The 144,179-nt window shown below is 44.9% G+C and overlaps 1 protein-coding gene and 5 long non-coding RNA genes across 6 annotated transcripts; 4 read left to right on the top strand and 2 right to left on the bottom strand.

The window, feature by feature from the left end:
• The first annotated feature begins 8,068 nt into the window (after window positions 1–8,068).
• Window positions 8,069–14,202, top strand: LOC129386994 (uncharacterized). The gene is made up of 3 exons (XR_008614333.2): window positions 8,069–8,259; window positions 10,579–10,767; window positions 13,754–14,202. It is a non-coding gene; the product is annotated as an uncharacterized lncRNA (long non-coding RNA).
• A 12,704-nt stretch (window positions 14,203–26,906) lies between these two features.
• Window positions 26,907–33,200, top strand: LOC129386993 (uncharacterized). Its single transcript, XR_008614332.1, has 3 exons — window positions 26,907–28,228; window positions 29,011–29,152; window positions 30,076–33,200. It is a non-coding gene; the product is annotated as an uncharacterized lncRNA (long non-coding RNA).
• Window positions 33,201–36,673: 3,473 nt separating this feature from the next.
• LOC129386943 (uncharacterized) lies at window positions 36,674–57,559 on the bottom strand. The gene is made up of 5 exons (XR_008614285.2): window positions 56,519–57,559; window positions 49,122–49,270; window positions 47,223–47,412; window positions 39,745–39,939; window positions 36,674–38,013 (listed from the first exon to the last, which is right to left on the bottom strand). It is a non-coding gene; the product is annotated as an uncharacterized lncRNA (long non-coding RNA).
• On the top strand, window positions 56,627–97,183 carry LOC140214046 (uncharacterized). The gene is made up of 3 exons (XR_011890963.1): window positions 56,627–56,714; window positions 61,117–61,290; window positions 96,835–97,183. It is a non-coding gene; the product is annotated as an uncharacterized lncRNA (long non-coding RNA).
• Window positions 97,184–102,792: 5,609 nt separating this feature from the next.
• LOC129386991 (uncharacterized) lies at window positions 102,793–116,104 on the bottom strand. Its single transcript, XM_055075613.1, has 4 exons — window positions 115,894–116,104; window positions 112,340–112,482; window positions 105,699–105,803; window positions 102,793–103,881 (listed from the first exon to the last, which is right to left on the bottom strand). Exons 1-4 carry the CDS (start codon window positions 115,919–115,921, stop codon window positions 103,741–103,743), a joined length of 417 nt encoding a protein of 138 aa, XP_054931588.1. The 5' UTR covers window positions 115,922–116,104; the 3' UTR covers window positions 102,793–103,740.
• LOC129386992 (uncharacterized) lies at window positions 112,603–115,729 on the top strand. The gene is made up of 3 exons (XR_011891248.1): window positions 112,603–113,028; window positions 113,503–113,576; window positions 115,322–115,729. It is a non-coding gene; the product is annotated as an uncharacterized lncRNA (long non-coding RNA).
• Window positions 116,105–144,179: the final 28,075 nt, after the last annotated feature.

The following is a 144,179-nucleotide window of genomic DNA, read 5'->3' as shown; positions in this document are numbered from 1 at the left end:
TTATCGGCCTCCATTACGTAACTCAACTGATATTATTTGTTGAATATGAACATTAACCAGGCATTTCTTTTAAAGGTGGTGCAAACTGTACAGTGGTCAGTATGAACGAATGAAATGAGATAAAGCAAGTGCATAATTATCAGGTCATATTTTTCTGTTGGAATGCTGGAACTCTTTTTTTGTTAAAGGTGTACAGGAGTGAGCGTGAGGGGCTGGTCTCTCATTTCCGCTATCTCTCGATGTGTGTCAGTTTCAATGCATCGCAGAACACAAAGTTCCGGTGACTGGATGATCAAGTTTTAGCTCTTAGCAATTGCTTTCTTGTCTTTTCAAGCGCGGCGTACAAGCATGTCCGCTCACCTGGATGCCATTCCGCCGTAAGATCACCTGACCCCGGCGCAGTCGTACACGAGCTTCGCCCCACCGGCGAACTTGACCATGGCGAGCTGCTCGAGCGTCCCGTGCAGAGGCCACACCCACTGTAGCCACGAGGTGACCGTTGGACCTCGTAGCTACCGCCCAGGCAGAACACCAGCACCACCACGCCCAGAAAAGTGGTCGCACGCTGCAGCGTCGGGAAGGTCCATGCCGACGTCTTGGCGACGGTCCGCGTGGTCAGCAGGCAGAGCAGCGCGTAGTCCACGTCGGGGCCAAAGTTGCGCGTCTCTTAACGCTGAGGCAGACCCGTCATGGAATCGGTGGCAAACATGTGCACTACCGTAAAGTCGGTACGTGAACTGCGAAGTGAATATATTTTCAGAGTTAATTGTTGGCAGGTGAGCTAGAACTAAGGTAATAATCTAGGGAGCTATGGCATAATGCTGGTTAAAATGGCAGAATTTGTGGGGCTGTCATAGTTTACGCGGAAAGTTGTGCGCTGTGGTGATCGCAGTGGCCGTCGGTGGATAGTAGGATATCTGAGGACGTGCAGTACCACAGTTTGAGAATGTGTCGAATGCCATACGCTTCATCTGTAGAGAGGCTGTGGAAGTTGCTTGTTAAGTGATAAGGTTAAGAACTAAATACAAAGGTGGCACAAAGTACAGTAGACACCCAATAAGGTAAACTCAAAAGGACCGTGAGAATCCGTCTATATATTACCAATGTTTGTGTAAACAGAATGAGTGATTCGCAAAACTCGAAATCCATTTCTGGTGCACCTAAATATTCATAGCACAAAATCAATGAAACAACAATAAACACGAAATGCATACGTGAAAGAACACTTACTGACTTTGTAACGTGCAAAATAATGTGCACTTTTACTTGAGCAATTTAATTATTCTTGCTTGCTAGCCCTGCACTACTTTATGCATTGTCACAAAAGCGATTTCGCCTATCTTGCTCAGAAATTATTCAGTGCCCTCTTGTTGTTGAAACGAAAACGCGGCCAAGTATTCAGGCCTTTATCAGTTATATTGTGTGTGGAGACCGCTGCTTCTTGCACCAGTCTCCTTGCCATAATTATCAGTCTGCAAATGCACCTTAAGGACCTTCTCCAAGATTATTTCTATGGCATCAGCTATGGTTTCAATGCAACATTATTTATTTTATTTAAAAATACCTTACAGGCCTCAAAGTGAGGCATTGAGTAAGGGGGGCAGTACATAGAAAGTACATAGAATATATGACCTCTCTAATCCGCATCAGTTTACAAACTACAACCGCAACTGCAACCGAGATGAAAATGAATTATTTAGTTCACGATTCACTAGGAAAAAAAGTAAACAGAATAATAAGAAGGAATAAATCAGAGATCGTTTTCAGTGAAGTCGTGTAATTAACAAGACAAGAGTGTTAAACAGTATTAATGATTAAAAAAAAGCCAGAAAAGTTACTAACGCGACACTCCAATGGAACAGTAAACATAGCGAGATATCGGTAATAATGCGACAATAAGCTGTAAAAGTTAGTGCAAGTGCAAGAAAGCACTGTGCGACAAACGTGAAACTTCACATTTCTTTAATCATATATTCAGTCAAGTCATCACGGAATGAATTGCAGTTGGACCGGCATGCAATGCTGTCTGGGAGCGAATTCCATATTCTGATAGCACGAGGAAGAGCAGAGTAATGGAATGCATTTGTAAAACCGTAAAGGCGTGCATAGCTGAAATGATTATGAAGCCTATGTGACATGGCGTAGGGTCGTTTCAAGCATGCGGGTGTTCGAGTGGAGTGAAGGAATTTGTGGAACAGTGATAAAAGGGCAATATCTCGGCGAGTGCTTAAGGATCGTAATGAAAGCTTAACTTTTATTTGTGTTACACTAGACTGGTAGCTGTAATCGTTTATGATGAAACGGCTTGCTCTGTTCTGGATCCGTTCTAGCGTTTCAATTAGGTATTTCTGGTGAGGGGACCAAATGAGACACGCATACTCGAGCTTGGGACGGACAAGAGTTAGGTAAGCTAGCTTGCGAACATTTGAAGGATCATTTCTTAAGTTGCGTTGCAAGTACCACAGCGATTGGGATGCGTTAGCTGAAATGTACGTCCAAGAAAGATTCGATGTGAATAGTACTCCTACATACTTACATTGTGCAGCAGTTGTAACAGTGTAATTATTTATATGGTAGGGATACGGTGAGGTTGCCGACTTCCGGGTAAACGACATTAATTAGCATTTTGAGGTATTTAAAGTCATTAGTCATTTACTGCACCAGCTATTAATTTGTTGAAGGTCTTGCTGAAGAACGAGATGGTCATCTGAATTTTTAATTGGGCGATACATTATGCAGTCGTCGGCGAATATTCTTAGGGGGAGGACAAATTCAGCTGTCCACAGAAACGGCATTTGCATCTCATATAGCAATGACGCTTTAACAGCAGGCATCAGTGGTGTCTACAAAAGGTTAGCTTAAACAAGCTAGACGGTCACGTTAAGTAGAGTTTTTTTCCCTAGAGTATGTGGCAAACAATCTAAATGGTGGCTCAATATTACTGAACCGGGTTCGTCTTAAAGTGTTTTTGCTGTAGTACACCAAGAAATGGCCACGACTTTTGAAAGGATGCGAGCTTATAACTTAATAGTGGCAAGAAGGACATATAGAATATTATTAACTCAATTTGTATGCATTCACACTTGACTCTAATTATTATAGTCGAGGAAACGCCCATAAAATGTCACCGGCTACTCGGAGGCTGCAGTTAGGCTGCACATTGAGTTCCAGTGTTTGTGAAGAACAACGAGGCAAAGAAAAGGACAAACACGGTGTTGCATAGGGGATTTTAGTGAAGCGTCCATCTAAATACAGGCAAGAGCAGTCAACATCATTAAGAATTCAGTGAGAAGCACGCACAGCACTGGGACTGCCACAACTGTCAGAATGCAGCAGATGTGTGGTGTGGATCAGCATTGATGGAGTCTGTGGCCAGAAGACAAAGTGTATTAGTCTATTCTTTTTCCAGGGAGCTTTAATGCAGTGTTGATTCAAATGGCGGACAGGCCGCCATTGGAATCTGAACCTGGCAACGTTTAACGTTAGAACGCTATCTAGTGAGGCGAGTCTAGCAGTGTTACTGGAGGAATTAGAGGGTAGTAAATGGGATATAATAGGGCTCAGTGAGGTTAGGAGGACAAAAGAAGCATATACAGTGCTAAAAAGCGGGCATGTACTGTGTTACCGGGGCTTAGCGGAGAGACGAGAACTAGGAGTCGGATTCCTGATTAATAAGGAAATAGCTGGTAACATACAGGAATTCTATAGCATTAACGAGAGGGTGGCATGTCTTGTTGTGAAACTTAATAAGAGGTACAAAATGAAGGTTGTACAGGTCTACGCTCCTACATCTAGTCATGATGACCAGGAAGTCGAAAGCTTTTATGAAGACGTAGAATCGGCGATGGGTAAAGTCAAAACAAAATACACTATACTGATGGGCGACTTCAATGCCAGGGTAGGCAAGAAGCAGGCTGGAGACAAGCCAGTGGGGGAATATGGCATAGGCTCTAGGAATAGCAGAGGAGAATTATTAGTAGAGTTTGCAGAACAGAATAATATGCGGATAATGAATACCTTTTTCCGCAAGCGGGTTAGTCGAAAGTGGACGTGGAGGAGCCCGAATGGTGAGACTAGAAATGAAATCGACTTCATACTCTGCGCGAACCCTGGCATCATTCAAGATGTAGACGTGCTCGGCAAGGTACGCTGCAATGACCACAGGATGGTAAGAACTCGAATTAGCCTAGACTTGAGGAGGGAACGAAAGAAACTGGTACACAAGAAGCCAATCAATGAGTTAGCGGTAAGAGGGAAACTAGAGGAATTCCGGATCAAACTACAGAACAGGTATTCGGCTTTAACTCAGGAAGAGGACCTTAGTGTTGAAGCAATGAACGACATTCTCATGGGCATCATTAAGGAGTGCGCAATAGAAGTCGGTGGCAACGCCGTTAGACAGGAAACCAGTAAGCTATCGCAGGAGACGAAAGATCTGATCAAGAAACGCCAATGTATGAAAGCCTCTAATCCTACAGCTAGAATAGAACTGGCAGAACTTTCTAAGTTAATCAACAAGCGTAAGGCAGCGGACATCAGGAACTATAATATGGATAGAATTGAACAGGCTCTCAGGAACGGAGGAAGCCTAAAAACAGTGAAGAAGAAACTAGGAATAGGCAAGAATCAGATGTGTGCGTTAAGAGACAAAGCCGGCAATATCGTTACTAATATGGATGAGATAGTTCAAGTGGCTGAGGAGTTCTATAGAGATTTATACAGTACCGGTGGCACCCACGACGATAGTGGAAGAGAGAATAGCCTAGAGGAATTCGAAATCCCACAGGTAACGCCAGAAGAAGTAAAGAAAGCCTTAGGAGCTATGCAAAGGGGGAAGGCAGCTGGGGAGGATCAGGTAACAGCAGATTTGTTGAAGGATGGTGGTCAGATTGTTCTAGAGAAACTGGCCACCCTGTATACGCAATGCCTCATAACCTCGAGCGTACCGGAATCTTGGAAGAACGCTAACATAATCCTAATCCATAAGAAAGGGGACGCCAAAGACTTGAAAAATTATAGACCGATCAGCTTACTGTCCGTTGCCTACAAAGTATTTACTAAGGTAATCGCAAATAGAATCAGGAACACCTTAGACTTCTGTCAACCAAAGGACCAGGCAGTATTCCGTAAAGGCTACTCAACGATAGACCATATTCACACTATCAATCAAGTGATAGAGAAATGTGCAGAATATAACCAACCCTTATATATAGCTTTCATTGATTACGAGAAAGCGTTTGATTCAGTCGAAACCTCAGCAGTCATGGAGGCATTACGGAATCAGGGTGTAGATGAGCCATATGTAAAAATACTGGAAGATATCTATAGCGGCTCCACAGCCACCGTAGTCCTCCACAAAGAAAGCAACAAAATCCCTATAAAGAAAGGCGTCAGACAGGGAGATACGATATCTCCAATGCTATTCACAGCATGTTTACAGGAGGTATTCAGAGGCCTGGAGTGGGAAGAATTGGGGATAAAAGTTGATGGAGAATACCTTAGCAACTTGCGATTCGCTGATGATATTGCCTTGCTTAGTAACTCAGGAGACCAATTGCAATGCATGCTCACTGACCTGGAGAGGCAAAGCAGAAGGGTGGGTCTGAAAATTAATCTACAGAAAACTAAAGTATTGTTTAACAGTCTCGGAAGAGAACAGCAGTTTACGATAGGTAGCGAAGCACTGGAAGTGGTAAGGGAATACATCTACTTAGGGCAGGTAGTGACCACGGATCCGGATCATGAGACTGAAATAACCAGAAGAATAAGAATGAGTTGGGGCGCGTTTGGCAGGCATTCTCAAATCATGAACAGCAGGTTGCCACTATCCCTCAAAAGGAAAGTGTACAACAGCTGTGTGTTACAAGTACTCACATATGGGGCAGAAACCTGGAGGCTTACGAAAAGGGTTCTGCTGAAATTGAGGACGACGCAACGAGCTATGGAAAGAAGAATGATGGGTGTAACGTTAAGGGATAAGAAAAGAGCAGATTGGGTGAGGCAACAAACGCGGGTAAACGACATCTTAGTTGAAATCAAGAAAAAGAAATGGGCATGGGCCGGACATGTAATGAGGAGGGAAGATAACCGATGGTCACGAAGAGTTACGGACTGGATTCCAAGGGAAGGGAAGCGTAGCAGGGGGCGGCAGAAAGTTAGGTGGGCGGATGACATTAAGAAGTTTGCAGGGACAACATGGCCGCAATTAGTACATGACCGGGGTAGTTGGAGAAGTATGGGAGAGGCCTTTGCCCTGCAGTGGGCGTAACTAGGCTGATGATGATGATGATGATGATGATGATTCAAATGAACTAGTTTGCAGACCTTTTGCCGAGAAAGCCAGCAGCACGACTTGTCTGTCTTGCTGAATGAAGCAGTTGACTTGTTTGTTGCAGATTGAGGCCTCCGTGACAGGTACAAAGGTAAGATACGTGCTACATCGCTTCTGGAATTTGACTCAGCAGCCCATTTGGCATCGTGGAGTAAATCGCAAGCGCGAGCTACATGCCAATATTAGAAAATTTCGAATTGCAGTTTTGCATATTGTGCTATTGATTCAGTCTTCAAATTGAATTGTCTTTCATCCTAGGTACGAAAATATTTCGACTATCTTTCTAGTGCTTTAAATCGCCAACTGTGTGATCAAATGTCATTTTCGAGGAACAGTGCGGCAAAGTTCAGCACCGCAGTCAATTAGGCATGCAAGTGAAGTTACTCAATGCAGCAGGCTACGTCGCTCGAGGAGCCAGATTTTGCCTCTTTTTACAACTTAATACTGTCGAAGTTGATAAAAAAACTGATAGCTGAACTTTGATATGATGTATACAATGGTATTGCACAAACTTTATTTGATATTTTGTGACACGAACACCTCGCCAAACTGGTGTGACAGTTTGGTGTGACAGTTTGGTATGACAGTTTGGTATGACAGTTTGGTATGACAGTTTGGTATGACAGTTTGGTATGACAGTTTGGTATGACAGTTTGGTATGGCAGTTTGATATGGCAGTTTGGTGTGACAAACTTGTATGATATCTGCGGTCTGAGCCACTGTAGCTGTAGGTGATCGGCACGCGAGTGAATTTTCACAACTTGTGTCAGATTGGTGGGAAAGCACTGTAAATGGACTTGTGACAATAGAAAATTCGTTTTATTTTCCAGCATGATACCGCTCTCTGAGAGCCACATATAGCACCGTAGTATGCCAGCTATCCGTTTAAATGAAAACATGTTTATTAAAGATCTGACCTCGTAGATATTACAATTCTGTCACATCGGCTATTTTACTTAAAGAGCTACACACTACTTGCAAAACAAATTCTAGGGTGGTATTAACGAAATGCCATGACTAAATTATGATAGAGTACATGTTCTACTTGTGGAATTCAATCAGTGCATGTAATGAAGTAACGTTACTTTCACAATAACCCCTGAGGTTCGCACTAGAATTAAGAAATATCTGGGGTTAAATGCATTGATTATCTTCTTGAAACTTGTATGCGCTCCATTTTCCGCATTGTTTACAGTGCGAACTGGAGCTCCAATGCATTTCACCGCAGATTACTAAGAAATAAATATTTGCTCAAATATTGCTTTGTTCCTCTTCAGCTTCAATTTCTCACTTTAATCATGTGCACTAAAGTCCACTAACCTCACTAATTACAATACTAATATTACCAAGCTAAATTCACTAATTACAAAGTTAACAAGTAGGGTTTTGTTATAGTTAATATCACTTTGTAATTTGTATTGCAAGTATTGTCCACCTTTTCAAGTAATCTAGCCGATGTGGTTAACTTGAGATATGTACCACAGGACACCTTTAGGTCAGCTTATAGAGAAATAGATAATCCTGTGTAACCAAACAGGGTTTTCAGTTACATATAACTCTATACTTTGAAGTCAAAAACATCAGTATAGGTATAAATCTGCTGCCATGTTCAGCATGCTACTGAACATTGTACCAAACGGAGGCTGAGTTATAACCCGAAGGAATGTTTCCTGATAATGCCACACATGTGACATAGCATCAGGATAGGTGACACGGGTACTGTCTTCTTACCGTCTGTGATGACGCCAAGTAGTTGTGACCAGAGACAAAGACCGAGGAATGCATAGTGAAAGCCGAGCCAATCCAAGACGTCCTCCCGGTCGAGCCCCTCCCTTACATTCCAGAAGATGGCACGCAGATGCACGGAGGTGTAGGCGCTAAGGAACAGACGACAAAAGAAGGGCGCAACGTTGTATTGGAAAGTAGAGGTCAGTGCCTGTGTGTGCAAAGAGAAAGAAACAAGGGAGGACGCCAGAAGCTATATTATGTAATGTTTCTTTGCCTTCGAGTACATTTATAATTTTATTTATGATCGGCATCACCCTTTGTAGAAAGTCGCTCAGTTGTACTGCTAGTGGCTACGGCATTGCGTTTTGAGCTCGAGGTTGTGTGTTAGATACGTGTGGCAGTGACCATATTTCGACAGAGGCGAAATGAGAAACACGCGTACTTAGGTTTATGTCCACGCTAGAGAAGCACAGGTGGGCAAAATTAACCCAAAGTCTCCCACTGCAGTGTGCCTTATGATAAGATAGTGGTCACGACAAATAAAGCTCCACAATTTAATATTTTACACCGAAGTTGTCTATGGCTAAGATATTGGGATTTTTTCGTGGCGTAACGTCGACAGAAAATTATGGCTCATATCCTCAAAGGTAATGACTCATACCGCCGTAAGGCAGAGGCTACGAGCACTCAGCAAGGCGAGGCGAACTGCGCGTACATTCTTTGGAATCGGATACAACACACAGAACAGCATACGCTACCATAAATAACAAACTCAAAACAAATACCGAAACCACATAGTTGATAAGGCGCTCCTTTGCCTGCATGCAATGCGAAGCACGTAGCGCTTCAATTATGTTTCCCGGTAATGATTACTGTTGAGCAAGCTGCCGCGGCTACGGTAACTTGACTGTAGCGTACGAAGCAGGGAGTGACGTTACTACACTTTCGTACGTAAAAGAACCCGCCTAGCAACTAATTTGTGTTGTGAAAGTGTTATGGGAAGGCAATGTAAGTGAGGACTACCGGAGAGCAACGTTCATACTAGGCACGGCGAATTTCTCATCTTTCTTGTCCACACTTTGTAGGTGCACGAAGTTGCCGCGCGAGCCAATTGGCAGGCCGTCGAAACATCTTAGGATAATAATTAGGTGATGTCATATCAATGTTGCCAAGTGAACAATTTCAACCTACATCGCAATGGGTACTTGTCATAGTTGTCGTTTAAGCTTCGTTGTCCAACCACCTTCACAGCTTAGAGTGAAGACCATTTTTTCCCAGCAAGTGGTCGATACTGCTAGTAACAAAGGCTTAATGCCATGCCAGCCAATTATGGACCAAAAGAACAAAAAAAGCACTAGGCTTGTTACTTCATATTACCGCAGGATACAAAACGTCAGTATTGTGTTTGGGAGTTGATATTGTGAATATTGTGTCAATCAAAGGCGTCAGAGCAAAGGCTACACCATGCAAATCACTAGGCAAAATAAATGCAAAGAAAATGTTGAAAAAAAATGAAGTGCCCTTCCTTTGCATATCTTCGTTTCTCAGTGCCAGATATAGCACAAGCTTCACTCAAACATAACCAATGCGTTTGCAAGCAATGTTAACCGAGATTGTATGCTAGGGATGTAACTACACGCAAGTAGTTTATTAAGTATTAAGCATTGAAAGAATTGGTTATTGCAGGTGTGTGAGATTAAATAGAACTTTCTGATTACTACTAAGCGATAATTGTGAACAAGGATGGGTCAGGTGAGACTTCATTATTGCAACGCGAACACTACATGAAGAAAAATTGTATTTGACGGTAAATGTGTTTAAATAAGCAGATCATGTATGAGCAAAAATTGAGCTCGCCATATGATTGACTTGGAAATGGTTATACAAGTGTCCAATGGACCGTAGGCATGGGCCATATTTAAGTCTGGCTCCAATATTTTGGTAGACTAGTGCATTCGATCATAATGAAATTTAAAAAAAAATTTGAATATCAAATTCTTGGACAATTTGTTTCTACGCAATATTACATTGAATTTGGATTCAAAATTTCGATCGTTCATGCGCTCGCACAAGTTAAACAAGTGCTTGTAAGACTAAAGTAGTACTGTTGAATGATTTATTTTCCATGGCTTTAAAAGCACCTGCAATTCGAAATTGGGATAAGGAGGTGGCTGCCTGAGCTGAGCGATGACAAAATAATGCAGACAAGTATCGCTTGGTGGCCAACTTAAGGAACAATCCCTGTCGCCCCAGGGCTGATACGCGTACGTAGAAAGTAAATATTTTTTCAAACATAAAAAAAGCATCTTTTGACGATCTTTCTTTTTCTTTCTTTTCTTTCAAGAAAAAAGAAAAGAAAAGCAGCTTTTGACGATCCTTCATTGATTGTTTATACACGGTGATGCAAAGCGTTCGAGAAGGTAGGTTTTACGGAAAAGTTAACAAGGATTGTCATAAATATCTGAGACTGGGAGATCATAGAAAGATTGTCGTTACAAAGCATGAACTCACATCCACAGGGCCAACGTCTGCCCAAGAATCCCGGCCTTTAGACGTCCATGGGGGCGTTGCCCAGAGGACCCCGGTCGGAGAGCGCCCCTTGTCAGCGCCTTAACACCTCGACCAAGTTCTGGACTCGCTGACTGGAGTCGAGCATCGCCTTTGGCGATATGTTGTCCAGCGTGTCCAGGTCGACTGCGGTGTGCAAGGTACACTGTAGAATCCTTTATGCGTCATTGTTTTACTTTATCCTCCTTAATTTGTTCTTCGTTCCCCCTTTCCTGCCCTTTTTTTGGCTTTGCTGCTATCATTCGCGCTCATCAATGAGTAACAGTAAGCGAATAAACTACTTATGTGCTCCGAATACTTCATTTGGGCATTTAATAAACTGCACTTCAAAGCGTGCAATTTAATCAGAGGAATTTAGTAATGGGAATATATTTGGATTTGAAGACCACTCTATATTTATGGTGAAAAGGGAAGTTCCTCATGCGAGAACTATGTGAATTTCGCTTCTGACACTATCCGATTCGTATTTGATACATTATTGAAAAATTACTGCTCACATACTCCTAGCGAAAGTCAAATACAAGGAAAATAGTGAACAAGAAAGACGAAGGTGGATGTTGCGATTGTCCCCAAAATATAGTAGGCACCCATTGTTCCCATTCAAAACTCGTTCAACGACTGCCTGTGACTTGGTGCGCCATTAGCTTTTAGTGGCGCTAGTTTTCATAGCCACATATTTTAATTGCGGAAAGCAACGTAGGCTCACGGTAGCAGTCGGAGGGGTTCTTGAAAGCCGGACAAGGATATTCGATGTAGGAGAAATATGGGAGCAGGCAACGTCACTTGGCGTGGTATATCATGCGACCCGTCGATATTGTGGCCACTAGAATATCAAACAGAGACGGTAACGATGTAGAACTTGATTTCTTATTTTTAGAATTGGCTAGATGAAAACTATGAAAGCACTGAGTACCTATCTAAATATTCGTGGCTGCTTGCATTACTGAACTACATTTAGCCATTTGTCCTTGTTGTAATACTCCACCCAATTATATTTACTGTTCGCCTTGCACGGGCTGCAAGAGAATAAAATTAAACCTATGAAGAAACTTTGCGGGTAAACAAACCTAACATGGTAACCAAAAGTTATAATGACGTTGGGGGAAGACTTCATGTTTACACCAAGTCAGGCGCATCGAAATATTGAATGCTCACTATGACTGATCAGGCCCAACGTTTAAGTTGCAAGGCTACCTACAGACAACCAGTACATATGTAAATAAAACGGGCATTGCGGCAAATGGCCCATCAGTGTTTCTTTTTGTATTATTGTGCGCTTTCTCGTTTGCATGTCAAATAAGAGTAAACTTGTAAAATCATATTAACAGCACTTTATTAATGCGCCATCTTACATTTCGTGAAATGAGGTCGTTTGCAAATAAAGTTGATCTAGGCTATGACATGTAAAACGTCAAAATGGAACCCTATACTTTGAATGAAATGTTCACACACTGTGTGCTTCTTCATCGTGGTGTAATTGCATTCTCGTCTTGCGAATACTGTGAAGGCCGTGGACCATGAATAAATTGTTCAGATTTCTTCATTTTCCAAAATTGAAAACCGATTTGCATTCGCAGAACCAGGAGGTTCCTTTTCCTTTTTTTCGTACGCTTTTCAGTATGTACCAATGAAACAGAAGATACTGGCATTGAATAGCTGTGGGTTTCTATATGAATTTAGCAGAGCTGGTTGACCCTAGAGACAAGGACCCCTCCCTTTCTTCTGCAACTAAACATCAATAGGTAAAACATGCACATGGATTTCTTGGCATCAAGAGCAGGTCGATTCAACAACTATACATTCCTGACTAATTCCCACTATCAGTTACAATACTTAAAAGACAAAAAAGTCTAGTGACTTGCAGTCTTTCAACGAAACTCGTCCAACTGAAATTAATTGCTTTAATCATAGCCGCAGCCTTATCTGTGCATACGATGCAGTCAATGTTCTTTGCCCATTCGGCAACACAGTTGGCAGTGTATTACCGCTTTCTCCCGATATCGCATATTGCAGATAGTCGACATGGCTGTATGCTGCAGACGGTGGTCTACCTTGTGGCTTCTTGGTGAAGATCTCTTAGGTGGGTGGGTGGACGTGGTCATGATGAAGATGCGACCTCTGGCGGCCCACGGTTGTAGATAGTCAATGAGGAAGAAGCTGTCGAGGATGTCTATGCCAAAAATAGGCTGGTCTAGCAACACCACATTTGCATTGGGAAATGAAAAGTTGCTGCGTGGACGATATACTCGTAGACATCATTGCAGTTGATAAGTGTGTTACTATCCGCAGGGATCTTCAGTGGACAACATTGCAGATTGAAAAGCGGGCGAATTAGGAGCTATCCAATTTTGGGCATCGCACACACAAATGAAGTAGGAGAAAGAAGACAGGACAAGAGCTAGTCTAACAATTGAAAGGGTTTATTCTAGGTAAAAGATTATTTACCCAACATCCATGAGTATGCTTATGAGCGCTCATCATACGCTTATGAGCGATCCCTGGACGTGATCTCTTCATGTGATCTCTTCCTCGTATTTCGTCTTCGTGTACACTGCCCAAGAATGGAGAACGTATGGTGCCATTGAATGTCAACGAGTGTGCCTTAGCGCTGACAGTTTTGCCCAGAGCTCGTGTGATTGTCTAGCATGGAGTCATGTCGTATGGCTGCCGTTTGTACATCGGATAGGCGGGTTTCATAGACTACCCACAGGTGTCGCACTTCTCGTATAGCATTGCATTTCTCCCCGCCACGTTTCAAAGCGGATGCCAAATAAGCATCATCAGCATCATCATCATGGAAGGAACCAGGGGCTCGCATGTTCATACCGGTTATGCTATAGAAAATGAATGACGATTGCTAAGGTACAGGATAATCATGTGAAAGACAAAACTAAAGGTGCAGCTTTCTTGCACCAATTTCTATATGTGCCCATGTTGCACCTTTTCCCAGTCAATGTAGTAGCGTAGTGGCAATTTGTTGTTTGTTGAAATAAGTAAAGGAATGAGAGGCAGGATATTACTGCTGACTGCACTGTAACACGGCTGTAACTGTTTCGATAATGAATCGATAAACTCGTGAAGATACATAGGCTGCGATTCTTACTGTGCCTTTGGTGTCCCTCCCAGGTCCAGTTGGCTCCTGGAGCAGCGAGGTAAACAGCATCCGCAGCCTCACGTTCATGTCATGCCACAGGTGCCAGTTGCGAGTGATGCAGGCGAGACAGTGCCTTGCCGGTGGCATGAACAGTCAGTTGAAGATGTCTCCGTGCAAACGACCATTCTAGCTGGGATCTTAGTTGGCGAAGATGTCCAGACGGCTGGAAACTCCTTGCTCTGCATGTCCAACTGCAAAGATATGTAACGAACTATCAGATATAACAAATAATTGGATATAACGAGGTGATTAAAATTCTGTAAAATCTTTTCGGCCTTATCAACGTGTTTGCTTATAACGAACATCACACATAACAAATGTGTTGTCGTGTCGAGTGGTATTTTATGACGAGGTTCGACTGTATCATATGACCACATTATTTGTAGACGTCGTCACAATGTGCTACGACGTTGTGCCAATCATTATTTTTGCCACGGACATTGTCATTGTTTTCCTGCAGGTATTCTATTAAAACAATTCAAAACCTTTAGAACTCATAATCAATTCCTTTGAATATGATCAAAATCAAGGCTCATAAAAATATTAGCAGGTATGCTATAGTATATATGCTCATATAAACAAAAAAAGTTCAGTGAATTTTTCACTTTCTTCGTCGTATTGAATACAATAAAGCCTTTCTATAGCAAAATCGGAGGAAGGAGCAGAATTAGTTTGTCATATCCACTACTTGGTCATATCAATTATTGCATGTACTGCACTATGAATTTCTCCAAGGGATTTGAAAGCAAATTTCACTTCGTTATAGCCATTATTTCGTTATATTCTGTTTCGTCATAATGTTTTAATAATGACTTGTATACTTGCCTATTGTAATGAGCTTCAACCATATTTACCGAGCTACTATCTAGCACATTTTCAAATGTTTTCCATGCCGCTACCGTCCTAGTGATCATTATCACCATCCTCAGCTTATTTTTATGTCCACTGGGCAGGACGAAGGCCTCCCCGAATGATCTATAATATTCCTCGTCTTGCGCTAGCTGATTTCAACTTGCGCCTGCAAATATCCTAATGACATTCTCCCACCTAAAGTTATGCCCTCCTTGACTGTGCCACCCTTCCCTTAATACCGATTCAGCAACTGCAATGGTACACCTGTTATCTATGCTACGCACAACGTCACCTGCCTAACTCCATTTTTTTTCTCTTAATCTCAACCAGAATATCGGCTATCCTTCTTTGCTTTCTGACACACATAGCTCTCTTCTGATAGCTTGACGGTGCGCCCAACATTTTTCGTTCCATCGCTCTTTCCGTGCTCCTTGTTCTCGAGATTCTTTATTAACCTCCAAGTTAATGCGCCACATGTTAGCACCTGTAGAATTAACTGATTGTACACTTTTAAATAAGAGTGGTAAGCTCCCAGTCAGGATTTGGTAATGCCTGCCGTATGCACTCGAACCCATTTTTATTCTGTAAATTTTGTTCGCGTCGTCTAGGTCCCCGTGGCAAATGAGCAAGATAAGGGTACTCCTGTTCCCACTCTAGATGCGGACTGACAGTCATGAATGCTTGTTTCCTTTTCCAGGTTATTTAGCGTTACCTTTGTCGTCTTCACATTAATCTTCAAACCCCTCTTTCACTATGATAAACAAGTCCTATTGCTTCCTAGTCACCTTCACACAACCAATGTGAAAAATTTGGGCAACTTTTGCAATATGTGCCAATACTTGAGTAAGGTATAATGTGACTTTGTCTCCTTCGCTCATGGTGTCAACACGTGAAGACGCAGTTAGCTTCAGTTAATTTTGGGCTAGCTTTAGCAGGAAAAAAGTGGGAACAAGAGCTCCGAGTTAAGTAGCACCCTCTGGTGATGACGAGCTGCATTTGCATGAAAGGTTAGTACTCGCAGTAACGAACCCTCCTGCTTTCACTATCCCATTGTAGTGTTAGACGAGAAAGCTACTGAAACTTTCCTGTATTTACTCGAACAGTTCTGAATACATCAGAAGCCACTACAGAATTTATGTTGGTTCTGCATCTGATCTGCATGATTATCTAAGAATACACCTTTCTCACGGCGCGACGGCGCATGCGCCCTGCAAGTAATGTGAGCTCGGCCGTGCGGCCCGTTGTCGGGGGGAAAGTCCCCGAAAAGCAAGAGCACGCGAACGCGAACTGCAGCCAACAATCGCGCCGTGTAGCGCATTGCAACTGCGCTGCTGACTCGATGTCAGTGATTCAGCTCAGAATTCACGGAGCACATCGGATGCGCAGAACATTTTTCACCGAAGGCCTGCAAGACTCACGGGCTCTCGAGCAAGAACGTTGTGGCGTTCTTCGGAGGTTTGGATGCCGTGTTCGGTTGTCTAGTTTGTTTGAACTGTATTATCTGTACTCTTGCCTGACCAGAGGCATTGTGATTATAAGAAGTATTTTTTCGTGCACAGCTTAGCGCATGTTGTCACCCATTTTTCGCGTGTTATGATTCCTGGTAATTTCGATGTTACTTTGCTTTTTACAGTACACATGTATCATATATGTGTTCTTCTGTACTTGACCGTATGTTATCATCAACAAGAAAAAGCCCCCTTACACTACCCTCCGATAAAGAGCCTGTAATCTGTAAATAAATAAATAAATAAATCAATAAACAAATAAATAAATAAATAAATAAATAAATTGTATTATAGTTGACATGCTGTTGTCGGCGTTCCGTAAGTAGCGTTAGAAACCGAGGTCTGTAAATTTCGTCTTCCCCTGTCTGTAGCAGCGACTGTCTTTCGAACAGCATGCAAGTTGCTGCAAACCGAGTCAAACATGCGACAAGTATGTATTTCTGCCTGAAGGAGTTGCCAGCCCTCTCATATATTTGTTTCTTTTTTCTTTTTCAACTGTTCCAGGGCGACGTGCTTGCCGGAAGTGGCGATGATGTCCCCATTGCGGACTTCGGACGAGACTCCCTAGAGCAGGAGCAACTTGGTGCGCGTTCAGCCCCACAGGCGCTGACCCAGGCTGTAGAGCTTGAGCACAAACGTCAGGTCTCGAACCTTCGTCAGAGCGGCCACATTGCCGTTACGACGACGTAGCCATTGACACCGTTGCCCGCAATTATTGGCAAACGCGTGCCTTGGCGTTTCTTGGAATTCTCGGAAAATGCGGCCCGCTGTCTTGCTGCCTCCCCTGCGGACATGGAGGCCAGGCCATCTAGCACGATGGTGTCTGGCGACACGCCCTGCCCACCTGGTGGCCTGGTGTCCTAGTGCCCACCCTGTGGACCTACTGACCAACTTGACGGTACGCCCAACATTTTTTTGTCACCATCTAGTGACATGGTACCTCGCTGCCCGACCTGCTGAACTGGTGTCCAGCTATTCTATCTGCGCGATGTCTTGCTGCGCAGCCTGTAGACCTGGTGGTTAGCTGTTCTTCTCGCCTGCTAGGCTGCTGATCATAAGATCACGCGTGCGTGGAGGAATCACAGGTGGCAAAGGTTTTTTTCTACTACAATTTCTTTATCAAAAAGACAATTCGGGCGAGTTTAACATACGCAAAATTAACCTCTGTGTTAACTTCATTCTTTTCGCGCTGTTTGATTTTTGTCATTACTTTATATTCAAATGTTGTCTTCATTGCAATAACGGGAGATGTAGCGAGAATCGATATCGGGGGTTGATTTCGCGTTGACTGTCATTTTGCCATTGACAGTGCATGTGGTTGCGCAAATGAATGCTCACATCCTGTCGTGAATAGAGTTAGCTTTTAATGCGTTGACGCAATTCAAGCCACGTTTTTGAAGACATATCTCGAACTGGATGAATTAATGCTCTTTTATGCAAGACATATTCGCGGATTTTTTTTCAAACAACGCGGGGGGCGGGAAAGCCGGGCCAAGTTCGTCTTCCCAGCAGACGACGTAAGCACCATCCTTGCGACTGTCACCGAATTATTACGCTTAGTCAAATTTTGGTGTGGCAACCACGCAATGTAACTTCCATGGCTATAACTGCTTTGTCTTTCGTTTCGTGCTCGTGTAGTGTGCGTATCTGTGGTTAGCCAAATGGACTACACCTATTTGTTCAGAGTAGCACGTCCTTGAATAAGATGTCCCGTAGTTTAAAGAAATAATCGGTGCGCTACTTATTCGAAAACACAATTCAAAACTTGCTGACACAGTATTCTAGAAATATTGCAGGTAGGTTTAGATTTGCTGGCGTTTCACATTGTTTTTTTTTTCTCTCGTGGCAGCATCAGTGGAGAATAATGCTGACCGCACGCAGATGTTATACTCGACTTAAAGCAAAGTTTCTTTTAATAGGCGATATGCAATTAATGGTGATGCGCCCAATTTGATTTCTTCCTATGCAACGCTCAATCTATGCAATACTTATGGGCAACCTTCTTCTACAATTTTTAGAATCTTAGACTACACCGATCTGAATCATTCCAAATGCAAACACCAAATAAGGGGGATGCAAAGCATGAGACATCTCTGTAGCGATGTGATGAGGAAGGCGATGTGTGATGCTTGCCTGGGAAGAATGATGATGACCGTTGTGTTCACAGACAAGCAGCACGCATTTCTAATATGTATTCTGGGCATATCCGGGGAAATTGCAATCTTGAGGAAGCGCAATTAGAGAGCTTTATGAAGACAGTCACCGAGGGCCATCTACTCTGTTGTGACGGCTACGTCCTCATGTCCCTGAGTATCTGAAGAGCGATGGTATCATAGGGGAACATAGGATTTCTCCGGCGTTGGTTAAGGAAACTAATTAATATGAGAAACTATCGCGTTTGCCTTGACCACGCAGCATTATTAGTGAGATTAGTTTATCTTCTATCATTGTTACTTCCCGTGCATATTATTGTCTTTCTTTGTGGACGATCCCTGAAAGTTTTCTTTGTGTGCGAAATGTACCACCTGTAATTTCTCCCCTTCTGTTTGTAGCTTTCTAGAACTCTGTTTTCACTTCTACTGTCGCTTCATACTTTAGAAGCGAAATGTGGACCAAGAAATTCAAAATAATGAATTCTAAGGACAAGGTTACGACACAGCCACCTTGAAATGAGGACGTGATTTTGAATATGTCAATGCTGGCATGACTACTTAACTGCTTTGGGAGGTTAGAGCTGGAACTCTATACATGTTCGGCGCGTGCGTCGTCGTTGACGTTGATGCAGCAGCGGCGGTGGAAGCAGCAGCGCGCTGTACAATGCTCATGGTTGCAAACTTCTGAGCGAATAGCTTCTTGGGTTTTTTCTTCTGTTATCGTGGTTGGTCGGTGGTCCCATTCGGCAAGGAATTCTTCGTTTTTTCGTTCAATTGTCGTTCGTTGGTTCATTCGTTAGTTAATTCTCGGTGAAATCGTATATTCCTTCGTTCGTCCGCTCGTTCAGGCATTCGTTCGTTCGTTTTTGCTATTGCCTTACATTAACAATCGTACAATTTTTTTGCGACAGCTCTTAAGTAGTCATGCCACCAATGTCATAATTTACCATTAAACAGTCGCCATATCGCTTTATTTTTCAGTCTTGTGCTTGTAGGGCTGAGCATGTCGGTGTCGTCGTTATCTACCTGCCACTGTTGCCATGTCGTCATCGTTGTCGTATCTGACTGTCCTAGTTATTGTCCTGTCTTCATCGAAGGCCTGTAGTGTTTCTTCGTCACAGCCGAGTCAGCTTCACTGCAGTCATCATCTTTACGGCCGTGTCGCCGTTTTACCATGGTCGTCTTCACAACATCATCGTAGTGTTCTTGTCGTCGCTGGCAGCATTACGTCCTCGTCTTTTTTGTCGCTATTCAACGTGGTCTAGTTGTCGTACCATTGCCTTGTGATTGTATCTTTCCTTTGCATGCACACGCACACACACACACTTACCTGACAAAAAAGGATGGAGTATGTCGTAAGATGGTGCGGAGCTAGTGATTAGGGTGCGAGATGGGTAGCCAGAAAGGTAGCTTCCCGCAGAGTGGAGAATAGCGTAACATTAGCTTAAGCCACGTAACCAATATGACAGGAGCAGCTATGATGAGCAACGCCATTAGTTCATCAATTATTAAGATACCTGTACGATTTAATGCGAAGCTTTGTTCAACTACCTTGCCATGCTTGGCGTGACCACTACTGCCTCTGGGTCGGCCATTATCTCGATTGGTGCATTTGTGGATGTATATGCGAAGGAGATACGTGCGCCGAATGCAAGTAACTGTGACTGGGCTTGTCATAACCCTTTACGCTGATCGACGAAATAGTGCCAGTAGGCGCACCTCTCTTGGGCGTAATTAAAAAAATAATTCATGTGTATAATACATGCACAGAAATAAGTATCTCCGAAGCGCACAGGCGTCCTAATGAATTAGCACGTTATAATCAATCTATTCTTTCGTGCCCTTGATTTTCCTTGAATTAGCCATTCTGCATGTTCAACTAGAGTTGCGCCATTTCTTCGCCGATTCCGCAGAATGGTTAAGTGCCACTATCGGCCCAAGGGTTACGAAATCCTAAATGTTATTTAAACACGTGTCGTATATACACTTGTCAGCGCCATTCATGTATCGCTAAACATAAGCTGTCTTTGTCCTCATGGCATCGCTTATGAACGGTGTAGTCTACCAATATAAAAAAATTACTTGGGATTAAAGTTATGACCTTTGTGGTGGATAAGCATCGTATGGAATTACACGCTCGACACGATGAATATAAATATTTATCGATGTATTTGAATGCACGCTTCCTTTAAGCTTCGGAAAATTTCAACGTATGTGTAAGGTTTGCATTAATTTGTTTTCACGTGGCCTACATCAGAGATTTCAAATGGCTAATTTGGGCCAACTTAGATATTAGGTTCTACAGCGGCGTGGCGATACAGGAAGCAAAATTATACTCCGGTCCATCCATTCAGATTCTGTACTTCATTATTTGTCCTATGCCTCATTCCTTCTTTATAAGTCAGTTATATATATGCTGCACCGTTTTGAACAAAAGTATCAGCTGATGGGCTGCGCAGGCATTTATCCTCTTCACTCAACATTGCTATTCCAGATACCATGCTAATTTACTCAATTTTTGAATCCATGTACTGACAATGTACTTGTACTTGGCTTCTCGCAAGTACAAAACTACTGATAAAAGTATTTGCGACTTGGACTATTTGGTAATATAGTAGATATATTAGGATAGTGCATAGACGGAATAATATAAGCGAGGCACGCAAGCATTGCTCGATCTTCTATCAACAGAAATAAAAAATTAGACAAACACCCTGCTATATGTCATCCGTTCCGAGATATCACAACTCTTTACACGATAGCGTTACTAATGGAGCGCTGACGCTCGATAAAAACCAACCAAAAAATCTGCAATGTGATGCCCTATCGGGGTCACTAAATTATAGTAAATGATCTGTCCTTTCTTCTCGAGTATCTATCGCTTAATTTTGTTTGTTATTGCTCGAACTTACGGCGTTTCTTTCGCTTGGTTAGCAATTGCACTTCATAGCGTCTATCAGCGAACGTGACCCTAAAATGTTAACAAATGAAAGAGCAAGCTAGCTTCATGAAAATAAATAATACCGTCATCATCATCACCGGCAGTTTCCCAGCACATGAGCAATTTAATATAACCCTTGCCTTACACGAACTGATTTTATCTTCATCATCATCATCAGCCTGGTTATGCCCACTGCAGGGCAAAGGCCTCTCCCATACTTCTCCAACTACCCCGGTCATGTACTAATTGTGGCCATGTTGTCCCTGTAAACTTCTTAATCTCATCCGCCCACCTAACTTTCTGCCACCCTCTGCTACGCTTTCCTTCTCTTGGAATCCATTCCGTAACTCTTAATGACCATCGGTTATCTTCCCTCCTCATTACGTGTCCTGCCCATGCCCATTTCTTTTTCTTGATTTCAACTAAGATATCATTAACTCGCGTTTGTTCCCTCACCCAATCTGCTCTTTTCTTATACCTTGACGTTACACCTATCATTCTTCTTTCCAGAGCTCGTTGCGTCGTCCTCAATTTAAGTAGAACCCTTTTCGTAAGCCTCCAGGTTTCTGCCCCGTACGTGAGTACTGGTAAGACACAGCTGTTATAAACTTTTCTCTTGAGGGATAATGGCAACCTGCTGTTCATGATCTGAGAATGCCTGCCAAACGCACCCCAGCCCATTCTTATTCTTCTGATTATTTCAGTCTCATGATCCGGATCCGCAGTCACTACCTGTCCCAAGTAGATGTATTCCCTTACCACTTCCAGTGCCTCACTATCTATTGTAAACTGCTGTTCCCTTCCGAGACTGTTAAACATTACTTTAGTTTTCTGCAGATTAATTTTTAGACCCACCCTTCGGCTTGGCCTCTACAGGTCAGTGAGCATGCATTACAGTTGGTCCCCTGAGTTACTAAGCAAGGCAATATCATCAGCGAATCGCAAGTTACTAAGCTATTCTCCATTAACTCTTATCCCAAATTCTTCCCAATCCAGGTTTCTGAATACCTCCTGTAAACACGCTGTGAATAGCATCGGAGAGATCGTATCTCCCTGCCTGACGCCTTTCTTTATTGGGATTTTGTTGCTTTCTTTATGGAGGACTACGGTGGCTGTGGAGCCGCTATAGATATCTTTCAGTATTTTTACGTACGGCTCGTCTACACCCTGATTCCGCAATGCCTCCATGACTGCTGAGGTTTCGACTGAATCAAACGCTTTCTCATAATCAATGAAAGCTACATATAGTGGTTGGTTATATTCCGCACATTCCTCTATCACCTGATTGATAGTGTGAATATGGTCTATTATTGAGTAGCCTTTACGGAATCCTGCCTGGTCCTTTGGTTGACGGAAGTCTAAGGTGTTCCTGATTCTATTTGCAATTACCTTAGTAAATACTTTGTAGGCAACGGACAGTAAACTGATCGGTCTATAATTTTTCAAGTCTTTGGCGTCCCCTTTCTTATGGATTAGGATTATGGTGGCGTTTTTCCAAGATTCCGGTACGCTCGAAGTCATGAGGCATTGCGTATACAGGGTGGCCAGTTTCTCTAGAACAATCTGCCCACCATCCTTCAACAAATCTGCTGTTACCTGATCCTCCCCAGCTGCCTTCCCCCTTTGCATAGCTCCCAAGGCTTTCTTTACTTCTTCCGGTGTTACCTGTGGGATTTCGAATTCCTCTAGACTATTCTCTCTTCCATTATCGTCGTGGGTGCCACTGGTACTGTATAAATCTATAAGAACTCCTCAGCCACTTCAACTATCTCATCCATATTAGTAATCATATTGCCGGTTTTGCCTCTTAACGCATACATCTGATTCTTGCCAATTTCTAGTTTCTTCTTCACTGTTTTTAGGCTTCCTCCGTTCCTGAGGGCATGTTCAATTCTATCCATATTATGCTTCCTTATGTCAGCTGTCTTACGCTTGTTGATTAACTTCGAAAGTTCTACCAGTTCTATTCTAGCTGCAGGGTTGGCGTTTCTTGATCAGATCTTTCGTCTCCTGCGATAGCTTACTGGTATCCTGTCTAACGGAGTTACCACCGACTTCTGTTGCACACTCCTTAATGATGCCGACAAGATTGTCGTTCATTGCTTCAACACTAAGGTCCTCTTCCTGGCTCAAAGCCGAATACCTGTTCTGTAGCTTGATCTGGAATTCCTCTATTTTCCCTCATTTATTTCACTCATTTATCGACTTCTTATGTACCAGTTGCTTCCGTTCCCTCCTCAGGTCTAGGCTAATTCGAGTTCTTACCATCCTATGGTCACTGCAGCGCACCTTGCTGAGCACGTCCACATCTTGTATGATGCAAGGGTTTGCGCAGAGTATGAAGTCTATTTCATTTCTAGTCTCGCCATTCGGGCTCCTCCACGTCCACTTTCGGCTATCTCGCTTGCGGAAGAAGGTATTCATTATCCGCATATTATTCTGTTTCGCAAACTCTACTAATACCTCTCCCCTGCTATTTCTAGTGCCTATGCCATATTCCCCCACTGCCTTGTCTCCAGCCTGCTTCTTGCCTACCTTGGCATTGAAGTCGCCCATCAGTATACTGTATTTTGTTTTGACTTTACCCTGCGCCGATTCCACGTCTTCATAAAAGCTTTCGACTTCCTGGTCATCATGACTAGATGTAGGAGCGTAGACCTGTACAACCTTCATTTTGTACCTCTTATTAAGTTTCACAACAAGACCTGCCACTCTCTCGTTAATGCTATAGAATTCCTGTATGTTACCAGCTATGTTCTTATTAATCAGGAATCCGACTCCTAGTTCTCGTCTCTCCGCTAAGCCCCGGTAGCACAGGACGTGCCCGTTTTTTAGCACTGTATATGCTTCTTCTGGCCTTCTAACTTCACTGAGCCCTATTATATCCCATTTACTGCCCTCTAATTCCTCCAATAGCACTGCTAGACTCGCCTCATTAAATAACGTTCTAGCGTTAACCGTTGCCAGGTTCATATACCAATGGCGGCCTGTCCGGAGCCAGGGATTCTTAGCACCCTCTGCAGCGTCGCAGGTCTGACCGCCGCCGTGGTCAGTTGCTTCCCAGCTGCTGGGGACTGAGGGCGGGGGTTTGATTCTTGTGTTCATATAGGAGGTTGTGACCAAGTACTGCACCAGGGTGGCCAATCCTGCTCTGGTGAGGGAGTGCGTTACCGGTTCTGGTCACCGGGATCAGGCCACACTCCAGGCCTGTTTATGCAATTTTATCAACATGCGGATTTTCTTTTAATCCGGTGGAAAATTGCGCGGCACCACGATTCGAACCACGGACCTCTTGCACGCGAGGCGGGTGTTCTACCTCTACGCCACCGCTGCACCTCATCTATCTATTTTATCTTATGCCTGCCAAAATTCCTATATTTAACAATCCACGTAATTGCCTACTGTCCTCGATAGCACTTCACTTGGCACCCATTGTGTAACTCGAATTAACCATCGGTTATCTGCACGACGTATCACGCGGGCCCGCCAACTCCATGATTTCCTCTAAATGTCAACCAAGGTAACGGCTAGCCCAAAAAATCCACTCGGCTGCCTTCCTGTGACTGAACGAGTGGTCCAACATTTTTATTCTCAAGGTTCTTTGCTGATACCAAAGTTCCTGCTCAATATGTTAGCCCCCGTCCGATTGTTGAGACAACCAATCGCGAATTGACTGCACTACGCTGGGATTGGCAGAAAGTGTGAAATTAATTTAATTTCTTGTTTCACCATAAGGGCTTTTCGAGGTACACTTTCTGTTGCTACGCTTCCTGAAAAAGGTGTGTATATTCTCAGCTCTTCCTCTCTGCGAATTCTACCAGCATCTCTAGCGTTTCTAGAATCGACGCCGTAGTTGCCAATTGCTTGCTCACTCGCCTGCTTTTCCTCCACTTTTGCATTGAAGTCACCCGTTTCTACAGTATACTGAGTTTTCATTTTTCTCATCGCTTATTCAACATTTTCATAAAACTGATCTACTTGCTCATCGTCGTGACTCGATGTTGGAGCGTAGGCTTGTGCTACCTTTAATGTATACCTCTTATTAAGTTTGGTTACGACTAGTGCTACCCTCTCATTAATGCTGCAGAATTCGTCAATGTTTCCCGCTATGTCCTTGTGGATTAGGAATCCTACCAGGTATTGCTTCTTATCTGGGAGAACTCTACAACAGAGGACATGGCCGTTATTCAGCAATGTATAAGCTTCAGCAAGTAACGTCGGAAGAAGTAAAGAAAGTCTTGGGAGCTATGCAAAGGGGGAATGCAGCTGGTGAGGATCAGGTAACAGTAGATTTGTTGAAGAACGGTGGGCAGATTGTTCTAGAGAAACTGGCCACCCTGTATACGCAATGTCTCATGACCTCGACCGTACCGGAATCTTGGAAGAACGCCAACATAATCTTAATCCATAAGAAAGGGGACGCCAAAGACTTGAAAAATTAAAAACCGATCAGCTTGCTGTTCGTTGCCTACAAAGTATTTAGTGAGGTAATCGCAAATAGAATCAGGAACACCTTAGACTTCTGTCAACCAAAGGACCAGGCAGGATTTCGCAAAGGCTACTCAACAATAGACCATATTCCCACTATCAATCAGGTGATAGAGAAATGTGCGGAATATAACCGACCCTTATATATAGCTTTGATTGATTACGAGAAAGCGTTTGATTCAGTCGAAACCACAGCAGTCATGCAGGCATTACGGAATCAGGGTGTAGACGAGCCGTATGTAAAAATACTGAAGGATATCTATAGCGGCTCCACAGCCACCGTAGTCCTCCATAAAGAAAGCGACAAAATCGCAATAAAGAAGGGCGTCAGGCAGAGAGATACGATCTCTTCAATGCCATTCACAGCGTGTTTACAGGAGGTATTCAGAGACCTGGATTGGGAAGAATTGGTGATAAGAGTTCATGGAGAATACCTTAGTAACTTGCAATTCGCTGATGATATTGCCTTGCTTAGTAACTCAGGGGACCAATAGCAATGCATGCTCACTGACCTGGAGAGGCAAAGCAGAAGAGTGGGTCTAAAAATTAATCTGCAAAAAAACGAAAGTAATGTTTAACAGTCTCGTAAGAGAACAGCAATTTATTATAGGTAGCGAGGCACTGGAAGTGGTAAGGGAATATATCTACTTAGGGCAGGTAGTGACTGCGGATCCGGTTCATGAGACGGAAATAATTAGAAGAATAAGAATGGGATGGGGTGCGTTTGGCAGGCAGTCTCAGATCATGAACAGCAGGTTGCCATTATCCCTCAAAAGAAAAGTGTATAACAGCTGTGTCTTACCAGTACTCACCTACGGGGCACAAACCTGGAGGCTTACGAAAAGGGTTCTACTTAAATTAAGGACGACGCAACGAGCTATGGAAGGAAGATTGATTGGTATAACGTTAAGGTATAAGAAAAGAGCAGATTGGGTGAGGAAACAAACGCGAGTTAATGACATCTTAGTTGATATCAAGAAAAAGAGATGGGCATGGGCAGGACATGTAATGAGGAGGGAAGATAACCGATGGTCATTAAGGGTTACGGACTGGATTCCAAGAGAAGGGAAGCGTAGCAGGGGGCGGCAGAAAGTTAGGGGGCGGATGAGATTAAGAAGTTTGCAGGGACAACATGGCCACAATTAGCACATGACCGGGGTAGTTGAAGTGTGGGAGAGGCCTTTGCCCTGCAGTGGGCCTAGACAGGCTGATGATGATTGATGATGATGATGAAGAAGCCTCAGCAGTTCTTCCAATCTCACGAAGGCCGATAATATTCCATAACAGTAACTTAGTCTTCTGCATAATAATATTCAGCCTTACTCTTGCATGTTGTCGATTCGGTCTTACCATAAAGGTCATAACTTGCGAGTAACATGAAATCTTATGATAGAAATAAAGTTGCACAGCCCAGTTATATACAGGTGGTAATCTCGGCACCAATATTCTGGTAGGGTTATGACGAATAATTGATCCTTCTAGCAAAACTCATCTCAAGCACCGAATTCCTTAGGGGGCACATGTGTATAGATGCAATCTAACACATTCGACAACCAGTCATCAGACATGACGTAGGCAAAATTGCGCGCCGCGTTAAGCAAAGGTCCAATGAGCCCGAGCCAAATGTTAGAAACTACTATTGGCGTCCAATTTTCAGGCTTACAGCAATCGCCAAAAGATAAAGGAAACCCAAATCTTGCATATTCATACGAATAAATTCAGACGAGAAAGATGAGGTAAAAAAACGTACGACGGCTGGGTTTGTCATGCCTTAGCAGCGCATGGCATCGCTTGTGCTCCCACGTGGGGAATTACGGTATTATGAAGTAGATGGCCAAGGCCCTTCTGCAAAACCTCCAATTGCGGTTCTTTCGTTTTGCTACTCCCCTCTGATGAGACACAGTATTTATCCTGGCATTTTTCGGAATGATTCATTATTTGGAAGTTGGCGCTATGTTCGTGGGCTTCGCTTGCGTTTGCCTTTTCTTCTCTTACTGTCCATCATTTACTGCCCATCAGTTTATTAATGTCTTGGCGTAAAACACCACGGACCGTATCTTTGAATTTCAGCTGGCGTTGCTGTATATAAATGACTATGTAGGTGGATAGCTATCACTGAGGCGCTGACGGCCAGTGTTTCGGAAGCAACATTTGAGGCGATCACTTCTTGGGCGACCACTTTCAGAGGCGATCACGCCGTATCTGTGCCAGTATACGGCCGAAAGAGTTTCTGGCTCATTGCCAAGCTGATGATTATGAAATGATGGTGTACAGAACAGGCCAAGGTTTCGTGCCCGCATCGCTTTCACCGCGCTGCTCATATACGTGTGTGTTGCTTTTTTTTTTTTTTTTTTCATCGGCACCGGGAGCGAACGGCACGAGATCGAGGGGTTCGTGTCATGCACGTATTTGCCGGTCAAAGACGGTGCCGTCCTTTCATGCGTCATGAACTGGTCAAGTCTGGGATGCACCACGTAGGCCGACTTTACGAATCAAGCCAGCAAGGTGAGCGCTTCGAAGACGTGACATGTTGCGTCGTAATCTTGCCATTGCTAATCGCACTGTCAATGCAATCGCCTATAGAAGGATTTCGTGCTCACTAAGCTCTAGTACGCCAATGCTTCTAATTAGCAGGATAGAAGTGTTAATGAGACGCTATAAAATTTTATTTCACTATATGTCTTTTTTAAATATACTGAAATGAAAATTAATAACTTGCGTGGCAACAATTGTTTTACCTGACAAGTATTATCACAAGAGAACTTGCTAAATTGTTGAAGAGAAACTTATCCATTGAAGCCGCGCTTCATGAACACGGTGGGAAGAAAAAACCCAGATGTGCGCTGCTTATTAAATCAATGTTCATTGCAAAATAACGTGAAAGCGTCTGCGTCGTTCACATCATGTATGCGGCGCTGCTGTCGAATTAACTTTCAGTTATCGGCGAATGATCGCCTCGTCTTCCTGTTTCGTGTGCACCGCGTCAATGGCTGCATTTATCACGACTGGATCCCAGCAGCGAAATCAATCTTGTCTATGCATTTCGCTTTCCTATCGTATAATATTTTGTACAATTCTGGTAAAAGTTCCGTAAGAGGTCGTAAATGTCATAATTTTTCTAGTGAAACTCCTAGGTAATGTTAGTTTGCTTTCAGATAGCCGTCGTAGAAACACGTCTTATATGTATCTCAACTCTTGCGCAGGAGCTGTTAGAAATATTGCGCCTCTCGCTCACGCGCATTGCAGTGCGTATTTTCGCTCCTAATGTTCCTTGTCTCCGCGTTAAGCGACCTGGATCCCACCGGGTTCTCTGGGGTCACTACGCCAACGCCCAGCTTGGCGCGGACACCCGGACAGCAGTCAACATGTGGCAGGACTCCCAGCCTTAACCCTTCCTCTAGTGCAAGCCTCCAAGTGGCTGGATTACAGGTGCAGCCCACAATCCCCGGCATTTTCTCTTAATTCTCCTTGTCTCAATAATATCTTATTTACGCGGATACCAGGTCATTCCGGTATCATTGAAAATGATGACGCAGATAAGTCGGCTAGGACGTCAAACAAAGAAGATCGCCGCGTGCCCATTCCTCTCTCAAGGATCGACGCTGCGAGACAACTTCGCATTCTGGCACACGCGCTCTCCTTAGCTGAATGGAATACCGCACATACAAGGGGCACCAGACTCGGACTTATGCTTTTCACAAACTTTGGCTACCTTCACAAAAGGAGCAGCATACCACTGACAGATAAATATTTGAAATATTCAGAGTTGTTTGGTATTAAAAAGAGGGGCCACAAAATGACATATTTCACGGCTAGAATTGTCCCGCCTGGAGCTCGTGGGTAGCGCTGCGTGCATGTCACCGAACGCCAACTATGCGCACGTGCTCGCGCGAGAACCTTGCCTCGTTCGAAGGTTTGGTCTAGTCGTCTAGTTCGTACGAACTCTGCTATTTGCGTCATTGCTTGATGTGAGCTTTGCGATCATAAGTATTTTCTCGTAGATGGTTTAGGGCATGTTCTTATATTTCGCATGTCATGATGCCCTGTATCTTGAGGGTCACTTTGTTTTTTACCGCACATTGTGTATCATGCTTTTTTTCTTCTTTACTTGGCACCATAAGTTCCTATTAACAGTGTAAAGCCCGTTTACACATTGTTCCGATAAGTAGCCTGTAGAGTACTGTAAATAAATAAATAAATAAATAAATAAATTCCCATTATCCATAGCACTGATTGTCTATCGAACAGTATGCGATTTCCTGAAAACTGGGCAAAACATGCCACAAGCATTTCTTTCTCCCTTAAGATGTTGCCGGTACTCGTATTTTATTTTATTTTTTACATTTCTACAGCAGCGTGCTCACCTGAAGCGGCGATGATGGCGAGGATCTCCCCACCATGGACTTAGAATGGCTGTCCCTTGATTTGGAGCGAGACATCCGAACAGCCACTGAGCCCGGCTGGAGAGGTTCAGCTACGCGTGGTTACGCAAACACAAAAATAAAAAGGCTCAACACAGCGCTGGCCATAGGGCCAGAAGAGGACGACGATGGCGGTGTGTAACGCCGATGACGTGCAAGACGACTCGTTCTTCGTGTACCACTAGTCGAACTAATAGTGCTAATGGTGTTTGCGGAGTAGTTCCTGGGTAGCATAAGGAGAGTTTTGGGGGGTGTAATCTAAATAGAGCACCGATAACAGGCGGCTTACGAAGTTATCGTGTTGGTAATGGCAGAGGAAATACGAGTGTAATGTTGGTGGATGACATGAATAGCCCAAAGAACGGAAAACCACGCACGGCGGGAAAATGTGATCTTCACAGCAGCCTATTCTATTAGCGTACCGTGTTTTTCACCAAGGTGGTTCGGGACCCTTTTAGCCCTGTAATGCACAACGCACATTCTATGTAGCACGCCGTTTGTTACGTCGTGATTTAAATGTGCGCGTGTGGAACACAAGCAGCGATACTAATTCACCAGCCTATTTTTATGTCCACTACTGACGGTCTTCTCCCAACGATCCCCAATTACCGCTATCCTGTGCCAACTATTTCCAACTTGCGCCTGCGAATTTTCTCATCATCCCGCCTCGACTGCACTTCCCTTTTCTTGGCACCCATTTGGTAACTCTAACGGTCTACCTGTTATCCATACGCAATACATAGCCTGCCCAGCTCCATTTTTTCTAATTATGTCGTTTAGAATATCTGCTATCCCTCTTTACCCTTTTGTCCAAAGCGCTCTTTTCCTGTCTCTTAACGTTACACCTACCATTCTTCGTCCCATCGCTCTTCTCGCGGTGTTGTTCTCGAGCTTCTTTGCTGAGTCTCCAAATGTCTGCCCCATATGTCAGTGCCGATAAAGCACACTGATAGTAGACGCTTTTCTGTGATGGTGTGAAGCTCCCAGTCAGGACCTGGCAGTGTTTGCCATATACACTCCAACCTATTTTCACTCTTCTGTCAATTTCAATCTTTTGGTCAGTGTCCTCTATGACTTTTTACATAGTTAAACCGGCTCCTTCACAGACTACAGTATGAGTGGCGATCCTGGAAGTTTGTTCCCTTGCCAGAGTATTGATCAGAATCTTTGTGTTCCGCATAATCTTCAGCCTCACTCTTATACTTTCCCTGTTAAGGTCCTTAATCATTTGTCGTAATTCCTCCCCAGTACTGCTGCACAGCTCGTGTGCAAGCGGAACGTTGCTGAGATGTTCGCCGTTTATCCTCACTCCTAAGCCTTCCCGTTTTGATAGCTTCAGTGTTCTTTCCAAGCATGCAGTGAATAACATTGGAGAGATGGCGTCTCCTTGCCTGACCCCTTTCTTTATAGGTACGTTTCTACTTGTGGAGAACAAATGTAGAATGTTTTAAAATGTTTCCCAAGATCGTCACGCGGGCCTTATGTCCTAATTGATTACGTCATGCCTCTATGACTGCTGGTATGTCTGACTCAAAGCATTTTCATAATCTGTGAAAGCCTTTTAGAGGGGCTTGTTGTACTCTGCACATTTCTCCATTACGTTATTGATGACAAGGGGGTGATATATTGCAGAACAACCCTTCCTGAAGCAAGCCTGTTTTCTTAGTTTACTGAAGTGTGACCCTTATTGGAAATTATCTTCGTGAATTGGCTGGAGCCAGCTGTAGTTGGGATTAGCTTAGGAATCTAATTAGAAACTGGAGTGATAGCTACCTCTACTCATACAATCTATTGCTTTTAGTATGAATGGGCGCTCCATGGCAATAAATGAAGGAAAATATAGGAATTTTCTTAGATGCAGAACTGTGTTTATGCATTACAAGGTTAAATACTCCCCAATACTATTGGTGCCAGTGTTAAATGTTTCGAACAGCGAACTCTGCAAAGTAAGTATTCCAGAACTTCAGCCACCAGCGGCCTCGTTAGCGGACAACGAAGCCTGAACTGACGCTTCACTTCTACTGTTATTCATAGCGCATCTTCAAGACCCCAGGTCGAGTACGTTGAAAGAAATCTCGTGACATGGACATCTCGCCTGAACTGGCGCCTGAGTATTGGTTGTGCAGCAGGGAAAGTTACCCGTGCCGTTGGCATATTGCGTGAGCTCGGCAACCATCGTATATCGAATAAAGTTTATTTTTCCATAAAGAAATGGAGGGAGGGCTGAACAAAATGTAAGATGTTGAAGGTCCCGGCGCCCGTTTATGTGACAGCCAGCCGTGGTGACCAGGGGAAAAATGCACTTAGCAATGCAAGTCAGTCGCAATTCTATGAGTGATACAACCGGCATGATTAACATGGAGGGATGCGAAAGAATATGAAGGGCATAGCGATGTGAATGAGTAATTTGAGAGAACCATACTATATGTAGACAAAAGTATGTGTCCTATAGTGGAACAAAAAATGTGCGTAAAGTTATTGATTTACGTTTTTGTTTTGCAATCTCGTTCTCATGCAGATAATTCAAAGAACAAGGGGGAAAAGCTCGAAGCAACTGCGTAGAAAATTAAGAGCCACTTAACTGTCGCATATACTTTCGGGCTGTTTTGCAGTTTTATCGCGTACTTGGGTGCTCCGCCCTCTATTGGAACGAACAGCTGTGCGCTTATGCTTAGCCGAAAGCTTAATTCCTTCAAGCTGTTTCATACATTCTACCTCAACAATCGAAATTGCTCTCTCCCGTGCGGCTACCGCGGTTCGGCTCTTGCAGAAGTTCTTCACAATTTACGAGTTACCGCTGAGAGGGTCTGAAACTTTTAATTTCCCGGCCAGCGGAAATTCTGACCTGCATACTTTCGATATACTTCCGATTCCTGGCAGATATTATTTGGTTAATGATGAATTCGATATTTTTGTGATTCAAAACAATTTCATCGTATTTTCGTAATTCCGACTGCATAAAGTAAAAGCTGAGCAAAGTATGTAAAGTGTGTAAAGTGTGTAAAGCAAAGTGTGTAAAGTAGTACACACGCACACATACTTTACCTTGTTTCAGAATTTTCACGAGCTCGGAAATAAACCGAATTTCTTCAATAAACTTTCTTTGAATTAACGCCGTGTCTAGTCTCACTGTTTTCTTCATGAACAGTCTGCATCGCATACGAATGACACGTTCACTACCTACAAAATAACATACGTACTTACGTTGCCGTGTAGATAAGTTTTCTTGCAGCGTGGACAAGCAGCGGAATGTCACTAATCAACTCGCAACTACATCACTTCGTTTTATGAGCAAACCCCAGGCGCCCCATAGACACAACTGAACGGCGTCTTATCACCGCACATCGCAGCGCGTCACCGAGCTATCAAACCGGGTGACGGATGTAAATGTAATTGAAGCGCGCCTAATGATTCGGCGGCATTTACGCGACGCCGCCGCACGGTGGACGACGCAGAGTCAAGCGTCGCCGCTCAGCCAGCGTGACTGGCGGATTCCTGTGCGCATGAGCGTTGCCAGAGCGGGGATGCTCTCAGAACGAACTGCGAGAGCGTAGGCCGCGATAACGTCCTAGCTGGCCAAGCTACTGGTCGAGAAATAAACAGTACTCGATGTGCCGTTCCGGTAGCCGAGTGGCATGAGTGTTCAACTCGCATCCTTCAAGACGGTGGTTCGATTCCCGCTACCTGCATCGTTGTGGAAAAAAAAAATCACGGCGATGCGGGTGTCGAGGCTCGAGCTATCGTGAGGACGGCAGTTCGAATCCCGGTGCCTGCTTTGCTGAAAAAAAAAAAGGCAGTGATGCGGAGGCCGGGTCTCGAAGTGTCGTCCACGAAGGGTCGAGGTGGACGCGATGCTGGGTCCCGGATCCCAGAGGACCACTTGCATTCTAGTACCGGCGTACGCATGGCCAGCGCGCGGATTGAAGGCGATGCGGATGTCGGCAGTAGGACGCAGATGACCCCCTGGCAGTCCCGGCACCCAGCTGTACTCTCGGCCGCCGGAATGTGGTGGATAAGAGGGAGTTTTGTGTCATGGTGCACATCATTTCCTCTCGCTATCCCCCGGGTATCCTAAGAGGGTGGATACCTGTTGCTTTTGGAGCTAGTGCGGAGCGGACCCTACGAGTGACACACACCCGCGAAGACAACCCCCCCCCCCCCCCGAAAAAGCGGACCCACCTGTAAGAGACGAACCCCCCCCCCCCCCACAACCCCAAAAAAACCGTCCCGGCCCACCTCTACGACCCGCCGCGCTCTATAGAGGTCGACCTCTAAGAGGACGCGCGGCGGGTTCGGCTCTTAGAGGTGGGCCGCGCGGCATTTTTTTGGGGGGGTCGGGGCTTTTTTGGTTTGGGGGGGGGGGGGGTCTGTTACGTGTGGGCGGGGTCCTCTCTTTCTGGGGTGGGTTCGCCACCCCACCGCCGCACTAGCTCCAAAAGCAACAGGTATCCACCCTCTTAGGATACCCGGGGGATAGCGAGAGGAAATGATGTGCACCATGACACAAAACTCCCTCTTATCCACCACATTCCGGCGGCCGAGAGTACAGCTGGGTGCCGGAACTGCCAGGGGGTCATCTACGTCCTACTGCCGACGTCCTCATCGCCTTCAATCCGCGCACTGGCCATGCGTACGCCGGTACTAGGATGCAAGTGGTCCTCTAGGGTCCGGGACCCAGCATCGCGTCCACCTCGACCCTTCGTGGACGGCACTTCGAGACCCGGCATCCGCATCGCTGCCTTTTTTTTTTTTTTTTTGCAACGGTGCAGGCACCAGGATTCGAACTGCCGTCCTCAGGATAGCTCGAGCCTCGACACCCACATCGCCATGCTTTTTTTTTTCCACAACGATGCAGGCAGCGGGAATCGAACCACCGTCTTGAAGGATGCGAGTTGAACACTCAAGCCACTCGGCTACCGGAACGGCACATGGAGTACTGTTTATTCCTCGACCAGTAGCTTGGTCAGCCAGGACGTTATCGCGGCCTACGCTCTCGCAGTTCGTTCTGAGGACATCACCGCTCTGGCAACGCTCATGCGCACAGGAATCCGCCAGTCACACTGGCTGAGCGGCGACGCTTGACTCTGCGTCGTTCACAGTGCAGCGGCGTAGCGTAAATGCGCCGCTACTTTTATGCCGGGGAGTCAATGAACACGCTCCAATTACTTTTCAATCCTTGAAGCGGTTTGGTAGCGCTGTGACGTGCGGTTATATGGTGCTGTTCAATTGCTCAAATGAAGAGACCCACGTCTCTCTTTGACAGAACAATTTTAGTTGCCGGTCGACTGAACGTGCACAAGCGTCAGAATTTCACCAAAGAAAACTCTACACGGCAACGTAAGTACGGATGTTTTACTTTGTAGGTAGTGAACGCGTCATTCGTGACACACTATTCACAAGGAAAACGACGCGAGACCATAGACGCACGGCGTTAATTCACGCAAGTTTATTTCCAAGTTCGTAAACATTCTTACATGGGGGCAAAACATTTCTCTGGGCTTGTAAAACACACCCACACATACAGATAAAATCAAGAGGAGAGTATGTATAAGCCAACTAATCCTCTCGCGTTTTAGTTTGCGCAGTCTACATGCGCGCACATGTCGCAATCACGACGGCAGTACGATGAAATTTTTCACGAGAAAGATGACTTCAAATGCGTCTGTAACGGAATAACTGGTGGCGGGAATCGGAAGTGTATCACAAGGAGGCACGTCAAGATTAACGCTGGCAGCCAAATCAAAAATTTCAGAACGTCTTAACGGTCTCGCGTTTTCTGAAGAGCGCCTGGAAAGCTGCACGACAGAATGAAATCTCGACTCTGGAGGCAGAATACTTGGAATAACTTTAAGGAAGCTTTTGGCTAAGCACTGTGCACAGCTGTTCGTTCCAAGAGAAAGAGGGTGGAGCGCCCGAGATAAGTACGCGGAAAAAATACAGAACGGCACTAAAGTACGTGCGATATTCAAGTGGCCCTTCATTCTTATACGGCGGTTGTTTAGCCTACGAATAATCCGAATGGCGTGCGTACCTGTTCCTGCTAAACAATAGAGACGCCAATTGAGAGGGGTGCGTGATAAGTCATACAGATATCTTTTTTAACGTACTTAAGCTGTGGTATGTCTTCAATATGCGCAGCGAATAGTGCAGAAGAATTCACGTGTCCTTTCAGGCTTCGTTGTCCATTGCCGCAGTTTTCAAATACTTCGAAGAGTTCGCTGTTGAGAGAACAACACTACCACAAACAGTATTGGGGAAGATTTAACCCCGTAATGCCTAAACCGGTACTACATACGAATTCCGCAAATTTTCTTCATTTCTCGCCGTGAAGTGCAAATTTGCTCTATAAATAAAATTCGCGAGTAAAGGTTATTACCACTGCAATTAGTAATGCGATTCCGAAACTATTCGAACACATCGCTCCAGCCAATTAATATCGCTACTTTAGTTTCACGTGCACAAATTTGGATTTTGAAATCTCGAACGGCGCAGTATACAGGAGGTGCGTTATGCTTCCTGAAGGAAGGATCCTGAACCACCATGGTGAAAACCTCAATAGGCGAATAGCTTACGCTGCTGTGAACATCTTACCAAAATTTGCAGTCGTGCGTGGTTCCCGGTGTGGAAAATGTCACTGCTGTAAGAATCCGCCAGATTACATAGCGCAAGCCGAAGAATGGCATTGACGTTAGAGTGAATGCCATTGTCCCACGTGTCCAGGGTCAATGCCTGGACACATCGGGGTACTGGAGGTAACGAGGTGGTGCATGGCCTTGCCACCTCACAGCCTGTGGTCTACCTTAGTCTCCAACCTTTCTTACGCGGGTCTGACGATCTTGGTGACCACTCCTATGCGGTTTTGCTGCCCAACTCATACTTCGAAATGGCACGAATACGCCGCATCCTCAAGTACACGAAGAGGGAGAAAAACATCTCTTCCCTCCTCGCATGTTTAGCGACCTCGCCCTCACCTGATTGCGGGAAATATTCGTAATGTACTTACCAACACAGACACTACCCCTGACATAATTCACAAACGGCCTTCGTTGGCTGACCATAAGGGCACTGACGCCTCTGCCACCGAATATGCGCCTTCTTCCACTCCGTATGCGAAGCAAACTTGCAGCGTCTCATTTTACACTGTCCCACGCTCAATAACTGTCAAGACGATGGCAATATTTTTTTTTTCTACATTGCCATATCGAAACTTCACAGAACGACATTCTCGAAAACCCCGATCACCCAGTAAAGTTAGCCCACTTCGGCGTTGCAGCGGCCTGGCTGCCGCGACTTAGTGGGTGTCTACCTCTCCTTCGTATGTCCCTCCTCCCCACCAGTGGCATTCGTTCCTCCTTCTCGTTAGAGAAGGATTGATTCATTCAGTCCTTTAAGATATCTATGCAATCCACCAACATTTCACTTCTTCGCTATGCCTTTGCCATCTCGATAACTAGAAAAGCCTCCGTGTTATTGATGCCCTATTTCGATGACCTGCCACCAAATATTCTTAGGCTACCCAGGTTCTACTCTGCAAATGCTTATAATTAGTTCGACTCAAGGTAAATGAAGTTGTGAATCGTCTCCCACGTCCTGGGTGTTGCCCGTCGCCATCGTCGTCTTCTGGCCTTATGGCCTGCGCTGTTTTCGCTCTTTTTATTTGTGTGTGTAACCACGCGTTTGTCGGAATTTCCAGCCACGGTGCAAATGGCCAGGTCGTCGTTGCCTGACGTTTCAAGTGAACCTCTCCAGCCTGGGTCAGCGGCTGTTTGGTAGTCTCGCACCAAGTTGCTCCCGATCTTGGTATTGTCGTTCCAAGTCCGGTGCGGGGAGATCCTCACCATCATCGCCACTTCTGGTGAGCACGCTGCTCTGGAAATACAAGAAAGAAAAATTGTGAGGGCCGGTAACTCCTTCTGGCAGAAACAAATGCTTGTCGCGTGTTTTACTCATTTATCGGAAATTTACATACTGTTGACGGACAGCCGATGCTACGGACAGCAGCAAGACGAAATTTACGAACCCTGGTTCCTAGCGCCGCTTACGGAGCACCGACCACAGCTTCCAAACTAACCATAGTAGAATTTGTTTATTTATTTATTTACTTATTTATTTATTTACAGTACGTTACAGGGTCCTCGTCAGAACAATGCTTTACATTGTTAATTAGAATATATAGTGACCCGCACAAAAAAAAAAATACATGATACACAATGTGCGGTAAAAAGCGAAGTTACACTCAAAATAAAATGCATTAAAACGCTGACAAGAGCGCAGCGCAACCCACGCGCTCCATGTGGGACAATTCTAGCCTGAAAAATTAAGCCATATTATGGCCCGTCTTTTTATTAGCACAGAACTCAATGGCTCAAATATTTACCTGTGAATTTCAGACTACTGCTTTGTCAAGGCAACCAAAGTTTGCCAAAAGCATGAGTCCAAGGAATGAATCGGCACATTATGTGAATTATGATATTGACGCGTGCTTATCTGCTCCGATTGCAAGGTACACATCAAGTTAGCCTAACCAAGCGGTTTGTATGGAGTACCGAAATTTGGATACCGTCAAAATGAAGGTCTATTCATTATTTTCTTTTTTTTTTGCAAATCGGCTATAATTCCCATTGGAATCCCTGTATCATTAGCATAGATAGAAACATGACCAGATAATAATCGATTGGAGTGCCTGTTAACCTAATTGCACGGAATCTAATTGATGTGTAGGCAGTTGTTAAGCATGGAGTAGTGGTGACGATTTTTTGTTTTGAAGTATTAATTAGAAGCACATTTACAAATGCAGGTGAACTTGGAAACGGAAAAAGTGTGTTCGAACAGTTTCAGAATTGTTCGCGTTTGAATTTACGCTGATGTTGCCTCCCATTGTGCTTTATGAAGTTCAGCACTAGCAGACTATCCGGAAACACACGATTAGTCCGAAAGCGTCCAGCTCACAAAAGAAAAATAGTTTATAGTTTACAGCATGCGTCCGTTACTTATCCGCCTTTTTTCATTTTGCTCTGGTACCGTCTGTCGCATGCCACTGGCAACGCTTCGGAAGGGAGCAGGGGCTTTCGCACGTTGATTTCTATACCATCGCCCATGTTCAGTGCGCGTAGTTAATGCGTTTCGTGCATCGTGTTTGGCTTCCCCTGGGAAGCATGTCATAGCTGGAAGGCATGCCGCACTAACCGACCACTGGATGAGCAAACCACAGCGTGCTGTTGCGTCATAGTGAGGCTGTTAAAGGCACGCCGAGTTCCTTCTGCATACGCGGCTGTCTTGTAGTTTGTTTTTGGAGATTTCCGCACTTGGAACTCGCTTTTTCTGTCGTTTTACACATTCTTTAGAGATTTAGCATATTCAGTGCGTCTCAGAGCGCAGCCTTGCGCGTCGGATTAACCATAGCGGTGCATTTTTTTGCGTGTACATATACAGCGACAGATCATCAATTGTGAGCTTCAAATATTGTGAAAACGGCGCATCGCTGACATGAAATAATGTCAGAACGTAGCAAAACATACATATCTGCCCATATGAGTAGCCGAGCCACTTGAACAAAATATATATACATTTGCACTTCAACATGCAGAGCAAGACGGTTACACCCTGCTGGACATCTTGGCCGAGAGACATCCAAAGGGGAGCAGCCGGCTGCGCGGACACATCGCCGACTGTTCATGCCACCGGCAAGGCTGGAGCACTGTGTCACCTACGTTGCTCGCATTTGGCACCTGTGGCCTGACGTGAGCGTGAGGCTGCGGATGCTGTTCATCTCACTGCCCCTGTAGTCAGGTGAACCTGGGAGTGATACCAAGGCCAGAGTGAGAATCGCAGCCTTCGTGACTTGATGAGCTTAATGATTTATTCTACGCGAGAAACAGTTACAGCCACCTTACAGCACAGTCAGCATTATTTTCGTGCCCTTCATTCCTTAAATAATTTATTTCATCATGATCATCATAATTTATTGTCCACTCTAAGGCCCCTGCTTGGGTTATCGCATAAGGGAGGGGCAGTACATTTACCGAATAATACTAAAACTGGTCCGTAATACAAAGCGCGGAAAAACGGGAGAAGTCATTGAATGAATAATAATCAGTCAATAAAGAACGGGATACACATGGTGAAACAGGGGTTACTAAGACATGCTAGAAAAAGAATATTACACAGCATACACACGGCGGAGTGAAATTCAAGAACGCTCGGTACAGAGAATAAAATTGTAAACAAAGCATGATTTAAACGAACGAAAAGAAAGGTGAACTGTACTTAATACAGCGATTACATAGGTTGTGTGGATCATAAATGACGAACTTTTACACCATCACGTTCGAGGACGATCAATTCGGGATTGGATTGGATTGGAGACAACTTTATTTATGCCTGCAGTTGGGCGCGCGCGCGCCCCGACGAGGGCCTACGTCACCCTCGAAGTCGCCGTTACTCGGCGCGGGTCTCCGCTCGCCGTTGCCGGCTCGCTGGGTCCCTGCCTTTCGAGCGCCTCGAGGACCTGCTGGACGGCCCAGAGCTGATCGTCTCGGTCATAGCTCTTCGCGGCTGCCTCGAGCCGTGGTGGGAGTGTTCTTGATTTCGAATCTTCTGGATATTTGACGCAGTCCCACAAGACGTGCGTGTAGTCTGCAGTCTCCCTCCGGCAGACTCTGCACATATCTGTCGGATATGTCTCGGGGTACATACGATTCATCAGTTTCGGGCACGGTAGCGATCCGGTCTGGAGCTGTCGCAATACTACCGCCTCCGCTCGACTCAGTCTCGGGTGCGGGTATGGGAGAGTCCTGCGAGCCAGGCGGTAGGCCTTTGTGATTTCACTGTAATCTGTCATGCGGTCCTTGGTTCCGATCCACATCGGACGGTCTGTCGCCGGGGCGCGGTTGGTTAGCGCTCGCGACGCGGCGTGTGCCGTCTCAATATGGTTCTCATTGCGTCCCGATGCGTCGCCCGCGTGCGCCGGGAACCACTTGAGTCGTACTTTTCGTTCCTTTAGTTTGACCGCTCGCAGTACGCGCTCAGCCTCCCTGCAGATTTGGCCTTTGGCGAAGTTTCACACCGCCTGTCTTGAGTCGCTCAGCACCGTGTGGCAGTCTGCGTCGGCGATGGCCAGGGCGATGGCTACCTCCTCCGCTTGTTCCGCTCCGGCGCTTCTCACGCTCGCTGCCGTCCTCGTGGCGCCGGTTGACGCCTCTATGACGACCGCTGCGAAGGCGTTCCGTTGGTATTCGACCGCGTCCACGTACCGCGCGTGTTCGTCGTTGGCATGCTGGTCAATGAGAGCCTTGGCCCTCGCCGCTCTTCTTCCCTTGTTGAACTCGGGATTCATGTTCTTCGGTATGGGGTCGATTCTGGTCTGGCGTCGGACCTCATCGGGGACGGGGAGCTTCATCTCCACCTCGTTCGAGCGCCTAATTCCCAGATCGTCCAGTATCATCCTCCCGGCTTTGGTCATGGACAGCCGCTCCAGTTGAGAAGTCCGTTGCGCTTCGGCTATTTCTTCGAGCGTATTGTGTAATCTGAGTTGTAACAAGCGGTTCGTTCTCGTGGACTCGAACAGGCCCAGCGCCGTCTTGTACGCTCTTCTGATGAGCACGTTGATTTTGTTTCGTTCGTGTTGCAGCCATCTGTGGTATGCTGCAACGTACGCGACGTGGCTGATGACGAAGGATTGGACGAGCTTAAGTAGGCTCTCCTCTCTCATGCCAGCCTTTCGGGAAGTGACTCGTTTTAGGAGTCGAATCGCGTTGGCTGCTTTTGCCCTGAGACGGGTGATAGTTTCGCCGTTTCTTCCGTGCTTTTCGATGACCATGCCTAGGATCCTAATTTTGCCGACCTCAGGGATCACGTTGCCGGATTTGGTGACGATTCTGATTTTTTCGTTTTCGCGTTGTCTGGTCTTGCTTCTGCTGTTTTTGGTAGGTGGTAGTATGAGAAGCTCCGATTTGCTCGGCGAACATCTCAGTACGGTGCCTTCCAGCTGGTCTTCTATTGCGTCGACAGCGGCTTGCAGCGCACCCTCGATGTGGGCGTCGCTGCCACCGGTAACCCATAACGTGATATCGTCCGCGTAGATGGTGTGCCTGACGTCTTCGATGTGCCCGAGCTTCTCGGCGACTCCGATCATTACCAGGTTGAACAGCATCGGCAAAATGACCGATCCCTGCGGTGTGCCGGTGCTCCCGAGCTTCTTCTCTTGCGTCTGTAGGTCACCTGCTCGTAGCTCGACGGTCCTGACCGTGAGGAAGTCCTTGATATAGTTGTATGATCTTTCGCCCATGTTGAGCTTGGAGACTTGGGACAGAATCGCCGAGTGTTTCACCTTATCGAAGGCGCTCTGCAGGTCCAGCCCTAGGATTGCTTTGTTGTCGCGGGTGCTGCCGCCATCATCAATGATTTGGTATTTGAGCTGCAGCATCGGGTCCTGCGTGCTGAGGTGCTGTCTGAAGCCGATCAAAGTGGCCGGGTACAGCCCTTCTCGTTCCAGGTAGTCTTGCCACCTGTTGAGCAGGACGTGCTCCAGCACCTTGCCCACGCAGGACGTGAGCGAGATGGGCCGGAGGTTATCCGTGTCCGGCGGCTTCCCCGGCTTGGGGATCAGGATCGCCTTGGCTGTCTTCCACAGCTTTGGCAGCGCACCCGCTCTCCAGCACTTGTTGTAGTATTTTGCGAGCTTTTCAATCGAGCCGTCATCGAGGTTCTTGAGAGCCTTGTTCGTGACGAGATCCGGGCCGGCTGCCGACCGGCTGTTGAGGTCGTGCAGGGCCGCGCGTACCTCCTCGACGTCGATGTCACGATCGCGCTTCGCGTTAGGCAGGCCGCTGCACGGCGCGTGCTGTTCGGTAGGTGTAGTCGGCAGGTATTTGTCGTTAATGCGCCTGGTGACTTCGTCGACGCCGTGTGCTGAGACCGCCTGATGCATGAGCCTGGCGAGTCTGTCCCTTTGGTGTGACTTGGTCTTGGTTTCGTCGAGCAGGTGCCGCAGCAGGTTCCACGTCTTCCCGCTGTGCATCTGCCCGTCTGCCGCGTTGCAGATCTCGTTCCACTGTTGCGTGCAGAGAGCGCGGCAGTGATCCTCGATCGCTCGGTTCAGCTCCGCCACCTTCTTTCTCAGTCTGCGGTTAAGACGTTGTTTCTTCCAGCGATTGAATATCGACTGTTTGGCTTCGATGAGATGCGCAAGCCGGCTGTCTACTTTGTCGATCTCCGCGCCCGTTTCAATCTCTTTAGTCGCGTCGCGTACGCTCTTGGTGATTTCGGCCGCCCACGAGTCGATGTCTGATCTCGTCGTCACCGTCGCTCTTCTGGCTTCTGGCGTCTCGAAATGCATCCCAGTCTATCCATCTGTGTGTTTTGATGCTGGTGTCGTTGTGTTCCGGTATGCAGATTTCAACGATGGTGTGGTCGCTACCTAGGTCGGTCCCCGTGTTGCTCCAGGTGATCGCGCCCCGGATGTCATTCTTGACGAACATGAGGTCCGGAGTGGTGTTACGGGACGCGGAGTTACCAATTCTCGTCGGATGTGTCGGGTCCGTGATGAGGATGAAGTCGAGTTCCGTGGCGTCTTGGTACAGGTCGCGGCCCTTTGCTGTGTACTTGTTGTAGCCCCAGGCAGGGTTCATCGCGTTGAAATCTCCGCACGCGATCAACGTGTTGCGGCCCGCTGCGGTGCTGGCTCTGTGCAGTAATTCCTTGAATCTGTTTTCTCTGCGATGGGTTGCTGTAGACGTTGAGCAGAAATATGCTTCCTTTTTTCTTCTTGCCCGGGATGATTTCGGTGAGCGTGTGCTCGATCTTGATATTGCTGTGCAGCTCGTGTTCGACGAACGTGAGTCCCTTCCTGACCAGGGTGCACAGGCCTCTGCCGTCGGGCGGTCCCTCGTGCACTCTGTAGCCGGGGAGGGACGGTGCGTCGGTGAGTGTTTCTTGTAGTAGTATAACGTCTGGTTTGCGCGCGGCATGTACGATGTGCTGTTGGATGACTGCCTTCTTCCTTGCGAAGCCGCGACAGTTCCGCTGCCACGCGGTTACTCTTGCTGCTGCTGGTGTTGCGTTGGCGGCCATGATTGCGTTGGCGTGTACGGGGCTCCCTGGTTGGGTGGATGATGCGCGAAGAGGGGCGCAAACGTCGGGTGGCTTACCATCGGCTGTAGCGTCCTTTCGATGTAGGCGAATCTGTTCGTGTTCTCGGCTTGGTAGGTCTCCATTGTTTGTTTCAGTGCTGTCACTGCTGCGATGTTTGTCGTGATTAGCTGTTCGAGTTTGCTGAATGTCGCTTCGAATTTCGCTTCGAGGCTGTCGATGCGATCGTTTTCTGTTTGCGTGCGCGTGGCCTCGATGGCTCGCTTCTTCGGTGCTGGTTCCTCTATGGCTTTCTCCTGGATGTTCGTAGTCGTTTCCTCGGTCTTGCTTGTGCTTGGCGTGGGTCTCTGTAGAGGCTCGTTGTTGCATAGCAGCAACTGACGAATCTCGGCGATCTCTTTCGTGAGGTTGTTGATGGTCGCTCGAAACGCCGCGTTTTCTTGTCTGAGGAGCTCATTTGCCTCCCGGACCTTATTAATATCTTCTTTCTTCGTGGTTTCGGTGATTTTCTGCGCGTTCCTTATGTTGTTTCCTTTCGCTGCGTCGACCCAGCTCACTCGCTCACGTGATGGTGACGTTTTCCTGCTGAGGCTTCTCTTGCAGCAACTGCTGTCTCTGGATTTGGGCGCGCGGTTTTCCGATGGGGTCCTTGACTTTCGCGCAGCTGGCGGCTTGTCGAGTGGCGGGAAATCGCTCTCCGACAGCAGCTGGCGTTCGGCCTGTCGGCGCTCCCATTCTCAATTCCCAATTATCAATTCCCGCTCTCAATTCGGGAAGCTTATTCCATTCCGCTATAGCAGCAGGCAAGAACCAGTTGTTAAAGGCGTTAGTAGAACCGTGAAGACGCTGAACGCTCAATGAATTGAAAAGACGACGAAAAGTGCGGATCGGCGGGAGGAGCGTTCCATGTAAATGCGGGAATGTGTAAAATATTCTGTCGAATAAGCAGAGTAGGGTGAGTCCACGTCGGTATGCTAGAGAAGAGACACTGAGGGAGTTCTTTATTTGATTGATGCTGTGCTCGTAGTCACAATTAGAACATATAGATCGTACTGCGCGGTTTTGGACTGCTTCAATGGTGTTAATGAGGTAAATTTGGCGGGTGTTCGAAATAAACGCAGCATATTCAGGCTTAGTGCGTATATATGTTTCGTAGGCCAGGTGTCTATAGATTTATTCTGATGAATCCCAGTTACCTCGACGTGTTTGCTGCTACCTTTCTTACGTGTTCTGCCCAGGTTTGTTTTGCAGTATTTAAGAGGCCAAAGTACCGATGTTCCTGTAATTGCGATACCGGTGTCGAGTACGACGAGTATGTACAGATGGAGTTAAAGCGTTTAGGGACACCTGCATAAGTTTACATTGAGAAACATTAAGCTTCATCATCCACTTTAAGCACCAGTTTTCAGTTGGGTTTAAGTTAATCTGTGTAAGGTTGCTTGACTTTATGTATATGTGCTTGAAGAGCGAAAGATCAACTTCATTTACAAAGAACCTCTTCGAGCGGAATTTAATATTGCACATTAGTAAAACGCGGCTAATATGATTTTTCGAGATTACTCGTACTTGACGTGCAAGCAAGAAAGCGCACAATAAAACCAAAAGAAACTCTCATGCACCATTTTCGGCAACGCCTTTTTGCTTAGATACGTACTGGCCGTCAGTAAGTAGCCTTGTGAATTGAACTTTGGGATTGATCCGCCTTAGTGAGCGTTAAATTTCTAGATGCGCCAGACTTGTTTAAAATATGAAGCCTTCCCTCAATGTCCCTATAACTTTTGTTGACCATGTCAGGTTTTCTTACCAGCAAAGTTTCTTCCTAGACGTAGATTTAGGCTTGGCTCGCAGCACATGCAAGGTAAGCAATAAAATTATGGGGTTTTACGTGCCAAAACCACTTTATGATTATGAGGCACGCCGTAGTGGGAGACTCCGGAAATTTCGACCACCTGGTGTTCTTTAACGTGCACCTAAATCTAAGTACACGGGTGTTTACGCATTACGCCCCCATTGAAATGCGGCCGCCGTGGCCGGGATTCTATCCTGCGACCTCGTGTTAGCAACCCAACACCATAGCCACTAAGCAACCACGGCGGGTGTGCAAGGCAAGCGGTATATATATGTTGCGTGCAGTATTACAGCTAGTACTAATTGTAAACTGTACTTCAGTGACGCAAGCAGCCGGGAATATTTGGATGGAAAGTAAGGGCTTTTATAGTTTGCCTTAGGCCAAATGACTAAGCAAAAGTCGTTCTCTTTCTTCTTCTAGTGGCCATGATATCCAAGAGCCGCATGGTGAACCACGGCAAGGGACATAGCCTGCCTTTCCTTGTCCGGCTTTCCAGAACTCCTCCGACTACACCGTGAGCCTACGTTGCTTCCACCTATTAACATTTACGCCTCTGGAAACTAGCCCCACTGACAGCTATATTCGTTAATATTTTCGTTATTAAATGTTCGTGGGAGCCGCCCCAGGTCGTAGGCAATCATGATACGGACTTTGAATGAGCGCGATGGGCACCTCATATATTTTGGGGACAATCATGGCACCCACCTTCATCTTCCTGATTCACTATTTTGCTTGTATGGGACTCTCAACAGGGGCGTGCGAGTAGTGATTTTCAAAACCGAAGCAAATACTAATCGAATAGTGTCAGAAGCGAGAGTAATCGCAGATAAATAGTTCTCGAATAGTTCTCGAATGAGGAACTTCCATTTCCACCATTGATATGAAGCAGTCTTCACATCCCTATATGTTCACGATAGTACTAAATTTGCGTAAATAGATTGCACGTTTAGAATTGCAGTTTATTAAAACAACAGCTGTAGCAATAAGAGCGAATAACCAGTTTTTTCGCATACTCTGGACTCACAGAAGAGTGCGAAACGGGTCTAGCCAGAAAAAAAAGCGAGAGAAACGGGAAGAAAGGAAAAGACACATTAAAGAGGCTAAGGTAAAACATTGATACGTAAAGGATTTAACACTATACCTTGCACACCACAGTCGCCCGAGTGGCGCTGGACAACCCGTCACCAGAGGCGATGTTCGAGTCCAGGCAGCGGATGAAGAACTGGGTCTTAGTGTTCCGCTGCCGGCAAGGGACGCTCTCTGACCAGGGCTTCCCTGACCATGCGCCCATGGACGCCTACAGGGCGCGATTCTTCGGAAAGATGCTGGCCCTGTGGGTGTGAGTGCACGATCTCATAATCACAATATTTCTATGATCTCCCGCTCTCTGATCTTTATGAAAACCCTTCTTAACTTTTCCGTAAAACCTACCTTCCTGAACAATATATAAAGAATAGCCAAAAACTTTTTTTTGCCTGAAATAGATTTATAGTTTATACATAAACGCGTCAACACTAAGGTGACAAAAATTTCTACATATTTTAGCCACCACGAGATACTTCTTTGCATATACTGTGCCGTCGCACCCCCCAGGCAACCACCTTCACATACCATAGACTCATCCCAGCTTCAAATTGCAAGTGCTTCTAAAACCATGGAGAATAAATATTTCAAGTGTACTCGTTTAGTTCAAGCACTTGTTTATATTGTGCAAGCGCATGAACAATCGAAATTTTGAATCCAAGTTGAATGCGATACTATACCGAAACAAAGTATGATGGAATATTGGAGCCACACTTCCATAAAAAATGGCCCATGCCTACGGCCCACTGGAGACTTGTCTCGCCATTCCCAAGCCAACCATATATAGTGGAGAGCGCACTTCTTTCCTCGTGAATGATCTGCCTATTTGAACAGAGTTACGTTCAAATGGAATTTGTGGGCATTTTGTTTTCATGTTGAAATTAGTCAAGTTTCACCTGCCCAATCCTTTTTCACAATGATAGCATAGTAGTCTTAAGAAATTTCTGTTCAGATTCGACACTTCTGCAACAACTAGTTCTTGAAATTTGAGTAGGCGTTCCTTTTCATATTGAGCCCACCTGTCCGGAGTCATACCCCTTACATATCACCTAGGCTAACTTCGCTGGTAAACGTGCTGTGTATCTTTTCTTTTTTCTGAAGTGAAGGTGTTGCTATATCTGTTACTAAGAAAAAAAGAATGAAAAGGGCACTTAATTTTTATTCAATACTATATTTGCATAAGGTATTCGTAGCAATTTGCATGGTATAACGTTTGCTCTGTTGCATTCTAGGATTGGGACATTGCACAGCAACAAACATAACACTGACTTTGTATTCTACGGTAATATCATGTAACAATATGTCAGTTTTGGTTTTTTGGTCCATCATTGTCTGGCATGACACTAAGTCCCTGCCATTAATAGTATCGGCCACTTCCTGCAAAAAAAAAAAAATTAAGTTGTGGTGCGTTAAGAACACAATCTAATTATGAGGCACACAGTAGTGGGAGACTCGGGAATAACTTTGCCCACGTGGGGTTTTCTAGCGTGTACATAAATATAAGTACACGAGAGTTTTTGCAATTTGCTTCTGTCGAAATATGGCTACTGCCGCTGGGACCTAACCCACAGCCTCGATGAGGATAGCTGTAGGGGCTTGCTGGTGCCGCATTTCCTATTTTGTTGCTGCGCAAGTTGGACGAAAAGGACAACGGAAAGGCCCATTTGACACTACACAGAGCTGTGTGTGTGTGTCAAGTGTCCCTTTCTATTGTCATTGCCGTTCAGCTACAACAAAACACGACACAACCTCGAGCTCCATAGCCGGTAGCCAATAGCGTAGCCACTAGCTATAACCATTAAGCTACTTGCTACAATGGGTGATGCTGCTTGGAAATAAAATTATAAACAGAAACGAAGGCAAATAATCATAGCATAAAATAGCCCCTGGTGTCCTGCCTTGATTCTTTGTCTTTGGCCAGACGGGCACTGATTTACACTTTCCCACAACGTAATACCATTCTTTCGTCGTCTGTTGGTTGCCGCCACCACCTCCCTGCTTCTGGGAGCCTTCTTCTGGAATATAAGGGCTCCGGGAGCACGTCTTGGATGGACTCGGCTTTCACTGTGCATTCCTCGGTCCATGTCTCTGGCCACTTCTGCATGGCTATATCACAGACAGTAAGAAGACAGTACTCAAGTCACCAATCGTAATGCTATGTAACAAGAGTGGCATTATCACGAAACATTTCTTCTTCAGGTTATAACTGCTACAGAGCTTACATTCAGTACAATATTCGTTTGGATGTTGGACATGACAGCAGGTATACAGCCATGCTGATATTTTGGACCTAAATGTGTAGAATTAGAACTATCTGATAAACATGTTTAGTTATACAGGATTCTCCCTTTTAATTGATGCAGACTTAAAGTCCCCTGCGGTAAATATCTCAGTATTGCAGAATCAATTATATTGTTGAAGAGGTGGAAAATACTTGCAATACAAATACAGAGTGATGTTAACTCAATCACGAAACCCCACTTGCTTACTTTCATGTTAGTGAACTTAGGTTGATAATTTTAGGATTGGAATTAGTGAGGTTATCGAACTTTATTGCACATATTTAAAATGAGAAATTGAAGTCGAACAGGGGCAAAGCCATATTTGAGGAAATAGTATTTGCTTGGCAATCTGTCATGAAATGCATTGACGCTTAAGTTCGCACTGTGAACATAGCAAAAAGTGGACTGCTTACAAGTTTCAATAAGATAATGCTTTTCGCCGCAGATATTTCATAAAACTAGTGCTAACCACAGGGGCTCTTGCTAAACTAAGGTTGCTTCATTACTTGCATTAATTCAATTCCACAATTAGGACATGTACTCTAAAATGATTAGTTAACTTTAGTTATGGCATTTTGTCAGCTAATACCACATTGAAATTTGTTTTGCAAGTACTCAGTACTCTTCAAGTAGCATAGGCGATGTGACAGAATTGGTATATTCACCAGAGGTGATCTTTAATGGACTTGTTTACATTAAAACAGATAACCCGGCATACTACGGGGTATATGTTGTTGGAAACTATGGCATCGATTCTAAGAACACTAGAGGAGAGATGCTGGTAGAATTCACGGGAAGCAATAAGCTCCGAATAAGAAATAACTTCTCCAGAAAACGTAGCAGCAGAAAATGGATCTGGAAAAGTCCTAATGGATAAACAAGAAATAAAATAGACTTCCTACTTTCTGCGGATACCATCATAGTGCAGGATGTAGAAGTATTAGGTAGGAAGAAGTGCAGCGATCATAGGTTAGTGAGGTCTGTCATTTACCTCAGTATGAAGAGAGAGAGAGCAAAATAAGTCCAGAAGAAGTAGGCCAACATAGGCGCAGGAAAGGTAAAAGCAGACCAGTTCAGGCTGGTGCTTGCAGACAAATAGCCTTAGAACAAAGGTATGAAGATGACATAGAGCTTATGAACGAAACCGTAACTATAGACTAGCCTCAGAAGCAGCACTTGATGTAGAAGGTAAGGCACCAAGGCAACCAGCAGGTAAGCTCTTCCGAGCAGCGACGAACCTCATAAATAAACGACAAAGAAAGAAAGTGTCCAACTGAAGACGTCATATAGAAGCTGCGGAACTATCAAAACTGATCAACAAAGAGAAAGTAAGGGATACTTGAAATTATAACGTAAGAAGGACTGATAAGGCAGTAAAAATACTGAAGGAAGCCTGGCATAGGACAAGCTAAGACATATGCATTGAAGTATAAGCAGGGTAATATAACCAATTTAGATTATATCCTAAAATCAGCAGAAGAGTCCATACTGACCTGTACATGCCCAGAGCAGCCACACTACCTCCATTCGAAGTAGTAATCAACAGGGTACAAAGGCCCCTTCTATAACAATGGATTAAGTTAGAAGGGCGTTGCAAGACATGAACCGGGGGAAAGCGGCGAAAGAAAGTGGAACAACAGTGGATTTATTCAAAGATGGACGAGGTGCACGCTAACAAATTTGCGGCCCTTTGTACGAAATGTCACACAGCTTCTCCCGAGAACCCGAAGAATGCAAACATTATACCAATCCGTAAAAAGGGGGACGTTAAATAATGCAAAAAATACAGGCCCATTAGCTTACTTCCAGTATTTTATAAAATATTCACCAAGATAATTTCCAGTAAAATATGGGCCACACTTCAGTCAACCAAGATAAGAGGCAGGCTTGAAATAGGGATAACCACACGGACCACACCCACGTCGTCAACCAGGTAGTCGAGAAATCTGCAGAATACAAGTAAGCTCTCTATATGGCTTTGATTATGAAAAGGCATTTGATTCAGTAGAAGTACCAGCAGTCATAGACGTATTACGTAATCAAGGAGTACAGGAGGCATACGTGAATATCTTGGAAGCTATCTACAAATATTCCACAGCTAGCTTGATCCTCCACAAGAGTGAAAGATACCTTTAAAGAAAGTGGTCATGCAAGGTGACACAGTCTCTCCAATGCTATTCACTGCATGTATGAAAGTAGTATTAAAGCTACTAAACTGGAAAGGCTTAGGAGTGAGGATAAACGGCGAATATCGCAGCAACCTTCGGTTTGCAGATGACATCGTCCTGTTCAACAAGACTGGGGTCAAATTGCAACAAATGGTTGAGGACCTTCAGAGAGATAGTGTGTAAGAGCGGGGTTGGAGTATATTATGCAGAAGATAAAGATAATGCTCAATGGTCTGGCACGGGAACAAGAGTTCAAGATCGCGAGTCAGCCTTTAGAGTCTTTAAGGCGTACGTTTACCTAGGTCAATTACTCGCAGGGGATCCTGATCATGAGAAGGAAATTACAGAAGAATAAGAACGTGTTGGTGTGCATACGGCAGATATCGCCATATCCCGACTGGAGGCTTACCATTGTTATTGAAAAGAAAGGTGTACAATCAATGCAAGCTTCCGGTGCGCATACTTGGAGTTTGACAAAGGAACTCGCGATCAAGTTGAGGTCCGCGGAAAGAGCGATGAAACGAAGAATGTTAGGTGTAACATTAAGATATAGGAAGAAAACTATGTGGATAAGAGAGCAAACGGGAATAGCCGATGTTATAAGTGACATTAACAGAACAAAATGGAGTGGGGCAGGTCATGTAATGTGTAGGTTAGACAACCGGTGAGCCATTAGGTTTACAGAATGGGTGCCAAGGGAAGGAAAGCGCAAATGAGGACGGCAGAGGTCTAGGTAGGGTATCTAAGGTGTGCAGAAGACTAAGTGAGGTTATCTCAGCAACCTTCGGTTGCTGAGGTATTCGCCGTTGATCGTCACTTCTAAGCCTTCCCAGTTTAATAGCTTGAATACTTCTACCAAGCATGCAGTGAATAGTATAGGAGAGATTGCGTCGCCTTGTCTGACCATCTTCTTATAGGTACCTTTGTACATTATTTTTGAGAATTAAAGCAGCCGTGGAATCTCTGTAGATATTTTCCAAGATAATTACTCAACCGTCCTGTAGTTCTTGAATACTTAATACCTCTATGATTGCTACGGTCTCTACTGAGTGAGTGAGTGAGTGAGTGAGTGAGTGAGTGAGTGAGTGAGTGAGTGAGTGAGTGAGTGAGTGAGTGAGTGAGTGAGTGAGTGAGTGAGTGAGTGAGAAAACTTTATTTCGAATCAGAACGGTTCGCGTCCATCGAGTTAGTGGGCTGGGGCACGCGCCTAGGTCACGGCCAAGAGTTGTTGCCTCTCGGCGGCTTCCTTGGCCCGCTGGACTGCCCAGAGTTGGTTTTCCAGGTTCGAGCCGAGCAGCGCGGCCTGCCATCGCTCGCGGAGGCTGTCAATGGAGGCTTCGCTCTCATTGTCCTGTATTAGTCCCTGGCATTCACATAGCATGTGTTCTAGCGTGGCTCTGGTGCCACACACGTTGCATCTATCTGTTGTGTATATATCTGGGCAAATAGCGTGCATTAGTATCGGACTCTTGTATGGTTTGGTTTGTAGTTGTCACCACTGAACAGCTTGCGATCTACTGAATTTGGGATGGGGTGGTGGATAAGTACATCTTTGCATCCTGTAATGGTTGGTGATGTAGTTGAACCTGGTCATTCTGTTTTCCCATTCCCATACTTCGGAGGGCCCTGTCGAGGGGTCTACGTTCGTCGCAGCTCGGAAAGCGAATCCTCGAGCTACGTTGTGTGCCGCCGTGTTGGGGTTGTCCTCTCCCGTTGAGTTGGTGGTGTGGGCTGGTATCCATAGGGTGTGCGCGCATCTGTCTTCCCTTGTTGTTTTGCCTTTTCTGATTATGAGATCCGGCCGTTCGCGAACTTGCGTACTACCGTCTGGGAATCGCTGATTAAATAGTATGCGTTGGTTTGTGCTATGGCTAAAGCTATAGCCGCTTCCTCCGCCGTTTCGATGTGTGTCGTATTTATAGTCAAGCTTGTGCAGCATTAGCTGTTGTGGTTAAGTACTGCTGCAACAAAGCTGTGCTTGTAACGTGCAGCGTTTACAAAGACCACGTCCTTGTTTCTTCCGTAGTTCTTCGCCATGTTCGTTGCCCTGCTTTTTCTCCTGCCCTCGTGGTGTACAGGATGCATATTTTTGAGTAAGGGGGGTACCGTGAGTTTGGCGCTTATTTCCTTGGGTATGTCCCATTTGTCTCCGTGTTGTGTGTGGTAGCGGATCCCTAATTTATCCAGGATGTGACTGCTTGTCGTCGTCTTGGAGAGGCTTTCGTATTGCGCTATACGTGGCGCTTATATTGCCTCCTCTAGCGTGTTGTGCAGTCCCAATTCTAGGAGTTTCGCCATGCTCGTGTTTAGCATGAGTCCAATCGCTTGTTTATATATCTTTCTATTCAGGCCGTCTACCTTCTTTTCTGCGGCGCACCATCTGTGGTACGCCGCCACATACGTGATCGTACTTATGACCAACGCCTGGATGATTCTCATGACGCTTGCTTCTTTCATTCCCTCGTGCCTGTTGGTGATTCTCTTGATCAATCGCATCGTCTGAGAAACTTTGTCTTCGATTTTGCGAATGGTTTCTCCGTTGGTGCCCTTGGCTTCTATGATCATTCCCAACACCCTTATCTTCTCTACTTTGGGTATGGGTTGTCTATCTTGGGTCATGAGTTGTATGTCTTTGTAGGTTTGTGTGTTGTCGTTCTCGGGAGGTCTCCCCTTTAGCGTTAGTCTGTACAGCAACAGCTCAGATTTTTCGGCCGAGCATGTTAGACCGATGCATTCTACGTATTTCTCCACGGTTTAACTGCTTCTTGTAGTCGCTGTTCAATTGATGCATCACTGCCATCGTTTATCCATAGCGTGATGTCGTCTGCATAGAATGTGTGGTTAAGTCCTTCGATTCTTTGTAATTTGCTAGGAAGACCAATCAGAGCCAGGTTAAAGAGCATAGGCGATATAATCAATCCCTGCGGTGTGCCTGCATGCCAGTAGGCACTTTCTCGGACGTCAGATCTCCTACCGTGATTTTTGCTTCTCTATCCATTATGAAGTTTCGTATATAGTTGTACGTCCGCTCGCCCAAGCCAAGGTTGCTGATGTGATGCAGTATGGTTTGGTGTGCCACATTGTCGAATGCCTTCTTGAGAACTAGCCCGTGGATGGCTCGAGGTGATCTGCCTGGCTTTTCTATTACTTGGTGCTTCAGTTGCAGCATGGTGTCTTGTGTACACAGATTTCTTAGGAATTCTATCATCGTGTTTGGGAGTAAGTCATTGCCTTCTATGTAGTTGGTGAGCCACGCGAGGAAGGCATGCTCCATCAGTTTGCCCGCGCAGTAAGTTAAAGACATGGGTCTTAGATTCCCGAGTTGTAGATGTTTGCCAGGCTTTGGTATTAAGATGACTTGTGCCGTCTCCCACTGCTGCATTATCTTTCCTTGTATCCAAGCCTTTTCGTAATATATTAAAGCTATACAGAGAGGCTGATTGTACTCTGCAGATTTCTCGATTAGCTGATGTGTGACATGGATTGGATCCATTGTAGAGTATACCTTCCTGAAGCCACCTTGTTCTTTTGGTTTACTGAATTACAGTGTTGCCCTTATTCTATTGGAAATTAGCTTCTTGAATATTTCATACGATACTGGAAATAAGTTAATGGGCCTATAATTTTTCAATTCTTTAAGGTCTTTCTTTTTGCGGATAAGTATATAGTTAGCATTCTTCGAGTTCTCTGGACCTTCTGAAGTCGTGAGACATTTCGAATAAAAATCCGCCAGCTTTTCAAGCATGATGTCGCCTCCATCTTCGATTAAATCGACTGTTATTCGAATGGAGGTATCGTGCCTCCTCTGGGTACTGTACAGGCCAATATAGGGTTCTTCCGGTTCTTTTACTGTAGTTTCGAAATTGCAGATGATAATAGGCTGCTTATCTTTCAGTGCATACATCTTAGCTTTTCCTATGCCAATTTTTCTTTTCACTGATTTTATGCTGCGTCCATTTTTTACTGGTTCCTCAGTCTTTCTTATATTTTAATTTCGAATATCCCTTATTGTCTCCTTGTTGATCAGTTTTGACACTTCCGCGAATTGAACATCGCCCCCATCGCCCGTCGGCCCATAAAGCGGTGAAGGCGCTTTTGTGGTTCTTAAGGACGACGGGCTTGTGCGACCATCTGTGACTATTAATGCAATGTCTGTAAGACCACACGCGTCAGCGAACTCACCGCAATTTCCTTCTTTCCTTCCCTCCTCTCTCTCCCTGTTATCTTTGTTTTCTTCTTTCCCATTCCCCTGGTGTAGGGTAGCCAACCGGACGTTATTATCGTTAACCTCCCTGCCTCCTACTTTTCTCTTTCCTCTTTCCCTCCTTCCGCGAATTCTATCTGATGTCTTGAGTTGTACACTTTCATTCTTTGTCTTTTCCTTATTATGACCTTCCTCACTTGGGAGTGCTTACCTACTGGTTGTCTTGGTGCCTTACCTCCCACTTCAATTGCGGCTTCTGAAGCCAGCCTAGTTACGGTTTCATTCATTACCTCTGTGCCATCATCTCTCTGTTCTAAGGCTGCATATTTGTTTGAAACTACCAGCCTGAGTCTGCTTTTACCCTTACCCTTACTATTTTCTTCGTACCGTGTTGTTAACACGCTACTTCATTGCATAAGTTCCAGTTCATCTAGTTCGCAATTTTCGGTAGTGATAGCATTTGTCATGTAAGATAATTGTGTCATCGCTAGTTGTAACTAACTTAACGATTATATTTTATTAAAAAATTACGAAGCAAAGGCTTATAGCGTTTTGGTCACACTTCATTTTTAGAATAACAAGAAGCATTTGCGTACTCCGGTTAAGTGAGCATTAAATCATTTTATATGTGATTACTTTGGCAGAGTGAAAGGCAATGGAAAGATTACGACGCTACACGTCACATCTTCGATGCGCTCACCTCGCTGGTTTGACTTGTGCAGTCGGCCCCTGTGCTGCCTCCCCCGCTTCACCCGGTCGTGACGCACGAAAGGCCAGCATCGTCTTTGCCCGAAAGATGGGTGCAGGACACGAACATGTCGAACTCGTGCCGTTCGTCCCCGGTGCCAATGAAAAAGAAGACAACGCACACCTATGTGAGAAACACGGTGAAGGAGGTGAGGGCACCAAACGTTGACCGTCTATTCTGTACACCATTCAGATAGCGAGCTTGGCACAGGACCAGAAACGCTTTCGGCCGTATACTCGCACAGATCCGGCATGATCGTCTCTGAAAATGATCGCCCGAGAAGTGATTGCCCCAGATGTGGCTTACCCAAATTACTCCATGTATATCCCTGCGCTGTGCTACCTTTTTTTCTATTATCAGATTTGGTGTTACACGTAAGGTATGATCTTTATGGTAAGACCAAGTCGACAGAATAGAAGAGTAAGGTTGACTATTAATAAGCAGAAGACTAAGGTAATGTTCAATTGCCGAGCAAGAGAATGAAAATGCGCGCTTGTTAGTCAACCTCAAGAATCGGCGAAAGAATACGCACATCGAAGTCGACCAGTCAAAGGTGACCGCGATCATGAAAAGGAAATTGAAAGAAAGAATAAAATCGGCTGGAACGCATACGGCACGAATTACGAAATCATGACCGGCAGATTACCGGTACCTTTGAAGTATGTGCAATCATTGTTTTGTGCGGGTGCTAACATACTGAACAGAAACATTGGGATCAACAAGGAACCTTGAGAAGAAAACCATTGCACCTCTCGTTCAGGGACAAGAAGAGCGCGAAGTGGATTGTTAGGGCTAACTGTTATTCTAGTTTACATTTAGAGGAAAAGATGGAGCTGGGCGGGTCATTAATGCGTAGGGCAGATAAACGGGGGTTTATAAGTGCTATCGAGGACGACAGTCAGTTAGGTGGTGTGATAAGATTAGGAAGTTGGCATGCGTAATACAGAATGTAAAATGTCTGTAACAGGCAGCCAAGGCCAAGTCAAATCTACCGCCTTTTGCCTTGGCTTCTCCTTCCGTTTGAAAGAAACATCAAATCAAATCAAATCAGCTGGGGCAAGGCGAGGGTTATTGGAAATTGCTGGGAGATGACATAAATAGGCTATTAGTGATGATGATGACGGCTTTATTTTCCCCTTGAGGTTAGCTTTCTTTTTCATTGCTTAACTTTTTACTGTCACGCTCGCTGATAGACGCAATGAAGTGCAATAGATAAGCAGACCAACCAACGTGGTAAGTTTGGGTATTAACCAACAAAATTGGATGACATATACTCGAGAAGAAAGGAGATATTATTTGTTGTCATTTAATGACTGCGATGGGGCATTATATTTAATTTGTGCGTTGTTTTTATCGTGCATGAGCGCGGTATTAGTTGCACTATCTCGTAAAGAGTTATGGTATCTCGGAATGGATGACAAGTAGCATTATGTTTGTCCTATGTTTGATTTATTTTATTAGGAGATCGCACTATGCTTGCGTGCTTCGCTTCTATTCGTCATTTTATGCACTATCAGTATATATGTACTATATTACCGTGAACCTAAATCGTAAATATCTTTTTGACCAGTTTTATATATGCGACAAGGCAAGTACAAGTGAATAAAGTAGATGGAGTCGAGAATTGAGCAAGATAACGTAGTAACGTAACATAAATAACGTACTATACCGACAAGATAATTTAGTCAAATGCATTAAAGAATCAATATTATATTGTGCTAATTTATTAGGATATGTGCCTGCATTAGGGATACTTATGTGCAGATATTATATGTTTATATTTTAATATACGTATTTTTCATTACGCAGAACAGAGGTTCGCACTGCCACTGCTTTACCGTTAATCATAACGAGGTTATAAAATACCCAGTTTGCTGGTAATACCATGCGACGTATATGTAAGGTTAGCACATCTTATATATGACTATGACCAAACTTGACTATGCCACCTTCTTGGTGGTGATTACATAACTACAGGATTGGGAAGAAAACAGTACAGTGACGAGGACAGTGAGATACAGGAACGACGACAATGACGTCCACGCGACAGTAACACGTAAACGATGACACCGACATGCTAAATATGACAGTATAAGGACGACTATACGATCGTGACTATGATGGTGCTGGCATGACCACTTAAGTGCTGTTGCAGGAGAAAAATTGTGCACGTACCATCGACGATAATTGCGAAATAACCGAACGAGCGAAAGGGCAAACTAGTTTACGAAAGAAGGACTGATCCAACCATTGAATGAACGAACAATTGAAGTCGAGAACTATCGAACCACTGAACGAGCGAACGAACGAACCAAAGAAATAATTTAGCAAGAATGAACGGAACGAACGAACGAAGGTTTCCTTGCCGAGCTGAACCACCGACCCTTGCCCATCGACCAACCAGAAAAACGGGCGAAAGAGAAAAAATAAGCTATTTGCTCAGAAGCTTGCAACCATAAACATTGTAGAGCGTCCGCTGCTCCTTAAGCATCGTCATCAATGGCGACGCACCTGCAGTACATGTTTACAGTTTTAACATTTTCCTGATGCAACACTTAGGCAGTCATACCACCAATCACACATTCATCATCACGTCGTAACGTCAACATCGTTCTCTCGTGATCTTGTTGTCCTTAGAATGTCGCTGTCTTCGATTATTATTTGTATAACTACAGGTTAACATGCAATAAAATAAACTAAAGTTTGACGGGACAATAAAAGTGAAAGCGAAGTAAGCGACAACTCGGAACAGAAGGGAAGAAAAAAGCAAATAGATGTTGCGGACAAAAAAAAAAAAGAAACTTTCGAAGATCATCAAAAAAAAAAAAGAACACGCTACTGGTAGAAAGTGATGCACACGTCTCACTAATAATGTAACATGAGCAAGGGTAACACGATTGTTCCCGATTTTAACAAGGTGCGTTAAATAACGCTGGAGAAATGCTTCCCCATAACGATAATAATAAATTAATTGTGGGGTTGTACGTGCCAAACCACTTTCTGATTATGAGGCACGCCGTAGTGGGGAGCTCCGGGAACTTCGACCACCTGGGGCTCTTTATCGCGCACCCAAACCTAGGTGCACGGGCCATAATGATAAGATCTCTATTCAAAGCTATTCACGGAAGTAAGCACGTGTGCGTCAAAGCAGAGGGCGCCTGGCCCTGAATGACCGCCAACGCAAAGCTGCCGAAACGCGCTTTCTCGCGAGATTACGCGACACTTTCCATCAGCGCCATCTGACGAGCGTCCTTCAACCTACTGCGTTCCCTAGCTTACAGTTCACTATATATACAGATGCTAATTGAGCTTTTGCTAAAACAATATTTGATTGCAATTTTTGACGTATTTAAATGAGCGATCAAAACTGCAACAATTGGCACATGGGAGCTGCGGCTGACTCTATTCTAATGCCCAATGCCCTAGCGCGGTCTGAGAGGTGCTAGAGGGCATTTTGATGGAAATACAATGATCGCCGGCCTACGAGAATGCGTAATCTGATTTCATGGTTTCCCTTGCGTCTACTAGAGGACATTGTGATGCAGTTCAACCACAGGTATCGTGTTCTAGTTACTTTTGTTCGCGCCTGTACCCCCATGGCTAGAGATACATGTCAACAAGTTGTTTCATTTTTTGGGGGGGAAATTATGTTCGGGAATTGCATGTTTAATTAAACGGCAAGACATTGCTAGTTTATAATATGTTTTAGGAAGCAACTCTGGCCAGGTGGAAAGAGGTGAAAAATTTAGAGAAAAAATACGCCCTGCAATGTGTGTGAGCGAGATGCTCAATATTTCTAACATTTCCTGCGCAGGGTTTGAAATATATACATATATGTTCATACTTACATGTATAAACATATGCATATGTTTATATGACGAGTCGCTCAAGGCGAACTAACATTGACTAACAAATTAACCAACAAAATGATATGACATTTACTACAACATATGAGGCGGTTAGGACAATTATACAACATATTTTACGGCACGAAAGCGAGGCAAGTAGACAAAAGTAATTTCACTGCTGGGATGTTGGAGTGATAAATGTAGCCACTGACGCGGTGCGCACGAAACAGCAAGCCAAGGCGATCGTGTGCTTATAAGTGGAAGTTAATTGCATAGCGTCGCCACATACTTGATGTAAACGACGCAGATGCTTTCACGCTATTTTCCTATTTCACTTGTCAGAAAGCGCACGTCTGCCATTTTCTTCCTTCCCTGTTCTTTTGCTCTGCTTCACTGGATAGGGTCGATTTCACGTAGTTCGCAATTTTTGGTAGTGATAACATTATTTAGTTGGGATTGTGGACTGCACTAGCTAATTTTATTTCTGACTATTCCTTAATATAAAAAAATATTGAAATAAAATTTCATACCACCTTTTTCACACATAATTGCCAAGGCTTACAAGCATTGGTGTACTCGAGTTTATTGTGCGCGAAATCATTTTATAGGCGATTACTTTGGCAGTGCGAAAGGCAATGGAAAAGTTACGACGCAACACTTCACGTCTTCGATGCGCTCACCTTGCTTGGTTGACTCGTGCAGGCGGCCCCCGTGCTGCTTCCCTCGCTTGACCTGGCGATGACGCACGAAAGGCCAGCATCGTCTCGGCCCGACAGATGGGTGCACGGCGCGAACATGTCGATCTCGCACCGTTCGTTTCCGGCACCATTGAAAGAGAAGACAATGGGCATGCATGTGAGACGCATGGTGAATTGGGTGAGTACAAGAAACAAAACCGCTTTCAGCCGTACTCGCACAGATGCCGTGTAATCTCCTCCGAAAGTGATCCCCCGAGATGCGCTTGCCCAAGATGTTACTTCCGAACCACTGGCTGTTCACGCATCGATGATAGTTGTTCACCTACGTAGTCCCATATGCACCAACGCCAGCTGAAACGCAAGGGCAGGGGCCATGATGTTTTTTGGCAAAACATTAACGAGCTGATTTGCCGTAAATGATGGACAGTAAAAGAAAAAGAGGCAAACGCAAGCGAAGCACATGAATATAGCGCCAACTTCCAACATATGCATCGTTGTGTAAAAGGCTAGGATAAATAATGTGTCTCATCAGACGGGAGAAGCAAAGCGAAAGAACCGCAATTGCTGCTTGTGCAGAAGGGCCTAGGCCATTCATTCCGCGATGCCGTAATTCTCCAAGTGACAGCAGAAGCGGTGCCATGCGCTACTAAGGCATCACAAACGCATCCGTCGTGTGTTTTTACCTCATCTCTCCCGTCTGAATTCATGCGCATGTAAATGCAAGATTTCAGTTTCCTTGATCTTTCGGCGATTCAGGTAGGCCTGAAAAATGTACGAGAACACTATATTCCAACTTTTGGCTCAGGTTAATTGCACCTTTGCTTAACGCAGCATGCAGTTTTGCCTACGTCATGTCTGATGACTGATTGCCGACTGCACCTAAGCCCATGCCCCGTAAAGACTCCGGTCCTTGAGATGAGTTCACCAAGAAAGACCAATTCCTTTTTTTAAATATGGGGTCTTACGTGCCAAAACCACTTTCTGATTATGAGGCACGCCGTAGTGGAGGACTCCGGAAATCTCGACCACCTGGGGTTCTTTAACGTGCACCTAAATCTAAGTGCACGAGTGTTTTCGCATTTCGCCCCCATCGAAATGCGGCCGCCGTGGCCGGGATTCGATCCCGTGACCTCGTGCTCAGCAGCCTAACACCATAGCCACTGAGCAATCACGGCGGGTAAAAGATCAATTCTTCGTTATAAGCCTACCCGAATGATGGTTCCGAAATTACGGCATGTATATTCTATCCTGGCATATCACCGTTCTGCAGGATTGACCAAGAATTGGCACACAGCCAGTGGAACATGCCGAATGCCCTGTACCCCTTTCTGCTATTATAAGATGTGTTATTCGTAAGGTATGACCTCTATGGTAAGACCCAGTTGACAACATGTAAGAGTAAGGTTGAATTTTAACTTAAAAAAGGCTAAAGTAACGTTAAGTTGCCTGGACACTGTCCATTCGCGATTGGCAGTCAGCCTCAAGAATCGGTGTGAAAAAACGTATATCAAAGCCAATCAGTCAAAGGCAGCCATGATTAGGTGAAGACCATTTGCAATAAAATAAAATCTGCTGGAACGCATACGGCACGCATTATGAAATTATTACTGGTAGCTTACTAGCATCTTTGAAAGGTGTACAATCATTGTTTTATGCAGGTGCTAGCATAGCTAGCAGAAACCTTGGGATCAACAAAGAAACTTGAGATGAAAAATGTACGACCTCTCTTTCAGGGACAGGAAGACAGCGGAGTGAATTTGAGGGCCGGCCGTTATTCGAGGTGACATTAAGAGGATAAGATGGAGCTGGGCGGCCGTGCAAGGTGTAGGGCAGATAAGCGGTGGTTTATTAGAGTTACACAATTTGTGCCACGGGAAGGGAAGTACTATCGAGCACGGCAGTCATTTAGCTGGTGTGATAAAGACAGGAATCTGGAAGGCATAAGATAAAATCAGCTCACGCAAGGCAAGGGTTATGGGAAGTTGCCTGTAGGTTAGGTGCTGGGAAATTGATGGTGATGGTAATGATTGTTTAATTTTTTTGCATGATGTTAGTCACTTTTTCATTACTCAACTTTTTACGGTCACGTTCGCTGATACACGCAAAAGAGAGAGAGAGAAAATAATGCAGAGAAAGGCAGGGAGGTTAACCAGAGGTAGTTCCGGTTGGCTACCCTGCGCAGGGGGAAGGGTTAAGGGGGATAAAAAGAGAAACAGAGTGGAAGGGGGAGATAGAAAGAAAGGAAGACAAGCACGAACAAAGCGCGTACACTACACAGCGGTAGGGGGCGGCATTCTTAGAGTCTGTCGTGAAGCCCCGTAGACCGCAAGAACCTTAATAGCGCGAGTAAGTCCTTCAACGCGGATGTTCTTTCGCAGCATTGGCCTAAAGCTTTCAGTTCTGAAAGTGGACGAAACAACTAGTGCAACTAAACTAAACTAAACTAAACTAATGCAACAACTAAAGTGGACGCAATGAAGTGCAATAGGTAAGCAGACGTACCAACGCTGTGACTTTGGACACTAAAGAACAAAATTTACCGATAAATGCTCAAGATGGGAGATATCATTTTTCTTTGAAGACGCGGATCACGCGTTACATTACACATTTGTCGGTTGCTTTTTTGTCATGCGCGAGCTCGGCATTAGGTGTGCTATCGCGTAAAGTATATATAGAATCAGAATCAGTTTTTATTTTCCTCAAGAAAAAATGGACCCCAGACAAAAAGCTGCTCATTGAGCAGCTTGACGAGGCCTGGGGTTCTACAGGCAGCGGCAACAGCGGTAAAACAGCAGTGTATCTCGTACACCCCTACACAAAAAAAGAAAAAAAGCAACACGCATTATGCTTGTCCTATTTTGGTTTAGGTTGTCAGAAGATCGCGCTGTGCTTTCGTGCTTCGCTTTTATTAGTTCAATTATGCCCTGTTAGCATATATGTACTATATTACCAACGAGCTCATAAATATCTTTATCGGCAGTTTTATATTTGCCAAGAGGTAAGCACACGCATATTAATATAGATGGAGTCGAGAATTGAGCAAGACAACGTAGTATCCGGAATAGCAAGGTGAGGAGCAGAGGCTAAATGCCTGCGCAGCCCGATAGCTGATCAGTTCGTTAAAAACGATGCTGCCTATTTATAATAAAATAAGGAGAGTTTCATACTCCTTCCTACGGTGTAAGAACAGGTGGTCCGACGGCAGCGCGTCTCACTAACGTTGGGGAGCCGCCTGGTGGCGCGCGCGACTAGGAGGCTGGGAAGTGGGAGACCGGCAATCGACCGTTGATTACCGTCTGACGACAGAAGGAATTAATGATAAGTTGAGAGAAATGGTCATTGATGAGGAAGGGCATAGCAGCGCAGGGAGTGACCATAAACGCATCATTTTGAAAATTGGATATGTAGTTGGGAAAGAGAGCAAGGAGCGCAAAATGGCCAGTCCAAATTTAAGGCTGAATAAATAGCAAATATAGTCACTAGAGTGGAGGAAGAAATTGGCAAATGGCCAAGAGTGGGAATATGGTGATCTTCTAAGTGTATAACGACAGGAATACGGAAAGAGAAACAACATGTTCGTTGGAAAGGAACAAAGAAACCGAAAAGCTGGTGGAACAGGAAGATACGTGTAGCGATTGCCGAACGACGCAAAGCATCTCGAGAGCACAGGCAGGCAAAGAAGGCGCAGTTGCCGCAGGATGAAGTAACCACTAAATGGGGAAATATACCGGGAGAACAAGTCTATGGTTCAAAGACTGGTGCAAGCAAAATTAAAAGGTGAAAGTGAACGTTGGTTGTCAGAATACGTGAGAAAATGAAGGCCGCACCTAGAATATTTTGGAACCACATAAAATTATTAGGCAGGAAGTCAACAACAATACAACATATCCTAGACGAAGATGAAAACAGACTGGAAGGAGAAGCGGCAATAAATTACATCCGAAAAAATAACAGCCGAATCTTTAAAAGGCAATTCCGAGGTTGCATTTGAAGAAAAAAAGAGCATGAAAGAGACCCAGGTGGAAAAGGAGCTGGTGGTGACAAATTTCAACTGGAAGAAAGCCGAAGAGAAAATTCCTAAGCGCACAGACACAGGGCTAGACGAGGTGCCCGTTAGGCTGATTAATGAACTATGACCAAAAAGTAAGGAATCTGTTGGGAAAGCTGTGGAAAAAAAACTTTAATAGATATACGAATACGAGACAGTTGGCGACAAAGTAGAATGAATTTAGTTTTTAAAGGTAAGGGGGATAAAGATAGAATTCACTCGTATAGACCGTTGACCATTACATCGGTAATATACAGGCTAGCAATGTAGGCAATCAAATTAATGTTTCAAGCATGGGCAGAGAACAATGGCATTTTGGGAGAACTTCAGCATGGCTTCAGAATAGGTAGGCGTTTAGATGATAACTTATTTATTCTTACTCAGTGTATTAAGATATCGAAAGTAGAAAGCAGACCGTTATATGTGGCCTTTTTAGACATTACAGGACCTTATGACAACGTAGAGCGCATCATTTCGTGGGATATTCTGGGAAGGGGAAGGTTTAGGTGACGATTGTCTACAGCTTTTGAGAGAGATTTACCTAGAAAATACCGTTTGCGTTGAATGGGAAGGGGTGAGGAGCGAGGAGAAAGTTCATATCAACAAGGGACTGAGGCACGGGTGCCCTTTATCCTCACTGCTGTTTGCGATGTACATGGTGAGGATGGAGAGGGCGCTAGAATGAGGTATTATCGGTTTTAATCTCTCATACAAACAAGCGGGTACAGTAGTAGAGCAGCAGCTTCCAGGTTTATTTTATGCGGACGATATTGTGTTGCTAGCTAACAAGCAAAGTGATTTGAAACGTCTGGCTAATATCTGTGGACAGGAAGGCAGCAATTTAGGTTTGAAATTTACCGTTAGAAAATCAGGTGTTATGGTATTCAATGAAAACAGTGAACGGACAGTGGAGATACAGGGCCAAGAAATACCTCGGGTAACAGAATATAAATACCTCGGCATATGGATAAACGAAGGCAATAAATATATGGAAACACAGGAAAAAACCATAAAAGTAAAGGGGAAGAGGAATGCAGCCATAATGAAGCACAGAGCGCTATGGGGATACAATATTGTACGAGGTGCTCCGAGGTATGTAGAAAGGTGTAACGGTTCCAGGACTTACTTTTGGAAATGCGGTTGTTTGCTTTAAATCAGGGGTACAGTCAGGACTCGATGTGAACCAAAGGTCAGTGGGTCGCCTCGCATTGGGCGCTCACGGGAAGACTACAAATGAAACTGTGCAGGGTGATATGGGCTGGACTAGTTTTGAAGTGAGGGAAGCTCGCAGTAAAATCGAGTATGACGAATGACTGAGGAATATGGAAGAAAGTAAATGGGTTGGGAGATGGTTGAGGTATCTGTACAGGAAAAACAGTGGTTCACAGTGAAGGAAAAGGACTAGGAAGCTTACCAGCAAGTATGCGGCCTGTAGGGTGGGCAACACAGCAACAAAGAACGTCAAGCGGAAAGTCAGAGAGGCCGAAATTATCTTATGGCTGGCGGCAATGGAAAAGAAACCTGCCATGAATAACTACTTAAGGGAAAAAAACGAAATCAGGAAAGAAACAATTTACGATAACTCAAAGGGAAGCTCATTACTTTATGCCTTAGAATGCCTTAGGACACGAACCTATAAAGCGAGATATATGAAGGAAGAAGAAGCATGGTGCTTGCTGCGGTTTGCTAGGGAAACTACGGAGCATGTTTTGTTAGAATGTGAAGACGTCGACCCAGCCGTCGATTTAGGCACCGCTGGCCTCCTTGAAGCCCTTGGGTTCAGCGAGAGCAGCGGAAAAGTAAACATGTTCGCAATAGGCATTAGTAAGAGGCGATTGGAGGATTGGTGAAATAAAAGTAGGGAAACGACAAAAATACGGAGACCTACAAAAGCACAGTTCGCAATAGGGGATCAGAAAATTTGGTTGTGGGAGTTCATAGTGTGTTTTTTTATTGCTTAACCTAGGTAGGGAATTAGGCAGTATAATAGCAAGAGCTTGGTGGCGCAACCCAGCGCCTCCGTGCGTCCGTCCGTCCGTCCATCCATCCTGATTAAGAAGCTGGCGCCGGAGGCTAAGTACCGAGCGCGCGCGTTTCAGCCTGCATTTTTCAGAGTGCGTGCAAGTGTTAACGCTCTCATATTGAGGTAATTATCTTAATTTCCCGAAAGCTTATAGAGCTATTTGACAATGCTGCAAAGCGTGCTGCATTTTTAAATCAAGAAAACATACTTTGCTAAACGCGGTGCTCGCAGTCCGCATTTTTCTTCGAGCAGCTGACAATGTGTACAGACAGTGCGTTGGGGAGTGCCGAGTACGATGTTCTGCGTGCATATAAGCGCTTTCGCGTAATGTAGTTAGCTGTACCATCATTGTTGTGCAGACTGCAACAAAAATTAAATATCGCACTTTTCACATACGTGCTCCGAGAACAGTAGAGTTCATAAAGCACCAATAGAAAGACTGTTTCTTATGAACAATGCTGCGCCTTTCATGCATTTCTAGCGTTCAGTGGGATCAGTGTGTGCATATGCTCCTTAATATAATGTTCATGATAGGAGACGCTGATCGTTTTCTTGTTTTTTTTAGCCAGAATTCACGAGACAGCAGAAAACCAATAGGGAATCAACTTGCAAACTAAGAGAAAGGAATTTCATCGATGTACGATACGCATATACCTGTGGCATTCTTCATCATCCTTGTGTTGGCAGAGCTGAACTGGTTCTGGCCGCCTTCTTTTGGCGCATCACTTGCTAACTCCAGTACCTCGTAATTTACTACATTTTACTCTCTGTTTCTTCCTTTTCGTTTGTGTTTTCTGCCTATTGCTCCTTCTTTCGGAAGTGCTCCGCAAGCGTCAGTTGTCTCGGAACACCGTTATTTGAAAGTTGAGTGTGAAGACGCAGGAAAATTACTCGGCACAGCATCTCTAGTGAGAAGCTCTTCGGGTCGTGCTGGCTAAAACGACTCCACTGTGCACTGCCGTCGATGTTTTTGTCACGCACACTGGGTCTAAGTGCTTCTCGCACACGTAGTCGCCTGGTGGCGGGACTCAGTCTTCACGCTGTATGGCATCGCGCCATGCTTGCAGTCGACTCTTCTCTTTAGGGACACTGAATATCGATATCGTCTTTGCACGAGTCATATCCATTCTCGCAGTTTGCAACGAAACACTTTTTGCCCACAGTGCGGTTTGATCCTTCTCCGCCAGGCAACGTCGCCGCTCAAACGGTAAATCTCTCTTCCCTCTCTTGCGATTCTGCTTATTCGTCCTTTTCCATTATTTACATTATTAAGCGTCCACCGAGGACAAGGATGACTAATTGCTCAACGCTAAATCAAACATTGAAAGAGAGAGAGAGAGAGAGCCTGTCGTCTGCCCGCACCGCTTTTCCGCGACTGTTTCCCGGCTTTGTCAAACGCTGTCTGCTAAAACAAGCAACGCGACCGCAACGTTGGAGACATTATCGTCTGTTACGGCACCTGAGGAACTTCGATGATTATAATAAATAAAATACGCACTACATAAATTCGTTTTTATTTCTTTCAGCGCGTTTGACGTACAGCTATTACTGTTTGCCCTTTCAAATTTCCCGCCTTCTCAGCCTCCTTACGTGTGCTGCCGTGCTGCGGTGCAGACGTGAAACACCACCATCAGTGAGACGCGTTTCTCCCTAGTGGCCCCCGCGTCGTCGGATCTCCTGTTCTTCTTACACCGTGCTCCTCCCCGTGAAATTCTCTTGTCGGATATTTCGGTGCCCTCAAGGCTGTCAGAACGAATTCATAGTTTTCAACTACGTCTTCTGTCATCACACGTCTAGTTAGAGCTCCGTTGTCGGCCTCTATAAATTATAAATTATAATCTATTATCTATAAGTTACAGTAAGGGTGTTACCAGCGCGACAAGAAAACAACCATAAGGGTGTAAACATTTTTGCAGTGCAGCAAAAGGCAATGGAAAGAGTACGAAGCAGGATATGTTTTCGATGCGCTCACCTCTCTGGCCACATTGTCTAGTCTGGCCACATTTGCACTACTGCCTCCCACGACGCACGAAAGGCCAGCATCGTCTTCCGCCCGATATATACGCGCACGACACGGCCACGCCGATCTGGCGCTGTTCATTCTCGGCACCAATGAAAAAAGAGAAGACATCGCACGCATGTGTGAGAGGTACGTTGAAGGAGATGGGAACATGAAACTTCGACCTTCTATTCTGTACGCCATCAGATAGTGAGATTGGCACATATGCAGAAACGCCTTCGGCCGTATATTTGCGCAGATCCGGTATGATCGCCTCCCAAAGTTATCGCCGGAGAAGTTATCGCCGGAGAAGTGATCGCCGGAGAAGTGATCGCCCAAGATGTTGCTTCAGAACAGCTTGCCGTCAAAGCCTCGATGATAGTTATTGACCTACGTAGTCCCCACATACAGCAACACCAGTTCAAACGGTCCGTGGTGTTTTATTGCACGAAGTTAAAAGACTGAGGGGCAGTAAATGATGGACAGAAAAAGAAAAAAAAAAAACAGGCAAATTCAAGTGACGCGCACGCACATGCGCCAACTCCCAGCAAATGAATCATTATTTAAAGTCCGGGATAAGTCAGTCCAAGTCAAACTTTCGCGTCACAGCATCACAGCGTCAAGTCAAAATTTCGAGGACGCTTAAGCTTCGCCTTTAAGAGTGGAACAAGATAGCATTCAAAGATCCCTGACTGCTTTTCGTGCTTCCCGGCAACTGCAGCTTACGTAACCGTAACGTTTACCGGGAAACGCTGGCTGCGAACGCTATGCACGAAGGCGAGCTTTCTGGGAGAAACGCGGCCGCTTGCGTGGGTTGATCTCCTGTTATTGTTTCGCACTTTAATTGTTTCAGCATAAGATAAACTATATGCGCTGTCGGTGTTTCTTTTCATTACATTTGTTTGTGGGCTGCCGTTATCCAAATTCTGAGGAATAACTTTGTAAACAATGAAAGACAAGGTGTGAGCAACCTTGATGGTAGAAGAGTGGTTGAGTATGTATGGTTAGGAAATAGTTTCGAAATTCTTTTTGCCAAAGTGACGGCCGACGTCGGACCTTCTGCAACACGGGGCCCTTAACGCATTAAAAACAACGCGATGCATGAAGCGCGAAATTACAGATTTGCAGAATGGCCTACCTAGGCCACCCACTCCATGATACCGCGATTCTTGGCGTTAGACGTGCACCGTTATCATGCGATGATAACGTATAACAAACCAATCCACCATACATTTTTCCTTTAGCTCGAGTGTCTCTCTCTCCCTGTAGCTAATTTTTATGAGTATGCAAAATTTGAACTTCCTTGAGCTTTCGGCGATAACCATGTGCCTGGAAGTTAGACGCCACCGGAAAATTTTCCTGACACTGCGGCACCGAGCAAGAGTCTACCATGTTGCGCGCCTTCAAAGGCAGCCACTACCTATTGCAGTGCTTTCAATCGTTGTAAAGGAGACACTCGAAGCTGGAAAATCTCGTCACTAAATGAGGTCCGCAGCGTACGAGGGAACTTAAACTATTGTTTCCAGCTCGCTTCGGCGCTCCCGAAGCAGCCGACGCGGCCGCTATGTTCACGTGATCCCTAATAGCACGTCACGCCGACGGTGGCGCCAGCTTTTCCAGTGGTGGAGCTCGAGGCCAATACATAGGACAACAAGGTAACGTTTAATTGCCTTGCACGATAACAGCATTCACGATTGGTAATCACTTTGTAGAATAACACATGTCAAGAAAAATTATTCAAACGTAATCCTCATGAAGGGAAGGAAACACACAGGAAAATTAAATCGGTTGCATCGCATGCGGCACGCATTATGAGATCATGATCGGCAGCTTACAGCTGTCCTTGAAATGGATGCAATCACTGCATGCTGCGGGTAGTAACGTAAGGCTCGGAGAGTTCGAGATTATCGACAGATATTGAGAAGAGATATGTTATATAGAACGTTCAGAGGCAAGAAGACCGCGATGTGGATTGTAAAGTCAGCAGGGGTAGCCTGTATTTTAGTTGACATTAGAAGAAAAAGATGGAGCAGTGTGGAACATTCATTGCGTAGGGCAGATAACCGGTGCTTTATTAGAGTTACACAATGGGTGCCAATCTAAGGGAAGTGCAGTCTAGGACGGCAGAAAATTAAGCGGTGTTTCAATATTGGGAAGTTATCAGGCATAAAATGCAATCGGGTGGTGCATGGCACGGGTTATTGGAAATTGCTGGGAGAGGACAAAATAGGCTGATAGTGATTATGATAACAGCTGCATTTTTCCTTCGGGGTTCGCTTCAATTTCATTGCTTAGCTTTGTGTGCGGTCATTTTCTTTGATAGACGCAATGAGGAGCAACGCATAACCAGATGATCCAAAGCGGTCATCTTGGGCAATAAGAAACAAAATTAACAAATTAAATTAATTAATAAGAAACAATTACTCGAGAAGAAAGGAGATAGGATTTATCTTCCACTCAAGTACACCACTGGGGAAATACATCTTTGATATACCGGTTGTTTGTAGAGCGTGTGCGTGGTATTCGTTGCGCTATCGCAAAAATAGGGGTACCTTGTAAAGGATGTTGTATAGCATTTATACTTCTTCTATTTGAATTTATTTTGTTAGGAGATTTCGCTATGCTTGCGGGCTTGGATTCGTTTATTAATTAACTATGAGTATAATTGTGCTATATTACCAACGAGGCCAAGTCGTAAATATTTTCATCAGGATGTTTTATATTCGCGAGAAGGCAAGTGCAATAACATTGTGGGGATAAGGAGTAAAGAAATGGGTAGGATTACGTGGTTTCCGGTTTAGCAGGGTAAAGAGCAGAGACTAAATGCTTGCGTAGCCTATCGACTCCTTATTCTTTATGAGCCTATCGACTCATACAGAACCAACACCGCCTATGAAACGTAATGAAGTACAAAATGTCAATAAATAGTCAAGAGTAGAATTTTGTTTCCCATATCGTCACGCTGCCATACATCCTGCAACGTCCAAGTTGGCTCAACTTCTGCCATCGAAATATCTGATGCATGGCACACGAAAACTAAATTATGACGATCCTCAGCATATGTTGCAATTCAGGGGAGTGAAGCTTAAGTGAAGGATACAATCAAAAGCTATCCAACTAAAGACGATGCGTACAAATGTGTTTACTTTCATCCTGTTTAGTGTGTCAACCTATACACTGTTTACATTTATTCAGCACAAATATCAATACTTTATTATCATGTATGCTTGAAGCTGGTGAAAATATTTTTTTCATTACGCCTAATTATATGATTAGGCGGAATTATAATATTTTAAGTATATAAAACTCCCGATACAGCCTTCTGTCCTCAATACGTCCTACATACAAGTGTTTTACCGAGCGTGAAAAAATCCTGTGAATACATGCAAAATTGCCGCGCGACTGGCCACTCGAGGGCCACTCGAAGAATTACTTGTATTCTGTCCAGCTACGTGGCAATTGCATATCTTAAATTTCTGGCTAAATTTAGCTTAGACACCCTGTATATATATATATATATATATATATATATATATATATATATATATATATATATATATATATGCTATTTATACAGCTTGTAATGCTTGTAAGCCCTCATAGTACCGATTAAAATGAAAGTGCGAACCTCTAGATACAGTACACGATACAGAAGAAAGAGAATGAGGTTGCATCTTTAGTGATGCTGTCTTATGTTGATATTTTTTTTAATTTAGGTCACAAACAAAATAGCTCCAGCAGTGACAAAATGTTTTAGCTACTGACCATGGCAGAGCAGAATGATCAAACTCCTCAGCAACACAGCTACTAGTCTACAATTTGTTGAAGTAAGGCTTGGTCTCTGCACAGTGTTGATGATGTACGTACTATACAAAACACAAAGTGAGCCTGCATTCATGAAAACACGCATTTATAGTATATACATATACATATATATATATATATATATATATATATATATATATATGTGCATATATAGGACGTCTAAGCTAAATTTAGCCAGAAATTTAAGATATGCAAATGCCACGTAGCTGGACAGAATACAGGTAATTCTTCGAGTGGCCCTCGAGTGGCCAGTCGCGCGGCAATTTTGCATGTATTCACAGGATTTTTTCACGCTCGGTAAAACACTGTTATGTAGGACGTATTGAGGAACAGAAGGCGGTATAATTATAATTCCGCCTAATCATATAATTAGGCGTAGTGAAAAAAATATTTTCACCAACTTCAAGCATACATGAGAATAAAGTATTGATATTTGTGCCGAATAAATGTAAACAGTGTATAGGTTGACACACTAAACAGGATGAAAGTAAACACATTTGTACGCATCGTCTTTAGTTGGATAGCTTTTGATTGTATCCTTCACTTAAGCTTCACTCCCCTGAATGGCAACATATGCTGAGCATCGGCATAATTTAGTTTTCGTGTGCCATGCATCAGATATTTCGATGGCAGAAGTTGAGCCAACTTGGACGTTGCAGGATGTGTGGCAGCGTGGCGATATGGGAAAGGAAATTCTACTCTGCACCATTTATTGACATTTTGTACTTCATTAACATCCCTGCCTTCCTTCTCCACTTTTTCCTTCCTTCCATGCACTTCATTACGTTTCCTAGGCGGTGTTGGTTCTGTATGAGTCGATAGGCTCATACAGAATAAGAAGGCGATAGGCAACGCAAGCATTTAGTTCTGCTCTGTATATATATATATATATATATATATAGAGTAAGCTTCATATTAAATTACACACATATTTCAACGTTTGAGCAAGCAGAAGCGTGCGCTTTTAAAGCGGCTCCTATTACGCTGTGCGCATAGTTTGCGTTATGGTTACGATATTTGCCACTGTGTGTAGATATCTGCTTGCCTTATTATGTCGCACCCAAGTGGTAAGCTCTGCATGGTTTTATCAGATGTTTAATCTCCTTTGCCAGGCAAAACACTGTGTGCATGTCCGTGCGAATCCGTTCAAGGCATGCGTGAGTGCGTGTGAAAGTGGGACACTGAGAAGGCAATTTACGATGACTATTCAAGGATGAAGCAGGAAAAAAATGACGAGGACGTGACGGTGTCAGCTAGAACACGAACACTTCAACGAAACGACTAAATGGCCGCAACGTTGATTAATGCGACCAAGGTTGACTGTGACAGCGACTAGACGGCAATGACAACTACAGGGGTGAGAAGAAGTCAGCACAGTAACGAAAACAGTGAGATACTAAAACGACAGCAACGACGTCAACGTGAGAATGACAAGCAAAACGATGACACCGACATGCTGAGTACGACAAACACAAGATGACAAAAATGCAGTAATATGACGACTATACGATGGTGACTATGACGACGGTGGAATGACTACTTAAGTGCCGTTGCTGGAAAAAAAAAGTGCAGATACTATCGATGATAATTGCCCAAACAAACGAACGAACGAGCGAACGAACGAACGGGCAAACTAAATTACGAACGGAGGAACGCCCTAACCATTAAGTATACAAAAGATTGAACGAGCCAACTGACGAATGTCTGAACGAGCGAACGAACGAACCAAAAAACGAATTAACGAAGAACTATGTAACGAAGGAACGAACGAACAAGCGAATGGACGGTTGGCGTGCCGAGTCCAGCCAACGACCCTTTCCCACCGACCAATCACAAAAAGGGGCGGAATCGGGGGAAAAATGTATTCGCTTAGAAGTTTGCAAGCATAAACCTTTTGAACCTTGCGCTGCTGCTTTCGCCACCGCTGCTGCATCACCGTCAATGGCGACGCACTCGCAGTGCATGTTGAGAGTTGTAACCATTTCCTGCCGCAGCACATAGGCAATCACGTCACTGATCACACATTCATCATTACGTCGTCAGGTCAGTGTTATCCCGTAATCTTGTTGTCCGTAGAATGCAGATGCAATTCATTATTGTTAGTATAATTATAGGTTAACATGTAATAAAATAAACTCCTAAAGTTTGACCGGACAGCAACAGGGAAAGCGGAGCTCCTTACAGCTGGAAAGAGAAGTGAACACAAAAGCGAAATTACATGTTGAAAACAAACCTGCTCAATGGCCAGGAGCCCTGTGCGCCAAAGCAGAGGACACATGGCCCTGAATGACCCCTTGTGCAAAGCCGCCGAACAGCACTTTCTCGAGATTTTAATTTCCCCGCAAATGTCATGTATACATGTGATTGCAAACATTTATTTACTCATTTCTTTACTCATTTATTAGTATACCTACACTACGCCCATTCAGACATTACATTAGGGGGGGGGGGTATTACATAATGAAAACGCTCGACGTATGCAGCACACACATGAGTGAACATTAGAAAAAAAAAGAAGGTGTACAATTAGCACAGTCGGCAAAATTAGCATGTGAAAGAAAACATAGAGACTACACAATTCAATGACAGGTGAACACACGTAAAGGGAATGTGAAACCTATCCAAGACGTACACAGCCAAACGAAGTAGTAACACAATGACAGCACTGGTAAGCACATGTTCTACTTCTATGTGCACACATATGTCATCGGCATTCTTCCATACACAAGCATCACACATGTCACATCACTATACAAACACATACTCGTCACATCACTATACAAACGTCTAACTCTGTATCCGCCTGATTTCGTGTTTGCATTTTGGAATGATCCTGAACGGTGTAGTGCACAATACTGAAGTTGTGCAAGTCGAAGGTTGCCCGTAAATATTGCATGGATTTATCATTGCATAGGATGAAATCGAATAATTGTGTGCATCGCTGCAGTATATGCAACCTGCTTCAGTATTCCTTGAATACTATCAGCAAGGTTTGAATTGCGTTTTGCAGTAATGCACCTACAGGCTATTTCATTGATCTACACGACAACAAATTCAGGTACATACTTCACTGAAGAGGAAGCTGTAGCACGTTTGTCTGATCACAGATTCGCCAACTTTACGAGCACAAAAAAAAGAAGCGCTTACAGAAAAACCGGCGGCTGGCACTTCGCGTGGCTCCTGCACCAAAATTTAATTGAGCATAATTTAAAACAGTCGCAAGGATAGTGCTTACTTCGTCTGCTAGGAAGCGGAAGTTGGCCCGGCTGTCCGGCACCGCGTTGTTTGAACCAATAGCCATCAAGATGTCCTGCATAAAAGAGTAGTGAGCCATCTAATTCGAGGTACCTTCAAAAAGTGGGTTGAGTTGCGTTCGTGCCTTAAATACTAAAGCTATTAACCTAAGTATGTGAGCACTCTTTCGCGCAACCACGTGCACGGTTAATGGCACAATGGCAGCCAACGCGAATTCTACCCGTGATAAGGATTCAGCATACATGGCCCGTAATTGAGGCGAAGCGTTCCTTTAAGAACTAAGCAATGGTACAAATCAAAAGCACGAAAAGAACGAAGATAACACAAACGCTGAAGCTGCGAATAATAAACAATCGCCGAACTAGTATTTTTCATAAAGAAATTGTGATAGAAAAAACACTTTCGTCACCTGTTATTCCTTAACGTAGGCGTGATCTTCTGATCACCAGCCTAGGAGACAGCGAGAACAGCTGGCCACCAGGTCTACAGGGGGCGCTGTAAGATATCATACAGCTAGAATAGCTGGACACCTGGTCAGCAGAACGGGCACCGAGATGCCATGTCTCTAGATCAGTCGACAAACACACAGGCTTGGCATCAAGACATCACGCTTCTAGAACAGATGACCACCACCGAGTTACCAGGTCACTAGATCAGCTGGCCACCATATCCACAGGGCCGACATCAAGGCACCAGGCTGCTAGAACAGTTGACCACATCGTCAGCACGTCGGGAAGCGAGTTATCCGGCCGCCATATCAGCTGGCTACCAGATGAATGGCGACCAAGACATCAGGTCTAGAAGAGTTGGCCACCAGGTCCGCGGTGCGGGCTGGCAGATACCGTCATGCTAGAAGGTCTGGCCACCATGTCTGCAGGGCAGGTAGCAAGACACCGTGCCGTTGAAACAGCTCAGTGACCTAAGCTGGCGTGACGTAGGTCTACTGAAACGCGGCGCCTACCATGTGGCACAAAGCCCTGCAGTTACCTAGGTTGGCGTTGACGATATGGAATGCGGTCGCCGCCGCAAGGATTTGATCCCACGCCTTTGGATTAAGCAGCGCAATGCCAAATGCACCATATGCCACCAGAGCGAATGATGGCACATAACCAGGAATCAAGGTTGGTGTAAAAGGGGTTTTCTGATGAGCGGCCCATACACAGCGACTAAGGATGGCGTGAAAGATGTTCATTTAGGAGCGGCACATACCATTACATAGCCAGTAACCGAAGTTGGTCCGAAGGTTGCTTCCTAACCGTATTTCCTCAGCACCGATTTGTTCTACCTGTTAACTACGGACTACAATGACCCAAGGTGGTGTAAAACAGGTTAGATACGGATAAACCAAGCAACAGAGAAACAAACATATCCCAAATTGGGTGAATTTCCCAAGGAATGATAAGCGCAATAATTAGAAGGTACAACTTTAGTCAAATAAGGCGCACCTGATTGGAAGATTCTCGCGCTAAGGCGTTTGCTTGTGCCGTTATTTAAAATACTATCAGTAGTGAGTTGGTGAACTCTGACTTCCGAGCCGTCAACTGAACACTACTCTGGGCCCCAGATCACCGCAATCATGTACTGTTAATTCCTCTCTCTCTCTCTCTCTCTCTCTCTCTCTCTCTCTCTCTCTCTCTCTATATATATATATATATATATATATATATATATATATATATATATTAAATGTGCGTATTCATTGTGTATAATGCCCAATGGCAAGCACTGGTGGCAGCTTTACGCCGAATGAGCTTGAGTTACCGCTGATCACGAAGGAGCCTGGAAACATGTATTGCGTTACACTTTGCTGCAGCTATAAATTAGTGTATAATACACCAATGAAACTCGACGAATATGAGAGACACCACAGTGGCTAGACATGGACTAACTTCTACCAGAGATTATGCGACAGGAAAGCGGATTACGTCGACAAGACAGACTTCACTGCTGGGATTCTGGAGGGATAAAAGTAGCCATTGAACCGGCGCGCACGAAACAGCATGACCAGGTGATAGTTTGCTGATAAGTGAAAGTTAGACAGCAGCGCCACACACAAGCTGTGAACGATGGAGATGCTTTCACGCTATTTTCAAGTGAACTTTCGGTTATTAGGCAGCGCAAATCTGCTACTTTCTTCACGTCCTGTTCTTGACGCACTGCTTCACTGGATGAGCTCAAGCTCACCCTGTCTGCAATTTTTGGTAGTAATAGCACCTGTCATGTAGAATTATTATGGCATCGCTAGTTATAAATTTTTATTTGAATAATTTTTCAATAAGACTTACGAAATAAACATTTACGGCGTCTTGTCGTAGGCGCCAGCTGGAATCGGTTGGCGCAGGACCAGGGTTATTGGATATCGCAAGGAGAGGCCTTCGTCCTGCAGTGGACATAAAATGGGCTGATGATGACGTTCAAACTTCATTGCTAAGAAATACAAGAAGCATTGGCATACTAGATTTTTGAATGTGTGAAATTGTTTTATAGGCAATTGGCAGAGCGAAAAGCAATGGAAATATTACGACGCATTACGTCACGTTTTCGAAGCGTTCACCTTGCCAGCCTGACTCCTGTCGGCCACCGTGTTGCACTGACGCACGACTTGGTGATGACGCATGAAAGGCCAGCATCGTATTTGCCCGACAGATGCGTGCAGGACACTACCATGTCGATCTCGTGCGGTTCGTTTTCGGCACCAATAAAAGAAAAAAAAAGAAAGGACATCGCATGCCTATGTTAGAAGCGCGATGAAAGACACGAAACCTTGACCGTCTATTCTGTACACCATCATAGTTCAAGATAAACCAAAGAAAGCTCGTAAAGCACGGATAACGTCCCGCATCCTTAAGATTATTTCTAAGTACAAGCTATGCCAGAAGTTATTGCCGAGTCGGTGCTCATTTTATTTCATAGTTTCCAACAAAAGAACATTCGCAAGAAACGAAGCGTCACAGTATGAAAATTAAGGACGAATATAACTTATTATAATCTGAAGGGATTAGTGATCAGAAGACCCTCTGGAGTAGAATAAACATGTTCTTAAGCTCTGAACGATCTTGTTCACTTGTATTACAAGTGACGGTGTTCACTTTACTGATATATACTTAACTGACAAGTTTAACGACTATTCCACCTCCCTTGTTAAATGTGAGCATGACCATAGTGTTCTTGATTACGTGAAAAATCAGGCACATGATTCCATGGGTCTTATTTATTGTGATTGCGATAGGTGGTATCCGCTTTTAGGAGTATGAAAGTCAGCAAGTGGGCAGACGCTTTTGGATTGAGAATTCAACCTGTATTATTATGTTATTTCACCAATTCTAACATGTATACACAATTTGTCTCTCTGTACCGGTATTTTCTCATCATAGATGCAAAAAAGCGGAAGTGGTCATTCTTCATAAAGGAGGTCCTTAACAAGTTCCCAGTAAGTATAGGGCCTTATCCATTATAACAATTTTTTTTCCATGAATTTAGAGCAAATTATCTAGTGTCCTTTTAATTTTCTTGAAAAATACGGTTTAATAACCAGTAATCAGTTCGGTTTTAGAATAAACATTCTGCCGAAGTTTGATTGCTCAAACAAAAAGAATTTATTCTTAATATAGAAAAAATAATTTACTTTGGGAACATCTATAAATTTCTCGAAAGCGTTTAATAGAATAAACGTAAAATATTTCTTTAATGACTCCCAGCTTATAGCGTGCGAGGTATTCCCTTAGGCTTAGTATCCAATTACTCCCGGCGACCACATTCAATATTTGGTTATTGGAAACCACAAGTTGTCCTGTAACGTTATTAAACACAGAGTTCACCAAGGTAGCCTGCATGATCCTTTGCTGCTCATTATTTATATTAATGGTTTAACAGAAACAGACCTTGATATTCAATATACTATATATGCAGACGACGGGTACTAATGCGAATGATTTGGCCAAACAAGCGAATAGCACCTTAGATGAGTTGCACTCTTAGTCTATTAAAAATTCTCTTTCTATAAATTGTAACAAAAATAAAGCCAAGTTTTTCAGAGGTAAACATTAGGCTCTTTCGTTTAGTGCTACTCTTACCTTAGGAGGAAATGCGATAGAAATGACTAATGCAGTCAAAACGGGGTGATTACATTTCGAAGAATTTATGTTATGGGAAGAGCACACTGAGCATCTGCATGGTAAACTTGTCCGTGTAGTTGGAGTCATGAGAAAATTTCAGCATTTATTACCTGTAAAAGCATAATTTGAATCGCAATTGAAATACTGGATTTTAGTGGGAAGTACAACACAAACATCATGAAACTCTCAGTTACGCAGAAGAATGCGCTTAGAGCAGTTGCTGCCGTGACTTACAGAACACGTTATTAACCACTGTTTAACACCTAACACATCATGCGTTTATCCGATATGTACCACTACCATCTTCTGCAGCTACGCAAATCACAGATTAAACACTGCAGATTTTTTTTAATCCGAACTTGCTAACTTGCACACCAACATTTACCACTACCCTAGACGACACCATGACTACTGCGCTTTACTAAACAGGTTTGTCTTGTCCTGCACCTCGATCCGTGAGATTTCTTATAATTCCCTCCAAGACATCGCTCGTTATTTTTTTTTCCTTTTGTACATTTCCCTGCCACTATTTCTCTCTTATCTGCATTAATTATCTACAGTGAGTTGTTATCGTATTTGTTGTTTGCTTAATTTTAAGCTGCGCCACCTGTTCTGTTTTTGAGTCTTCCTTCTAAATAAATTTTCCCTGTGCGGTTTTATTGTGCGTACAGCTGCGTCCATGTACACATATTGGAAGGGAGCACCATCAAGCTGCGATTTAGCGGCTTTTTTCATCTTCACAGCCAAGTACCTATGCATGCATGTCTGGAATAAAGGCTCAAACTCAGATAGAAAGCTTGCACAGATCCAGAAACGCTTTCAGCCGTATATTCGCACAGATACGGTGTGATCGTCTACGGTTATCTACCTACTTGGTCACATACACAGCAACGCCAGCTTAAATGCAGATGTACGGGTCGGGGCGTTTTCTGGCAAGACGCTAGACATTAACATGCTGCTGGACAGTTAATGATGGACAGTAGAGCAAACACAGGCAAACGCAAATGAAGCACACGAACATAACGCCAAACACGACCAAATGAATAATTCTGGAAAATGCAAGGACAAGTGGTGTATCACAAGAGGGAAAAAATCAAAACGAAGAAACCAACCGTGAAATAGTAGGTTGTACAGAAGGGTCTAGGCCATTCATTCCATGATACCGCAATTCCTGACCTGACAGTATAGCCGAACCCATGCAATTCTAACTCTTAACAAACCATACGTCTTTTATAGAAGGAAATTGCTGGTGCCAGGAACACGAGGGTTGCAACGTGGGCTTGTTGGTAATGCATCTTCAAGGGGAGTACGGTAGCGCGATTAAAAGACGGGACAAAAGAGGGACACACACAGCGCTACGTGCGTCCCACTGTGTCTTCTTTTGTCCCGAATTTTAATCGCGCTACCGTACTCCCCTTGAAGGTGCAAGAAAGTTTGCAAGCATAAGATGTAATCAGATAGCGCAAGACAAGGGTTACTGGAAATCGCTGGTATAGCAACCTAAATACGCTGATCGGGATGGCAATGAGGATGATGACTGCTGTAATTTCTTTCCTGCGGGTTGGCTTGATGTATTTATTTCTCCCATTTTTTAAGGTCACCTTTGGCATCTGACGCTATGAGGTGCAATGGGTAACCAGACGAAACGGCGAGGTCAGTTTGAGCAAGAACTAACACAAGCTAAAACACTCGTTAAGAATGGAGATATGCCGGTTGGTTTTGCCTTTCGTGAGCGTGAAGGAGGTTTCTCTAGCGCACGACTAGTTAAGGTATTCCAGAATGATGATATAGGTTTATATTGTTTTTATTTTTTTATTATTTGCCTTCAAATTGTGCTATGTTTGCACCCATCCCTTGTACGCACTTGCCCATTTTTTACACTATCAGAATATTTTTAATACATTACCAACTAGCAAAGTCGCAACGTTTTTATTCAACAAGTTTAATATGTCGAAGTACTGATAACTTTGACCAATAGAAAGTCTAGTGCTGCATTACTACCAGGATGACTGTAACGCATCGTCTAAGTCGCTCGAATGTATACAAGAACATTTCTGCTTTAATATGTCACAAGAGGTGAAGAGCACAATAGCACTCCTGTTTTATTTCACTGGCCTATTTATACGCGTTCGATTGTCCAAATATCGCGACTGCGATGGCTCGGCTACGCTCATCGTAAAAACAACGAATAATGAATTAAGTAGGATAGCGTGATTTCTCGATTTGCAAGATGAACAGTAGGATTTAACCACATGTTTTGACTGGGAATTCGTGGTTTTGCTCAGAAAAGGGCAGAATAAATGTTATTGGCTTATAAATAATAAAAAAAAAACACGGCAAACGTAAACAAGGGAAGTGCAAAAAAAGTCAGTCCATGTTTAGGTGTCGAATTTCGTTTCCTGCATTATAACGCTGTTGTACAACCTGCAATTAAACAGTCGGCCCAAATTCACACTCTTAAATGTCTGATGCATAACATACGAAGAAAATATGCAGATCCAATGCACCTTTCGAAATCCATGTTACGCGAAGCTTAACTGATGCATGTAAACAAATGCTATAGATCAAACGGCGATGTATAAAACTCATTTCATCCTGTGAAGTGTTTAATCCCATATGCTTTATGTTTATCGACCAGAATGGTCGCAATTGCAAGCTCCTGCAATATTTTATGTTTATAGACTATATCGTTCACAAGCTATGACCAGACTCACATGCCAACTCAGGCGGCTACGCAGTATTAGAAAATTACGCGTCACGTGAAGAAAGGCTTGTCGATGCTTGCCCATGCTTGTCCATGCAAGAATGGCCATGACAGATGTATGCACCGCAAAGTATGACACATGTCCAGATACGTTTAGGATTCTGTGCCTCTGGTATCACACTGACACACGCAGTGGAACATACTGAATGGCCAATTCAAAGAAAATCAAGTGCACTAAAGAATCAGTTTGTTAAATGTGGTAATGAATTAGGACAGCTGTGTTCTTCGGAACTATATATATATATATATATATATATATATATATCCGCCGAGGTGCAACCGACCCAGCAGCAGCAGCCACGCCGAATCCGGGTGGGTAGGCAAAGACAGCTTCGCTTTAAACTTCACACCCAAATATTTGCGCAACCTGTGGATTGCGCGTAGAAACGTTGGTGCCACTACACTCCTGGGGCTGTTTAGGTGATCGTTACGCTAGCCTTCACTGTGCGGGTAGCCGTCTGCATGCTTGCCTCTCTCACACCCTAAGGTGAACATCCGAACCGTGTTACCAGATGGTGCAACCTCTTAGTGTAAGGCTAATAATTTATGTGTGTATGAGCGTGTGCGCGCGTGTGAGATAAACACAGAAACACAAATTGAAAAGACAAATGTTTAACGAAGACATTGCCGACCCGGTGATACCGCTTTACAGTGGCGGCAACAGGACGTCGAAGACATAACCACTCCAGTGGTGGGATGCAGACAGTACAATAAAGACCACAAAGATACGAAAACGACGACGACGACATGACCACATTGACAATTACATGAGAAAGACACCGACATGCTGAGCACAACCACCACAAGATTACAATATGAGGGCGATATGACCACACACCACCTATAATACTTTAAGAGAAACTGTACCTTCCACAGTACAGAGGAACTAAGGGTAGCGGCGGCGTCGCGAATGATTGGATCAAGAGGTGGCGCTGACAAAATCAATCAAAACTAATATAATCATTACGTAGGGCTCAATATGACCGCTGCGGTAGCGACTGTTGGGGCGATTCGCAATGCTGGCTCGCTAATTTTGAACGTGTTGTTGGCGCTGTGGGTAGTGTTCGTGAGTATGGTTCTGTAATATTGCTACGGACCAGCATTGCCGATGTCCAAGGTAGAAGAGGTCAGTGGCGTGAAGACGACGACCATGATTAGCGGCTAGCGCTGGCTGTTGCCTTTCGGCCAAGTGTAACGTATTCATCTGCAAATACAGTTGTATAGAGCGTAGCGTCTGCGTCTTCCCGCGTAACATATTTGGTGGAGGTGGACGTTCGCTGTACCTCGTCACGGAGCTTCGTAGTGGACGGTACTTCGAGCCTCCCGTGATGGCTCCCAGAGACGACAGCTTGATTCAACCGGCTCCGACACATGCTGCCACACCGGCAACCTACATCGCGCTCTCCGGTTCCCGTGATCCTGGCGTATTCTCAGAAAAAGATGGGGAGAACTTTGAGGATTGGATCAGCCTGTACGAACCCTGTCATGCCCGCCAACGTAGTATTTTACCTCAGTGGGACACCTCGAGTATAGTTTCGGGCATACGAAGACGAGCTCACCAGTTGGGATACGGTTAAACATAAGCTGTGAAATTTGTTCGGCGATCCTCCAATTCCACCAACTTGCCGCGTAAGAGACGTTGTCTAGCAGAATGCAGAAGTTAATAGAGCCCTACGTCAAGTAGATTCAAGACGTCTTGGCTCTTTGCCGCAAAGTTGACGCACACATAACTGTGCCAGACAAGGTTTCCCACATTCCGAAAGGTATTGCCAATGACGCCTTCAACTTGCTGGTCTTCAACAGCATGGCGACGGTGGACGCACTTATCAACGAGTGCCGCGCCTGAAACTAACAAAAGGCGACGTATCTACCAGCAGTTTGCCCGCCTACCAAACACGGCAGCAACATCTTCCTGTGCCGACGTTCTCTATTCCAACAACACTGGCAATGTTCGAAGGCAGCCTATCCGGCTGCCTTCGAATTCAGCTCTATTAGCACACCTGCTTTCACGGTTTCCCCGATTCAGGCAGTTGTAGGCCAAGAGTTCGCCGACATGGGTCTTCACTCCGTCTGTTCGGCCCATCGCCCTGACACTCGCTCGCATTCTTCGATTCCACCCCTACCCACATCTTATTATTCACCACGTTTCCGAGATCCGTCTGAATGGCGCACTGCTGACAAGCCCATTTGTTTTCACTGCCGTCGAATCACGCGCAGTTCTCGCCACTGTCGCAGTCGCTGGAGTTCCCCGGCTGGTACTGGCTCCTCTCTCCTAAGCGGCTGTTTTCGTCCCTACGTCGCACGGTCTGACTATGCCGCCACTGCACCGCCTGTGAAGAACCGCCCCTATTCACGGTCGCCTTCGTCCCACCGCCGACAATCTCGCTCACCCCAACTTCGTCGCTCATATTCCCCGGCTCCCTACGGACGCTCGCACCCAGAAAACTAAACAAACTACCGAAGCCTCTGTTCGCCGCCAGGTGCTCCAGGGCGGCATTCTGTACCGAATGAAGTTCCTCCACGACGGATGCTATCTTGACATGCTCAAGCATCTGCAACGTATACTCTTCGATCACCATGACGCACCCACGGCAGGACACCTTGGTGTATCTCACACGTACGACCGCGTTTGTCGGCGCTTCTATTGGCCAGGTCTAGCTCGCTCCGTCCGACGCTGTGGTGCTGTTTGCGATTCCTGTCAGCATCGAAAAACGCCTCAGGTGTCGCATTTTGGTTATCTCCAGCCGATCACCGTCCTTGTGGAACCATTCTTCCGTGTCGGATTAGATCTCCTCAGCATCTTTCCCACACCATCCTCTGGCAACAAGTGTGTAGCCGTTGCAACAAATTATCCCACCCGATACGACATCACACGGGCTCTCCCGACCAATTGCGCCACTGACGTCGCAGACTCTCTTGCACGACATGATTTTGCTTCATGGCGCCCCGCTATAGCTGCTTACTGACCGTGGTCACAATAGGGTAACAAATATATTATGTCTCCAGGTGACTGAGAGGCCGCTCAACTGGCAAAAAAGAAGTCTTCAAACAAGTAAGCTTGCGTTGTTTATTGTCAATGGTGAATGAAGCAGTACATTCTCACAATTTTCGAACAGGTCAGGCGGACTGCACGCTGTCAGTCACTGAGTTTGCAACATACAGAAAACAGACAGCCATCCATTTAATGGAATTGAAAGGTGAAATCGAGCGAAGCGTTCTGATCGTGTTCGGCGCGCCGCTTAAAGAAGGTAGAACGAAGATTCAGACAACGACATTTACGCTGGGCTACCCTCGCACTTGTAGTTGCGTACAGTGCTGCTTGGCGTGTTTCAAACTGCACGTATATTGTCTGCGTTCGACGATTTCAGCTAGATTAAAAAAAGAAATAAAAAGTGCTCGGCAAAGATGAGTGTCAACAAGCTCACACTGCAGTGTCCCAGTCTGTTCGTAGCATATAGACGAGAGGCACATAGTGTAGTAAAACTTTTCCAGTGCATATTGTCTCATCTTGAAATTTCTGCTGCACATTTGTTGTTCATGTGAGGCAGTATATGCTTCGACACAAGTGTACTCATATGAAAGGACGGAACGTGATAGAGACAACAGTGCCTACAAGGATTCCTGCAAAGATTGAGTGAATAAAGAAGGAGACTAAATAAACATATAAGTAAGCACAGTAAATGGTTACATATCCTTCGAGAAGGCAATTAACGGTTTCATGTTGACAAAAAAGACTTTCTTCATACAACGCAAAAAGCTTCCATGGAGATTAACTTCAACCGAGTAACAAAGGTGAGGTAGGGCAGCATCATCCTAGAGCTGACGTTTCAACAAGTAAACGTATTTGCGATGGCCGTGACGAAGGCAAGTTCCCACGCCGAGGCTTCTCTGGCTCTTCCACTGTTGATAAGCTGAATGTTAAGCCAAGTTTACTATTCAGTGAGTGTATTTCAAAAACTCTTTCGGAACACATTGTGTTCAGGTTTGTCATCTGCTGTTTGAAGAGAAAAATTATTTTATTGGTCTGTCTTGTTTTTAAATGTGGAGTAGGCCGGTAGTTTGAGTTTGCCTTTTCTAGCATCTCTTTTATCACTGTGCAGGGCTATCCTAGTCACTGATTTCATGCTAACTGTTCCTGAGCAATGTAAGAGTGACTGCCAGAGATTCAGCCACCATGAAGTGTCATTTTCTCAAAACTTTATTGAGCGCTTTTGATCGTTTTAAATTTATTTGCATTTTCTTGATACAAATTATCGTTGTAAGGGGGCATGTGATGGTGCTATCGCGCGCCAAGTTGATTTGCAAGGAGCAGATGACAGAGTTAGTGCATTATCAAGTACGAGCTTCTTATCCTGTTCTGTTCTGGTTGTCGCGGTTCTGATGACCAGAGAAGACCAAGTTGGGACTCAACGTGTTACTTCTCCGGTTTTCATAAAACGCCCTCACAATCAAGTAACTTCTGTATCAAAATTTAGCCCTCCCGCTCGGTACGGTACGAAAGTGTAGACATGTTTCCCTGATAGGGTTGCGCCCATCTATCTGGTAAGCTTGCAAACTTTTCAAGATGAGGCACGTAGTTCAAGAGGACCGATTGTCATTATGGTGACCACTGAGCTCCTTATGGCTTAACGTGGGCAGCTTGCAGATGAACAATCCCTCTTTTGTCCGTCTTCCTGAAAAGAGAAATGATGAAGCCATGACAAACATGCAAGGTAAAATAACAACAAAAATTAATCCAGTAAATCAACAAATCATGCTTCTTCTTGAAGTATTAAGCAACATACCTTGTGAAGATTCTGGCCCTTGATATTATTTCCAGAGTTGGCACATTCACTGTTGAATTGTGCGTTCAGAAACAATAGAGTCCAAAGCGCTGAAGAAATATGAGCGGCGTCTTGGAGGCTGGAGTTAAAAAATAAGAGCCTCAGTTATTATATTGGAAGTGTGGGTGAGTTTGTGATTCATGTATGACTAAGAACAGTGCACAAAAACGCGCCATGACAGAAGAGAGCACACAAGCACAGAACACCGTTTTGCGTGTGCATTTCTTTCATTTGTGTCCTTCTGTCGGCTGTGCTTATGCATAGTCAAGCCTCGATTAGATGGTAGTTGTTTCTGCCAGATAGTAGCAATATTTTTCGTCTCAAATTCAATAAATCTAACTCTTTCACCGGAAGTACATTGACCACTAACTAGCAGTGAGTTTATTTTGGTGCATAATTTATGCAGAAAAAACAAAGACCATTTATTATTTATGCTGTACTCCATGTTAGTAATTTTAGCTGTGTGGCAAAATAAAAAGAGCCTCGTTTGAATTGCCCTTGAAGAGCAACCACCATAATAAAAAATTACTGCCGGAATCTGTGTCATCCGGCTAGCACACAAAGAAAATTCAAAGTTGAAAATGCCAAGCACTGATTTTCTACTCACCGGTGCATGGGGCCAAAGGCTGCAAGGTTAATCCGCTTTCATGGGTAGTCTCCAAGCAGACTGTGCTCGGTTCCAGCGATGAATTTTCGCTCCAGTTAGCGCGTTTTTTTTTTTAGGCACCCCGTCACTATGCGGCCAGACGCGCCAGATCAATAACGATGGAAGTCGTACAGCTGTTATGCCTGTGAAGCTTCGCACTTGATAAAATTCACCGTCTTTAAACACTTTCGCTTAATGGCGGCTATCAAATACTGGACACATAAATTGATTGAGATATTATTGTTATCGAAATAAAACTGTTTTAGAACGAACCTGCGTGCTACTGCTCGATGGAAACGACCACGTTATTCGAAAATGTTACCATCATAAAATTTTGATCGATAAACGACCCGGATTGCAAGTGATACTATTGGATTGCTGCTTGTCGTACGTCAGTGAAATCGAAAAACATTTATTCAAGTAATAAAGCACATATTTAATTAGCAGAACTTCACTAACATCAATGACCTCCTTGTTCCGTAAAGAATAATGTTTTAATTGTGCTTGTTGGATTTTATATGTACATTTTTATGGTGGGATCAAATATTTAGACGACTTGAATGCGCCTAACAGAAAAAGTATGAATTAAAGTGTACGACCAAGTTACAGTAGTTACTTTTAGGCGCTTCACCCTGGAACGCTCCGCGCTTGATTTTTCCCCCCTTTGAGGTGATCGCTGGAACTTCAGAGTGTGCGGGGCCTGATAGGACGCTGGTGTGATGGTGACTATGACCTCAGTGCATGACTAAGTACTGTGCAGAAACTACCGCAGAATAGATCCAATGTAAGCGAAAAGTCTGAATGAGCGAAAGATCCAATGGACCAACTAACGAACCACTGAAAGTGAGAGCTAATCAACGAACTAACGAACGACTGAATGAACGTACTAAACCAACTAATGAACGACTGAATGACCAAAGTAGCGAACGAACCGAGCGTTTTTCTTGCCGAGTCCAACTCCGACCATCCACAAAAATTAGTGAAAGAGGGAAAAAATGTAATAACTAGAAAACTCAACAACCAACATTCCACAGCACGCACTCCTGCGCTGCTGTTTAAGTATCATGGTCAATGATGACGCATGCGCTTTTTCCTTCCACAGCTGTTAAGTAGTCGTGCCACCAATGACATAGCCATCGTGTCATGTCAACGTCGTTGTGTCGCAATCTTCTTGTGTACAGAATATCGCTATCGCTGAATAATATTAAGGTTATTATTATGACTATTATAGGTTTTCCAATAATAACACATAAATGCGACCAACAATTAACTTCTAAAAGGTGACTTCACGAGGGCGAAAGTCGCCAACAGAACTTAACAAAAGAGAGAAGGTACATATCGCACACAAAGAAAATCTTCATGGATCGTCCACAAAGGCAGCAGGCATGGGCAGAAGCGATATTTAATACGATACACTGGTCCCACTAATATTGCAGCATAGGCAACACAATCTCGAGTGTTGAAAATTTCAGCCTAGTGCGTTGACGAACGCCCACGAAACTTCATTCCCATAATGATAAAATCGTTATTCGTTACTGTAAAATCGTTACTGTGAGGCAAGCAACAAGGCACGTGGCCGCAACAACCACATGGTCCTCCGTCATGGTACATGGCCCTCCGTCACTATACACGCAAGGGTGCCGAATAGCACCTTCTTTAGATTACAGGTGCCTCGCTGTGTCCAGATTTGTCGGGATTACAAGTGCGTCCTACCTTCATGTGCACACACCCGTCATCGGCATTCTTCCCTCGATAAGCATCACACATCGCCTTCGTCCTCCTGACGTCACTACAGAGGCATCTCAGACTGCATCCCCCTTATTGGGTGTTTGGATTTCTTAATAGTTGCTGAATGGCGTAGTTCACAGTTATAAAAATTGTCCCAGGTAAACGTTTTTACATAAACATCGCATAAGTTTACTCATGCATAGGATGACATTAAACGACTGCGAACATCGTCGTTAGTTGTATGGCATTTATATATGAAGCTTTGCTTCATACAGATTCCAGCATGTGCATTGGACCTGCATAACATTTTTCTTTCGGCACATCTTTATCGTGCCACGGCAGAAACTAGCAAAAACGATGACAAAACGCAGGGAAACGTAAAGCTGCCTGCAATAGTCCTTGAACGCGCCTTGAACAAATTTTGAATTGCGTTTCGGAATATGAAACGACAGGTCATATTTTAAACGCGCAGACATTAAATTGAGCGACGTGCTGCAATGAACTAGCAGCTATAATGCACTTGCTTTACTCTTGATTCGCCTACTTCACGAAGCAGGGAAGAAGAGTGTCAGCAAAAATCAAAGAAAGGTACACCCATCGCATAGCTGTTACACGAAAAATATATGGGCGTAATTACTTCACTTCAAAGCAATGGAAATGATTGCGTTCACCTTGTCACCTGGGAAGCGGAACTTGGCTCGTCTGTCCGTCTTCCCGTTGTTCGAACCATGAGCCACGGGGAAGATCTGCAAGCACGAGCAGGCCCCATTATTCTTTCAGGGAACTTGTGGCGTTTTCTAAAAAGTTGCGGCCTGACGGCACAAGCTAATATTGTTCACGAAAAGAGGTAAACCTTTTTGCGCTAAATCACAGGCGCCAACGAATGGAAAAATCGCAGCCAGCGCGAACGCAAGCCGCAATATTAGTGCAAGGTTCATCCCGCCTGCTACTGCGGCGAAGGCAACGTTGAAGCACGAGGAAATGGCCGCAATCAGAAAACGCGATTGGAACGAATTTATATTTTGAACACTTTGGAATCAAATTCAGTCGAATGCTGCACTGGACTGGAACCTGTATGGATTTCGTCCAATGGTTGATAAGCCTGTTTCACGAGCAGGTAAAAGAAATCGTTTTACAGCAAAAGGAGTGGAAGGCACTTAGCATAGGTGCTACGTGAAATGTTGATTGTGCGGAATTATTTCGAAACAGGTGCAGAAATCGTCTCACCTCATAGGCTTGGAAACGTAGCTTCATCCGGCCGTCCGTCCCCGCGTTGTTCGAACCACAAGTCACGGTAATGTCCTACAAAAATGAGCAGCCAGTGTGGCCAGCATTCTTTATGTTACTATGTTGTCCCTCCTAAAAGCGGCGTGAATTCCGGCTTGACGCCAGAAGCTAAAGATGTACACGAAATCAGGCGAGCACTCTTGCACGCAACCACATGCGCCGAGATGTGGCAAAATGGCAGCCAATGTCAAAGCAAGCTGCGATACCAGCGCAGGCTACCTCGCCCGCTATTGCGGCGAAAGTAACATCCTAGTGCCATAAACTTGCCGAAGTGCGGCGAAAGTAACGTCCCAGTGCCATAATCTTGCCGAAGTCCAAGAGCTAAAAAATGAAAAAAAAGGCGCTGTTTTGGACGATGGTAGCCTACCAATTACCCAACTTGCCGTTTTGAGAAAGAAATTGCGATAGAAAGATAGAGAGAGAGGGAAACAATCTTTTGCCACCTGTGGTTCTTTATCGTGCGCTTTACCTTGTCATTACCAGCTGAACTAAACACAGGGGCCCTGTTTGTATGTTGCAGTACGTAGTTGCGGTATATGTTTAGTTCAATATATGACAACGTCCTTATTTAGGTTTCCGAAAGCATAATTGATTCAAGAAACCGGCTCTTATGAAAACTTTGCACGCGTCTTGTAATCTTTAAGTCAGCATGGTTAAAAGGCCAGGAAGCCAACGAAGACGTTCCAGTTGGACGACGGCGACTGAAGGTCCGGCGCGAAAGCTTTTATTGTCGCACATATGACGACATACTTTTGCCGCAAGAGTGAATTAAGTTATGTGCTATTGTTAACGCCTCTTAGATGGATATGAATGTTACTATACCAGAGAAAGTGGAAACAGCCAGAAGCGAGGCAGCACTCGCATCGCTGCCGGCCTCGTACGTTCTCTGTAAGATAATGCACTGGCTATATATGTGGCTGACTCACCTTTGCAACGACTGCGGGCATAATTACGTGAACGAAGACACGCGCTGTTATATGCTAATAAAATAAACTTTTAATAGTGGGCTCAGTATTTTTCATCGTTAAATTACTTGACATTTTCATTCGAATGCGCTGTCACTTCTTATTACTCGTTTTCTTCCGCGAAAGGTCATGGGTTCAAGTGCCTTGATTGACGCTACCTTATATGACTATTCCTTAAGTAACTTCGCCTTAACTAACACCAGCGGTCTTGGTGTCGAGTGTCTGAATTAACTATATCTCAGGGAAAGGTCTTCGTGCTGCAGTGGACGTCAAATTGGCTGGTGATGATGGATTAACTTTGCATTTTTGAGGCATGATGAGCGGCATCGGAGCCAGCTGTGGAAGAAGACGAACACGCGAGCTGTCGATGCGAGCGCGTGTGTGCGCGGGGAGAGCTCACGTGGTTTCTCTCTGCCGCACGCCGGGTATTTCAGACCATCGGGGTAATGAGCCACTTAAGGCTGTCGCCTTAAAAGATAGACACGCTCGCGGGCCTCGCTTGGGTGTCAGCCGCAGTCAGCATTACATCTGTCTCACGCAATTGGAGCGGTTAACTCTTCTTATCAATCGTGCCAATGTACCGTACAGTTGTGTGCTCGTTGGTGTCGTAGTTCACGAGACTTGACTGTGCAGTTATTCTCTCGTAAAGGTAACCCTTAGCCCTGCAATGCGCAACGCATCCCTTATACTGGACGCCGAGTTTCAGAGCTCAAAAAATTAAATTTACGCAAATGAACCGAACTCATAGCCTATACTGGCGTCTTTAATACGCTGGAGCAAGGCTTCAGCCCTGGATAGTGTGAAATGATAAATACTAAATAAATCATTACTCCACTTAAGCGTTTACTAAAACAATTTAATCGGTCCTTTTTTTAATGATGTACTCTAGATCACCAGGGAAAAAAAGGTAAGGAAGTTGCTTTTATTTTTCCTAATATGTAACTGTGTTTTGGCATTATGAGGTCAATTAAACGGCCAGATATTGCTTGTATGTGATACGTTTTTATGGAGTAACAACTAATTAAAAAACTAGTTTACTCAATATATAATTGCTTTTTAAGTGACTGTAAGGGGAAAATATGCTTTCACAACAAAAGTAATAACAACAAGTAATAAATGCGACGGCATGCGTTGCTGCCCCAGCAACTTTTCCGTAGTGTGTATTTACGCTGGCTGCGGAAGCGCATTCACTGCAACGGCAAAGCGTTTCCCTGCACATACCGATTCTCGAAGTTGGCGCGACAACAAAATTTCTGGCAAAGGATTGTGCTTTTCTTCGTAGCTGATATCAACTCCGCAATCAAACCAGGCATTTCCCGATAAATCTTTATTAGTGAAATTTAGTTTTTCTAGTTGTGTTCCCTGATCTAAATGAAGAAGTTATTCTACACATGGAATATGCTCCCATTGCTTTCTATCAAACTGTAGTTTTTGTATCAACAGTTATTGCGCAAAGTAGAATTTGCACCATTTCTACGGAAGTGTGCCGACGAATAATTATTTTCCAAGGAAGCCCCTTTCACATAATTTTTTTTATTACGAATCTGAGGCAGGCGTCGCCGAATAACATGGAAATAAGGCAGCGAAATATTTTTTCGACAAATACACTAAGCAGTTTTATCTTTTACAACCGCACTGTCTCTCTCGCATTGTATTTCACTACACAATCGTTTGAATAGCCCTCAAACATTAACCGAGTAGAAATACGCAGTACATTCCATCAAAGTTACGAATGTTTGCAACCACACAAAGCCGAGAGGCGCCGACTGCATCTGGCTCATATTCCTACGTTGAGTAAATTACCAACTGGCAAACTTAGCAACCACATAATAAGAAGTGAGACGCCGCAGAAATAAAGGAAAGAAGATTGAAATGGTACTCGCCGTCGATGTCTGGTTCCGGCCATGGCCGGTGGTGCGTAGGGCCTTACACAAACGCCGGCTAGAATCCGCAGCTTTTCTTAAGCGCGTTTCGTCTTGCGCTGATGCTGTCGATTTACCTTCCCGTAAAACACCGTTAAAACGCAGACACAAAAAGTGCTTACACCCTTAAACGACAGCGTTGCGGACCGACGCCCTCCACTGTTCGAACGCCATTTGCAAACTGAGCGGACGGAAGTTGTCAAGCAAACCCAACTTCCGCCAAGCTTACAAAAAAAAAAAAAAAAAACGTTCAGAATAATTCCGCAAACTTAACGCTCTCAAACACGATCTTTTTGTAATGCGCTCCATAGCGGAGGTCGCCAGATTATTTATTACCACCGTGCATGCAATGCGTGCTACACACCAGCCTTCCTGCATTCCGCCCCCATCGGAATGCAGCCTGCGTCGTCGGAATCGAACCCGCGACGTTGTGCACCGCAGCGTAGGGTCTTCACCCCTCCGCTAATGCCACTACTGTGCCTCCCGTTTTTATTTGTTGGGAACAGCATTCCTGAATACTGTTTTTTTGTTGGGGTGATTAAGTTAGCCGTATTAATTACTGCCAATATGGCGCAGGAGCTATCGAAGCGCACATAAACGCTCGCAAACGTGCCCCGAGGCCGTGATAGTAACACCATATCCCGCACAAACAATCTGTGCTTTGTTGGTCAATGACCCTTCTGCAATAAAAAGAAGAAAAAAAGAGAATGAAACACCGTTCGTGCTCGGAATGTAGCCTGCCAAGCTGGAAAGGACGCGAAGGCAAAAGACGGTGGTGGTGCACGCGCCAACTCGACGTGACGTCATCACTCTTTAATGGCATGTGCTCGGGCTTCGTTGATGTTTTCATCGGTAATTATGCAGTACATCACATCCCAAAAGAGCCAAAGAGGGAACTCAGCAAGCTTTAATACCTCTTTAATTAGTCAGAACGACCCAAATAGCAAAACGACATCTTGAAATGCTGATGAATGGCCCGGTGGCACGAAATTTGACAAAAAGAACAGAAATGAATAAACTTCGAACTTCATTTTCACTTCTAGTGATCGACCTAACACCGCGAAAGTAAATAAAATATAGTTTTTTGATGAACGGTTTGTTCGTTTAAACTTATTTAGAGCTGGTCTTCAGCGTCCCATTAAACACAGATCGTTATGGTAGGTCCGACAGACAGTGTGTACGAGGATCATATTCTTCCCATTTTTTTTTCTGATATTATGCTCGTCTACCTAGTCTCCCACTCACCATGCAGAAGTCCATTCGTACTGCGCATCGTCCTGCGATGCTAGCAGCTTATTTCGCTGCTAGCAACGGCTGATTCGGTAGGCGTGTAGTAGTGGTTATAGTGCACGGCTTCGTGTCGTGTTAGCGCTTGTTTGATTCGTCACGTCAAAGTGCATCCTTGTAATTTTTTCATTTAATGAATATCAAAATATGAGCGCGAGCGGACAGATCAATCGCATTGAACAGCTGATAAAGCGGTTGCTCGCAGTAGCACTTGTAGGTTTTTACTGCGAACGACACTTACGAGCTAGGAAATGGGCGGATCAAGCTTACCCTTTTCCTATAGTCATGGTCTAAGTCCAGCCCGGCACGCCTGTTTGTTGCAGTTAAAAAAACACTTAATAGCATCCAACACATACTTACATCTACGATAAATACGCGACGCGCTGCAATCGAACCAGTAACCTCGCCTTCACTGTATCAGCTAATTCGATTAACGTTACTCGAAACCACTCGGCTACAGCTGGAACAATCGCTTCGGATCACAAGTAGGCTTCATGATTTTGATCTGGAGACTAGGTTAGGAAAACAGCAATATTGAAATAACACTGCGATGAGTGCAAGGACGATCAACACGCATTGTAACTTTTTCTCGCCATGTTACCAAACAAGTAAACTACTGTTTTTTCAAGTTAAGTCTTACCTTTCAATTTTTACGGGGGTTGTGGTGAGCCACCGGCGTTAATAACGTTATAACACACAGCCAGTCGTGTCATGTTTCATTACTGTGAACTCCACAACGTCTCACCAGCAGACAAGCTTTGATAATTTAAATCTCCCGCCAATAAAATGTATTTATATATGGCAAGCGTCCGCTCGTGTTTACTGGAACTATAAAACAGCATAGGCGCATCAGATCAGTATCTCACAGAACTTGCTAAGATAACTGAACTCATGTTTTAACTCATGTTTTCTGCTTAGTGAAGTGATGGGTTTTTGTATTTGGTTTCTTTGAATTCTTGTGTAATTCTTTTTTTACTTTCTATACTTGTGCTTATCTTCAAGTGTTATATGCTGTTATTCTATTGTATTTTCCAGCTGACGAGCCTCACCGCGACATCTGTGCTGAGCCGTGCTCCGTCAAAGGCTGCAGAAGACAGTGCCAACCTTTCCCTTCTTCATAAAGAATTACTTCTCTCTCTCTGTAACGTAACTTTATTCTCCTTCATTTTCTTTTCTCTTTTTTTCTCTATTTTGCGACTTTTTTTCGGTGTCTCCTTATAATGAACTATTATTTTTGTATTCGCTGTTTCATTGTACTGATAGTTTTCCCAAATGTTTTTTGTGCCCGCACTAGCCTTTGGCTATGGGACCGCAGATATGTTGAGTACTTTCTCAAATAAAGTGTTGCGCAATAAAGAACTCAGAACTTTGTCGTCGTTTCTTGGCTAGCTGCTCCAGTGAGGTGAAAGCGAATTCACTGAAGTTCGCAAACGCCCTGCAGCATTCCTACCGGAAAAGGAGTTTGTTCAAAGGTAGGGTTCCTTGTATTCACTTATTTAATACTGAAGACATGATCTTTGCGCGAAATGCATCAATATTGCTTCAACAACGGAAATTCACCTGCAGTTCACACTAACCCAATACGCGAACTGCACCAATCCCACCCGTGGTTGCCGCGAATTATTCCATGCGGTGATCACGGGCTCTCCACGTTCGATACGGCGGTCTGGGTGGTTCTGTTGGAGTTGGCGTCAAATGGTGAGCACTATCGCTGTTCGCAAGAACGTCGGTGGAAGGCAGCTGGCAGGCGCCTAGCCTCTAGCTCGATGGTGTTCTCGTTGCTGGGCTTGCTTAACACGCACACGGGTAAGTATTTTGTTGTAAAGTTGAAACAACACATCACACAGGAGAGCAATTATTGGATGTTAGCGCCGCGCCCATAGTAAGATGGCCACATTCAAGAGGTACGTATCGGTGCTATGCGTGGTCAGCTGCCAAAATGGGCCGCGGAATTGTACGTATCGTACTTCAGGGCGCACTGCCCCGTGACAGCTGTCCTGGGCTCAACAGATGTAGTGAGCAATGATGTCATGGAGGTTGATTAGTGTGCGTGTGTGTGTGTGTGTGTGTGTGTGTGTGTGTGTGTGTGTGTGTGTGTGTGTGTGTGTGTGTGTGTTTGTGTTTGTCAGGACAGCCAGTTCCGTAATGAATCTGGCTAAAAACAGCGCTTGTGCACATTTGCCAAATTTTGAATATTAGCCACTTCTATTGCCTGCCTTGGTATTGATATCAGCATGAGAACGAGAACTGGCGGAAAGAAGAGGCAAACAGGCAGCGTATGTAGAAGTGTATGCACGAGAATCGTCAACGCGATGCGCCGAGTAGTGCTGCTCACTGGGACTACGCATCGGCTGCGCTGTAAGACAAGACACTGCAAGTGGGGGGCTTCACCACAGCACGAACCATGGGACAAACAGATCAGTTTGGAGAAAAGATAAGCCTCGCCTTGAATAAGTATGTCCTCTCTGCTATTCTTGTTATCCCAGTCACTTCACTGCTCTATCACTCACTCTGGTGACCGTCCTTCGGGTGTCAGCAGCACTGTGGTAGACGATTACAGCGCGGTGCACTCTCTGCCTTGTATTTATATATTTTATTAAAGATTACAAATAACTTCTACACTACGCATTGGCTTCACTGCAATGCAAGGCACTGCAACTTTTTGGCCTCACTGTAGCAAGCACTGTGGGAAGAAAAAATTAGCCCTGCTTTGTCGAAAGGTAAGCCTCGCAATGAATATGTATATGGTTTCTGCTATCGTCTGTACACCAGTCGTTTCAGGGCTCTATCATCCTCTCTGGGGACAGTTGTTCAGCTGTCAGTAGCCCTACGGTGGATGATTACAGGTTGGTCGTCAGTAATTTCCCACTCTCCCTATCTTTTATTTTTATATATTAATAAACAATGCAAACGCGTGCATATTATACTACGCATTGGCTTCATTGCGAAACAGGACACTGCAAGTCGTCGGTTTCAGTACAGAAAAAACCGTGTGAAAAGAATTATAGCCCGGTTTTGTCGAAAGGCACGCCTCGCCATGAATGTGTATATGATCTGTGCTACACTCTAACACCAGTCATTTCACTGCTTTATCACACACTCTAGTGACAGTCGTTCAAGTATCAGCAGCCGTACGGTAGATTATTACAGCGTGGTCTGCAGTAATTTCGCGCTCCCCCTCCTTATAATTTTATTCTTATATTTATAAACAATACAAATACGTTCATTTTATACTACGCATTGGCTTCACCGCAAAACGAGACACTGCAAGTAGTCGGCTTCACTACAGCACAGACCGTGGGAAAAAAATTTCAGGCTTGATTTCGTGAAAGATAAGCCTCGCACTGCACAAGTAGCGCTACCGTTTCAAGTTTTGCGCCGCCAAACTTTCTCCCCGTCTTTCTCCTTTCCTCAGGGCTCGCCCTCCCGTTCGCCTCCTTCCTATTGGACTACACTTTACGTTTACGTCACGTGTCGCCACAACTTTCCTTTTTTTTTAATGGCCTCTCCGCTCGTTGGGGCTGCGACATTATACAATGCGTCGACATGATTCATCTTACTACCGGCCGTAAGTCGGGCGTAAAAGGGGTGCAACGTCATGTGACCATTGTAGTCCAATAGGAAGGAGCAAAATAGTAACACGTGCGGCGGGCGCATGAGAAAGAAAGACAGAAGGTGCATTGGCGCCAAGTTTAAAAGAATGGAACTGCGTGCGTACTGAGGGGTTTCAGATGGGCCCTAATCGGCCTGACAAAATTTTCCCACGGTTTGTGCTGTGGTGACGCCTATTTCTTGTGGCGCTTTGTATTGCGGTGCAGCCAACGTACAGAAGCGTACTTTTCGCGCAAACCACATGAACATTTTTACGCAGCCTTTATGATAGACATTGTGGTGAGGCCTACGGGTGCTCTCACATGTCGTTGGTATTATTCTGACGTCAGTCGGAATACTACGATTCGCAACTATTTTACGTGAATACACGTTTTAAGCTTCAGCCCTTGATATTTTAAAGCGATAACCCGAACCAGCACTTGGCGTATGTATTTGTCCGCTTGCAGGCTCACTTAGTGATAACAGTTATTCAATGTTGCTACAGTGCGTTCAAGGGAAGGACAATTGTGAGCGTTACTTTCGCTAACATTTGAGCGGTCCTGTGAAATGAGGGAGATTTGCGTGGCTTTAGAGCTTCTTTACGCTATCATTGACCCGGAACTTTTGGTGCAGCTATTGCCATATATAGCCATTAAATAAATATGGGCAGAACTACATAAATAACGTAACAGTAAAAACCAAAGCGCCGGAATCGAGACAGTGACCTCACCTTCATCTTATCTGAGAGTATGATCAAGGTTCGTCGAAACCACTCGTTCACGACCTGAATTGATACATGTGCTCACCAACAGGCTCATACCAATTATCTTGCGCTTGATATTGCGACCAAGTTACCACAACACCAATTTTAATGCGAAGGCGTTATATGGTGCATTACGCGGTAATGCGGTGTTGTCGGCAGCGTGACCGTAAGTTGGTACCAAAAACGGCCGACGGCGCAATGAGTAAGAACACGTCAAAAATGTTCGGAGCGACGTCAAATTTGTCAGGCAGCTTTCTGTGAACAAAGTCAATTAATAGAGTCGAAAAGAAAATTTCGTACGCTTCGGTTGGGAGTCAAACCCGGGCCTCCGCGGTGCGAGACGAGGCGCTTATCCGCCACCATGGTGGCTCCACGTGTATGGCTGATTAAAGTTGTGATTAAACTCGTGATTAAAGTTGTGACTAGTGCGTCCGTCATTGCACACGTCACGTCACTGCCTCTCACGTGTCACTTGCTCTTCAGATTTCGTCGGCGCTGTGGCTACTACGATGCACTGTAGACGCCAAATCAAGCGTGTGTAAAATGAAGTGTATACCTAGTGCGTCCGTCATTGCACACGTCACGACACTGCGTCTGACGTCTCACTTGCTCTTCGGATTTCATCGGTGCTGCGATTCACTCGGAAGCGTCTACCTCGGCGGCATCTGTGAAACGTGGTCGACAATTGAAGCACGCGCAGAAGACGAAGCAAGGGAACGTTTCCCCAAAGCAACTACAATGCTTTTGCATTCCCACGTAAGCAGTCTTAGGTGTCTCTGCCGAAGTTATTGAACAAGTTTTCATTCGTTTAGTGAGTAGCTGTTGCAGCGAGCTGAAAGTGGACCGATTTGAAGGGCCTGAAGACCAACAACATTGCGATCGGCGGAGTAGCTCGCTCGAAATTTGTCTCTTTTTTTTTGCCCGCAATGCTTGTAAATACCGATGCACTGTTTTCGTAGGACCTCCGCATTTCAAATTTCGTAAGCCTATTTGAAATAAATGTTCATTCGTAAAGAACAGTGCGGCTCATTTGGGATGTGGGGACGGACACAGAAGTATTAGTTACCTCTGACGCCCCTTTCTTACAAGAAAAAAAAAAGTGGGAAGAAACACATGGGGAATAGGATTTCTGGCAGCTAATCTCCGCAAGTCAGCCTTTGATGACGTTACAGCAGCTCTAGATTCCGCTATAGTGGGTTTTGTAGGAAACTTTCTTTCGTGGTAGCTCTTACAGCGACGCCCGTGTTAGGCTTTTTTTTTTTTCTAGGGCCATTCGTTTACATTTTTCACGGCCGGCCTTTCAGATTATTTCATGATGCTCCATCACAAAGTGACACACTACGACTCTAGTGGTAAAGACACCACTGCCCTAGTTGCATGCAGGTTGTTTCACGTAACTTGAAAGAAGGATTTTACAAAAGCTGGTTAACCACAGCTGCATGAAAGCAAAGGCATATGGTTTGCCTTCGTGTGGTGCTCTTTAGAATACTTTTTTTTATATTCCGCTTGATTAGTTAGTTAACTAAGATGAGATTTCTAATTTTATGTTCATATTCACTCAAGTGCGTTTCGCTCCGCTGTAGAGGGCGTTCAGAAACGACCGCTCTAATTTCGTGTGGCGACGTAAGTGTTGCGTGATGATTTTCTTCGGCGTTTAAAGAAAGCCCGCGAAATTTTAAATAAAACCACGTGAATTCGCCTATGCGCTATCGTATGCAGCGCTTTCAAGCACACTTCGTGCAAAAGAACCGTGCGCGCGGACCATGCCGAAGTGAGCGGCTGTGGCTATTGTCTTCGCAGTGCGTCTGCATCTTTTTAGCGGTGCCACACGGAAAGGAAGCGCCGTCGTCCCTGATAAGCGATCGGTACGACGCATGGTTCGGAGCGGTCCAATACGACAGCGCACGAGCGCAGTCACGTGGTTTTAATTCATGTTTCGCGGGCTTTCTTTAAACACCGGAAAAAGAAAAAGCACCACGCAGCATGTACGTTGCCACAAAAAATCAGATGAGTTGTTTCTGAACCCCCTCTACAACGCAACGAAACGCACTCTGGCTATAGTGAACAATAAAGACATTTCATAACTCATGTTAGTTAATTAATTACACGGAATATAAAAAAAATGCTCTAAAGAGCACCACATGGCGGCAAACCATATGTCGTGGTTTTATTCTGCTGCGGTTAACCGCTTTATTAAAATGCTTAGTTCAATTTACGTGAAACACCCTGTATATGCCCCAGCCATTTACGTTCGCTCAATTAAGTGACGTCATGGGGGAGGCGCACTTTCGTTGTCCGGTGTCCAAGAGTTAAAATCATCTGGAGCATTCGGCCTGGCCTCCTTGAGCATCTCGTGCATGATCTCTCGAGTACTTGGTCCTAGTCGCAAAATGTGATGAATGCTTGCCGTATAGAGACGCTGTAGCTTTTTTTCTTACCTTTCTCCATGGAGGCTCGTCTAATTTGTCTTACCGTTCTACGGAGGTTGCAGTATGCGTGGCGCTTGCTCGGGTGTCCGTCGCTATTTTGGGGTGATCTTGTACTTACCTTGTTTTTAGTCTGGCCTTGAAATGGCGGCTTTCGTTTCCTTTATAATAAGGACGTGTGTTCATAAGTTCTCGTGACGATTTTATTGTACACTCTGAATAACACTTGTCTAGTGTGGCCAGTCGGTCTGTTTTGCCGTCGCTTATAAAAAAAATGAAAACACAGGCCGGCGCCACGATGAGGCCCCACATGGCCAATGGGCATGCAAGGTCCATGTGCTGTAGGGCGAACATAAGTGGAACCTTGAAATTACTTCAAAGTAATTACTGAGGACGCTGGCGGCCACTCGACCACTCTATTTAACTGCTATTCAGATAGTAGTGCTATAGTGACTCCCTATACTGACTTCCCCTTTTCTCTTGCAATTTTGTGCGCGTGCTGGAAAGTGGCAAAGTGAGCATTTTCGCACTAATGTTTATTCTGTGTGAAATACCGTAATGTTTAGTCTTAAAGTAAGTGGAGGTTCCTAAGCAAGGAAATATTCAAACAGTAAACCCTGGTGGAAATGCTCCTTTGGAGATCCATCAGTAGCTCAACGTTTCTTTATGGGTTTGAGAGTGCCTGCTTGGGAATACTTGTTTACCAATAAGCAACTGGATGACATTTATTCCTGACAAAGCCAGATACTTGTACTGACAACTTTCGTAAGTCTCTGGGCCAGAAAAACAAAAAAAAGAAATAAAAGGCCGAGATACGAGAAAATAGTGAAATTCATTAGCTTTCCAAGATTTTGTATATATATATATATATATATATATATATATATAAGAAGCTGGCCTTTCAGTTTCTCTGCTGTAATAATCATCATTCTTCTTCAAATTAAATAGAATCAATGGGCTGGAAGAACACTCTATTAGCACAATTTGACTCCGTGTTTCCCTTGTTCTCCTAAATGAAATGACAGTGCTTGAAGGACATTCTATAGCAGTACAATTGGAGTGAGCGTTTTCTCTGTGTTTTTTTTTAAAATCAAGATTGTGGCACTACGTGCCAGTGAGGCGACTGGCGCCTTGTACGCTGTCTGCCTTCTTTTTCCTCTCTCAGCGCTGTACACAGATTTCCCGATGTTCCTCGGCCATGGTGTCTCGGTACAGGACCTCGGCCTCAGCCCTTGATGTGGGTCTGGATCTCTGCGGGCGCTGCGGCTTTGTGTCCTTCGTGAAGTAGTCGCCGACCAGCGTCTAGTAATAGTATGTGAGTTTGAAATGAAAAAAAAATCAAGATATAAGTGCAGAGCTGTAACTGCCTCTCACTAGGAAGTCACCTCAACAGTACCGCACGCGCAGAGGATATTGGGAATGCAAGAAGTGAGAGAAAAGGGGGAGAGAGTAGAGCGTAAAGGCCGTCGAGAGGTAGAAGTAGTTGAAGCGAAACGAGACTTATATTCGGGTAAATAGGCTATTGAATTTGAAAACTCAAATAAGGCTGCGAAAGCTCGCTCGAGGAAGGACCTATACCTACTTGGGAAAAGAAAAGCCTCAGGGTTGCCAGTGGGGAGCTCAGGGCACAAGCACACGAATGCGAACTACGAAATCCAGCAAGTCGTGGCTTCTCTAGAGTCTCGATAATAAATTGAAATATTTCGTTGCATTCATTCATTCATAAATTGAAATATTCCGTTGCATTCATTCATTCATTCATTCGGTGTGCTGTTAAAGGCGTTTCTCCCATTTGCACAATACGCGATGAAAGCAGATGGAGGGTGGGTGTAGCCACGATCAACCATCACGCAATCGAGTGTGCAGGTGTTACGACCTATGCTTTACGATAATTATTATATTAAAATGGAGTGGCGCTAGATGTAGTTCAAGCATGCATGCATAAATGAAACTTAGATGTGGCCCGACGGCACGAAGATCTCGAGCGCGTACGCACGATGTGGCAACGCCTTTATTATTTTTGAGACGTACTCGGCGATTTCTACTCCCGCCCACTTGCCAACCCTTACCATTTTATTTTACAGCAAACTGCTACTGCGACGATCCAGTTTAAAGCAAACTTTCAGGTATGAGGAACACGGCACGTTTGGTTGGTTTCAAGTAGGCCCAACGCGAAAGAAATCTGATTAAAACGAAGCGCTAATTCGGATAAATTGAACTTCCGCAGTCGTCCCTGACACCTGCTATCCAGTCTAGCAAGAGGCCCTTATCGGCACTCTTGGAGTAAGTGATGCTAGCTACCTAGGCAGCAAATGGTGATTCTGTAGACGCAAACAGCTGCGCAAATGTCGACGAGCAGGTGCAACGCGCAGGGCTGACACCGAAAAGGGTGATTAAAAAGACCCTCGATGTCCACCTGCAGTCAAACAATTGTGGTGAGGACACCACCCAGTCGTGCTCTTGTATTATGTAGCTGATAACGGCCTGGATCCTTTGGTACATTTGTTTAGCAACATGAGGAGAATGAGGACACTTTTTGCAAGCTCAGTAAAATTTCAGCTTCTGTGAAGAGCACAGGTTTGCCAAATGCCGGCAAGTAACAGTTGCTGCATGGCCTAAGCGTTATTAAAGCAACGTATAGCATCGCGAAATGTTAACGAGTGACTTACTTTTTCACACGTGCTTTTCTTTCTTTTGGTGCAGTTTCATTCGTTTATTTGTAGGGTTTGCCAGGAACAATGAGCTCTGTTATTTATATCTTTTCTGTTAAGATGAACTTTCCGTACAGTGAGCAGCTATCGACGGCTACTTCGACTGAGTTTTAACGGGAACCTACTGCATTTAACATTTAGCATATCCAAGCGCGGCGCCGACTTGACGAATCTGCGGGCGAAAATGGTCAAATCAACATACCTGCACTCAACTGTTTTCCTATGAAGGGTCTCCGAATTCAACAGCCTACTGTATACAGGGCAACTATGGCAGCTGCTATCAAACACCAGTAATGTCTTGAGCGGCAGTTCGAGCCAGGAATGAGCCGATTCCGCAACTGGCGATTTTGCTTGCTGCGTACGCGACACAGTTTAGTACAGCGGTACGAGGCATACAGTTTTACTTACGTGACTGGTGAAAGCCATGAATATGTTCACATCACCACTTGTAGTGTTGCTTGAAAGAGGCGTGACTGGTGGAACGCTCGCCCCCTCGGACCTGTGTTGAGTGAGCTAGGCATACAAAACCGTAAACAGATGCACACATAACTACGGTACTAAGCAGCATCGATGCACATTGGTGAGCACTTGGGCAAATCTTGCGAACGTATTTCCATTGCATGCGCTGTCGTGAGTAAGAAGCATAAATTGTCACGTGAAGTCGAAAAGGCTGCAGACATCTCTAGGCTAAGTTGCGATTGTGTGAGGAAGACTTTTATGTTTCTGAAAGTGACCGAAGGGTCGTCGGTGAAGTCTTTAGACAGCTGCACTCTCGGGATAAATACGCTCGCGGAAGTGCCGCCTGGGCCGTGAGAGGCAGCGGGTAACACTCCCCGGGGACCAACTCTGTGCACGCATAAAAAAAAAAACAAAGAAAGCGAACGAGATGATGGTCGCCGCGTTATCCCCATCGATAAAGTGCCGCATGCGTATTGGGAAAGACGCGGGATCAACTCCTACCTACGGCGAGTTAGCTAATCGTACACTTTCTCTTCCCTTTATCTTGTTAAGGCGAAAGCACTATGTGTCTCATTGGTCGAAAAATTCGATGTCAGGCGTCATCAAAAAATTAACCGTCTGGTGTTATGGCACCAAAATTGATCGGCACCAAAATTAATGGGAGTCGAACCTTCGACCTTTGGTGGGACTGAAGTTCAATGGCACCAAAATTGGTGCTGCCACCATTGATGGTGGAACCGACGACCATTGCTAGGGGTCAAATCTACGAGCTTTGGTGTTAAGGCTAAGTTAATTTGGTGGGAGAACACAAGTAATGGGAAGTAACAACGCCTTCGGTCGAGAATTTCAAGTAATTTAATGAATGTCTCGTAAGCGCGCGGGCTTTCGCCTCTTCTCTTTCGAATATGTTAAAGTGACTTAACCTTTGCTGTTACATTACAGTTAGGCGTAACAATAACATTCCCTTACGCTTTATCTGGCCTCATTGTTCGTTACATCAAATAGTTGTGAGTAGCAAAACACCGAGCCCCTTCGATCCTCTTATGATTCTCGCTCTAACACACTTTTGTGTTCTATCTCGCATGTTCTTTCTTAATTTGCGGCGTACCTGCGCTGGTATTGTCGTCTTCACCATCGGTTCCATCAGCGCACCTGGGAAGGAGACCGCTTGGAAACTAATGGCCCCCTTTACGGCTTGTGTACGCCTCCACTAGTTGTTCAGGTTCGAAAAAAAAACTTTTGGATTTTCATGTGCCGAAACCAGGATCTGATTGTTGAAACATATGGGTGATAGCGCGAACAGACGACCACAAGAAAGGAGACACGTACACCAACTCGCCCAAAAAAGAAGTCTTGATGAAGTTCTGATTGTTGGGCACGCCATACTTGGGGGACTCCGGGATAATTTTGGCCACCTGGGATTATTTAACGTGTAACAAAATCTAAGTACATGAGCGTTTTTTTTTGTGCATTTCACCACATTGAAGTGCGGCAGCCGCTTCTGGGATCGAACCCTCGAGCACTGAAGAGCAATGCCATAGCCACCAAGCTACCGCGGCGGGTAGCAAAGGTTTTCATGGGGGACGATTCTGCCCAGCATTACCAATTTTCCTTGCAAAAATTTTCGCTTACCAATGCTGAACATCCGCTAGAATCCGCTAAATGTATGTGAGCATTGGCTAAACATCCGTTTAGTGAAATATGAGCGAGAAACTGGGTAGAAAATAGTGAACAGATATATTTATAAGTAGCTATATAGTATCAGTTACAATGACAACCAAACTGGGATTGCTAGAAAGACATATCCAGATTTCCGAATTTTCATGGTGGGGCGTTTGAACCTTCCACAAAGTGGTTAATAAATACTTTCACAAAGAAAAAAATTGCGGCTCTACGAAGTGAACTCGGTTGGATTAGTTGCACGAACCAAGAATTCATTGTAACATTCAAGGGCATACCCTCTCAAAGACTCTGAACAAGAAGTTTTTTTGACTGGGACGAAGAAACGCCTCCGGATGCATCTCGGCGAGCATGGTCATACATCTCCAACTGTGCTTTGAGGCTGCTCGTTGAACAGGCTGAACAATCCACTGGTAAACATTATAAATTAGTTTCAAAAGTTCACTATCCACTCGTTCATGGTTCGTAGGGAGATAAATCTTAGAATCACTGCTAGCAGAAAACTTAAGGAATGAGAGGCGGATTTAAAAACAAAATACGTACCAACTCTTCCAGTCGAGCTTTAGCTTCTTAGAAAACGGAAACTTTCTTTAAGGTTTCCCAGCTTGCAACTTCCCGAGGATATACCGCCTACCTTGTGGAAGCTTCAGCTTCTAGTCCTGCCGGTGCCGTCAAGATACGCGATCTACTTGCCAAAACGCTGAAGGCTGCCGCCATAGTAGAGCTCGAGGAGGTGCGCGACGTCGGCCATGCAAAGCTTGGGCGCCCAGACGTCAAGCAGATCACGTGGAAGCTAGTCGGACGCATCGCTGGCGACATATACGAGACCAATGACGTACAACGCGGGGTAATACGGGGTGTCATGGCTCCGCCTGTTGCAAATGAAGGGAAGATAAACGATAAGGGAAATGCATGAAAGCTTGCTGAGTTGGCAGGCTGAGCCCGGTTGGTCATCTTTCATTGGGGAAGGGAGAAAAGGTACTAGAAGATGAATACACGTCGTGTCTATAGAAGGTGCATCTACGCTTGTGCATTCATTATCACGATCATTCTCTCTGTCATCGACAGTACATCACCAATTTACGGTGCTTTGTAACAATAATGCAATTTGAGACGTCTGCCACCGCTCTTATTGGAATGTATTGATCTGCCGCCCTTCTTTGATGATGTCACTGCTTGAAATCGAGTAGTGCTGCTATCTAAAGCTCTTTGTCTGGCACCGAGGCTCTATGGAGGACGAGTGTGAGAACGAGGATAAATACCCAAGGACGCTCTCGGAAATGCTGCTCGTGAAAGAACAAAAAAGTACTGTGCCAGCAGAAATATGGTCTGCATCCGGGACTAAACTTGAACAGGAAACGCTGTGTTGCCGTAAGGATCACAATCCATGTCAACACCGTAGCAAAGGTCATGTTCGTGACGCAAACGCCAGCTGCTCTCGTTGACAGAGCGCCATCTGTGTGAAACAGGCGCTGTGATTTCTTCCACTCTTTACCTTGCCCGGAGACTTGCTAAGCCTTGTTTTTGGCGCATACCCACAATGGGGAGATAGCCTTAAGTATGATGGTTAAGACGAACGGGAAAAAGACGGTGAATTAGCGTTTCGTAAATTATAGCAAACAGATAATAAAATCCTGTAGAAGAAAGATATAAATAGAAGGAAATTGACCTATAGGCCGATTTCCTTCTATAAACTATAAAAATATGTCTATCAGCTCCCTCCGCCTATCCTATTTCTAAAAGCTTTCTTTTTATTTTCTGTAACGATAGCTGTTAAGGGGTAGGACGTATTGATATTGTTGCATCTGTGGCGGGTGCCACCATCATGTTTTGTTACCAGGAGAACTAAACAGAACACAACAAGGGAAAAAAAAAAAGAGGAGGCGTGCTGGAGGCGTGCCGAACGACCTTGATCCCTGCGGGATCCTATCCGGTCAGTGATCAGGAAAGAGCTTAGCAAGTTGCAGACACCTCAGACTCCAACTGCACTATCATCGACGTTGTCCGGAACGAATTTAGGCGGGTCATACGGGATCCAGAGCGTGAGCAACAGTCGATGCAGCGCATCCTAGTGTACGCCGACGTGCTCGGGCAAACCGGGGTACAAAGTAGTGCAGCAGTTGAGGCGGCCGTTCCCTACCCGCCGACAGCACGCAGCGCACCTCGTCTGCTGGAACCAATGGCTGCCTATCCGCCTACAGCGCGCAGTGCAACTCGTTTTGTGGAGCGAATGCCCCGGAAAAGTGACGTCTGGCGTCACCACGAGCGCAGGCCTCTGTGTTTTCACTGCGGAGAAGCGGGTCACCTGTATGGGTTCTGCCCGTACTGTCAAGCTAGGTTAAGAGGTTTTCTCTTAAGTGCACCATGCCCCGAAACGGTGAACGACCAGCCGAGATTGAAGAATATTTGTTCACGCGCCAAGGCTCAATGCATTACTCCACGCCAACGTCAACCACGGTCACCGTCGCCCATGCGCTACCGATCCCCTAGCCCACGCGCGTCTCCGAGATTGCCTAGGCGTCGTTCACCAAGCCCGCACCAGGAAAACTAAAGCAAGCGACCTGTAAAGGTGAGGCCGCTGATAACCACAGTTACGAAGATCCTCCAACACAATTTCAATGCGATGATGAGGTAATTCTAGTAAATAAGTGCAGTAACGAAAAGATTGCGTCAGATTTGCCGTTGACAATACATGGATGCGAGTAGAATGCCTGGAGAAATGGAGAAGAAATTGAAAAAAAGGTTGTGATGCAGTGGACTGGCCCGCAGATACGCATGGGGGTGGTCATCTTAGTATGCCCGTTGGCAGAGGCACCGAGAGACTTAAAATAAGAGGCTTCATTTCCGTTTCTGACTTTATTGTACGGTCATAATGTTCAAGGGAACTTACACTAGGATTTTCTAAAAGCTAATCGCACCATAATTAAACTACTTAGGTGAATTTGAATTTTTAAAACCGCCTCATAGTGTAGCATTAGATTACAAGATTTTGCGTTTTTGCTTGCGCACTGAGAATGATGCCATCGATGGGAGAGCATGTGGCTGCGGGTTGCAGTACATAAGTTTGTGTATGCTTTCGAGAAAAAGTTGTGAGTTCAGCGCTGTCCCGTGTGTTCCTGCCTTCTGTCTTCGTCGTCTTGTGCTGCCCCTTTCAACGTGTTCAACGTACATCCAGTGCGTCATTCTCGACAGGACAAGCTACATCTGTGCAGGAATCGGAGCAGCGACGTCTTGCTGCATGGTGCGTTGTTGAGGATGATGTAACTGGGCCACCACGCTGCAGTGTAATGGTTCATGTGGAGAATGAAACATTCTGCGACCGCGAAGGCATAGCGAATGGAAACTTAGGCGTTGTTTTGAACAAAGATCAGTTACCGTCAACCAGACTCCCGGAAGCACAAAAGAAACGGATATATGCCCTGATAAAGGATTTTTCTGACCGCTTCTCCACTTCCTCGAAGATAAGGCTTACGTCTGTTGCAAAGCTCAGAATTATAACAGAGGACGCCACGAGACCGGTATACCAGCCCCCCTATCGAGTTTCACCAAAAGAAAGGGAGATGATCAAAAAGCAAGTAGAGGAGATGCTTTCAGGTGACGTTATTCAGCCTTCCAACAGTCCGTGGGCAGCTGCCGTAGTGCTCGTTAAGAAAAATATAACACACTTCGATTCCGTGTTGACTACCATGAACTGAACAGCGTAACTAAACGGGGCGAATACCCCCTTCCGCGTATCGATGAAGGGTTAGGTCGGCTCCAATGTGCAAAATTTTCTCCCCCTTTGACCTCAAGAGTGGATATTGGCAAAGATAGGTGGATGAGCGGGACCGTGAGCTCTGGGCAAGACTTGCTTAAAGAACTGGACAGGCAAGTCTTGCCCAGAGCTCATGCCTGACAGCTTCTCTGATCAGGCACTTGGCCTCATGAACACGGGATAACCCACACTTGTCCTCGTTAGCGTTGCTGAAGCCCTGTTGAAGCGCATGTCACCACAGATAATTAATGCCTCTCAGCCTTCCACGCTTTACAAAAGTCGCGGTTATTCCGTATATCCACGGCATATCGCATTGATCGAAAAGGATTGGCCAGTGGGCTAATGTAGAAGTGGTTTTCCCGCTCCCGATAAACTGCGATCTTTGCGCAGATTGACCAGTGCGTGTACCCCCAAAAAGCTTGCTTGCAAAAAGAGACATCAGTCAAAGTTCGTTGACTGTGCAGAAGGAATACTTTATAATGTGCCTTTGAACTGTGGGTGTAACTATGTTGGTCAGAGCGGACGATGCCTTAATGACAGGCCACAGGAGCATCGCTACACTGTGATAGCATTGAATGATAGAATGCTGGCTGTAGAAATTGTACGCGTGATCAGGGCAGACGCCACAAATACGGTCACGTGTAAACCAGTATATAATGCATGCTCAATTGTCAGCAAAAATCGTAATCAATTAACCCGGGAAATCATCGAAGCGGAATTGATTGACAGGTGTGGTGACACCTGTGAGTCAAAACCGTTCATCGCACTTCCCAGCAAGGAGCTCTCCTTCTTGCGTAGAGATGGGTATTTTCTGCGGGTGGCGCACACGTGATGTGTCACAGATTCTGCTACATATGTGGTCATTTGCTTCAATATAAAACGATGTTGTAAGTCTACGCTCGTGTGCCTCAGCCTCTTCTTCGTCCTCGTCTTGTGCGCAAAAGGTTGCACTACCAACACGCTCAAACAGACACCTTAACATCTCGCAGTATCAACAGCAAAGAAACAAAGAAATGCATAGTGATGTTCGGCTGAGGTTCAACTGATAAATATACCATTGCAAAATATAACACCTTAGTATAAGCATGGTCATAAAGAATTACACAGGAACTGCCGAAATAAAAGCACAACGAGCCATCAATTATCGCCAACTTACGAGGGTGCAACCTAAATACGGAACGGCGTCTTCATCGAGTTTTGAACTTCGCACCTCGTCGTGGCCCGGCATAGCATGTGATCCCAGAGGCTGTTTGCGACGCAATCGTGTGTTCCCTTTCCCAAAGATGACGATTGTACGTACTGCAAAAAAAAAAGAAAGTCAGATAAGGCCTACGTTTCTCCTGCTGGTGCTCCCGAAGTCAGCGCAAGCTAAAGAATCGCAGGCGGCAACAGTTTGTTTCCCCCCTCTCTCTCTCTCTCTTTCTTTATATCGGAATTTCTGCATCAGAACGGCAAGTTGGTCGGCTAACATCATCCTAATCAGCGTCTTTGTTACCGTTTATTTCACGTCATTTGATTTCGACCCGTTCTGCGCATTTGAACGTTGCCAACTTCGTCGCGATAGTAAGCGATGTAGCCTGCACCGATGTCGGGCCTTTCTTTGACCCATGTTGCCATTTTGCCATACGTCGGTGCGTGTGGTTGCGTTCAAGAGTGCTCACATAATTTCGTGAATATCTTTGGCTTCTGGCGTCAAGCTGCAATTAACGTCGCTTTTTCGAAAGGACCACGGAGTCACCGAAAGAATGCTGGCTGCTCATTTTTGTAGGATATTCCCGTGGCTCGTGGTTAGAACAACGCTGGAACGTATAGCCGGGTCAAGCTACGTTTCCCCGCAGACGACAGGTGAGACTAATTCTTGAATCAGTTCTGAAATAATTCAGCACCAGCAACATTTCGGGTAGCTGCTAAGCTAAATGCCCTGCCCTCATTTTTGTTTCTGCAAAACGCTTTCTTTTGCCTGCTCGCGAAGTAGGCGTATCAACCGTTAAATACAATACAATTGCTTGTCCAGCGCAGCACGCCACTGTACTTCATGTCGCTGGGTTGAAAAAAAATTATTTCCTATCACACTGTATGACTTCGGCCATATCCTCGCAATTCAACGTTGCTTTTGCTGCAGTAGAAGGCGAGGTAGTCGGCACTGATAACGCGGCCTGTTTTAACGTTGGTGGCCATTTTGCCTTAGTCGGTGCATGTGACTGAGCGCAAGAGCATTCACGTGTTTTCGTGAATTATTTTGGCTTGTGCCGTGAGGCCGCAACCTTTTCGAATGCGCCAAAATTTGACTGAAAGAATGCTGGCTGTTTGCGCACGCAGGACTTCCCCGTCGCTCTTGGTTCGAAGAACGGGGGGACGAACAGCCCGGCCAAGCTACGCTTCCCAAGAACAAGGTGAGCGCAATTCTTCCGTTAATTAGAAGTGTAGTAATTACGCTAAATGAACTTATTGTGTAGTAGCTATGCGATATGTACCTCTTCGCTGTAAAACGCGTTCTTTTTCCTGCTCTCGAAATGTACGCGTGTCAACAGTTCGACAAATGCACGACAGCTGTCACAACAGTGCAGCTTGTCGCCGAATTGGATGTCGGCGGGATGAAAACATAACCTCTTCGTTATATATTCCGAAACTCCATTCAAAACTTGCTAAAAGTGTATTTAAGGATTCTTGCCGACTTTGCGTTTTACAATGTTTTTGCTGGTTTCTATTGCGGCACCATCGGTGGAAAACTTGCCGAATCAGGGATACGCCGCGAGCCAATAATTGTGCGGAAAGATCAATTTTACGCAGATCCAAGGCACACATTGGAATCTACTTGAAGCGAAACTTTATATTGAAATCCTATACAACTAATGGTGACGCGTGCAGTTTAATGCGACCTTATGCATTGAGTAAATTCAGTGTTTGTGCACAACTTTAATTTCGTGCAATTTTTACACTCGTGCTGTACGCCCTTCCGTAGCTATTTCTAAACGCAAACACCAAATCAGGCGGATGCACAGTGTGACCCATCTGCGGAGCGATGTCACGAGGGTGATCGAAGGCGATCCGTGATGCTGGTCGAGGGAACTGATCGCTTGTGTGTGTAGATCTAGAAGTAGGTGACATTTGTTTTCGGAACATATTCGAGGCAGTTGTAATCTTGAAAGAAAGCGCGGTCCAGCGGCTCCTCCTAGACGGTCACAGACGACCATGCCAGGTCGCGATCTTTTTGAGCGTGAACAAGGGAGCACGTGGCTTTCCGTACTGCCAACGCAGTTTAGCACCGAGAAGCACTGCGTATGCGCTGTGCGTCATTGCTGTGCGACGTACGCTTAAGGAGCGATAAGAATGTTTAACTTGCAATTACATTCCACAGGATGTATGAATAAACATGAAAATGTTATTCTTCGCCGACGATCCCAAGATCATTCTGCGTCCTTCAACTAGGCTGTTGCCACGCATGGGTATTATATTTCTGGGCGTATTGTAAAAGTAACCTCCTGTCTTCGAGGAAGGTATGTGTATCCGTCCATTGATCAGAGCAGCTGTTGCACCTCAGCGTGGCGCGTGTTTCGGAGATATCGGGGACATTGTCAGACTTTCACTCAGATAGATACTCTCAGCGTTCCATCTGCGCCCAGGTGCACAGGCCGCTAAAGACTGTCAATAGGATTATACAAGCATTCAGCCAGGAAGGCCGCATTTCTGACGCCCCACATAGACGTCGACCAAGTACAACGACGGATGAAGAGGACGCGCTTGTGGTAGTTGCCATCACGGAGAAACTATCTCAGTCCGCGAGAGAAGTTTTGGAGCTGCTGGATGTGGACGCTTCGGCTGTTACTATACGTAGACGTCTCTGGAGTGTTGGACAACGAAGTTCTGTGGCTGCGTCAAATCCTGTCTTCATATGCTTGGAACAAGGCGTCTCGAGTGCAGTTTGCCGAAGCGAACGGCTCGTGGACTTCCGATGACCGGGGTCAAGTAATCTTTTCGGATGAGTCTACTTTTTCAACACGTCGAAACCAACGCGTACGAGTGCGGCGAGCAAGAGGGACACGGTAAGAGTACTTTTTCCAACCGGTCTTTATTTTCTGCGAACGACTAAATATAATATGATTTCCATGCATGCAGTTACGAGCCAGCCAATGTGCAGGTAGTCGCCGCGAGTCGACGCACCTGCGTGGTGTTCCAGGCACGGTCTCGGGCCTCCACTCCCCATCGAGGGCGCTCTCCTGGCCGGTCAATGACGCTGACAACATCTACGAAAATATCTTGGGGCGCGTGAGAGCAGCCATGGTGCAACACCCGATTTATTCAGCGACTTGTGGACGAGTTGTTGGTAGCTGTTTGCCAAGAGTGGGAGCATTTTAGAGCAAGTAGCCTTGTGCCTGCCCTGTATTCTTCAATACTGTCTGGAATGGCAGCAGTTGTTGCTGAGAAAGGAGATATGACAAAATACTAAAGAAAATCAAGCAGCGAATAATTGCAATTTCTATCTGTCGCTTCAGTGTTCCAACATTTCTTGAAAAGTGCACAAAATAAAAGTTTGGATGTTTGCGTTTCTTTGCTCCTTTTCTGCATTGTGTGACTAAAAGAACCCTGGAGAAAACAAAAAAAAGTAACTGGGTAACGATTTCCTGGTAATTAAGGAGGAAGCATGAATAGATGGAAAGACAGGGAGCTTAGTAAATAGGGTAAAGCTAAGGAGTAGGAATACAGTCTTACCTGGAAGCATTCCAATTTGTTTAGTCATAATGCGGTCACCGCCGAGGAAAATAACGGCTAGCAGACGACAAACGAGCGCTCCGTTGACTTGATGCGCTTGAAGGGAAGATGCCGCGTAAGGGCACGGATGTTGAGACACCGGATAACTGCGTCCGTAATGCAGAAAGCCACTTGCTTCCTTGTTCACGTTCAAAAAGATGGCGACTGTACAGCTCTGTCTACTGTCGGAGGGAATACGCGAGCGCTTGGCTCATGTTCCGCGCAGCGCCTGCTACAGGAAGCGGCGAAAACCATGCGCAAAACGACGCAGGGCCGGTGCGCGCCGCGCGTCGTCTGCTACCGAGCCACCCCTTCGCTTTCCTCGCACGCAGTCACCCTACTGCAATAACGTCGAGGCCACCCAGTCCAACACTTGACGGATAAACGTTTCGTGTACTGCGACGCGTGAGACATAAAAAGCACACAAATACTCACTTCTACTGCAGCGGTGTAGAATGCGAATAAGCAGCAGCAGAGCTATGTTATATACGGTATTTTCGGAGAAGTCGGATGACGCCGCTATGCTGCGTCTCGAGTGAACATTCCGCGGACGGAAACGTTCCCAACACCGTCGGCCAGCACGAATTCTCAGTTTGCTTCTGTACGTTAGTGTCTACCCCACAATACTTCATGCGTTTCGGTAAAGCTATATCTTCGAAGGCCTAAGGCCTTCGAAGGTATCAAGTTTGATTAAAGAATGCTAGGTGTACACGGCGCTTCCCATCTTTGAGCAATTGAATCGACAGACAGCACGACGTAGCGAAACACCACTGAAACATGCCGTGCACAACGGTGCGGCAAAGAAACTAGTGCAAGTCGTTTCGTTGAGTCATATGCCACGGTACATCCACGAAATGAATGCGTGTTTCGGTCTGTCGCGCGATAACGTCCGAACGCGAAGCTTCTTACAGAAAAGCTGGCTGTCAAGTCAAGCGCTTTCTTTTTATCCTTCAAATCAGGTTCATCGCAACCGCGGCTCGAGAGGTGAGAGCGAATGCTGCGCGTTGGCGAAGCGAAGGGGTGGTGCGGAAACAGACGACGCGCGGCATGTGACGTTTCGCGTATGCGCTGGGTTTTCGCCGCTTCCTGTGCCTGATGCTGCGTGGAGCATGAGCCACGCGCTCTCGTCTTCTCTCCAACAGTGGACCCACCTGTACTCTTCGCTGTTGCAACTACGTGCTTATGTGCGTAAGTATCTTTGAAGAACGACATCATCAGTATGGCGAATAACAATTACGATGCTTTTGTTAATAAACTGGGGCGCAGGACGCATACTGATACGTAATAGGAATTTGACGATCTTAACTTTTATGTTTCAGTCTTTTGTTCTGCATCACTTGCGGTGCTATTTATAACGTTCAGTCATTGCTTTTTTTCAGTCCCCTATGTAATGCCTATAAAAGGGCCTTTAGGTTACGTGAATAAAAAAAAAAAGCTATTGATGCGCGCACGGCCAGTGGTCCGGGAGCAGCATCTAGGGCGATGACTTTCGCAGGGAATCACGCTGGTACTGTGGCAGTATACCGAGTATATGGCTGAAAGCGTTTCTCGCCTTGTACTAAGATTGCTGTCTGAAGGTGTACAACATAGTTAAAGGTTTCGCGTCGTTATAACCTTTCGCCGTGGTTCTCACATACGCGTGCGATGTCTTTTCTTTTTCATTGGTGCCGAGGACGAACGGCACGAGATATCGGCGTGTTCGGGTCGTGCTCGCATCTACCGGGCAAAGGCGATGCTGGCCTTTCATGCGTCATCACCGGCTCAAGCATGGGAGGCAGCACGGTGGCCCACGGTACGAGTCGGGCCAGCAAGGTAAGCGCATCCAAGACGTGACGTGTTGCGTCGTAATATTTCCATCACCTTTGGCTCTGCCAGTTCCCTATAAAACTATTTCACACACACTACTCTATACGAAAGTTAGTCGTTTTATTAGTCGCATAAACTGCTGTGAACATTCGCTTACTAACTGACATAACAAGCACGTTATCACGCGCGCGCAGGCAAACGCGAAGGCATCTCTCCCGATGGCCGCGGACGTCCGCTATGTAGCTTCTAATTCTTGAAGTGGCTATTCCTTCTGAACTTCACTCGGTTTGTGGTATGTTTGCCTCGATACTGGTTTGTGGGTTTATCCGAATCTAACCTATTTCATGCCGACTTGGTTCACAGTGTAGCCCGTGGTCTAATGGGTAGACGATCAGGCTGCTGTACTGTGGGAATGGGGTTCGAAACAATCCTTTAGACCAACTTGGGTAACTGGTTATGCGATGATATGTGCCACTCCTCAATGAACTTCTTTCGCGCCATTCTCGGTCAGCGTGTATGTTCTGCTCATTAGTGAACCTCTTTTACACCAACTTTGGTCACTGGTTATGGACCATATCAGCCGACCTGGTGGCGTAGTGGATTTGGCGTTTTCCTACTAATCCCGAAGGCGCGGGATCAAATCCCCGCAGCGGTGTCCGCATTTCGATGGGAAGCGAAGTGCACAAACGCCCACGTACCGTGCTTTGGGTGCACGCTAAAGAACCCTTGATGGTCAAAATAATTCTGAGGCGCCCCACTACGGCGTGCCTCATGATCCTGTCGTGGGTCTGGCACGTAAATGCCCAGAAAATTTTTGTTATGCAGCATAGGGTACGTAGTGCCCGGGTAAGCGGTAGTGCTATGCGAAAAGCAAAATTTTCGGTGCGAAAATAATTCGAATATTACAGCCTGAGTGCGAATCGATTCAAATATTTTTTCGTATTCTTCCAAGTACCGAGGAAGTGAAATGGAAAACATTTAAAAAAGAAGCAAATTTATTGCACAACTCGTGTACTCCCACATGGTTGTCCCTAGAATGGATGGATACTACCGCACCAACAGGCGCTGCGAAGCAGCTGAGGGCACTAGCCCACAAACCACGATATGGGGACGGTGGCTCCGTGGAGAAGTGCGGCTGTTGCGCTGTCCGGTGCGCTCCTGTCGGCCTTTGAATATCCGAGTGAAGGAGTGTGATTTTCGTGCCGAACGTCACCCACATTGCCAGCAAGTCTCCAAGGTGAACAGCCTCTAATCGATAGACCAATGTAGCTAAGGGAAGTCGGCAAAACGGATTTGTAACCTTGGGAAAAGGATTAGCTCTGAGGGCTCAGCCGGTCGGGCTGGGATCCAGAAGCAGCAACGGCACTGTACTGGTATTCGGCGGAGCTCGCCACCGTAGAAAGCGGTGGGGGCCGAGCCCGGACCATCGTCGGGACCTTCCCGTGGAAAGCCACTGCTGTTTCCGTGGTTTTCCGTGGGCTTCGCGCCTGAGGTTTTTGCTCCAGCCGGCAGAAAACAGCCAACTCAGAACTGCCATGGACCGGGGGAATCCGACTGTCTAATTAAAACAAAGCATTGCGAGGGCCGTTGACGGGGTTGACGAGATGTGATTTCTACCTAGTGCTCTATGATGAAATCCAAAGAAGCGCGTATAAACGGCGGAAGTAACTATGACACATTTGTGCCCTCTTAATGGGTTAATATACTGTCTTAACGAATTACGTGTAGATAGTCCACTACTAGATACTTCCATGTCAGCAATGGCGTTTGCCGATCACTTGCTTCTCATGTCACATACCCTTGAAGGGCTTCAACTACTGGTAGATAAAACTGTGTCCTTACTCAAGAATGTTGATTTTAAGATTTATCCTCTAAAGTCTCAGTATATTACATGGCGTCCTAACCATTCCAGCAAAGGTTTTGATTATAATGTTCCTCGGTTATATATATTAGGTCATAGACAGAGAGACAGAGGAAAGGAGAAAGGCAGGGAGGTTAACCAGAGGGGAAGATCCGGTTTGCTACCCTACGCTGGGGAGAGAGGGGAGGGAAGGTAAAGTGATAACAAAGTAGAGATGAAGAAAGGATCATAGACATACAATCACAGTCGGTCACTGTTGCCGCATACTGTCACCGCACAGCACAGTCGCACTTGCAGCACTATAAACATTTGTTGAGGCTACAGCCGCTTGTCCAATTCTGTTGCCTTTAAAAACTGCAACAGTGCCCTCGTCGCCCTCCGCTGCGACGGCTTGTGATGGGGGCATTTTAACATAAGTTCCTCTGTTAGAGCTCTTCGGTCAAAGGGCGCTATCGCGATGCAAGCGATTTTCTCTGTAAATTGTAGCGAGGGAAGTCACAGAGAAGGTGTTGAAGAGTCTCCTCGTTACACAGTCTTCACACGAGGCGTCGTCGGCCCATCCGATTCCGAAAGCAAAAGGCTTGGTGAAGGCCACCCCTAGCCCCATTCGACAAAGCAGGGTAGCTTCGCGACGGCAGAGTCCAGCTGGAATGCAAAGGCGTAGAGAGGAGTCTAGGTTGTGCAGCCGGTTGTTTTGAAAACTTGCTGCGTTCCACAAGGAGAACGTGATATCACGGTTAAGCATTCGAAGTTTTCTAGCAGCATTTGACCTTGATAATGGTATCGGCTCCTCTTCGTCGCCTTGAACAGCCGACCGAGCAGCGTTATCGGCGTGTTCGTTCCCTATGACGCCACAGTGACTTGGAAGCCGTTGAAATGTCACGTGGTGTCCTTTCTCAGTCAAGGTATGGATTTGTTCTCTAATCTCGAATACCACTTGTTCGTGTGGTCCACGCCGCAGGGCTGATAGCAAAGACTGTAGTGTTGCTTTCGAGTCACTGAATATTGGCCATCTTCGAGGTTGTTCTTGGCTGACGAGACGAAGTGCAGCGCGAAGAGCTGCAAGTTCCGCAGCCATCGGTGTCGTCGGGTGACATGCCTTGGAATTGATGGTGTTGGATTTCACTGGGAAAACCACGGCTCCAGAGGAACACGGCTACAGAGGTCATGATATCCTACCAAAGCGCAGAGATGAGCCGATCCAGTATCTCAGTTTAGACACCTTCATTAACAAGAACCAAATTAATTCAGCTAACGCTTTGAAACTTCATCTTACTGCTAGAGCCTCGCTAAAATAGCTCCAGAAGGTTAATTACCCGAGACAACTGATTATTTAAATGTTCTTGTACAGTGCTTCTAATACATTAGGTGCTTCTTCAGAATCCTGCAGGTTAGACGGGCTTATCCGCAGATGGATCAAGAAAGTTCTTCACCTTCTTCCAGACTTCGGTAATATTCACATTTGGTTACCTTCAGAAAGCGGGGGTTTGGAGGTTATCCAGTTGCAAAGAATTCTAGAGGTTGCTCAATTTGGAAGCCTTGCGCATCTTTTAGACTAAGAGACACATTCATTGACTATTTTTTCGACACTATATAAATAAGAACTTCCTAAGAATTTCTGAACTTATCCAAGTCCCTTCTGGAATCACTTCATCGAAAGCAGTTGAAGTGGCATTAAAGAGAGGATCACACAAGTGGTGGTCCGACCTATAAGGATATTCTCGCACATCATGACCGAGTCGTTGCAAACACTTGGCTTTATCATAACTCCAGGTTATTGAAGGAGGGTGATCGTCTTAAGACACTGCCCCTCAACACGAATCTTTATTCTGCGAGGTCTCTGACCAACAAACAAAGTAGCGATCCGACATCGCGGCTTTGCCATATATAGATGCCACGAAAAACCTGAAACCACCTTCCACATCCTGCAAGAATGCGAGTCCGTTCACTTTGCACCAACCGAGCGTCACAACTTCGTCGCTATGCAGGCGGCCCGCGTAGTCAGGGAAAAGAATGCGAGCGTCGTAGTTCGTGAAGAGCCTCGTCTGACGACACGCGAAGGTACTAGGTTGAAACCTCATCTCGTCATTGAAACTGATGACGAGGATTTTGTAGTTGACTTGGCCGTTGTTTTGGACGCTCATGAAGGGGCTATAAAGGACAAAGCGCGTGAAAAGGCATCTAAGTATGCTGCTCTGAAGAGCTGCTTCGACGTGCGTAAGAGTTTTTCCTCGCAGAGTATGGTTTTTGGGACTAGGAGCATGGTCTGCAGAGAAAGTTTGGAATTAGGTGGGACCCTGGGTTTGTCTCGAACAGATATGTCATGGTTCAGTGCTTGTTGTCCTTTCAGGCAGCCTATTTTTTGTGAATAGAGTTAGAAAATGAGTGTAGGTTCCCCTCTTAGTTCCATATCGCGTTCCTTTTAGATTTATTTGTGGGTTTAATGTGTTATTTAACTTTGTTGTCCTTTGTGGGTTCCATTTTTTTATTTGTTTTTGAATTTATATGATGCTATACTTTGGAATCATAAGTGTTCCTCTTACGACGTATCCGGTTGGGCGATGGCCATCGCATTCAAGGCAAGTAATTTACATAATACACGATATCTTTTTTTTAGATAGTTTGAATACTTTCGATGTCTTGGGGAGGCCAGTATCGGACTGTAAGGGCAAACATAAGGTGGGATTTTCCCGCCGGTCCTGGTCCTTCCCAAACGTCCTTCCCATTAAGTCTTGCTGTGGCCACCGGCACGCGACGACAGGCTAGGAGAACCAGGTGGGGGAGGTTTTTGTCGGGAATAAATTTTATACACACAAAAAAAGCGTGGAATGTGCTGAGAAGGCTAAAGGGGCAGGAACTGCATCCGCCACATTCGGTAAATAGCCAAGGTAACAGGTTAGAAGTGGCCGACGCTCTTGGAAAACATTTTCGTTGTGTGTATAGCTCCGCGCTGAATACACAGACATTCCTTAAACACAAAGAAATAGAAGAACGCAAGAGACTCGACCGCAAACGCATAGGAAACGATTTATAGAACTGTCCATTCAACATGGCTGAGCATTGAACACCTGCAAGGGCTCTGCGCCGGGCGCAGACAATATCAGGTATGACATGATCAAGAACATGCACACGTACACACAAATTACATTGCTCGCACTTCTTTACACTTGGGCGGCGGGACACTTTCCAGGGGCATGGAAATAAGCTATTGTCCCAGTTTTGAAACAGGATAAAGGCCCACCCGTGGTAACAAGCTACCGTCCCATAGCTCTTCAATCTGCCTATGTAAGCTTTTAAAAAAACGATAAACCGCCGTCTCTTGCGTTTCTTATATAGAATCAAACAACATGCTTGATCCCTATCAATGTGGTTTTCGAGAAGGTCGGTCCATAACCCACCATCATGTGCACATTAAGGCGAACATGCACGAAGCATTTGCCCATAAACAATATTTCTTATCAGTTTTTCTAGATAAGAAAAAAAAAACTGACACCCCATGCTGCTGTAGCATTATCAGAGATCTATCGGAAATGGGTATCAGTGGCAACATGCTTAGCATAATAGAAAGCGATCTCTCACACCATACTTTCCGTGTTAGAATTGGCAATGCTCTGTCTAGGTCACTTGCACAGGAAACTGGGGTGCCGCAGGGCGACGTACTTAACTGTACCATTTTTATTGTTAAAATGAACTCTTTACGCTCGTATATTCCACAAAGTATATTCTATTCAGCATAGGTCGATGATGCACAGATTGGATTTAAATCGTGTAACATCGCAGACCGCGGGCGAGGCGTTCATTTTGGGCTCAATAATATCTTAGCATGGGCAAATCAGAACGACTTTAATCTGAATCCGCAGAAAAGCTCCTGTCTCCTCTTTAGAAGGAAGAGGGGCCTTTACCAGAGCCTCGTATCCAGCTCCATGGGCAGTGCTCACCTTTGAACACACCGCACAAGTTTCATGGTGTCATACTTGAATTTAAACTTACATTCATACCACATGTGAACTATCTGAAAGCGAAATCCTTGAAAACAATGAGCATGCTTAAAATTCTGGCACTCACGACATGGGGCAGTGATAGGGGCTGCTTAATCAACCTGCACAGGAGCCTCATATGGTTACGTCTGGACTATGGTTCCGTGGTGTGCCAAACTGCCGCTCCAAGCTCATTAACGATTTTGTATCCCGTTCACAACTTAGGTATTTGCATGCCCACAGGCGTCTTCAGAACAAGTCCTTTGCAGAGTTTATACGTATAATCGAATGAGTGGTCACTATACCTACAAAGAACATAGCTAAGCTTCGCGTACTTTTTCATAGTACGGTCTAATTCTTAACACCCTTGTTATAAAACCTTCAATGATTCGAAGTCTTCCGCACTATTTCAAAACCGGCCTTCAATTAGAAAACCTTTCTCACTGCACGTGAGGAAGCTGAGCGAGGAAATGAGCGTCCCGCTGATTACTCCAACTACGCTGTTGCCAGAGTGGCTGTGGCAGCTGATAGAATGCGACACGACCTTTGCCGAACTCACAAAGGCTCCAGAGATGCACATCCGCATGCACTTTCTGGAGGTCCAGTCGAAGTACTTCTGTCCCGAATTTTATACCGATGCATCAAAGTCAGCTAATCTCCTATCTTATGCGGCTGCCGGACCATCTTTCTCGAAATTCAATGTTCAACACGCAGAAACGAGCATCTTCACGGCAAAGGCTTATGCATAACTCTCGGCTGTAAAACACATGAAGGCTTCAACAGTACAAAAGCTGTCGTATTTACAGACTACCTAAGTATATATATATATAGTAATAGCTATAGCGTCTTTACTGAAATATAAGAATCCAGTAGTCAATGAGCTTTACTCACGTCTGTGTGCTATGAATGCATCTAACCAACATATCGTAGTATGTTGGGTGCCAGGCCAGAGAGGCATAGTGGTCAATATGCTTGCAGACGAATTGGCTACATTAATAACAAAGGGAGCCTGCAGCACTACCATAGCGATCCCTCCCCCATACTTGAAGCCTTTCTTGGGCTGAACGCTGAGAAACTTTTGGCAATCCATCTGGGACCACAAAACCTCTAATAAACTTCATTTAATTAAGCCGCACGTACAGAATTGGCCTTGGCTAACAAAAGCGCGAGAAACTGATTTCATGTTCTGTCAACTGAGAATAGGACAAGCATACGGTACTCATTCTTACTTGCTGACTGGAAGTGAACCTCCATTCTGCAATAGGTGTGGTGGGAGGCTGACCGTACTGCACGTCTTGGTGGAGTGTCGGGAAGCGGAAGCTGAACAAAAAAAAAAGCACTTTCCTCTAGCGTACCGATGTCACATTCCCCTTCATCCGCTTTTTTTTTTTGGAACAGATCCAATTTGTGATCATGAATCTGTTTTCGATTTGTTATCAAGATGTAGATTTATCGCGCGTTAAAAGCCCACGATATTCGCAGCACATCCTCTCACGAGAGGCTGATGCTGCAATTGTAGCGACCTGTATGGCACATGCCTCCGGGCCCTTGTGCTCAAATGCCTTGGTGAGGCAGTAGCGCTACTTGTAGCGACATATTTTAGTACATCACTTCTTCGTGGTACATAGTTTTTCCATAGCATGTGCCATGTATCATTGTCTAGTTTTATTACGAATATATTTACGCATGTTCCAATGAATATTTTTAGGCCTCTACTCAGCCGTGTTTCATCCACATCTCGATATCCTATATTATTTTACCAATGACAGTCTATTATCATAGCCTTGGCACGCTTTGGCCACTCTTGGGGCAATTGCGGGGCATAGACAGATATTGTGTGACATTACACGATGTACACAAAGTTAACAGAAATGCATGCGTCGCCGTTGGTCGCACAGGATTTCATTACATATTTTCATAAACTTCACTACGTACTTAGGATCCTCATAATTTTGCTTTCATGTGACATGCAACAGACATTTCGAAATAACGAATTGGGCCATCTGGTGCATTGCTGGCTGGTTATACAACAGTGTGACTGTGCAGGAATAAAAACTTTACTCCGGGCCATCTATTCAGATTTTTTACTTAATTACTTTTCTTTTGCCTTGTTGGTTATCGATAAGTCAGTTATGTATACGCTGCACGGTTTTGGACAACACCATCTGTTGATATGGAGCGCAAGCACTTACTCTGCTCGTCGCCTTGCGACTCCAGAGACTACGTTATAAACTATTCAATTCTTCACTGCGTATTCTTGCAATGAGGGAAACTGAGCTAGAGCAGTCGCAACAGTGACAGGGCCTACGCATAGAAATGTGTCAAGTGAATTAAGGACGAGTGAAAACGTGCCTTTCACTTTTTGGGATAATGAAACAAGAAAGGATTTTTTCGTTAGAGTGGTTTATATCGTCTACGACAAATATCTTGATGTCGTCCAACACTGGGCTCTGTTACCCGAAATTTTATTGCGGTCCTATCACCTTAAAGCTGCTGTTGAAAACGTTACGGCTTCGACTCGTTGGTAATAAAATACTGTTTACAGTTAGGCAGCAATGAAGGAATACGACACACTCAAGCCAAAAAAGCGCCATCTTCTGACAAATGAACTCAATAATAGGAGAAATATAATGCTATGACATCCGTTCCACGATACCATGATTCCTTATGTAAGAGCGCAACTAATGACATGCTCACGCACGACTAAACCAAAGGGTACATCGCCTGCTCGAGTACTTGTCTCTTTAGTTATTTATTACCCAAACTGACCAACTCCATTCATCTGGTTAACCATTGCACCTCATAGTCAGCCCCAAGGGGAAAAAATACAACAGTCGTCACTATCAACCTACTTATATAATCTCCCGGCGATTTCCATAACCCTTGACGTGCGCCTGTTGATTCAATCTTATGCCGGCCTACTACGTACCACCCAATTCTTTGCCGTGCTCGATTGCTCTTCACTTACCTTGGCATCCATTATGCAACTCTAACGCACCTCCTCTTATCGGCGCTTTCTATGACACGGCCCGCTCAGCTCCATCTTTTCTTCTTAATGCCAATTAGAACATCGGCTACCCTTGTTTGCTCTCTAATCCACATCGCTGTATTCGTGTCTCTAACCGTTACTCTTTACATTTTTTCGTCTAAATGTTCTTTGTTAGTCGGCAAATGTATGCTGCATATATTGGTACCCGCAGAATACAATGATTGTACATTTTTCAAGGTTAGCGGCAAGCTGCCGGTTGTGATTTCGTGATACGTAACGTATGATGGAGAACCGATTTTATTTTCCTGTTAATTTGCTTGCCATGATCAGTTAGCTAGGATATGAAGCATTACCTAAATGTTATGCATATTATTATCCAACCTTACTTGTAAACTCTGTCCGCTCAGTGATATAATAGCAGTTACATTTACGTTACTTACCAATTCCCATAATCGAAAAAAAAATATGTACGATGTAATGATGCGCACGTTATAATTAATGCACCAATGCTCTCTTAAGGTCATAACCAAGAATTCAACCTTCTAGCGAAACTCATCACAAGCACCGCAGTCCTTATGTGGCATGGACGGAAGGTGAACCCTGACAGTCGGCAGTCAGTCATTAGGGATCACGTAGACAAATCTGCACGCTGCGTTAAGCAGAGGTCGAATGAGCATAAGCCAAATGGCAGAAGAATATGCTGTTGGCGTGCAGCTTCTAGGCATACAGCCCTCGCCAAAAGTTGAAAGAAACTTGTATGTTGCATAAACATAATCATATAAGATAATTGAAGTAAAAAGCTTTGGCGGTTGGGTTTGTCATGCGTTAGCAGCGCATGGCTTCGGTTGTTGTCTACCGTTAGGAATAGCTGAATCATGGCCTAGTCTGTTCTGCACAGCCTGCTGTGGTGTCCTCTTGTTTTGCTTTCTCTCTCAGATAAGACATAGTATTTATCTTCTTCTTCTCCGGAATGATTCATTTCTAGTGAGTTGGCACTTTGTTTGTGTGCTTCGCATGCGTTCGCCTTTTTTTTTTTTTTGTAAACAACCTAGAATGTTTCTGGCGCTGTGCCAAGCTCGCTCTCATTGAGTACGTTGCCGAGTCTCGCGAAATCTCGCGAAAGTAGTACCATCTCCGTGAGTGATCGCCCAATAACCGCCTACTTTTGCAAAACGACGAAAACAGAAAAATAGAGACATACGACCAATGGCGGGCGCAAGCCAGGCTGGTTGTCCTCTCGTTTGATTTACTTGGACCTCACGCAATGATAGACGAGCGAAACACTAATAGAAGTGTCGATCTGTTTCCCTCTCGCACAAGAATGCGTCGTATATTGTAATGAGTTATACTTCTTGGAGTACTCGAGGCTGTTGATAAATTACAATTTTCGATATATCATAGCGGCGTTAGACGGGGTCTATAATAGAACTGCAAGGCTTCGCGTCCACATTTATATCTCCGTGCTTCTCACATACGCGTGGGATGTTCTGTTTTTTTATTTTTCAACGGCACGGTCAACGAACGGCACGAGATCGACGTCTTCCTGTCGGACACCCGTCTGTCAACTAAACCGATGCTGGCCTTTCGTGCATCGTCACTAGGACCAGATTGGGAGGCAGTACGGTGGCCGACTACAGCAGCCAGACCACCAAGGTAAGTACATTGAAGACGTGACTTATTCCATCTTAATATTTTCATTGCCTCTCGCTCTGCAACGGTAATTGCGTGAAAATAATTTCATTCTCATTAAACTCGAGTATCTCAATGTTTCTTATAACGCTTAGCCATCCAGTCTGAAGACGATTTTATAAGTAAAAAAGTATAATTAGCGCAGCCACAATTATGCTACGTGACTAATACTATCTCTGCAAAAGAAAGTAAACTGGAGAAATTGGAACTTATCCACCGGAGAATCGCATGAGGAACACGTTACGAATAAAATAGCAGACGTGCGTTGCCTCATAATTGAAAGTTCAATGAAAAATTGCCCGAAAGAATCTGCGTTATTCACAGCATGCGCGCGCATTTGATGCTGCTTTTCAACAAAAATGAACTTTGGGTTATCACGGATGATTCGTGTGCGCTGCTCCAATGGTTACATTTACCACTCCAGCATCCCAGCAGTGACATCTGTCTTCTCGACGTACTTGGCTTTCTCGCCGTATAACCACTGCTAAAAATTTTTCCGAATCTACCCGTTATGGCGTCCCTCACAATGCCAGAGTGACTTGGGAATATCTATTATACCCCATAATTTAAAGCTGCAACAAAAGGAAGCACATAACCGTTTTTCACGAGTCTTTCTGATGGATGGTGACGCATGCCTAACCGGCGTAAAGCGGCTGCCCATGCTTACCATTGGCCATAAAGCCGCACATTTTGAAACGAGAAGAGCTAGAGAGACATAACTAGGTTTGGTCTAGATTCGTTTTCAGTTAACGAAACGGAAATTATTGAGTCCACAGTCCCAATAGTGAGAGCATTTTTCAAAGATTGCAACACTACCCAAAGCCTGCAATGATATTTTACATAGTTCTCTGCACTCTAGTGTGTTAAGATTGTGACTTCCAATTACAGCGCTTAGCGTTCTTTGGAGACTTGACGAACGTGACGATATGTTCGTTTGTCTATTGATTTGTTAATCCAAGTTTGACCTATGTCTTGCCAATTTGGGTCATTGGGTATTCCGAGCTCTAATCTATACAACTTCGGGCTGCTGTGCTGAGAGAACACGGTTCGTTACCAACTTTCAGGCCAACTATTGACCCTGAGTTTGTCAGGGTAGGTGCTACTGTTCAATGACATTCTTTTACGCCATCTTGGGTCAATGTATGTGCCATTTGGTACGCGCCACTGTCCAATGAACCTGTTTCACGCCAACTAGACTGACAGGGCGGTTCTAGCGGCTCGGTGTCTTGGTCCCCACCGTGCGGTCCTTAGGGTCAGCACTTTTTGCGTACTTGTATCTTGCTGCTGGCCCTGTCCATCTCGTTGCCAGTTCAAGTGGCCTCGTGTCTTGCTTGCCACCCTGCAGACTTGGTGACCACCAGCTCTCTTGCGGCCTGATGCGCTGTTATCCATACTGCGGACGTTGTTGTCAGCTGTCCTTAATTTCGGCCTGGTGACTTGTCCTTCCTGTGGACCTGGTGGCCAGCTGCTCTAGCGACTTAACATAATTCTGGCGTTTCTGCGCACCTGGTGGTAAGATCTTCTAGTGGCTTGCTGCCTTGTTGCCCGACCTGCCAATCTTGTAGCTAGCTGTTATAGCGACCTGTATGTTCCTGCCCGCTCTAAAGACGTGATGGCCAGCTGTATTAGAGCCCTGGTAACTCTCTAATCACCCTGTGATCGTGGTTGCAAGGTCTTATAACGGCCTGGTATGTTGCTGCATGCCTCCCTTGCGGAACAAGCGGATGACAGTTCTGGAGGCCTGGTGTCTTGCTGCCTGCCCTGCGGACGTTGTGGAAAGCTACTATGGCGACCTGGTCTGCTGCTGATAAGTCTCTTCCTTTCTATCACTATTTATTTATAGAAACGCCTTGTTGGCCAGTTGGTGAGTTGGAATCTTTGAAATGAGCGTGTGTGCTAACTACGTTCATTTTTTTTTATTTAGACGTTTCTTTGCATTTAAACGTCGCCTTCACCGCTATAACAGGAGATGTAGGCAGTGCTGATATCGCGGCATGCTTTCGCCTAGACCACCATTTTGCCATTGTCAGTGTCTTACGTTGCATGCAAGAGCGCTCATCTGCTTTCGTAAATAACTTGAGCTTATACTGCCCAAACAAAAATCACGCAATTTCTTTTGTAGTCACCCCAAATTGACTGGAAGGATCCATGGTAGCTAGTTTATCCCCATGGATTTTGGTTCAAGCAAATCGGTAGCGGACAGTGGGGCAAAGTTTCGCTTGCCAGCGTGCGAGGTGAGCAGAATTCTTGCAAGTGTTTTGAAGTAAATACGATCTGTCTATTTTTGAGGTAGAAGCTATAGGCGACTTGCTTTCCGCTGCTTATTTCTGTAAACACTTTCCCCTTCGAAGCTGTGAATTATAGGCATATCGACAAATGCACTACATCTGCTTTTTCAGTGCAGCACGTCGCTGAATTTAATGTCGACGCGTTGAAAAAATAATCTATTGGTTCGCTATTGCGGAACGTAATTTAATATCTGCTGATAGTGCATTCGAGGATTACTGCTGGCAGATTTGTTTGACGACCTCTTGCCGTTTTTCTTGATTTTTGGCTCGACGCCGTCAGAGGAAAACAAAATCCGAATTCTCCAAGAACAAAAAGTTTCGCACAACGAAAAATCACACCGGTGCCCAACGCACATGGTTGAACATATTTGAGGCGAAGCGTTTTATTCAAATACTATGTACCACTAAAGGAAATGTGCAGAATTGATTGATTTTACCCCATGGGGGCAACGAGTAAGTTTGTACACTGTTTGTGCATAACCTTCACCCCATACATTTGTTATATTTGTGAACTACGATGTTCAAAAGGTATTTATAAGTGCAAACACAAAATGAGGCGGATGCACAATGTGACACATCTGCGTAGCGACGTCCTGACGACGAATGCGGTATGTGATGTTTGTCGAAACAAAAATCCTAATGACATGCGTATAGCATAAATAAGTAAGACACACTTGCAATCAGATGTATTCGAGACGTATTTGAGGTAGTTGTGATCTTGAGGAAGCGCTGTTCGACAGCTATGCGCAGACGGTAACATAAGGCCACCATGTAGTACTCTCCATTGTTGTGTCTCTGATAACATGTCCCTGAGAACATTCTTGAGGTGCGAACTTACCATTACGGGAAAGAATGTCCGTTGCGTAGGTCAACGCACCCGGGTAAAATGAGAAACAATCGCGTTTCCCTTGCCCACGCTGCATTATTAGTGTGACCAGTGCACAGTACAATATTGTTTCTGCCCCTGGCTGTTTTCCTTGATCTTAGCTTTTCTCTATGGGTGCAATGTGCACCTACTGTATCACATTCACGTCTATTTGTAGCATCTGTGGACACCACTCATTTTGGTATGTCACTCAATTAATTACCGTTACCAGGAACAACCTGGGGGCCTTGAATAATAATAATAATAATAATAATAATAATAATAATAATAATAAACGATAGGGACATTGTAAGGACGACGACAATATTACAGCAGAACGACATTAACATGACGACGTTTACACGACGTGATAGTGACTGTCATCGGTGGTGCGTCTACTTAATTGCTTTGGCAGGAAAAAGTACCAGCTCTGAACACGTACAACGCGTTCGTCGTCATTGACCATGATGCTTAAGCAGCGCGCTGGCGATAGCAGCAATGTGCGCTGTAGGATGTTTATGGTTTATGCTTCTATGAAAACATAAATAGTTCGTTCACTCATTTCTTCGTATTTTAGTTCTTTCGCTCTTTCAGACATTCCAATATTGGCTCGTTCGTTCATTCGACCACTGCTTAGTGTCTTCTTTCTTCCGTTGGTGAGTTCGTTTGGTTAGTCCGTTTGCTTATATCGTTCGTTTAGTTCGCTTGCTTAGTTCGTTTGGTTCGTTCGCTTGATTCGTACGTTCGGTCATGCTATTGGCTTGCGTTGGCAATCATCATCGGTGGTTCCTGCAGGATTTTTTTTCCTGCCACAGGACCTAAGTACTCCTACCATCTGATCTGATCCTGCCTGTGATCTTTGTTTTCCCCTTTCCCATTCTTCCGGTGTAGGATAGCCAACCGGACGTTATTCTGGTTAACCTCCCTGCCTTCTACTTTTCTCTTTCCTCCTCCTGAGTCGTAGTCGCCATCACATAGCCGTCATATCGCTGCCGTTTTGTAAAATTGTGGTTGTCGTGCTCTGCATGTCGGCGTCGTCGTACTCCACGTGTCACTGTCGCCTTGCCCTCGTCGTCGTTTTCCGACCTCATCGCCGTCATTTTGGTGTCCTGCTCGAGCGTCGTCGCAGTCATCAGCGTCGCGGCCGTGTCGTCGTACTGTCGCGGTCGTCTTCGTGACATCATCGCAGTATTTCGTGCTCCAACATCGTTTTTATTCTTGACGTTGGATGGTCGTCATCGTGGTGCCATTGTAACTTCATTGTCTCCCTCCCTAGCACGCATGCAAGCACGAATTTTTTCGCCAGACAGATATGAAGTATCTGGTAAGACGGGGCGGGGATCTAGTAAGGGACAGTAGTTAGAGACAGACAGACAGGTAGGCGGTTATACGCATAGTGAAGTAGCACTCAGGGCTATAGCAGCAGCAGTGCAGTAGCAGCAGCAGCTTTTATGTTGAGCTTCCACATGTTTGCAATTGTTTATATACATGTGTGTGTGTCTCTTTCTTTTTTTTGAATATATGGTTTTACCTGCCAAAAGACAATATGATTGAGGCAAGCCGTTGTAGGGCACTCCGGAATAATTTGAAATACCTGGGTTCTACACGGGTGTTTTCGAATTTCGCCAACAGCGAAAATGCGCCCATCGTGGCCGGGATTCGATACCGTGACCTCGTGCTTAGCAGCCGAACACCCGAACACCGCGAGTCTGTGTACATTAAAGCAAGGCTTTCGCGGCCTACCTTCCTGGGTTCGGCATGGCTGCTGCTTCTGGTTCAGTTGGTACCTTGGCGGATATATTTGCGAATAAAAATGTGCGAAGGTACTTTGTGAGTGTAACGAGCTCGTGTGACCCCCGTATGCTAACCGGCAAACTAGTGCCAGTGTGTACGCGTTTTGAGTAATAAAAGAAAGTGCTTTCTACATAGAACCTTACCATAAAAGTTTTGCGTAGGTATCTCTGAAGAACAGACATCCTAAAGAATTACGACGTTATAATATATTGATTCTTTATAGCACTTCATTTTCTAGCCTCTAAGTATAATAGTTTACATATAATAACTTTAAGGGATAACTTGCCATTATGAGTAATCCTCCTGACTCAAATCACGCGATGAACTTAAGCCAACTCGCCCAATTCCCCATAATCCAAATGCTATGAGGCGGAATCTAGTACGTCTAAAAAAAAAAGTTGGAGGACGCTAAAGCTTTGTCTTTAAGAATGGAACACGGTAACAATCAAAGATATCTGACTGCTTCTCATGTTTCCTAGAAGCTGCAGCTTAAGTAACCTTTTTGTTTGCCGGGAAACGCTTGCGGTGAAGCCTATACACGAAGGCGAGCATTCTGATAGAAACGCGGCCTTTTGCGCGGGCCGGTCCTGAAGGTAGTGCACAGCCGCGGTAAAACAATTATCATATTTTGAGGTTACTGTTGTTCTTCGCACTTTTAATACATGTCTGAGAATATTTAGCATAAGAGACATGTGCTGCCGGTGTTTGTTTCGTGACATCTGTTTGTGGGCTGTCATTCTAAAAATTCTCAGGAATAACTTTGTCAAGAATGTAATACAAGGTATGAGCAACTGCAGTGATAGAATGGTTGGGCAATATAACCCTCATATAGCGTATGTAACACGGCAAGGCGTGGCATACACGTATACCTAAATATATACGGAAATTTTGCATCACGGACAACTCCACCGACACCGGATCTTCTGCGACACGGTGCACTTAACTCCATCGCGTTAAAATAGCCATGATATTAACGCACATGGAACTTACTTCCTGCAAGTAATTTTAGATCGGAGCGAGAGGGGAAGTGGACAGCCTTTAGAGCCACATGTACCTACCTTTACTGATATTAGAAGCGGGCTGAACAACTTTATTTTTTCTTTGCCTCCGGCGATTGACACTTGCGCTCCATTCATTGTCGTTCTATCCTAAGCATGACTTTCGACTAATCTAGTGATTCCGAAATATTTGAATCTGTTGGTAGCTTCACAATTTATAGGAAGGATCGGGCTGTCCATCGCGGAGTCGCCGTTCTTTTCGCCACTTCTTAAGACAATCATTCTATAACCTTTGTTTCACTGTCTTCCTTTCTTCTGTCCCTTTTCAAGAAATGTATTGTGCGCCACGAAGTATACCTAAGGATCAAATATGTTCAGAGCCATACAATAATTTCCATCTCACATGCATGTCGCAGGTATATCACGAAATAAGCGCATTTACTGCTAAGCCAAGTTGTCCTCCAGTGTTTGTCGTTGGAAGGCATAGAAGGCGTCATCGAACGAATACATTCAACTATTAACATATGGTTACTTCTACTCTAACTTTTGTCACTGTTACTTTCCCATCCATTCATAAATCTAGTAATAAAATACTGACAAGTAATTAAACCTCTTTCTGATAACCTTATTAGACTACTCTTCTGCTTAACCATATTGCGAAAGTAATCCCGAAACTCACCTTGACAAAGCTTCTTTCAAAACCCTTTAGGTAACTCTTAAAAGAGTTCATAATTTACATAACTTTGAGTATTCAATTACTTTCATTGTGACAGTCGACAAATCTGCTCTTGCTAAACCTGTCTACCTAATGGATTACCATTCTTCACCTTGCTTCGACTATATTCACAATAAGTTCTTCAAAAACACTTTCGGCTACAAAAATTATGAATGGTCACTCGGTACAGGTCTTTTTCCTGATAAACTACAGGTAGGGAAAGTCCCCCCCCCCCCCCCCTCCGCAAATCTGGGAAACAAAATTTACCAACTACCACCCTATTTCTCTTAGAAGCACATATTGCAAGCTTTTAGAACAGTGCAGTGAGAAACCTTGTCAATTTTTTTGATAACCCTTTGTTTTGTTCAGTTGCACAGCTTCGCTTCAGTATTTAATAATGCGAGACTCAAGTCGTATCTTTTACTCATAAAATGTGCGGAATTTTGATTGTTAATCGTACATATACACTGAATGACTTTTCTTGGATTTCTAGGAAGGGTTAAATAGTATCATTAGCTTTTATGTCACAAAACAAGCACTTAAATATTTGCGATTATCTTTTAAAATGGATGGAATGTTTTCTGCTTCATCGCTCGAAATACGTTACTACTAACGGTTATAATTTATCGATGTGCTTTGTTGATTCAGGTATGCCCAAAGCGTCGGTTCTCTGTTCCTTGTTGTTCATGATACACATGAACGGCCTAATTTGATACGTATCTCTTGACATTAATCTCTTTACTGAGGAGTGTGGCAATTGCAGAGAAATTACTGCCGATTCTGATACCAGATGTCATCTGTCCAACCTGACTATGATATCCAACTGGTTCAGTCTGACGTAGTCTCGAAACCGTGGAATAAAGATGTATTTATTAAATTTATTTATTTATTCTTTCTTTGTTATTTATTTATTTATTTATTTATTTATTTATTTATTTATTTATTTATTTATTTATTTATTTATTTATTGTACCTAAAGGGTCCCGTGACAGGCATTAAATGAGGGCTGTGTAGACTGTGTACAGGCTGTGTACAATGACGTAATAACAGCGAAGAAAAAGAGGGGAATGCAGGTCAAAATATAAACAACTCAGTTAGTCACTATAGCACACAATGAATAAAGTAACCTAATGACGCGCAGCAGCATATGCGATAAGCCTGTGTGTTATCGTTGGTGCACGTGATTTCTTCGGTGACGGATTGGAATTCTACAGGGTCGGTGATTGTGGCGATATGGATCGAAAGGCAATTCCAGTCCCGGACCCACCATGGTGGCTTAGCTGCTATGGTTTTGCGCTGCTATGCGCGAGGTCGCTGGTTAAAATCCTGTTCGCGGCGGTCGCATTTCGATGGGGGCGACGTGCAAAAACGCCCGGATACTCTCCACTGGATATCCGTTAAAGGACTCCAGGTGGTCAGTTATTCCAGAGCGGTCCAATACGGTGTGCCTCATAATCATAACGTGCTTTTGGCATCTAAGGGCCCAGAATTAAATTTTTGTGTGCCATTGGGTACGTGCTACCCTTCAGTAAGTATTCTTGACGGCAACTTGACGGTGTCCACCACATTTCAATCAACCTTTCACGCTAACTTGGGTCCCTGTTCTGTTCTAGTCGTCTTGCTGCTTTCACCGCGGACCTGGTGGCCAGGCCTTCTTCTACGATGGTGTCTGGCAGCCCGCGACGGACTTGGTGGCCAGCTGTTTTAGCAGCCTGGTGTCTCGATGCCCACCTCCGTGTGCTGTGGATCTGGTGGCCAGCTGTTCTCGTGGCTTCTTCGGCTGCTGATCAGAAGATCGTGCGTGCGTTGAGGAATCACAGGCGGCAAAATGTTTTTTTCTGTATGAACTTTAATCTAAAAACAAGTTGGCGGAGCTCTTAGTTAACATGTACGAAGTCATCGTTTGTGCTAACTTCGTTCTGTTCACGTTGTTTGATTTCGTTTATTTATTTATTTATTTATTTATTTATTTATTTATTTATTTATTTATTTATTTATTTATTTATAGAATGCTGGGGACTCATGGTCCAAGCTGCGTGGTCGATACAAATACGAAAGAAATAAAAAACAACAGTGACCAAAAATAAGCAACAATAATACAGGCTCAGAAAGGTTATTTCACAGTTTGATCACTTGCTTTGAAAAGGCAGTTCTATTCACTAATCCTTCTCGGGAAATAAGAAAACTTGAATAGGTCCCTCCGAGCAAAATATGGGGTTAGGGCATTTTCATTGTGGTGTCGGGTGGGCCTGCTAGTTGAGGGTGTCAAATATGTTGATTCATCTATCGCTAGTTTGTTTTCCAAGAGTGGGGAAAAAAATTCTAATCTGAATTTTTGCCTTCGTGCCTGTAATAGGGGAATGCCATTTTCTTGCATTAAATCAGAAGGTGAGTGAGAGAATGAAGAGGTGCTCAAACAAAAGGACGAACACAACAAAAAACGTAGTCTACGGAAAGAAGCGCTCAAGTAATTAAATACATTATCGCAATGAATTGTTCGCAGTACAGTTGTTTCCCTCATGTCACGCAGTTGTATAACCAGCAATTTATCAGCAAAATTATCCCTTCGAAATGTCTTATGCATGTCACCTGAAAGCAAAATCCCTGCCCTATATGTTAGCACTGGTAGAATGCATTGATTGTACACCTTTCTTTTCAATGATGATAAGCTTCTAGTTAAAATCTGGCAATGTGTGCCGTCGTACGCGCTCCAAACAATTTTTATTCTTCTGTAAATTTCCTTCTCATGATCAGGGTCCCCTATGAGTAATTGACCTAGGTAAACGTACTCCTTCAGACTCTAGTGGCTGACTGGCATCTCCCTGCAATCACCAATTACCCCCATGCTGCGCCAGCCGATTTGAACTTGCGCCTGCAAATTTCCCAATTTCATCACCCCACCTAGTCTTCTGCCGTCCTCAACTGCGCTTCCCTTCTCTTCTCTTCCCTAGCACTCATTCTGTAACCCTAATGGTCCACTGGTTATATAGCCTACGCATTAAATGGCCTGCACAGCTCCATTTTTTCTCTTAATGTAAATAAGGATATCGGCTATCCGCGTTTGCTCTCTGATCCACACCACTCTCTTGCTGTCTCTTATAGCATTCTTCGTTCCATTGCTCTTTGTGTCCTTAGCTTGTTCTCGAGCTTCTTTGCCACTCTCCAAGTTTCTGCCCTATATGTTAGCCCCGGTAGAATGCATTGATTGTACAGCTTTCTTTTCAATGATGATAAGTTTCTAGTTAGGATCTGGCAATTTGTGCCGTCGTACGCGCTCCAACTCATTTTTATTCTTCTGTAAATTTCCTTCTCATGATCAGGGCCCCCTATGAGTAACTGACCTAGGTAAACGTACTCCTTCAGACTTTAGTGGCTGACTGGCGATCCTGAACTCTTGTTCCGTTGCCACGCTATTGATTATTATCATTGTCTTCTGCATATCAGTCTATAACCCTACTCTCTCTCTCTCTCTCTCTGTTAAGGTCCTCAATCGTGTTTTACCTTGTCCCCAGTGTTGCTAAACAGGAGAATGTTATCTAAAAACCAAAAGTTGCTAAGATATTCACCATGGATCCTAACTCCTAAGCCTTGCCAGTGTAATAGCCTGAATAAATAGCTTAAATACGTACTTCTCCCAAGCATGCGATGATAGCATTGGGGAGATCGTGTCTCCGTGCTTAACCTCTTTCTTTAAAGGTATCTTTCTACTTGTGGAGAATCAAGGTAGCTGTGGAACCTTTGTATATATTTTCCATAATTTTCACGAATGCCTCCTGTACTCCTTGATTACGTAATGCCTATATGACTGCTGGTATCTCTACTGAATCAAATGCCTTTGCATAATCTACATGAAAGTCATATAGAGGTTGATTGTACTCTGCAGATGTCTCGATTACCTGATTGATGACATGGATGGGATTCATTGTAGAGTATCCCTGCCTGAAGCCAGCCTGTTCTCTTGGTTGACTGAAGTCAAGTGTTGCTCTTATTGGAAGTTATTGGATGCTAATCCAGCAAAGCACGTTATATCCTAGTTCATTCTAGACTCCATGTCCTTACAATTCGTGAAGTGAAGCCACAGCAGTCGTGACAGTCAGACAGCCGAACGTATAGAAATGTATCAGGACGAGTGCGAATGTCCCTATCACCATTTGGGATAATGAAACAAGAAACACCTATTACATTTGAGTGGTTTACAGGACGTACATTTATCTTGGTGCTATCCAATGCTGGGCTCTATCGGAATTTTGTGAACGCCCCATCACTTTAAAGCTCCTTGATGAAAAATTTTACTCCGCCTTGTTGGTAATTAAATAGAGATACGGATAATCCAAAAATGGACGAAAACAAGCGAAGCACGTGAACCAAGCGAGATCATGTGACAAAGTCAGGTATAGGAGGAATATAATTTCATGTTATCCATTCCGATATACCATAACCCCTTATTCGACAGAGCAACTGATACCACGCTCGAGCACGACAAAACTAACCGATATGTCACCTAACTTTTCAAGTATTTGTCGTTTTTACTGGTTTTTGTCCAAACTGACCTAGTCGGCTCGTCTGGTTACCCAATGCGTCTCATAGCATCTGTCGGCGAACTCGAACATAAAAAAAGCTTTGTAAAGAAATAATAGTTGGCCAACCCGAAGGAAAAGAACCATAGCAATCACCACAATCAGCATACTCTCCCAGCGATTTTCATAACCCTTGACTGGTGCCAGCATATTGAATCTTAAGCCTGTCAAAGTTCTAATTTTACCACGCCAACTAATTGTCTGCCGTACTCAAGCTTCCCTTCACTTGGCACGTATTCTGTAACTGTAACGCACCTCCCGTTATCTGCCCTACGCAATACACAGCCCACCCAGCTCAATCTTTTCCTCTTAATGTCAACTAGAATACTGGCTACCCCTGTTTGCTCTCTAATCCACATCACTGTCTGCCTATCTCTGAACGTTACTTTTAACACTTTCTTCTCAGGGTTATTTTTTAATGCGCAAGTGTCTGCCCCAGATATTTGTACCCGTAGAATGCAATGATTGTACACTCTTCAAGGGTAGCGGTAGGCTGCCGGTCATGATCTTATAATGTTTACGGTATAGGATCCAACCGTTTCTATTTTCCTGTAAGCTCCCTTGCCATGATTAGACACCTTAGCTAGGCTATCAAACATTACCTCTGTCTTATGCATAATATTATTCAGCCTTACTTTCACTTCGTTCGCTCAGTCACACCACAGCAGCCGTGGTGCCTTAGTTACGAATTCCCACAATCGAAAAAAGAAGAAACATATTGCACAGGGATTGATCCACGCGTTATAATTTCAGTACAACTAATCTGGTACGGTTATAACCAAGAATTGATTTTTCTAGCAAAGCTCATTACAAGAACCGCATTATTCCATGGGCGGAAGGTGAAATATAATATTCGACAATCCTCCATCAGGTATCACGTAGACAGATCTGCAAGCTGCGTTAAGCGAAGGTCGAGTGAGCATGAGCGAAGTGTAAGAAGAATGTGATATTGGCGTCCGGCTTCCAGGCATACAGTCATCCCCGAAACTTGAAAGAAACGCACCACCTGCTTATACGTAATCAGGTTAGGCGAGATAGATTGAGGTAAGCTTGAGGTAAGACTATGGCGGTTGGGTTTGTCATGTGTTAGCATCGCATGGCTCTGCTTGTACTGCTCTGCATTATACTGCCATTCCGTCATGAATGGCGGTATAATGACACTTGTTGTATCATGGCCTTTGCGGTATCATGTCTTAGGCTCTTATGTGCAACCTACTACATTGAATGTAAAGAGCAGGGCGCAAAGATCAGGATCCTTATCGTTGCGCCCTGCTTTTTTACATTCAAGCATGAACCAACTAGTCCAAGCAAGAGTTTTTACTTGAGCATACCATACTACATTGCACTTTGTTCCTACGTTTTGATTTTTCGCTCTGGTCAGGCATAGCATTGTTGCCCTTTCAAGAATGATTAATTTCTTGGGAGTTGGTGCTGTGTTCATGTGCTTAGCTTACGTTTGCCTGTTTCTTTATGTATATATATACGCGACAGACCACGTTTGTGGTGCTGTGCCAAGCTCGTTATCTTTGTGCAGTGCCCAGAACGCTGTCGGCCGTATCCTTCAATGAGCCCTGTGCAGAGTCTCACGAAAGTGAATCTCCGTTAGAGATCGCACAAAGTAACGCACCTCCTTTTGCAAGTTGAAACAACAACAACAAAAATAAATAAAAGGAACTACTACAGATTGTGAGCACAAACTGGGCTTATTCTGTCGTTTTTGTTGTTAGATTGCACCTGACGCAGTCATGGCACGATGCAAACGCCAGTAGAAGTGGCGATGTCTTTCTCTCCCCAGTAAAATGCGTCGGATGCCATAGTGAGTAACACTGCGCGAGAGTACTCAGGACTGTTGATGACTTAAATTTTTTGCGAGATTATGACGGCGTTGGATGTTGTTCATAATACAACCCCGAGGTTTTCGTGTGTCCTCCTTGGTCTCAGTGCTCCTCAAGTACACGTGTGGTGTCTTTCTTTTTTCAACGCTGCCGTGAACGAACGGCACGAGATCGACCTGGTTGGGCAAGGACGATTGTGGCCTTTCGTGGGTCGTCACAAGGTCGCGAGTGCGAGGCAGCACGGTGGCCTAACATAAGAGCCAGTCAAGGTGAGCTCATCTTCTTTTCGCTCTGCAAAGGAAATCGCGTAAAAGACAGTTACATGCACTATATGTACGAGTACGGCAACGTTTCTTATAACGCTTAGCAGTCAAGCGTAAACAGGACGCAATAATAATAATTAATATTATTTGTTTTGAACACGTATATACAATTAACATCATAATTAAAGCAGCCACAGTGCTCCCACCTGACTGATTTTATGACAAAAAGAAAATTCAGCTTGTGAAGTTGGAAGCTATCCAGTGAGTCATCGTATGGAGAACGAGGTACGTATAGGAGACGTGCGTTGCCAACAATCGTAGTATCATAGAAAAATAGCAGTACAGTATTTGCGTTCACAGTATGCACTTGATGCTGCTTTCCAGCAAACTTTCATTTATAAGGCGTGATTCGTGTGCGCTGCTGCAATGACTACATTTTTCACTCCAGCATCCCAGTAACGAAGTCTGTCTTGTCGACGCACTTCACTTTGCTGTCCTATAATTGCTGGTACAAATTAGTCAGGAGCTGTCCACGTTGACTTCTCTCAGAATTCTCGAGACACCTTGTAATATATAAACCCACGATATAAAGCTGCAGCAAAAGAAAGCACAGTGTGCTTTTCCAGGTTTCTTCCTGCTTTATGGTGACGCAAGGCCATTCCGCGTAAATCTGCTACCCGTACGTGCCACTGGCCACTAAAATATAAGTATGTTTTAATTCAAGCGAAGCTCCTAGGCTCCCATTAGTGCGTTCCGCGTCGGCGTCCCTCGGCGTGACCGAGCGAACGAGCACAACGAAGGATGAAAGAGCGAACTTGGAGCCCAAAGGGAATGAGAGATGGCTATAGCAAATAGAGTGCGAGGAGGAACGCGGAGGAGGAAGGTATGGCGAAAGCGTGATAATAAAGGTACAGTGCTGCGCAAGGCGGGCTCTGCCGCCACGACCACAACGAGATGGTGCCAGAGTAGCACCCCGTCGTCTGGCATGCGGTGAGCGCGTCCACCGATACCATATATAGAAACAAAGCACTGCATGAGCGGAGGTCTGTTTGCGGCGGCTGCTATGAATCGCGCCCACGCGTCAACCACGCGCTGCCTCTCGCGATCTCGTGTTTAGCAAGAAAGTCACGCTACACTTCGTTCTATTTGCAACGTGCCGCACGAGAAAGACTCTCCGCTTAGACCGTTATATCGCCCAATGAAAACGCGTGCAGAGCTACGCTCAAATTTCGCACTACGTAGTAGCGTAATCGTCGGTGAATTTTTTAAGCGAGAATAGCAGACTGCATGTTTGTCATGAGGTTGGACTAAAGTTTTAAGTTTCCCACTCAGAAGTTAATGAGCCCACCCACTGAACTGAAACTCAATACTGATAGTATTAAAATGATAACGACACAGAACCAATCTTACCACGAGAATAATGCAGTTATGTGTACTGTCGTGTGCTGCAAGTGCTGCAATTCCGAATTAGTTCGGTTTGCATTCTTTGGAGAATTCGGCCAGGTTGCGGTACGTTTGTTCATATGTTGGTTTTTAATTCACATTAAGCTGTTTCACGCCAATAATGTGTAGAGCATAGGGTTTCTCTGCCGAGGGAACAGGGGTTACGAGCCTTCAAGCCAACTTGTCTTGCTGAGCTTGTGATGGTATGTGCCACTATTCAGTGAACTTCTTTTACTCCATCTTGGCTTACTGTTTACTTATTTGCCACTATCGGTATGCGCCGCTCTTCAATGAAACTTTTTCGCCCCAACTACGATCAATAGGCTGTTCTAACGGCCCGGTGCTTTGGTCCTCGCCTTGCGGACCTGGTAGTCAGCTATTCAATTGTCCTGGTGTCTTGCTGTCCCCTCTTCAGGCTTGGTGACCACATATTTTCTTGCGGCCTAGCGTATTGGTATCCACGCTGCGGACCTTGTGGCCAATTGTTCGATCGACCTGGCATGTTGCAGCCCGGCCTGTGGACCTGGTGGCCACTTCTAACAGCCTAGCGTCTTGCTGCCCGCACTGCAGACCTGGTGGCCAGCTGGACTAGCGGCTTGGTGTTATGCTGGCTGCTCTGCACACCTTGTGGCAAGATCTTCTAGCAGCCTGCTGCCTTGCTACCTGGCTTGCGGACCTTGAGGCTAGCTGGCCTAGAGATCTGGTATGTTCGTGTCCGCACTACAGACCTAATAGTCAGTTGTGTTAGAGGCCTGGAGACTCTCTATCCAGCCTGCAGTCATGATGGCCAGGTCTTTTAACGGCCTGGTATCTTGCTACCTAACGTGTCCACCAAGTGCATGACAGTTCCGGAGGCCTGGTGTCTTGCTGCCTTCTCTGCGGACCTGGTGACCAGCTGTTATAGAGGCCTGGTATGCTGCTGATCAGTAGCTAGCGCCCGCGGAATAGTCACACGAGAGGAAATTCTGTTTTTATAGCCCAATTTCTTCATAAACATGGCTAGTTAAGCGAGTTTGCGAGTTAGTATCATTCAAATGAGCGTCTGTGCTGACTTAGTTCCTTTGTTTGATTTCGGCCATTTCCTTGCATTTAAATGTAGCCTTCGCTGCCGTAACAGGCGCTGTAGAAAGCACTAATATGGCGGCTT

The sequence above is a fragment of the Dermacentor andersoni genome, chromosome 11, assembly GCF_023375885.2.
Source record: "Dermacentor andersoni chromosome 11, qqDerAnde1_hic_scaffold, whole genome shotgun sequence".
NCBI lineage: Eukaryota > Metazoa > Arthropoda > Arachnida > Ixodida > Ixodidae > Dermacentor > Dermacentor andersoni.
Note: the sequence above shows the minus strand (reverse complement) of the source record. Positions and strands in the feature narration are given on the sequence as shown.

What these genes read in the sequence shown, in the direction of transcription:
- LOC129386991 (XM_055075613.1), bottom strand. Translation starts at nt 115,921, where the DNA reads ATGACTAAACAAATTGGAATGCTTCCAG. An exon ending in ACAAATTGGAATGCTTCCAG is followed by an intron (nt 112,483 to 115,893) that starts GTAAGACTGTAT and finishes TTTTTTTTGCAG; the next exon opens with TACGTACAATCGTCATCTTT. An exon ending in TCATGGCTTTCACCAGTCAC is followed by an intron (nt 103,882 to 105,698) that starts GTAAGTAAAACT and finishes TACTATTACTAG; the next exon opens with ACGCTGGTCGGCGACTACTT.